Genomic DNA, 144,179 nt, shown 5'->3' with positions numbered 1-144,179 from the left:
TAACCAGACAAATAGAAAAATACTCCAATGCATTGTAAATGGCACCTATTTGGACACCCAACTCGATGAGCTGGGACGGTAGTTGGGCGGCCAATGAGCTGCTGAGGTGCCAAATTTCTTTTCTAGCGTGTCGCGCGCGTCGATCTTGATTTGTCTGGTTATTCTATGATCATATGGAGTTGGGCGGCTCGACGGCTCACCGGCCGGCCTTGTGTGATTATTTTGTTTTTGGCATGACTTCCATATCATAATATTGTCATGTGATAAAGCCCGCAATTTTTTTTGTAAACATTGGCCTAAGGGGAGTAGTTTACTTTTTTTAGCGTTGTTAATTTTTGAAACAAAACAAAAATGTCTAGTCTTACGCGTTTACGGTGGCGATAAATGTTATTATTTAAATTGCGACAACCTTAGGCGGAAATGCAGTTTGGAAATGTTTAAGTTTCCCTTTAAAAGACCAAATATTTGTCACGATTGGGTTTTTAACTGTGGTAAGTTCATCAAAAATTTATTTTTTATCATTAGGAATTATTATTATTTTTAAGAACTTCCATAAGGTCGGATACCACCCCAATGCCAGGGGGTAAAAGAAAAAACGGCATAATTTTCATTAAAAAGTGGTACTCTTCAATAACTAATTTGACGTGTCTTAACGATTTTTTAAAAAACCTTCAGCTTCTGAAATATTCGTATTTTTGGTCACCGTGTAAAAAGAAATGTAAAGGTAAAAGATGTAGGGGGTGACATATTTCTTTTATAGTCTTTGTTACACATAATTTTAGATATATACAAAATATTCTAAAAAGTTAAAAAAAAAAGAAAAAAAATATTTAAATTGGACAGCCTTGTATTTTATTCTTATTATAGGTTAGGTACAAATTTTATCTTACAATTTGTTTTATACAAGGTGGTCCAAAAAAGTTAAATCAGATAAGTAAATATAAAAAAGTAAATCTGTACCATATAACTAATGGTTAATTAAACTGCTCCTTAAACAAGCATTTTTTATAACTTTTAATCTTTTTAAAACATAGTTTTTGGTCGATTGGTAACTTTATTTTAGGGTTGCCTTCCTTTTAATAATTAAAGTGGTTTATTACAAATAATTTTAAATAAAAGTTTAGTTAGAGACAAAACTAATATAAATTGATTATTTAAACATCAAACTCTTTCTTTCAAAAAAAAAATTAAATAAATTTGAAGCAACATTCTGACGTACTTGGTAGATGTCAAAAAAAGATACACCAACAATTTTCTTTTTTGATGAGCTTTTACAGGAGGTGTTACGTGTTACAAATGGCAGTAGGTGTCGAAAATAGCCTGTAAAAATATTATGGTAATTAACCTAAATTTTAAACTTTTTTTTTTTGGGTTGACTCTTACGAATTTTAGAAATGAAGTAACCTGGTATTCTTCTAAATACAACGATATGTAGGGACATACTTTATTTTATCAATTGTGCTAACAGGTAAAAAATATCTGAAGTGATGTAGAGAACCTTTTTATTTGCAGTTTTATTTGAAAGATCATACTTCTTGCTTTGTTTAGATCTATTTTTTTTTAGGGAATTCACAACTAGTCGGTCTAAATATCTTAAAAACCTTAATACCTAAACTATATGATTTCCACTATAAACGTAAATAAAAAATAAAAGTAATCAAATAATCTACAAAAAAATACGCGCTAATACAAATAAAAATATCTTACTGGGCGAATTTCTGATCATTCATCTGTAGCAGTACTTTAATTTTGTTAAATTTAGCAAAATCCGGCAACACGCTTCATCGCTCCGTCGAAACAATTTTAAACATTTCCAATTTAATAAGGCCGGCCGACGACAGCGCCAAGTGCGGCGTGCGCCACGTCCCTTGGTAAGATTACGCGTCTATTCTCTCATTAGCCTATAACTCGATGTTTGTTTTTCAAAAAAGAGCCATTAAATATATGTGTCATAAATCTGCACAGGACATGTAGACTCCTATTTAAAGATATTTTCCTTGCGTTGCTTGTTTATTGTTGAGTCTGCTTTCTGCTTGCCTAATACACAAAAAATACAAATCGTTTTTTCAAAATAATGGCTCCTTAAAACATTATAATATCAGAAAAAAATACAATATTCCAATGCCCATCCCGAAAAGTGACCTAACAATTCTCTTATTTACTTGAGCATAAACATTTTTAATCATTTTCCAAATGTAATAAGAGTCTCTAGAAGTTCTCCTCGCTTTAAAAAGTCCATAACGAAACTTCTTAAAAGCAAGTATTTTTATAGTTAGAATTTTTTGAAGATAGTTGGGAATAGGCCAATGGTATATAATTAGTTTTTATTAAAGATGTAAAGATTAGAATTTATGATGTTACTCTAAAAAAACTATAAGTCGTCTTGCTTTAAAATTTAAATTAAATTGTGTGTTATTGTTGTTTATACTACTATGATGAACCCACTATTGTGTATTGTTTTTAAATTATGTGTTAGTAATATGTCGATTAATGTGCCTATTTTATATTATAAGAAATACCATGTCAACAAGTAGACGCTTGGCGTCTACTTTAATCTGTGGACCAGCAGAAATTTTCTTAATTTTTGTTAGTATTACAAAAAAAATATCCACAAAAATCCAAGAGGTGCCCTAAACACGCAGTGGGGAAGAGACCTGCCGTATCCTCATAAGGCTCTGAGTTCAAACCTTAGCCTCGGCATGTTGCTCTACCCAACTTTTTCTTTTTTTAGTACTTCGAAAAAAGTAACATCTATAGTATATACAGAGAGAAAAGCGACGGTCTTATTATATGTTATAATCAGCAATAAATTTCATTTAAATATTACTTACTTATTTTTGGTTATCATGCTTCAGAGAACCATGATGTGTTACAATTCGCTCCGCTCTCAAGTAACTCGTATAAATTTAATATAACCAATATTCTATGATACCTTTTTATTTTATTGTAATACGCTAGTGGCATCTAGGGTAAATACACTGAAACAGACTCATCAATCAATACACCGTTGATTGAAGAGGCGAGAAGATCTGCACCTTTACGGGCAAAAACGTGACCCAAAAAGCGCGAGGCAGGTAGATGGCGCCGCGCTCAAACTCACGCGGAAATCTTTTTGCCGTTTGTCAGGTTTGTCTTTCATTATTGTTTAGCGGAGCTCGCCAGAATCGTCTAAGGGAGTTTTTGCATGTTTGGCGTATTATTTTGTATTATTGTTTTGAATTATGTCAAATTCAAGCAAAATTAACGAGTGTGCTTATCGGGGATGTACTAATACTAGGAAGAGAAAAAACAATTCTCTTAGTTTTTTTAATTTCCGATCTTAAAGCCAGTGACACTTAATGAGTGGATACAAAACACCGGGAACGCTAAAATATTTATTATGGACGAAAGCTTGTTAAAAAACAGAGTTGTTTGTGAGAAACATTTTGATGAAAAATACATTGTGTGTAACGCCGGCAAAAGGAAAACTTCATTAAAAAATGCAGTTCCCGCTTCATGGAAAGGTAAGATAAACATTTATAACCTTAGGTATTAATTTTATTTTATTTAGGATTGCATTGCTAAAAATCTAGTAAATTTAAGTCATTCACATATTATGAAAACCTAAAAGTGCGATTATGTCGAAAATGGTTGCTCCTAGCCACTTTAATAAGGTATACATTTTTTTTGTAAAAAATGTATACATGATGTAACATGAAATAAAAACCAATTAATTCGATAAACAATTTCGACCTTAAAGTAAATAAACTGCAAACGATTTGTCATTGAGTGTCTGACACGCTCAAAAATACCTAGAGTATCACTTATGATATTGCAATTGACAATTATCCGAGTCCTCAAGTCATTCACATCTAGAACAGGAGTTTTATAAACAAGAGCCTTCAGATGGCCCCATAAATAGTAATCCAGGGGATTCATATCAGGATTGCGAGCCGGCCAATTTTGAGGTCCTGCACGTCCAATCCAGCAATTAGGGTAGATGACGTCGAGATGCTGACGAGCAAGAACACTGAAATGAGCTGGAGCCCCGTCGTGCATAAACCACATGTTGACTCTTACTTGTAGGGGTACTTCTTCTAATAAAGTGGGTAAATGGTGTTGCAAGAAATCCGTGTAGGATTCACCTGTTAATCTTACCGGTAAAAAAAATGGGCCAATTAGGTAGTCACCAATAATTCCTATCCAAACGTTTAGCGAAAATTGTTGCTGAAAATGAGTTTCTCTAATAACATGGGGATTTTCGTCGGCCCAAAAATGATCATTGTGGAAGTTCATAATAGCATCTCTTGAAAAATTTGCCTCGTCCGTAAATAAAATATTTGGTAGGAAATTATTATTGTGTGCCATCGTATGAATCAACCACCTGCAAAACATTAATCTTGGATGAAAATCCCGAGGCAGTAGAGCTTGTACACGCTGTATGTGATATGTATGCAGGAGGTTTCTTTTTAGAACTTTCCAAACGGTTTTTGAACTGACTTCAAGCTGCAGTGCAATCTTCCTGATACTATTGGAAGGATCTTCTTCTATCGCATCAAGTATAGCTTCTTCCAGTTCAGGCGTTGTTATAGTTTCTGGTCTTCCACCACCCATATTTTTATTAAAACTCCCCGTTTCACATAATCTTGCATGTAGTTTTCTAAATGTTTTTGCACATGGAATTACTCTATTAGGATATCTGTCCTGGTAAATTCTTCGTGCTTCTTTCGCATTTCCATTTGCTAATCCATAAATAAAGTGCATGTGGGTCATTTCATGGTTAGTAAAATTATTCATGATGGAGTAATCACTGGTAATTGACAGTTCAATTTTACTTATAGCAATTCTATCACTGTCAGCTGGTCTCCAACGCAGGTAGGTACAAAGGTACTTGAATGGACTTGCCAATTATTTGTCATAAGAAGCAATGTATTTGTTATTTTGTTGTATTTCAAAAATCTGATAATAAAAATCGTAGAAGTTGAATGTTTATTATCATAGTAAACAAGTCACAAGACACCAAAAAGTCGTGCATTGGAGGGTGGACATTTTGCTCATGTACTTTAAGGTCGAAATTGTTTATCGAATTAATTGGTTTTTATTTCATGTTGTCGCCCATGGATAATTTTTAGAATAAGTTAAAGATACTTTAATTTTTTTTCTCAAAAACAAAGCCAGATATGAGGATAATAAGATAAGATGATAAGACGAAAAAGTTGCATTTTTAGTTGCTTAAATACAAAAATTAATAAAAAGCTGCAAAACAATTAATTATTGGCCTTGTTTTTTTTCTCAACAATAAGCATGTGGTGCCCACTAACACACGATAATAATTTCAATCTAGTTACAGCTAAATAAGCGTCTTATAACTTCAAATAACTGCACCAAATTTCAACCAAATCGGTTTAAGGATACTTCTAGTATTTTTAAAATACCGTTATTTTTTTGAACCTTCATCGCCCTGTATCTCAGAAACAAAGCAACTCCCGACATACGTTCATAGGAACTTTTTTTCATAAAACGACCTAACGATTCACTCTGTATAGTTTCGTACCGTCGTTAGGAAACACCCTGTATATTTCGTGTGTTATGTTTTATTAGATTTAAGGAACAGGGAATGTTCAATTTTACATTGTTTTAAAAAAAAAATAAAAATTTTCACCATTTTTTTTTGATTTTCAATATTTTAAATAGCATCCCGCCTAGATACTCCAATAAACAATCCCTACACAAAATTTGAGCTTTCTAACTTTTTTTGTCTTGGTACAGGAGCTAACCCCGTTTTACGCAGGTAGACCGCTCTCTTAAATAGGTCTTAAGTTTATAATTAATTTATTTTTTTTATTGTTGCCATTACACATAGTCTATATTTGTCACCTGTCAAAAAACCTATTATTAACCACCAGTCAAACTATTGTAAATGTAGCAGGTGAAAGAAAAGTGACAATCATTGTTTCACTGGTGAAGCTTTTTTGCAGGTTTTTTGACAGATGAACAAAATAGATTATGTCAAACTATACAATTATGTCAACCTGAACCAGTATGTGTTATAAATGAATTTCATCATTTTATTATGTCAGTCAACGATGATATGCGGATTTAAAAACGGTGATAGCAGATTTAAACAGAAACAAATCGCAATAGATTTTAAAAAAGAAGTATATTTTTTACATTTTTTTTATCGTCTCAGTTAATAAAAAAATTAGCTTTGAAACACAAAAACAACTTTTTTTTTAGAAAAAGGTTGTGCAAGTATTCAAGTATTGAGATAGCAAATGCGGGTCTTGTCGACTTTAAGTATCTCCGACTTTGCAATATTTTAAAATTTGAGCATAAATAGTAGTTTGAATAGATTAAGAGAAAAAAATTTGCAGATTATTCACATCGGACGCTAAAAAATAATATTAAATTATGTCAAAAAAGAGGTCTACTCTACTCTATTTGATGATCGAAACTCGTTGCTATTGATAATTACATTGTCAAACTTTTGACATATGATCTCGCAGTTGCCAAATTGTGTATATATGTAATAAGAAACAAGCACATCTAAAAAGCATATCTTATATAAGAGAAAACATAAAAGACATCTAAATCTATCTGCCAAAATGATAGCTGATTGATTTACATTATAATAGTGAATGAGTTTCACTTTTACACACCTTTGTACACAAGCAAAAAATTCATTCCCGTATGCAAAGGTTCGTAGCCTCCATATTTTCTAACATTTTGAGATTCTATTCATATGAAAAAATATAGAGAGGACTCGTAAATGTTAAGCACATGGGGGGCGTAAGCCCTACACATCCAACCCAACCCAACCCTTTTTTTTTTTTGTTCTTTATAGAGGTGGGAAAATCTGTGTGCAGACCCCCCTGGCATTGATTTTCTGGCGCTAGGGGGAGTGTGGGGATGGGAAAGCCAATCAAGGCATGTTCCCGACCCACTAAAAACCCTTTCCTCTTCTCGCATCCTCTGAAGCAGCTGCCTGGCACCGTCCGTAAGGACATAACATCGGGCGGCTACTATGCGTTGACATTTTTCTTTTTTCGTGATCTGTCATTTACATCATTGTCCAAGTGTTCTTTCCTCCCTCTCCTTGCACTGGACCATGGTAGTCATTAGTTTTGCCATAACGTTTTGCCAGCTTTCGCTGTTCCTGAGCATGATCTCTGTTATGTTTCATATGCTAATCTCTTCGCCAATTGAAAGCTCGGCCTCGATTCTGAGATGGGTAAAGCGACAGCATTCGAACAGCATATGTTCGGCTGAGTCGCTATCGCTGTCTCCGTATATACAGGATGGACTATTTAGTTTCCTGCATTTATGGAGGTATTGCGCAAAACAACCATGTCCAGTCATAAACTGTGTGATTTCATATGTCATATCACCATATTTCCTTTCTATCCATGGTCTAAGTTGTGGGATCAGCTGTCTTGTCCAGTTTGCCACTCCGTCTGGTCTTCTAGCCATCCACTGCTCCTGCCAAAGGTCGATTGTTATCTGTCTTTCGTTTTTCCTAATCACGTCCTTTTCTGGGGTAGTGAGGTTTCTGTTGGATACTCTTTCGAATACTCTTGCTCGTTCCTCTATGAGCAGCGTCACCGGCACCATTCCAGATACCACCGCGGCTGCCTCTCCAGAAACCGTGTGGTAGGCCATGCAGCACCTTAAGGTTACCTTTCTTTGACATGACAGCACCAACCGGGGGCGGCGTATAGTAGCGTTGACTGTACCCCCATTGCCATTACTCGGCGCCTTGACATTGAAGGTCCTCCCACGTTTGGGAGCAGAGCGCTTAAGGCTTTGATAGTCTTGTTTGTTTTTTTAATAATATTTTCCACATGGTTTGAAAAGCTGAACATATAGTCTAGTGTAACCCCTAAGTATTTGAGACTTTTTTGTGGAACCACTGTGGTGTCGCCTAACTGGAATTTTATCTTTCTTCTGGTGGTGTAGCTCCAGCCGAATGTGATGGCTTCTGTTTTTTCTGGGGCCAACGTCAGTCCGCGCAGCTCCATCCATATGTTTGCTGTTCTTAAAGCTCTATTTCCCAGTTCCATTACTTCCTCCTCCGTCCGGGCAATTACTACACTCTTAAAAATAGGTGAATAAAAATTCAACAATTGTATAGATTTTACATACAATTTGATTCTGGAAATGGTACAGAATCAATTTGTGTAGAATTTCTCTATGCAATTGTGTTTCAACAACTGTGGTTCTATAATCAACAAATTGTGTATCAATTTGATTTATTTTATTGTATATATAGTACACTATTTGTGTACTTAAATTCGACAATATTTTATATTTATTTAATATAATTGTTCAGTAAAAAAGCAAACTCTTAGTGTTTTTTTAACATGGTATGTACAGGAAAAAAACACAATTTGTGCATTTTAAATACACACGTTAGTGTAGGTTGTTTTAACAATATATTTTATTTTCTTCCATTTCAACTATTAAATTTTATTACAAATTGTGTATAATAATACTATATATTGTTTTATAAATTTAAATATAGTGTAGGTTACTTATTTTAGGTTTGTATATCAAATTAACATAAGAACTGGAGTTTTTTATTACAATGTTTTGTATTTATATTCATAAAAATTTAAAATACATTTTAGAGAATTTCGTCATAAATCTGTGTAATAATAAATTCTAGTGAGTCTGGAAAAAACAGGATAAAAAAAGCTGTTTTTTTTATTTTAACAATTTATTTAATTGTATGAAATATTTTCGAAAATTCCACCATTAATACATTAAAGCAATGTATTAAATATTTTCTTCAATCGTTTCAAACCTAAGTTTTTTCCATAGATATTTTACACTGTCTCCTTTATAGCACCTGTAGCACCTTTTAGCTCCATGTAAGTTTAGGGGATCTTGGTGGACACGATATATCTACAGGAGCCTTCCTTCCTATCCAATAAAAAAAAAACTTAATTATTTGTTTTAATAGTAATAGCCTAGGTAATTTTTAAGAAATTTTTAAAATTTAATTTTAAAAGGTTTTTAGTTTGTTGATAATAGTTTAATTACCATAGTAACATATCCAAACTATGATTAAGTAGATACCATTTTGTAATACAAATTGAAATACAAATGCAATAAAGGTTACAAATTTAACCGACCTCTACATTAAAATTGGATAGGTACAAAGATAAAAAAAAATGTAAAAAAAGTAAGTATACCTACTTATCTATTCTACTGTAAAGTTATCAGTTATCACTGAAAAACTAAATAGGTACCAGCTACCTGTCTAAACATCAAAATATCCAGTAAATTCCAAAGTATACAATAAATGCAAAAAAAATATGGTGCTTACCTAATTACCTACCTACAAACTGCTCCTGGAGTTGGTCCAGTAAACCCCACTCCTTAAGTTTATCTTCAACGAATATATCCATTTTTTTCTTATGCAATTTTAACACTTAACGAAACGAAAAAACCTTAAAACAAATTAATGCCGGCCGATTGATTGAAGGACTGAAGAATGAACAGTTGAACACCTGTCGCACTGGGAATTATAGCAATGCTGCCATCAAATGTATCTTAAAGATTACACCGCCAATTAAAAAAGTTACGTTTCCTTTTTCCTTACGCGTGTTATTATCACGATATTATTTAAATAAATAAAATAAGAACTTATGCTGATTGGGCTTATTTTTAAATATCCTATTAAATAATTTTCAATTAACAACTTTAAATCGACTGCAAATTTTGATGCATACCTTTACAACTGTTTAATATTGAATCTGGCAACATTGACGCTAACAACGAAGTTCTAGCGGCAAAGGCAAGGGCGTCGGGCGCGTCCTCCTTTATACACAATTGTGTATTATAACTACACAATACATAGTTTAAAATTCTATAATTGTGAAGGGCTATTAGCAAGAATCGTTTTTATTCTACACAATTGTAAATAAAATCAACACAAGCCAGAACAAAAAAATAATTAAAAATTGTAGTAAAAATATACTTGGTTATTAGATTTTTTACCAAACTGCATTGGATTAAAAAAAAAAATGTGGAATATTTATACACATTATCTTAATAATTAATATCCACTTATGGTGTATTAATTTAATATGCAATAATTGTATAAAATATACACATTAAAACATATACAAAATGCCTGAGAATTTTTATACAGGACTGTGAGATATTATCTAACAATTGTGTATTAAAATTAAACATTTTTTTTTACACAACAAAATGTGAAAAAATCCATCGGGATTTTTCTGTGTGTAGGAGCGCCAGGTCGGAAGCGAAACAGATTGCTTCCACGTCGCTCGCCAAAGAGATTGTCGTAATTATGTCATCGTACATGTCGTCCCACAAAGTCGGTCCAAGCACCGCCCCCTGCGGTTCCAAAAACTTCACGTTTTTCGTTTTTGTCCAACAGCACGTACCTAGCCCTCAGGTAGGATGAAATGATATTTAGAAGCCCGCTTTCTATTTTTCTTTCCCGGAGTTTTGATAGGATGACGTCCCAGCGAGCGGTGTTGAATGCGTTTCTCATGTCCACGCATATAACTACAGCCTTCCAATCCAGAGGTTTTCCTTTTACGCCATCGATTATCCTTTTGATTGCATCTGTTGTCGATCGGCCCTTTCGGAAACCGTACTGATTTGGGCTTAGTCAATAACATCTCTACAAAAGGACAAAGCGCTCCAAAAAATTTTGCTCGTGACGTCACACGTTTGGGCCATGCACTTCAGGTTGATTTTCGCGTGAATTCAGCTGTTGACGCTGCCGTTGTTCACGGCTGCCTGCAACGCTGCCAGACTTTGCAGATTGCCGTGAACGTTAGGATGATGTATTACTATCTTAAAATAATTAAATCTATATCTTTAACTGCTCTTACTTTATAATTTAGTTAAAAAAAGAGTGCATCCTTATTTCAATTTTGTGCATACTTTTTATAATTTAAACCTTTAATACTTTAGTTCGTGTTTAATTTAATGTTTTTCTCCTAGTTCGCCTTGTAGTTAATACCAGAGTGTAAATATGCCTCAAAAGTGTTGTGTTCCGGGTTGTATCGGAAACTATAAAAACGGACCTAAAGTGCATGTCTTCGGTTTTCCTAAGTCTAAGGGGAAAATAGGTAAAAGCCATACACAGAGATGACTTTGAGCCCACAAACAACACCAAAGTATGTGAAGCTCATTTTCCTGAAGGTAGTATAATAAAGAGTACTTTATTATACGTTTTATTATACATATTAAGTTCAAGATTCCAACACAGGTAAAATTTTTACAATAGATTTACTAAAACCACGGTTGAAACTTTTGAAACTTTTTTATATAGCGAGCCAGTTTGTGTCTTAACATCAAAATTTAAAACTCCATATACTTCCCATAGTTTAGATGATTTATATGCAATACTTGAAGCAATAGACCTTACTATTATTACCCTGCCTTTGAAGAAAAATGTTACCAATAATGACAACCCCGACTGTGACTTAAATCCAAATACTGCTACCGAGACTGCTACCAATACCCTTGGCAATACTATTCTCCCTAATTTTACCACATGCTCAAACTATAATGGGTATTTGTAACAAACACATGGCCGATCCCCACATAGATGAAAAAAAAAATGTTTTTAACTTATGCCCAAAATGTGTTTAGTTTACTAAAGGATCATGAGAGATTTGTGACACTACTTTTTGATGAAATTCATATTGACCCTTACATGGACTATAAAGGTGGTAAAATCACTGGAACATCAGTCAATAATAAGTCTCTAGCTTCCTCGGCATTTACTTTTATAATTAAAAGTGTGTGTTCCAGCTTTAAGGAAGTAGTTCATATAGCTCCCATCTCCAAAATTACATCAGACATACTTCATAATTTTATTAAGACAACTATTGAAAATTTAGAGGAGATTGGGTACATAGTTTTTTAATAGTGTGATAATAATGCCATTAACGGGAAAGCCATTAGTCATTTTTCAACTGCAGACCAACTTAGCATTGTTTATCCTCATCCCATAGATAATCAGAGACCATTATTTTACCTATTTGACACAGTTCACTTACTTAAATGTGTATTTAATAATTGGCTTAACTCTAAACCAGACCAAAAATTTTATTTTCCTGATTTTGACACCTCAAAGAAAAAATGTGCTTCTTTTTCTGCAATTAAAAAATTACATGAACTGGAGTATACCTAGTCAATATATGTATTTATGTGTATATAATAACATTTTTTACTACTTGATGGTATAAAAAAATAAAAAATACCTAAATACATATGTTGAATTTTGGCGCAGATGTAGGGGAGTTGGGAGTCTGCATTTAATATTACACCATAATATTTAACCTGACATTCAACCAGAACTAAAACATACCTTTGAATCTTTCCTGAACTCTATTCTATTCCTAGCATTTTTTAAAATAAGCCAAATATTGAGATATTAGCATATGAAATCCCTTAGTTTTTAAAAATCGGTGGCCCACATCGATGACGTCACGCGCCAAGCACTAAGGCCTTGTCTTTGAGTGGGTGTTGGCTTAGTCCGCCGGTGCGTTCGATTTCTAGCTTTAGTCTTTCGTTGATGATTGTTTCCAGCAGCTTGCTCATCACATCGAGTAGGCAGATTGGACGATATTTTTTGTTTTCCTCGCCTTCTTTGGCCGGCTTTTCTAGCAATACGAGCTTGGCAATTTTCCATTTTGTAGGGAAATGGCTTGTTATCAAGCACTGGTTGAAAAGTTTTCGAAAGAATTCAATGTTGTCTGAGACCATCCTCTTTACGTGTGCTGGTAGAATTTCGTCTGGGCCCGGCGATTTTCCGATTTTTATTCTGTCTATTGCATATTTCATTTCATCTGTGGATAATTCTCTGGATAATTCACTGGAGTAGCGTAGGGTGCAGCTAATTGTTCTAGATGGGTGCGTTCACGTGTCCGCCTTTCGGTTGTTTCAAACAACTCGCAGAATATGTCTTCTTTTTCCTCTTTTTTTAGTTGGATTCTGTGGGAATTGCATTTTAGTTGGGCTCTTCCAACCCAACCCAACCCAACCCAACCCAACCCAACCCAACCCAACCCAACCCAACCCAACCCAACCCAACCCATCCCATCCCATCCCATCCCAACCCAACACACAGGCTTACGCCCCCCGTGTGCTAACTCAACCCAAAATCAATCAATGCAATTCAACCGAGTCCAAAACACTAAAAACATTCATATAGAAGAAATAAAAAATTCTTTAATCAAAGAACATGCATGGCGACGCTGTCACCTCGCCGCGTTATGTCAAACGTCAATAAAAAAGAATAATGAAGGAAGGTGGAAGGGAATTTTGTTTTTGTTATTTATATGAAAAATAAATATTCTTTAGACTTAATTTTAAATAAAATATGCATATATTTTATATTATTTTTAATTAGGATCGAAATCTAAAAAGTACCAAAACAAAAAATAATACATTATTGGTGTCTTCGGTATGTTTTTTTACACGAAAATAAAGGGACTTATTACAAGAAAAAGTAAAATCATTTTTTTTATGTTATATAAACAATTTTATCTTTTTGGTCATGTTTTATGTATAATTTCATTTGAATTAAATAATTTTTCCAAAACTACAAAATTCTTAGTCGCAAAGAAATAAAAAAAAGTAAAACTGGCATAGTTGAAATCTGAACCCAGGCCGATCGGCTCATAGTTCATTCTCATTACCATTAAGCCATGAAGCGCTTGCGGCAAATATTCGAAAACGAGCTTATATCGTACGTAGGTACACATTGTCATGATTTTTTCTGTTTTTATTATTTTATTAAAAAAAATGTTATTCATCCTCCAATTTTTTTTTGCTAAAAATAGTCCAAAGAAGATTAGCTTACTATTTCATATTCAAAAATGTTAAAATTCGGAGATACCTAAAGTCGACTAGAACCGCAAATGCAACTAATAATTAGTTATAATTATTTTGTGAAATACAATTTTCGTTTTTTAAAGTAGTGACAATATTTCTCAGGATACGTTGTCATTTTTGCATCTAAAAGTCACCTTATTTAGGTAATTGCATTTTAAACTGGTATAGTTAAAAAACAGCTAAATAAAATTTTGAAATATTACACATTTTTGAAATCAGATTAAAGAAAAAACATTTTATTTAGGCTCAAAATCTAGAGGGCATTCTATAATTTAAAAGCATAGATTTGTTTCGCAACTTTTCAATGTGAAACCCACACATGAAACGAAAGATAATAAAGTCGTTTTTAAATGAAAATATTTTTTGAAACATTTCTTAACCATTGTAGGTAGGGATGCTAATATAAAGAACACTCTTGTACCTACAAAGGAAATAACAAATTTGCTTAATTACCCAATTTGAACCATTTTTAAAAATGAGCATCTTGAATATTGAAAAAATAGAGTAAAGGGTGGTCCACATAACATAACCCTATACGTTTCCTGGAATCTACAGGGTGTTTGGAAAAAATCTGGATAATATTTTTTACTATGATTCGATCCAACAGTCTCATTGGTTGAACTTTCGATCGGATCAACTGCATTCGATCGAGATTTTCACGATAGAAACGAAGTATGTATATATTTGGCGCAAAGCCCGAAATATATGGGAAAAACACAAAATTAAACCTAAAATTAACTTAGGGTTGGGGTTGAGTTGGCCCTTTTTTGTGTTTAGTTTTGTATTTTTCCCATATATTTTACTTTGAGCTTTGCGCCCAACATAATAATATACATATACATATAACGGGTACCGGGTGCTCAGTTTGATATATCAATCGTCAAATTCGCTTTTTTAAATGGAATGCTTTGTACATTACAACCATTTTCTATTTTGCATCAACATTAGAGTATTTTTTAATAATATATAACATGTATTGAAATGTTGCCTTCTTCATGAGATATTTTAAGATTTACATTTATATTCTCGCAGTATCTCCCATCCCTTTAACTTATCGTATCTTATGCAAAATCGAAAAATTTTATAATATTCAGAGCATTTCATTTAAAAAAGTGAATTTGAAGCTTCCCTATCTGAGCACCCTGTATATAAACAAGTATGTATAATAAAATAACAATATCTTATGACCAAAAACATAAATCCTGGTATTTTCTCTTTACAAGACCCTGTAGAATCCGAGAAAATGTGTAGGGTCAATTTATGATGGCCATCAGGTACATTGTGTTTTTGAAGGTGGTAGACAATGGTACAGTGAAAACATCTTGTCGGACTTGCATTGTCTTATTTATTTATTGTAACACGACGTTTCGGTTGGTAAGTATCTCCAACCGTTATCAAGTGTAAACTGACTGAAACGAAACGTCGTGTTACAATAAATAAATAAGACAATGCAAGTCCGACAAGATGTAAGTATTTATTTATTGTAACACGACGTTTCGGTTGGTAAGTATCTTCAACCGTTATCAAGTGTAAACTGACTGAAACGAAACGTCGTGTTACAATAAATAAATAAGACAATGCAAGTCCGACAAGATGTTTTCATCAGGTACATTATTAGATTGCAGTACTTTACTAATAATAATTTTTGTTTGGTGATGCTAACTTTACTATAAAGTTGCACTATAACATACTGACTATCTTAATTTTTCAATTTTCTTGTTTTTTTTTAATGTTATTTTTGGTCAAGTTTGTTTTTACTGTTTTTAATCCTTATGAGCCCTAAAATAAAATTTCAATTATTTTAATAAAATTTTGAAAATATTTAAATATTAATATCTTCACTACATAAGAATTTATTTCTCATCTGTAGCTATTTCAATTCATGTCTGCTAATTTTAGCTCCAAGTTTCATAACATTGTTTTTAATTTTTTGTAGGTAGTTCCACAAACACCAGCCAATTTGAAATTGAAGAGTCAAAAGTGCCTCCTTCAAATTTGGCAGAAGGTAAGCAACGTTTATTTTTATTTACGTTAATTTTTGCTAACATTACACACTGAGTTAATCGAAGGTACCACGGACAAAAGCCAACTTAAATTATTTACAGTAATTTCTGGTTTGCCACTAAAAAATGTCCCTGCCCCGTAACAAATCTTAAGTTATATACCTAATCAAATTTGCTAACTAAACATAAAAACAAGAATAATCTGACGAGTTCCATATACAGTCTAACTAAAATAAGGCTGGAAATCAAAAACATATTGCTATGCCATTATATTTAGCCATTTTTATTTCCCTAACTAGTTTCAAATATTATTTTATATTATATTAGCACCACTTACTAAATGAATGAAGCTACTCAAGAAAAAGAAGCCATATAGAAGCAGATGATTTTGGAATTGAAAACGACGATGTAAGTTTTATTAATTACAGTACCAACAGTTAGTGCATGAACTTCGGTCCCGAAAAAACTATGAAACTTAAATTAGTAAACGAAATGTGTGACATAACGACTCCATCGTCAACAAAATCTAACATAAGGAAAAGGTTATGTAATTTAAAATTTAAAATTGATATTTTAAGAAAAAGAGTAAGAGCAAAAAATATGCAAAATTCGCGATTGAAGAAAAAAGCCAAAAATAAAAGTATTCTTTCTAATATTTTTTAAAATTAAAAGCCCTAGCGTTAAAACGTTTATTAATAGGCAATTACCAACAAGAAAGAAGAATTATTGGAAAATAGATGAAAAAAATTTTACTCTTTCAATTTACTATAAATCTCCAAGCTGTTATAAATTTTTAAGGAATATTATTATAGTTATTATTCTCTCTACCTTCAGTACGCACTATTCAGTCGTGGTTGAAAGTAATTAACCTAAAGACTGGACTTGAAAACACGTTAACAAAAAAACTGTTTACGAAAGTAAAAACTATGGAAAACTCAGAACGAGTGTGTGCAGTTCTTTTTGATGAGATTGCATTCAAACCTAAATTAGACTACAATAAGGCACATGATTATATTAAGGGTTTTGAAGATATGGAATTTCTTGGTCGTCATGATTCTATTGCAAATACAGCTCTAGTTTTTTACGCAAGAGGTATTTTTGGAAACTGGAAGATTCCCTTGTGTTATTTAACCTCTCAAGGTCCGGTTAAGGGCGATATATTAACAGAAATAATAAAATATGTTCTAAAAATAAAAAATTTAAAAAAACTAGGGCTTATTCCAGTGACATTAACATGTGACCAGGGAACAAATAATCGAAAAGCTTTTAAAAATTTAGGTGCTTCAGAAGAAAGATCCTTAATAGAGATTGAAAACCTACAAATATTTACCATTTTTGATGTTCCCCATTTACTAAAATTTTTAAGAAATAATTTTATGTATACGAAATTAAAATTTATAGTTGATGGGCATTCGGTTTGATATCTTTAAAACATATGAAATGGACAAAAAAAGCAAAACTACAAGAACATTACCAAAGTTAACCGACACTCACTTAAAACCAAATACTTTTCAAAAAATGAGGGTGAAATATGCTGCCAAAGCCTTTTCAAACTCAGTTGCCGCTGCTGTTAAGTCAGCTGGTTAATTACAGGCGTTTAAAAGCACAACTGCTCATAATACATCCGATTTCTTAAGAAACGTAATTTTTGATTCAAATAAAAAACCTTTATCTATAACTAATTTAGTGTCATTGAAAATCCTTCAATTTGGTCTTGAATATTTCAAGACAATTCAAGTAACTATTTGGACTCTTAACATTTTGTTAAATGAAATAGATATACAGTCCATTAATTTATGCCCGCAACATATTGAAGTTTTCATAAAACAATTAAAATGGGAAACTAAAAAATACCAGCAAACGAGAGAAAAACAAACTTCTAAGAAGCCGCATAGAAAAATACGTATTCTATCTAATCAATGACTGAAAATTAAATCTTGCCAGTCAATGTTTTAAGAAATAAAATAAAAAATATTGATAAAGATTGTTTAAATAATCTTTTTATGTAAATACTTTTACTACCATTTATTTATAATTATTTCGTTCCGTAAAATTTTCTGCTAAAAATATATACGAGCCCCGTCTCATTTCAGTTGGCCCACTTAGTAAAAAACGAATTTATTATTCTTTTATCGAATCTTTATTCCACAATATTACAATACCAAAAAGTATCTCATATAAACATTATGTGTTATCTCTAAAATTAGATTTTTATTGATTGATACATTTTTGAATCATATTTAAAATAGTAGAAATAAATTTCTTGTTTCTATTTTTTATTTAATTTTTCATCTTATTTTTTATTTTATTTTAACTCTTTAGACATATACAAGGGTTCTATTCATTAGTTCTGAAATCCACTAGCAAGAAATTTGGGATAGTTTTAATCAGGGGTAGTACCAGAACTTAATAAAGACCATGCTTCAAATAATTAAAAAAAATAAATATATGTTCAATATAAATGTGTTTACTTTCCCATTTTGTTGTGTTTATAGAATAAGTAAAGCGTATTATTTGTTTAAAACTATATAACACTATAAAATTTGTCTATTTTTTGTGGTTTAAACATAAATTATTAAGAATTTTCAATTGGGCCAATTGAAGTGGGACGGGGCTCGTAAGTTATGAACAATGTAATTATATGGCGATTATTTATAATGCCCAATGCCCGGGCAATTTAAGAAATATGATGCTATTTATCAAACCAGAATATTGACCCAAAAATAATCCAACCCTAGCATTTTCTTTGGTTGGATATATAGGGTTGGATTGTTTTTGGGTTATGTATTTTTGAATTCAATTATTTTCTTGGGTATTGGTAATTGTTAAAACATAAAATTTATCTTGAATAAACATTTAATTTTAATAACGTTTCGGTCTTTTTCATATTCTTGACCTTTATCAAATCTACAATAGACATTTTTAGATTTAAAAAAAATACATTTAAAAGTTTTCAGCTAAAGACTTACCCTATGAAACATAAAAGTCAATCTAAAGGTGTATATGTTTGTAAATATGTTGTCAAGGTATTTTTTTTAATTTATAAGCTGTAGGCCCAAAAGCTTAAAACACTTTACCATATGAATATTTTTGTACCTTGTATAAAAAATAATAGCCTCTGGTTCTGCCGAAATGTAGGCAAACTCTATAATATACTGTACTTTTAAAAATAAGCAAAATTATATTACTTATATTACTTATTAGATTTTATACTTAAAAACAAAATATGAAACTAAACCTTTAAATATTTTCTCCCAAATTTATACTATGGAATATGCAAATATGTCCTCAAACAGAAATAGCGCAATGCGAAAACTCCCATTTCTCTGCGATATTATGTCTCGTCATTTTTAATACTGAGCCTGCCAAGCGAGTTTCATCATTCCTACGTATAGGGGCGCCACCTTTTAGCTTCTAAATTGCTAGATAAAGCAAAGAACGGCTGGCTGCCGCGGTCATGATATTTTATACAGTATTTGCGCATCTTTTCCCTTTTTAATCAACGGTGTAAGTTAACACCCTTATCAAAGGGCCACTTGTGGGACCTGTAAATAAGAAAGTATAAACTAAACAATAACACAATTTTTGAGTCAACCTGTAAATATTCAACCTCGGCCAATATGCCAATATTTTCCCACTAATGAATAACTCTTTAAGAAACCAAAAAGTGTATAGCCCAATATCAACAAGAACATGAAAATTTTACCTAAGAATTAGAATCTGAAAATTGCTTCAAATCTCCTGAATACGGTGAGGAAATAGAATATATATTCTATTTCTTCTATCTAGTTTGAACTTTTATAATCTTGAATATCCAATATTACAAAAGTTCAAACCAACAAGTTACTAGAAAATTTTCCCTACAGCCCTCCAGACAAAAAACCGTCCTAAATCTAAACAGTTTCCAAGTAAATTCTTTCCCCTAAATTCTACTACAAAACCCCCCAGCTAAACTTTTTATCGATATAGGTAGCCACACATCCCTAATCAGGCCATCCATAGCAGATGAATATTTTCTGCATTTAATCTTTCTTTGTAAACAGACCCCTGTAATTAGCACTGGTAATCCCAACACCCAAAATAAAGCAAAAATTCTCATTTTAAATGAATTTAACATAAAAAAGATAATTTTGAATTGCAAAAAATAGAAATACTACCCTTATCCATAATAATAAAAAAACATAAATACCAATATACCTGACGAAACCGAATTGTACATTCCATAATTACGCACTGTACAAAAGAAATTGAAATTCTAAGCTTTCTTTTAAAAGTGCAAAGAAATAATACCAATAAAAATATTGAATTGAAATTTTACCTTGTGAGAAGAAGCACAACTTTTCGACTCCCAAAATTTCGAGATATTTAATATCGAACAAGTAGCATCCAAATTTCACACATATGATAATATGTGTGATCCAAGACCTCTCTTTAATCCTCACTGAACATCTTAATAAGTAACAGCTGCCTTAAAAAAAGTAATTCTTCAATTTCCAGAAACTTTACATAGACTCAACGAACAATTATCATTTACAGATACTGTCAAACATGAAATTAAGAACATAGACAACGTCCCAGTCTATACAAAATCATATAGATATCCATTTGTAAACAAAAAAGAAGTACAAATCTCAGAAATAGCATTTGTTTGTTTAACAAAAATGGAGGATCGTTATAGATTATCATAAAATAAACGAAAAAACTATAGCCGATCGCTACGTAAATCCCAACATTTTGGATAAACTTGGCCGTAGCCAATACCTTACAACCTTGGACTTAGCCTCTGGCTTTCATCAAATAGCCATGCATCCGAATTCAACTGAAAAAAAACTGCTTTTAGTGTCAAAAACGGACACTACGAGTTCCTCCGAATGCCCTTTGGTCTTAAGAATGCTCCTGCTACTTTTCAAAGGCTTATGGACAATATACACAAATATATCCAAGGTAAAATCTGCCTAGTTTTTATGGACAACATAATAATATTTTCTACCTCTTTGCAAGAGCACATTTCAAATTTAGAAGCTGTTTTCCAAAAACTCAAGGAAAACAACCTTAAAATACAGCTTGATAAATGCTTTCTGCAAATCTGTCGAATTTTTAGGGCATGTCATCACGCCCGAAGGTAAACCCAATCCAAAAAAAATAGTAGTTATCTAAATTTCCACTGCCAAAAACATCTCGCGATATTAAGTAATTTTTAGGGTTACATTAGGGCACATCTTTTAAGCACGAAATTATCTAAAACCTTTGTTTCTTGTATAAAATTGAAATTTATTATTGCACTCCTCAAAACCTCAACCTTAATAGTCCAATAGAACGCCTCCATTTCACTTTAAATGAAATCATTATTACCCTTAAACACCAAAAGCAAAAAAAATATAGCAGTTTTAATGAATTATGCTATCCTTTCCTATAACAACACTACCCATAGTGCATCTAAATACGCCCCTTCTCAAATTATCAGAGGGAAATTAGACTATAAAATTCCTCTAAAACTCTCAAACAAAGAAAATCTCTCCCAGTGTATGCAAGAACATGCGGAAAACATAAAAATAATTAGTCAAGAATAAAATTAGAATTAAAATATTAAAAATCCAATACTACCAATAGCTCTAGGAAAAACTTGCATAGCTACCAAACATACAGCCCATTTTTACATAAACTTAGACCGAAATAGAAAACCCTCCATATAATATACTAAACATCTTAATTCAGGTAAACAAAACGATGTTTAGTACCCAACAAACAGAAAGCTTTTCAATACTAAAATTTTTTACACATCTAGTCGAGCAAAAAGAGGACTACTTAAGATAGTAGGCAATGTTGATCTTAGAACATTGAAAGGCTAGAAGTAGCATGCCGTGGAACTATGGGCAGGTTTGTTTGCTTGCAACATCTCTGATGCAATGATGCCAAATGCTTATAGAGAAATGGCAAAAATCACTTTATAATAGCATAAAAATTTTCAGTTGTTTCCGAAGGCACAAAACAATACTACTGCTCCCCTTTAATAAAATATCAAGCATTTTTTAAACATTAATTTGATAAGATATCGAATATATTGAAGTCAATATACGTTAAATAAATGAAAATAAAGTACGAAGAAACGAGAAAACGGTAATGGCATCGCAACGCCGCTCGATCGCATTGTTGATGTCACCGATACAAGCACTCTTTACCAGTGACGTCGTCAACAAATATTTACCTGATAAATTTTTATTAATTATTAAAGAGTTTGACTATAAGTAATATTGCCATTTATGAGCTATTTATGTGTTTTTTTTAACGGACTTCATTAGAGGAAGGTCCTAATAAAAGGCAGCATTTTTCTCAAAGCATTTTTATTGAAATTAAATATTTTATTAATATAATATTATAGATTTCTTAATAAATCATGTTTTAAGACACAAATTTTTAACATTTTGCAAAATTTTATTGTTATTGTTATATGGGACAAAACTCAGTTTTACATTATTTACTTATATCACATAATATATATTTTTATGGTGCAGACTTTCAAAGAGACAGTATTGCTTCAGAAGGAAAAAGTTAAAACTTCAAGGATATTCAAATTGTGAAGGAGTTGCAGGTTTTTTGTAGGTTATAAGATTTTTATTATGATTATTTAGCCTGTATAATGGTTTTGAGAGATTTAATAGTGACCTATATAATACCTAATACCAATTATTATATCATATTAATTTATACTAAAAAACAAAGCTTACCTAAGAATAAAGACTATGTACAATAGATTAGATAGTTTATTAGTAGTAATATACAAACAAGTACTTTTACAAGTCAAATAAAATATGTAGTATGTTGGGCTTTTTCGAAAATCATGTTATTATTTCTTAAGTATTTTAATAATGACTTGAGATCTAATTCAATTTCTTTGTCGCAAATTTGTTTGTTGCAATCTTCGAATTTTAATTTTCTTTATTTTTTTTTTCTATAATTTGGTGACAAGTGATTTAGCTTTTAAAACGGTGGAATCATCAGTGCTTAGGTCCTCAGGATATCATTTTGATTTTACCCTAGAATAATATACATAAAAATATAGTATTACCAAAATTAAAAAAATGTATTATGATAATCCAATTGATCAATAAAATGTATGTTATTATAAAGAATCTTTGTGATATCATACATTTAATTAATGTTAAATATTTTAATATTAAACAAATATAACACAATAAAATACTATATCACTTTTAAATAAGATATATAGAATAGGATAATACATGGCAAAAAAAAAACTAGTAGTCTATTTTGAGTGTATTTTTACCTTTTCCTTGGCAGAGTCAGGGAATGTACCAGTTAAACAAAAACGGCTTGGATGAGAAATAGTAATTGTTGACCTAGACCCCACGATTACTGTAGAACTATTAATCTCAGATGCAGTTAATGTTGATGATCAGATCTGTAATTATACAAAATTTGGTGTATCAAAAATATTAATCTATTTTAATTATCCATACTTATCTATATTAGCTTCACTGTTTGTACTATATACCATTTTGGAAGCTAAAGAAGTTTTTGCACTCTTCAGGAAAGCTGCCCCTGCAGCTTTGAAGGATAAGTCACTTGGTAAATTAACCGAATTATCCGCTGCTGTGTTTTTAACCAGTGCATCAGAAATCCTAGTAAAAAAATAGTTTTACACACTTACCTAATTTAATTAGTATTAGTTATAAATAAAGTTATATGAGTAACACTAATCCTTTTTGTGATGATTTATTTATACTAGAAAAATATATTTAAAAAAAAATATCTTTGAGGTAGAGCTGATTTGTTTTATAGTCTGGCTACTGATAATATTATCTTCCTTATATAAGAAATCACTTCTAAGGATGTGATCTGAACAAACAAATATGTTCTGTTTAATTGTGTTGATTTCCATTAATGAAATCCATTGTTCCCTTTGGGCATATGCTAGGCAGTCTATAATAAGTATTTGATATTTAATCAAAAAGCAAAAAAAATTACAGTAATGAATTAATATGTGGTGCCAATTACTATATATATTATTGTAAGTTGCAATATGGTAAAACAAAAAAAAATATCGACCAAATTTTAGGGAAAGACAAAATTAACTTTATACATAGATATCAATATCTAAATAAATTTCAAAATTCTTTAAAGGCAATAAAAAATTAGTAATTTCATCTATCTACCTAATGTCTATATTAAAAAAACATAACTATACATAGATTGGTACATGGGTATTAGGTATGCCTTCTTTCTGCCAAAACAACAAAAAAAAACATAAAATCCTGCAATAAAACCAGGGACAAAATTCTAGTTTTATATTTTTTATAGCCTATTGATAGATGAATATGTTAAAAAAAATATTTAGATTTAAAAATATAAATATTTTGGTATTTTACGCACACTTTCACATTCAAGTTTTTATTAGGTTTATATCTATAAGATCCCCTATTCTACGTTTATGATGATGGTTACCCCATGATGTGATGTTATGAAAGTATCGGTACTTACTTGTGAAAAGATCGGCTTGAATCACCTTTTTATCATGATGCGGCACAAACGACACAAGTTTTTCCCATCCTAGCAATTAAAAAAAACAGTAAAATGTTGCCTTTTTCCTTTTGAAACCGAAAATTAAAGAAAATACACGAATCCCGAAAATAAACAAAAATTAAAGAAAATACACGAATCCCGAAAATAAACAAAAAGCCGTTTGACAGATGACACTACGCGTATGGCTCAGGCGCTTAAGCTCCGGTGTTGTCGCTTCAAATTTTTTAGAAGCAGTTTTAGGGATAAGAATGTTAATAATTTTGTTTTTTTTTTGCTTAAGGATATTATATTTATTCTTAAAATAGGTTAATTGTAGTATTTATACTTTTTATTATAAATGTTCTTATAAAATACAACACAAATAAATTAAATTAACGTTATAATGGTTGTTAAAATATAGCTAAAAATTTCCTCCGTTGGAAATTTACGTCGACTTGACAACAGAGAATCGGCAAATATGTTTGTAAACAAAACACCCCTCTTGCCCCTGTGCACATGTTGGACTCAAACAAAGTTGTTGTTTACTAATTCTAGCCTTTCAATGTTCTAAGATGTTGATAAATGGCTCTTTGGCACTTTAGATTCAGACGATGAAATTCGATATAATAATTACTTCAAAATACTAAAAGAAATCTTAAATACAAATTTTAATAAAGAACAGTCAATCCCATCTATTGTTATACAAGAACTTCTAAAAGCTAAAAATTTAGAGGAAATAAATTCCAACAAATCATATTGGAAAAAATAAATTTATTTGAAAAAGACCAACTAGATTTGTGGAGTGCCCTGTATATGTCATTAATTCTAGACAATATAATGTTACAATTAAATACCGTAAATTCCATAATTACCAATATTTAAAATGCAATATCCTTTGCTCATGGAAATAAAATTCATAACTCGATTCTTAACCCTAATCAACTTTTCTTAATCCTTAATAGAAAACGTAAAAACAATATATGGTTCAAATCGAATACCTGAAGTTCTGTCTAAGTAATTATTAAAAATAACTTAATTTTATTTTCTATACACACCCCAATTGTTTTTCCGAATTGTTATATCCTTTACAAACTCTACCCCTTTACCAAAGTTTACAGAATATAATACAGTATTCTATTCTGTAAACTTTGCCCATACCTATTGCAAATAAAACCATTATTATATCCAATCCCTATATCTTGCTCACGCAAGAAGACTACTGGACCACGGAAAAAGAATGTCCGCAACTAGAAATTCAGTATCGGTTTAGCAGTCGTACAGAGTAGACGTCTATACTCGTAGGAGGCGCCGGTGCTCAGTTTTGTTTTGATTCGTTTTGATTTAATTTAAATTGTTTTGATCTAGTGTTGCGTGTTTACATTAACGTGCTATATTTTCGCGGTACAAGTGTTTCCTAAAAAACTAATTAAGTTCCTGCATCAGTAAATGTTTTTGTTTTATAAACAGTTCCTGTTTTGACTAAATTTAAAATTATCTGGCTACCATTGACCTTAACTTGAAATAATTGAACATTAACCGTAGGACGTGCAATTGTGTGTTTTGTTGTACGTTTGTTTCCTGCGTTGGGTTTAAGTTCAAATTACTGTTTACTTGCAGTTCCTGTTTTTACCATTAATATTTATTTCAATTTAATAATATTTCCTTATCATCTAAAATGAACCGTAGTTTCAAAATTTTCCAAATTATTGCTGCATCTCTTATATTTCAATATTCCACCCAAGTTGTCTGGAAAGAAATTCTGATGCTATAAAACAGGCTACAGGATTTTATGCTCACAAAGATGTCAAGATGATTTTAATGAAAGAGATCAGGAAGGAAAAATTAATGAGCAAAAGATTTATGATTTGTTGACAGAATTGAAAGAGAAGGATAGACATATAGAGAGAATGAAAAGAAACAGCATGGTTTTTGAAGATGAAGTGTCGGAGGCCGAAAAGAAGTTCTCCTCATCCCTGGAAAATCTGCATAAACGGAATGAAGAACTTAAAGTTGAATTGGAAAACTTAAAAATTAAAGAAGGTGAATTGTTGGCATTACTGAAAGTGAGTGAAAGGGCAAGTTTAATTCACAAATTAGCGAGCTAAATATCCTAAATAAAAATTTAATTGTAACGATAAAAACATTAGAAAATGAGTCTTCAACCTATAAGACTGAAATAAACTTGCTACAAAAAGACGTAAACGACTTAACTAATTTAAATAAGAAGATGTTAGACTCCGTAAAGGTGTTGGAAGTTGAAAAAGATACCTGTTATTCCGACGTTTGTGCATTGAAGGAACAGTTACAGATATCTAAATCTGTTGTTATTAATTCTCCAACACAGCTACCAACTAGGCCAAATACACCTGACGATAGTCGACCTCGGCTTCTCTTTGTTGGTGGAAATTGTAGCAGAGTGTTCCTAAAACATTTACATTTAATGTTTGAAGCTTACTACAAGGTCCAGTGTTTCCTGAAGCCGGGCAGTTCAAGCAGTGAAGTGATTAGGACAGCATCAAATTTAGTTAAGGACTTTACGAAAGAAGATTTTTTAATAGTAATGTTAAATGGAATTTGTTCTTCATCTGATGTTTTAAAAAATTTAATTCAAAATCATGTTGATACAAACACTTTAGTGATGACAAGCCCTTATACTTATTTAAACCATAATGTTATCTATAATAGTAATAATACTTTTCATGCTAATAATATTAGTCTGTATGGGATTTTAGAGTCTAATCACGCCAGTAACTTTGGTCCAGACTTGGCATCATTATTACATGCACATGTTTTCAAATATTTTAAAATTAATATTTCATCGAATAAATTGTCTTTGAATCATTAAATTAATGAGTCTGAACTGATTACTGATCGTGATTTGAATTCTTCTTTTTTATAGACATGTCCGCGAAGGTTGAATCTCATTCATGTTCATATTCGACTAGTAAGATTGAAATTAGCTCTTCGAAAAGCTTAAGTATCTTTATTCTTAATATACAATCCCTAAGAAACAAGATGGATGAGCTTCATCTTTTGCTGGATACATGTAATTTTCCTGATATTGTACTTCTGACTGAGCACTGGTTGAGGCCTTGGGAATGTTTTTTAATATCTGATTATGTTCCTATATCAAATTTTTGTCGTCAACAATCTATACATGGAGGAACCATGATCTTGGCTAGGCAAACAATTTAAACGATTTTTTGTAATATTGATAAGTATGATAATCTTCTAGCCACCTACAGGAGATATTGCTATGTTTCTGAACAAACTTGATTCTCTTTTATCCCAGTTGTCCGTACACTCTAAGGTTATATTGGCTGGTGACTTTAATACCAACTACACTGATGAAACCTTGCCACGTACTTCTCTTTTAAGTATTTTAAATTCTTACGACTTGAAAATGCACGTTCTTTCTCTGACACGAATAACTTCTTCATCTGCAACTACAATTGACTATTTCTGTACAAATTTTGATGACGTTTTATGCACAGTACTCCCATCTGGTATTTCCGACCAAGAAGCTATTCTTGCTAAAATGCCATATAATACTGTATTATCTTCATCTCATTATCAATTTTAATGCTTTTTCTGCTGCTACAGTTTCGGTAAATTGGAATGCACTTGAAACGGCTTCTGACCCACTTACTTTATTTTTTCAAGTTCTGTGTGATAAGATCAATCAGGGCTTTCCTAAAATGAGGCTTAAAACTAAGAAACGAAAACTATGGGTTACAAGAGGCCTTAGAATTTCAGCTAAAAACCTCCGTTTTTTGACTAAATTGTGCAAATATACCACAAATGAAAATATCCTTGTATATCATCAGAAATACCGTAGTCTGTACAGAAAGACAAATAAAGCAGCAAAATCTAATTATTATAGGGATCGCTTAAATATGTCATCAAATAGGCAAAGAGAGTGTTGGTCGATTATTAATGATTTTAGACATTGCCATAGAAAAGTATCTGAACCGGAGTTAAGACCTGACATGACAACGACTATTATTTTGATATACCTAATATCTTGCTTAAGGGTATTCGTAGTAACATTGATCCCTTACACTATCTTCAACAAGTGTCGGTTGAGCATTCATTTTTCTTTCATCCTGTCGATCTTACCGAAGTAAAAAATGAAATCAAACACCTAAAAAACCATAAATCATCTGGAGCTGATGGGATATCTTCGAGGTTGTTATTCTTTTTGCCTGATTCAGCCTTAAATACTTTAGTTTCTGCCATAAACAATTCTTATGGCAGAAGCTCGATAAATATGGTTTTAGGGGCGTAGCGTTGCGATGGCTTGAGTCCTATCTATCAAATCGTACTCAGAAGGTTACAGTGTCAGGACGTTTGTCTGCTTCTGGATCCCTGAAATACGGCGTTTCCCAGGGTTCAGTGTTGGGAACACTGTTATTTTTACTGTATGTGGATGACTTGAGTTCATTGAAATGCAGGGCAAGGTGGTTCAGTTTGCTGATGATACCACCATACTATGGAGCCATAAAAATTCTGATTATATTAAGACTTGTATCCTTGAAGACCTTCGACTGAAGACCTTGAAGGTTTAAGTGCGATGTTCAGGGTCTGATGTTTGACGAAAATTCCCTCTTGCAGAATAAAGAGTGCTGCAAGTTCCTAGGAATTACCATTGATGGTCGCCTTCGGTTTGAAGATCATATTTTACATTTAGCTGGGAAATTATATTCTGGATGTTTTGCAGTAAGAATGGCAAAACAAGAGCTGGGAGGGGTGGTTGCACGTTCAGTGTACTTTTCACTTATTGAATCTCATATTCGGTATGGCTTGCCTTTTTGGGGCTTACCCAAAAAGGGGCTACTTAACATTGTCTTTGTTATTAAAAAAAAGCAGTTAGATACCTGTGTTCTCTTTTTTCACTCCTTATCTTAGAAACAGCTGCTTTTATTCACAAAATTCCCAAACTACCCTCTGACACTGGCCATTTGACTCGTCGTGTGAATGATGTTGCCCTACCTATTCCTACGTCTTCCCTTACCAAAAACTCATTAATTTACAAAAGTAAAAAAATTTACAATCATGTTCCTCTATGTGTTAGACATATATCGGATGTTAAGAAATTTAAAAGAGAATTAAAGACGCTTTTATTGGCTAAGGCATATTATAACCTGGATGACTTTTTTAATGATAGGTTTTAACCTTGGACAAGTCAACAAGTTTACCTTTATTTACTGATTTATTGTTTTATTTAGTTATCTTTAGTTCAAGTATGTTCAAAAAGTTTTGTCTTCTTGTGTTTAATTTTGTTCATTGTTTTGTCAATTTTTGAAATTGTATTTTTGTTTTGTTTTTTTAGCTTGTAGAATGCTTGTACACAAGATTATTTTTAATATAGCACATTTTCTTCCTTTCTTTCTTTCTTTCTAGAAAACCTTTTTATCTACAAATAAAGCGCCCTAACGGAAGATGAACGTTGTCTTTTCGAGCTGCTAACAACCTTACAACACAGATGCACGTTAACCAGCATTAACTTCCAAAAAAGTACCATTCAACGCCTAAATGGAAATCAACTTTGATAATTCCTGTGAACGAGTCGCTCAGGACAAATGTCAACAAATATCAAGTTCTTCAACCCAGCATCGTTATCCTATCTATATGCCATGTAGAGATAGGTAACCAAACTTACGAAGGTAAAAGCCTATCAGAGTTCCAATATCTGCTAGAACTACCCCTTGATATATTCGTATATACCAAGCAGCAACAATATCTCAAAACTGACCCTGGAAGGAGTAAATTTAGACGTATTGAAGACAACCCAAAGAATCTTGTCAACAATTCGGTTACATCCTATCGAAACACCCGAAAAATTGGACCACCTTTGGATCGCTCCACTGTCATCAATTGCCGCACTTGTAATTGAACGTGGGTAAAAATTATCTACTTATCTATCTTTACAGATTGGCGGAATGGATCACTATACATAAGTTGTTGCAATGTTGTGCATTGCATATTCAAAATTAAAGCGTTGTTCTTATTAAAATAAAATAGAAATTCTAATAAAAATAGAATGTAAACATTATAAAAAAAAACTGAAAATAAAACTCTAAATAATAAACCTAACAAATAATTCTTTAAATAAAAGGCTCAAAAAGACCTCCTTCTTTAGCTAAACAAAAGGTTAGCCTATCGTAAAAGCTGTTGTTTACTTACTTTGAGGTGAAATGGAATTGGCAGATTCAACAAATTTGTTTGTCTTTTAAATCCTCGCCAACGCTTTTAAGTCCGTTGGCCTACTATTATGATATTTATACTCTCCTTAAAATAACTCCACAAATAAGTCATTTGGCGACAAATCGAGAGACCTTGGTTTTGTAGCAGGGTAGTTTTCGGCGTTCAAAGTACCATAAATGAAAAATGGCCCAATAATATGGTGGCTCACAATACCATCCCAAACATTTAACTTTTGTAGGTCGGAGTACATAACTGAAAACTTCTGTGCTCATTGTCCTGAGAACAGTAACGAACAATGGAAGGATTGTATTTACCATACAATGGAAAAGAGGACTTCTGAAGAAATATTTTCTAAAAAAAAATTATTTTCATTTGCCTTCTCTATCATGGTTTCACAAAATGCCAATCTTCGCCACTGGTCTTCAGGAAACACCTCCTGAGTTTTATAATATTTAAAACATTTGTATTAATGTTTTTTCCAAATACTCGTCACAGTTTTATGGTGCATTTTTTCTCCAACACATTTGCTCGATCGTGTTGAAACCAAAACTACTGAGGTTCTTGAGCTTTGATGTGACAATTTCTATATTCTTGGAGACAAAAAGATGTCTCAAAATTTGACACGACATTTAAAATAGTTTTAGTACAAGGAGTCGGTCTATTGTCAAAATAAATGCCTGCATAACTGAGAATAAATCCCTGCATTGTACTGCCGAATTTCCTTCATAAAACTATTTAATCAAATGAACTTTTTCGGAAGGCGTATAAACAGCCATAATGATAAATATTTAAAAAAAAAATGAAAAAACTCAACAGTTGCAGTATACAATCACACCGAATGAATCCTTATTCCTATTCCTAAAATTTATTACTAAATTTACTTTATTTTTATTTAATTTACTAAATTTATTACTAAATTTACCTTACCTTATTCCTAAAACCGCTACTGAACAATCTGGAATGGCAACACCGCAAGCAAAAGCTGATGTCATCTTGCAAAATGGCATCTCGTCAAACGGGTTTGTGTATACATTCGGCATTGATGAAGTTCTGCGTTTTTTTTTAGTTTTTGGTTGTAAAAGGACGCATTTGAATGTTTTTGTGAACTGTTACGATGGTGAAAAACTTTTGCCGTTTGCCCCTTACCATGGAAAAACGGCGATTTAAGCTGATCTTTTTAAAAGTAAATACTGATACTGCAAAACATCATATCAAGGGAGAAACCTGATCATTAACGTAGAATAATAAAAACTTATTAAGAAATCTATAATAATTATAAGATACTTAATTTCCATACAAATGGTTTTTTATTAGATAGGTATCTTTACTCTAATAAAGTCCTTAAAAAATGCATAAAATTCATAAGCGGGGTAATATTGTTTATAATTTAAAGCATAATCAATTATTAATAAATACTTATCATGTAAATAATTTTTGACGACGTCGCTGGTAAAGATTTCCTATGTCAGTGAAATTAACAATGCGATCGAGCCGCGTTGCGATGTTGTGGCTTTTTTCTCAAATATACGTAATCTGCATTTATTTTACTTTGAATATTGACATCTTTATAGAGTATCTTATCATATGTTATTAACGAAAATGCTTCGTATTTTATTAAAGGGGAACAGTAGTATTGTTTTGTGCCTGCAATGGTAAGTGGTTATTCCCCCTTTTCATAATGACAATACTTTGACATAATATTTAGATAATTTGGCTGGTGCGCTTTCATATTTTAGTTGTTTTTAAATAAATAAAGTCACTTATTAGAAAGTAATGAAATTGGTATGGTGGGTTATCAAGTACAAGTAAAAAACGTATGGACTCTCTGACACTGATACCAAGTTATTTAAACGTTATTATACATTCTAAATCATACAGTGAAGAATGATAAAAAATTTAATTAAATAAAATTATTAAAAATGAGGTCTAGTTCGACGATAAATGTATAATTGCGTAGTAATACGAAAACTAACAAGCCGTACCACTCGGTTTACGTATGATAATATTCCATGTTATTCATAAATTAAGAATAGATCAGTGTGATGCAATGAAAAGATAATTATGTGCAGATTTGTAAATGATTTAAACTAATCGGACCAATTTATTTAAAATGCGAATAGCAAACGAGACAACTTTCCATAGTGGAAAGTGTATCTAAGTTCAATACGTTGTATACGTATACCTTTAATATATCTACAATTGTTGAAGTATATCCCTTTCTTTTCTGTGAGCATTAATAAATATTTAATGTTTGTGGAGAATAAAACTTCTGTTATTATTATAATGCTTTATTCAATACCCTACGTAGTTTCTACATATTTTTGCTGTTACGCTAAAAACTTCAAATGGTTTGACAGGTGGTTCAAATTATTCCGATACAGTAATCATAACAGTAAAAAATGAGTACGCGCCTTTTACTACCTAAAAAATAAGTAATTTATGAGTGTACATCTGCCAAATAGAATAAATTCGATAATAAGTGATTGTAATATTTAAGCTTAAACACTTTGTTTGATATTTTAAGTTGCGAACCCTTCACACAAGAGATAAAAGTCAAGATACTTAAGACATTGTTATTGATAAGACGAGAAACTAGTTAATAACCAAATACCGGTAGTCTACTGGCACCTAAACTATCAGGTTTCTGACTAAGTTTTAACGTTTGAAGGTGAACTACACTACAAAAAATATAAATAAATTTACAATTTTTTATAGTTGTTATTGTTATAGGTATTATATTTTATATTAGTTTCTATTTGTCTGTATCATTTTGTTTATTGTGTGCTTGTGTTATAAATTGACTGTTTTTGTGCATCGACTATTTTAATTCACACCTAAACAAACAGTTAATAAGTCTATATTGTGGCTGTTAGGAGTAAGATGTAAATTGGACGTCAGTCAATTGAACATCGGTGAAAAATAAATAATAGTAGAAAAATTCCGCCAACCTGGAAGCTATTTTCTGGAAAATGCAGTTGCAAAACTGGCAGAAAACTCCGCCACACTTACCAATTTAAAAAGTAAGCTCGGAAATATATAGGAGAAAGATTGAGAGGACAGGATTCAAGAAGTTCAAATCAGAACCGCAACTCTTACGATGTGTTGCCCTGTAGACCAGCTTCAGACCAAGTTCAGCAGTAAGAAGTTTGTGACAGTATTTTAATGCGAAAATTTGGTCGAGCATTTTTAAAGGCGATTTCAAATGGAACAGAGATTAAATTAAAGGAACGCGATCAGCTAAACATAAATGCGCGCGGTTCATCACTCAGTGAGTGGCAGTAGATAAATAAATTAATTTAAAAAAACTTAAGGTCGCCGCTGGTTTTCCAAGCTAAAGAAATTAAGAAATAGCAGATAAAAACAAGAAAATCCTCGTTTTAAAAAAATTCCTTTCAATTAACCTTGTATAATTTTTGTTAGAAATCCCTGTAAAAATTATGCACAAATTAATATTAAATTATGCACTCTTAGGTTTGGTTGAGGGTAATGAGTCTAAGAGAAGTGAATGAGTCAAACAAAAAGTACACATATTCACAAGAGTTACAAATGTTACTCAGAACCTTATAAAAAAATAATTATTAAATCAATTGAAAAGATAAATTGAGTTTTACTTAAATATGGAGAAAAAAAATCTTAGGAGTTATACTATATATGTTAGGCATATCTTTATCTTTGATAGCGACATATGAGAATAATTTAGTATTATCTGCATCCTCCTGGGAATTTGAAGATGTTGACGGGTTTAAAAGTCCAGTTATTGTTTAAACTCGAATTGTTAACTGAAGAGTCTTGGCACATGGATTTAAATTCAAACCCCCAGGATTATAACTTAAAGAAAATTTTCTAAAAAATCTTGACTTAAGCGCTCCAAATAAATGTGTTATTGTTGTTTTTTTTTAAATTGTGACAAAAAACCTTAATAAATTTATGTATTTAGCAAGTGAGATACCTTTATATTCTTATTACTCAGACCACAACGATAAGGATTTTTATCAATTTCCCTATTTAACGCATCAAAGAAGTAGTTTATATCTAATATGAAGCCAGCGATGTCAGATCATTTTCTAAGGACAATTAATTTATTCCCTACGTATACTTTAATTGCAGCTGCTATGGTGTTAGAACATATATGAAAAGCTCACTTACACGACATCTTTTTGAAGGTTTGGGCTCAAGGTGTTTCTCTGATATTTTTGTAAGAGCCTGACTAACTTGTTGTTAACGTTTTTTTTAATAATGTCAAAATCAAAAATTTTATCTTTGAATAGAAAAAGAGCATTTAAGAAATTATTGCGTACGCTCTTGAAGACGCGTGAAACGTCAAAATAGCATACAATTTATGATTTTTGATATAAAAATATGGTTTCTCTTTACTAACTCCTAGAATATATAACGCACCTCGATTATTACTGCCTTGGTCACATACGGCAACTCTAGGATTAAAGCCAATTTCAATTAAATACTCTAAAGTATCGTTTATTACATTTATAAGCCTGGGATTTATAATTGACCCACGTGAAAAAACTTAAATATTGGTAATTTCCAGAGCATGTGTTTTTCACAACATTTGATGTTCTACCTCATGGTCCTAGGTCTTCAAACCCTTCAATGAGATCCAGTTTTTTTGTTATATTCCACTAGTTCTTTGATGCTAATTTCGTCAAAAGGTATAGTCCTTTTATTCTTAGGTAAGTTCCTTTATTCTTGAAGGAGCCAAATATAAAGCGACCAAAAAAAATATATTGAACTCTGCCGCCGTGAGAGGCGAGCCGTGCCATTTTTATAAAGCGGTTAGATACTATAATAAAAAAAATTGATATTTTCAATTTAGTTTTTTTTATAATAGTTTTACATTTAACTTTATTATTAAACAAAATTAACTTTAAATGCTTTGATCTGATAAAATTTTTATCAGTCTAGATTTGTTTTTGGTTTAACAGATTTAGAATTGATACTATTAAAATGTGTTCGTTTAAAGCTTACACGGGTTATGGTTTTACCGCTATACAATATTTTAGCTTAGGAATCCAAATATTTTTAAGATAAAGATCATTTTCCAGATATGAAGTTTAATTCAAAATACAACGTGGTTTAAAAATTTACATATTATATTATTATAAAAGACTTACATATATATTTACTTACTAATACTTAATATTCTAAAAGAATCTCTTCAAAATTAGAATGGTCATTGAATTATTATTTTAAGTTGTGCGTGATAAAACCGTATGTCTATTTCTGTTTTAATTACGTATTCTACCCAATTTTTCCATACATCACTTTCGAACTATGCAATAGCTTGGCGTATATTGTCAATAGCTACAGCACTCAATGTTGCTAAAGTGTTTCACTTTAGAAGCTGTTTTTTTTTTACTAATTCAATCGGATTAAAGACACAATAATATCGAGGCAATCTTAAAACAGTATGTCCATTAATTTTGGCAATATTGTCAATAACATATTCATTTTTTATTTTATAACTCTTAACTATTTTTAATAATAACCAAACATTCAAGTGAGAATAAAATGACTATAAGAAGTATTTCCTATCATTTTCTTTCATTGCTGAACATTTGAGTTAATTTTTTTTTATTTTGTAATTAAAACTAGTTTTATATAAAAGATGATATATATGTTGTATAGAATATACTTAAGGCAATATAAAGCCTTTTTTTCGTAAAAATAAATATGCTGCTTCTGATTTGTAATACAAAAATAAACAAAGATTATTTTCTTGTTTATTTTAAACATTTCAGTTTATATATGCACCTTCATTTTACTTTTTCTTGGCGTCATAGGCTCGGAGGAAGTTCAATATTGTCGTTAATAAATTGTGATTGTTTTCCAGTTCTTCAAACCACAACTTTTTACTAACAACATCATTTAGTGTGTCAGTAAAGTGTGCTATGCAAAGAAAGACGGTTTTGGTAGGAGCTCCCAATTTAAGTCAATTGTCAGTTTCATCAATTTCAAAATATTTTTCTGAAACCTCATTTAAAGTATTTAAATAAAATTTTTTTATCGTCTTATCGTCGTCATTTGTAAAATGTTTTTCGCATAAGCACTTTTTCTTCAGTTCTTCTGGATCAAGACCTAGTAACTGGGCATTTCCTAACAAAACTACATTTTGCAAAATTGTGCATGTAGCCTTATACCGTGTTGTATCACTAAATATAGAAAATAATCGTTCTGGAATATAGAGTATATTTATTTAGCGCAGGAATACCAAAGTATAGCAAAAAATGATAAACCGACCACTAATAACCGATAACATTGTCGGAATTCGACTCCCTGGTTCCCTTTTCAATACGAGACCATACCCTTCTTCATAGTTATAAAACGTGACTATGCATCAATTATTTTTTCCTAGTCGAAAAGTCTATTACCCTTTACCCTTAGATGTTCTGCGTCTTCTGGTATACACTTAGAACATTGAAAGGCTAGAATTAGTAAACAACAACTTTGTTTGAGTCCAACATGTGCACAGGGGCAAGAGGGGTGTTTTATTTACAAACATATGAGCCGATTCTCTGTTGTCAAGTCGACACAAATTTCCAACGGAGGAAATTTTTAGCTATATTTTAACAAACATTATAACGTTAATTTAACTTATTTCTGTTATATTTTATAGGAAAATTTAAAATAAAAAGTATAAATACTACAATTAACCTATTTTAAGAATAAATATAATATCCTTAAGCAAAAAAAAAACAAAATTATTAACATTCTTATCCCTAAAACTGCTTCTAAAAAATTTGAAGCGACAACACCGGAGCTTAAGCGCCTAAACCATACGCGTTGTGTCATCTGTCAAACGGCTTTTTGTTTATATTCGGGATTCGTGTATTTTCTTTAATTTTTGGTTTAAAAAGGAAAAAGGCCACGTTTTAGTGTTTTTTTAAATTGCTAGGATGGCAAAAACTTGTGTCGTTTGTGCCGCATCATGATAAAAACGTGATTCAAGCCGATCTTTTCACAAGTAAGTACCGATACTTTCATAACATCACATCATGGGGTAACCATCATCATAAACGTAGAATAGGGGATCTTATAGATATAAACCTAATATATGTGAAAGTGTGCGTAAAATACCAACTTTATTTTTTTCAACAAATATTTTTTTAAACATATTCATCTATTAATAGGCTATAAAAGATATAAAACTAGAATTTTGTCCCTGGTTTTATTACAGGATTTTATGTTTTTTTTTGTTGTTTTGGCAGAAAAAATGCATAATACCTATGTATTTATCTATATATAGTTTGATATCTATGTATAAAGTTAATTTTGTCTTTCTTTAAAATTTGTTCCATAATTTTTTTTTTTTTACCTTATTGCAACTTACAATAATATATATAGTAATTGGCACCACATATTAATTTATTACTGTAATTTTTTTCTGCTTCTTGATTAAATATCAAATACTTATTATAGATTGCCGAATGATTATGCCCAAAGGGAACAATGGGTTTCATTAATGGAAATCAACACATTTAAAAAGAACATATTTGTTTGTTCAGATCACATCCTTAGAAGTGATATAAGGGAGATAATATTATCAGTAGCCAGACTTTATTAAAAAAATCAGCTCTACCTCAAAGGTAATTTTTTTAAATATATTTTTCTAGTATATTTATAGGTATGAGTATATTTTACCTTAGAATTATTGATAAAGGTTTGCATGCTTTTATTTACTACATTATGTAAGCTAAAAAAACAACCTTTTAAAACTTGTGCTTGGGCTATGTTGTAAAACATACAGCTTCTTCACAAAAAGTATTAGTGTTACTCATATAAGATTTATTTATACCTAATACTTATTAAATTAGGTATGTGTGTAAAACTATTTTTTTACTGGGATTTCTGATGCACTGGTTAAAAACACAGCAGCCAATAATTCAGTTAATTTACCAAGTGATTTACCCTTCAAAGCTACAGGGGTAGCTTTCCTGAAGAGTGCAAAAACTTCTTTAGCTTTCAAAATGGTATATAGTACAAACAGTGAAGCTAATATACTTACTTAGACACATATGGATAATTAAAATAGATTAATATTCTTGATACACCAAATTTTGTATAATTACAGATCTGATCATTCATCATCAACAATACCTGCTTCTGAGAATTATAGTTCTACAGTAACCGTGGAGTCTAGGTCAACAATTACTATTTCTCATCCAAGCCGTTTTTGTTTAACTGCTACACATTCCCTGACTCTGCCAAGGTAAAGGTTTAAATACACTCAAAATAGACTACTAGTTTTATGCCATGTATCATCCTATTCTATATATCTTATTTAAAAGTGATATGGTATTTTATTGTATTATATTTGTTTAATTAAATGCAATTAATCAAATGTATGACATTACAAAGATTCTCTATAATAACATACATTTTATTGATCAATTGGATTATCATAATACATTTTTTTAATTTTTTCTTTTTAATTTTGGTAATACTATATTTTTATGTATATTATTCTAGGGTAAAATCAAAATGATATCCTGAGGACCTAAGCACTGATGATTCCACCGTTTCAAGAGCTTAATCACTTGTCACCAGATTATGGAAAAAAAATAAAGAACAAAAAATTAAAATTCGAAGATTGCATCAAGCAAATTTGCGCCAAAGAAATTGAATTAGATGTCTCAAGTCATTATTAAAATACTTACATGAAATAATAACATGATTTTATGGAAAAGCCCAACATACTACATATTTTATTTGACTTGTAAAAGCACTTGTTTGTATATTACTACTAATAAACTCTCTAATCTAATCTATTGTACATAGTCTTTATTCTTAGCTTTGTTTTTTAGTATAAATTAATATGATATAATATTTGGTATTAGGTATTATATAGGTCACTATTAAATGTCTCAAAACCATTATACAGGCTAAATACTCATAATAAAAATCTTATAACCTACAAAAAACCTGCAACTCCTTCACAATTTGAACATCCTTGTAGTTTAAACTTTTTCCGCTGAAGCAATACTGTCCCTTTGAAAAAGTCAGCAGCATAGAAGTATATATTATGTGATGTAAGTAAGTGATGTAAAACTGAGTTTTGTCCAATATAACAATAACAATAAAATTTTGCAAAATGTTAAAAATTTGTGTCTTAAAACATGATTTATTAAGAAATCTATAATATTATATTAATAAAATATTTAATTTCCATAAAAATGCTTTGACAAAAATGCTGCCTTTCATTAGGACCTTCCTCTAATGAAGTCCATTAAAAAAAACACATAAATAGCTCATAAATGGTAATATTACTTATACTCAAACTCTTTAATTATTAATTAATAAAAATTTATCAGGTAAATATTTGTTGACGACGTCACTGGTAAAGAGTGCTTGTATCTGTGACATAAACAATGCGATCGAGCGGCGTTGCGATGCCATTACCGTTTTCTCGTTTCTTCGTACTTTATTTTCATTTACTTAACTTATATTGACTTCGATATAGAGTATCTTATCAAATTTATTTTTAAAAAATGCTTGATATTTTATTAAAGGGGAGCAGTAGTATTGTTTTGTGCCTTCGGAAACAACTGAAAATTTTTATGATATTATAAAGTGATTTTTGCCATTTTTCTATAAGCACTTGGCATCATTGCATCAGAGATGTTGCAAGCAAACAAACCTGCCCATAGTTCCACGACATGCTACTTCTAGCCTTTCAATGTTCTAAGGGTATACAGCTGGGGAATGCTTATAATAATGATATAATTATATCAATGTAACAAAGACCTCATGACAAAGAAAGATATACAGTATTCAAATCGGCTTTGAGAAAAAAAGCCCAATTACCGCAAAATCTAGACCAGTTCTAGGCTCGTGTTGCCAACGGTAGCTCTGCGAGGATAAGTTCTAGAATAAAAAAATGTCTAAAAGGGCATAATTTCTAGGCAGGCATAGAAATGCATGTTGGACTTCAATGGATAAACTTTATGTGATGAAACAATATGAATATAACTGTAACCCTCTTTTATCGTGATTGAATTATATATTGGATTATAGGTAATTGGGGTTTCAGATAGATTCTAATTCAGATAATATTACTATTTATTTTGTACAAAGCTTTTCCAAAAGCGATAGGGGTAATTGTGCAAACTATGTTTGTATTTAAGTATGTATGTAGCTAATTAATTGCCTAAATAATATATTTATTGTAAACATGATTTAAATAATTAGTTAATAAAAGTACATTTATTGTATAATAAATTTCTATACCTAGTTACGCCATGTTATCAGCAGGCTTGGTTTATGATTTTCATTGTCGAGTTGGCATTGGGTGTGATTAGTGTGCTTGGGTACTGTTTTGATTAATTTTTTTCACGCTTAAGTTATCTTTTTTTAATATTTTGCTTACTTAAAAGAGTAACATTAAAGTTAGAGGCCAAAATTTAATAACAATACTCTTTCTTATTTGCGACCATATTCTATAAAACCTTAAGAGCGCAAGTTGTCGTATGTATGGTAAAGTATATCAAAAATATTGTTTAAATTGCATACGATAAAGTTGCGAGTTGTCCCCTTTGGCATTATTATTTTTATGAGTGATTTTAATATAGATTTACTAAGAAAGACAGTACCTACACAGGCTTTTAAGAATATTTTAAACATTTTTGATCTCGTGAATTAATAAATGATTCAACTAGAATCAACTAATGTTGATTCAAAGTCAAACAGTTAATCTCTTATAGATGTTATTATAATTAGTAGTAGTTTGCTACGTGAAAGCTTTGAATCAACATGCATATCTGAGACCATCACAATTTGCATGATACCTTTAACCTGCCAAACTTCAAGTTAGTCAATAAAGTTGTTTCGTATAAGGACAAACAGTATTTACATGACTTTATTTTAAGAAAATGCTAATCAGTTACCATGTCATATTATTTATTAGACTTCAGACATTAATCGAAAAGTTTTACTGCTTAATAAAAATGTTTGTTATCTAATAAATAAATATGCTCCTTTTAAATCTAACGTCTACAAAGATCTAAAAGTCTTTTACTCCTTAGATGATAAACGATATCATTTTTTTTCTGAAACTAAGAGATAAACCACATAAAAAATACGTTAAACAAAAAACTACAGCAAACTTACATACTACAACCAAGTGTATGATAATAAAATAAGATAATATTCGCATTTTTATTATTTTTGGAAAAACACACATATAACATCATAAACTGTGAATAATAAACAAAAATAAAATAAATATCCTACTATTTTACTACACTCAATCATTTCAGACCTTTCTACATTAAATTAAAATAGAATACGGAAAACACAGGAAGAAAATAAGAATATTAAAATACAAAAGATAAAAACAATATTAGCTGACGAATGCAATAATCCAATGTATTGTATCAAAATGTAATTTGTAAAATACGCTGTATGCTTTTTTTCATCGATTCGCTGTATTTTTAAAAAGCACAATACGTAAATCTTACATTAGAAGAACAGGATATCCCTTAATTAAATAGATATACTGATCATAAACGCATTAATTAACACATATTGCATTAATGTATATATCTTTTTTAAACTTTACTTTGCTGTAACTATGCAACTCTCGATACAAAAATTAATTAATATTATTATTTATAAAATACGAATTGAGCATGCCTCCACTGCTAACCAGATAATATCTAGCGGTCCGATAGCCCATGGCAAAATTTTGAATCAGGTCATATACGGCTTAGTTTGATATAAAAATGTCGGTTGTACATTCTACAAAAATAAATACAAAATATACACACATTTAACATTTTCTTATATTATAGATTTAAAGGCGATATGCTATACAGTAAATAGTTCAAAATGTATACAAATGTCAAACTGAATTATGTGCAAGTTGCGAATCAAGTGACAGCCGATTTCCGAAATGATAAAAAGTGCTCGTATTTTCTAAAAAGTTTGCTTACATGTATTTGCAATTATTTAATTTTAATATAATAATAGGTATAGAATAATAATAAGTATCTAAAGGAGGACTACACAAAGTCTCGGTCTGAAAAAAGAATTATTTAAAAAGTTAGTTACACGAGTTTCGCTCCTAAGAGCATCAATCAGACCTAAGAATTAAAAACAAAAAAATGTATTACAATCATAAACCTTCATGTTATTAAAAGATGGCACTTTAAAAATCCTAAACGATACAACATGGTTTCATTAAACACAAACACTGAATAAAATAAATTCTTAGAAATGTGGTGCATCCTAAATTTGTAGAAAACCATAACAAACAAACTAAAATTAATAGAATATTTTTTTTTTTAAATATTGTCAATATGTAAAAAATATAAGCAGAGTTCGCTGCTAATCCCGAAACATACTTCAGATCAGCGGTGTAGACTGCTGTGCTATCCGGTCACTGAGAACTTATTAGTAGGGTTAGAAAATGTTAAAAATCAACCCGGATTCAAAATCCGAGCAAAGCCCGAGCTCAGCAAATTTGTAGCTTAAGGTCGACTTGGATATCTGTGTTCCTAAAATTTTATTTACTAATCTTAGATATTCTTGTATTCTACTAGAAATGTTCCTGCCTGCCTGACCTACATAAATAGCGGGACAGTCGGCACAATGCAAGCTATACACCCTAGATTTAGAAGGAGGGTCTTGTTTATCTATCGGTCTTAACAAATTTCTTTTAAATGAATTTAAAATTTTTAAAGCCAACAGATATGTAAAAGGGCCTAAAAAGCCAGTTGATGCAAAATACCCCCAAAGTACGTTGAATATCCGTAGTTTTATAAATAAATAAATAAATAGTTATATATTTTCAATAGCTAAGTCACCTAATTACAGGCAATACAAAAAATCTTAATAAAGTTCATTAACAAATAACAATGGGTACAATTAGTATTAAATAAATAACAGATATAATTTATTGGCGCGAAGAACATCTTGTGTTTGTCCGTTGAATTATGTACCTAATTTGATTTAGTAACTCGGTATAATCAATTTTGTTATTTAAGAGTTTGTATAAAAAGGTAATTCCTAATCTATGCCTTCTGGTTTGCAAGGATACCATTCCAAACCTATCTAATAAAAAATCATTGTTTTGTCCTCTAGCAGGATGAACACCATCTTCTTTGGAAGCTAAATATTTCAAAAATTTGCATTGCATAGATTCAAGCTTTATAATATCGACCCGGTAAATTGGATGCCAAATGAGACAACCATACTCCTATTTGGATTTAATAAAACTAAAGTACAGAAATTTTAATGTGTTAGGACTTTCTTTGTTAGGAAAATTTTTGCTATTGCGAATAATAAATCCCAAAGATTTAGAGGCACCTGAAAAACATTAATTAGATGCGTCTTGAAGTCAAAGGTACAATCAAAAGTAATCAGTCCCTTACTATATCTTGATAAAATATTATTATCAATTGCGTAACCAAATATCATCGGATTCTGTTTTTAAAAATAGCTTAAAATGCTGCATTTATATTTATTTAAGTACAAGTTGTTTGTTTTACATCATATATTAGTTTGATTTATTTGATCTTGCAAATCAATATAATGGTAGATAGTAATAATATTTAGAAAGAGTTTAAGGTTGTCCGCAAATTTAAATCTCGGGCATTTAATAAGTTTAGCAAGGGCATCAATAAATACCAGAAAACAGGGGACCTAAATTAGATCCCTGTGGGACACCTGAGGAAACCTCGTAACTATGGGAACGAAAATCCTCAATTTTGAGGAATTGATGACGGCTAGTTAAATATAGTTGTATCAAAAAAATCACAAACTTATCCAAAAATCTCAAGGTATTAATCTTATAAAGAAAAGTTTTGTGGCCTAATTGATGAAATGCCCTTTGAAAGTCCTGGTCAAACTGATCCGGCGTAGTAGAGATACTTTGCGAAAAACAAGTCAAGTTTGTATCACAAGACTTTCTTTGCATATATCCATGCTGATCTGAGAATATAAAGCGTTTAGTTTGTGAGTAGATTTGATGGAAAATGCATGATTCAAAAAGCTTAGAAAAGTTGCACAAAATCGAAATAGGCCTGTAATTACACAGCTCCATTGGATCGCCTTTTTTAAAAACAGGTATGACTCTGGCGGTTTTCCAACAACTTGGAAAAATACCAGTTTCAATAGATTTGTTCAATATAAAAAGAAGTGGCTTAGAAAAAACATGTATGCAATCCTTTACAACAAAGCTTGGAATGGAGTCAATACCTGCAGTTAATTCGTTTTTCAATTTTTTTGCAGCTAAAAAAATATCACTCCACTAACACATTCAATTTAGTAAAGCATTTTTCAAGAGAAACAGGATCAATATCGACGGAGTTACTAGGTTCTGCATAATTAATGCCTCAACAATAGCTTTAGACGATGAAAACTCTCTATCTCATCTTTTAAAGTACCAGATATTCGGGATTTTTCCTTTTTCATCTGTATAAATGACCAAAACGGTGAGCTGTCATTTCTATTTTTTTTGATAAATCCTTGATACGCAGAGTTTATTTTATTCTTAAGTATTATTCTATAGACTTTAAAATTATTATAATTAAAATTTGCACCATACTTTTTATATCTTTAAAAAGCTGTCAATGATAAATAGAACTGTGCTCAGAAAAATACTATTTAAAATATCGTAAAGGATCATTTGGCTTGGGGTTGGGTCTGGTGTGCTCTGGCGGAGTTTGGGTGCGGTGGTGCGGGACACCTTGTATATCTGTATATATTGTAGACTTTTAAGAATAGTTGTATAACAAACTAGTTTTTTTTCCCAACTTTTTTGAGGACAGTACTGCATACAAGTTATATACAGGGTGTCTCACGACGAATAGACGCGATCGATATCGCGGAAACTAATTTTTCAAAAATTTTGAAAACTTGGCAACATGGCACAGCCGATGGGGGCTACACAACTAAAATATTTTGACAGTTGTGAGGTTTCCGGTTATACCGGAAGTAGGTGTCAACTTCGTTATTTTAAATGGAACACCCTGTATATTTTTATATTTTTGGTTTTTACGTGAAATTCTAAGTATATTTTGTGTATAATGTCCTATACCTAAGTGTAACCGTTTTTGACATATTTTAAATTTCATGTGAAAAACTATGTTTATAAGCCCTAACATAATTACCGATTACACCCTTTTAGTAGCCTTTATTTATTGGTTTTATTTTAGAGGAAGGACCACTTTAAAAGACTATTTTAATATTTGGCTAAAAAAAAGATACAGGCTGGTCAAAAACTAGCATTAAAAATTAAAATGAAAAAATCATTAAAAGTCAATCTTTTTAAATGGAAACCTCCTATTTTTATAATTTTTTCATAAAGATAATTAAAAATAAGGTTAACTTTGTAAAAGGTTATCTAGTCCAAAAATTTATAGTTTCCGAAATATTGGCAGTTTAAATTTGGCCTAATATTAAAAGCCGTATAATAGTAACACGGCTCAAGGATTGTTGATTAGTTGGGCATGACGGTTGTCATAGTAACCGCTAGAAGCGGCAGTAAGACAATGGATTATATGCATTAAATTTATAAGTTACTTGCTATTTAAGTTTTCTTCGTAAAAGTGTAATTTAATTAAAAAGTGTACATTTCTGTTATAATCCATTATCTTACTGCCGCTTCTAGCGGTTACTATGACAACCGTCATGCCCAACTAATCAACAATCCTTGAGCCGTGTTACTATACGGCTTTTAATATTAGGCAAAATTTAAACTGCCAATATTTCGGAAACTATCAATTTTTGGACTAGATAACCTTTTACAAAGTTAACCTTATTTTTAATTATCTTTATGAAAAAATTATAAAAATAGGGGGTTTCCATTTAAAAAAATTGACTTAATGATTTTTTCATTTTAATTTTTAATGCTAGTTTTTGACCCCCCTGTATCTTTTTTTTAGCCAAATATTAAAATAGTCTTTTAAAGTGGTCCTTCCTCTAAAATAAAACCAAAACTAACCAATAAATAAAGGCTACTAAAAGGGAGTAATCGGTAATTATAATAGGGCTTATAAACATAGTTTTTCACATGAAATTTAAAATATGTCAAAAACGGTTACACTTAGGTATAGGACATTATACACAAAATATACTTAGAATTTCACGTAAAAACCAAAAATGTAAAAATATTGGTTTCCATTTAAAATAACGAAGTTGACACCTACTTCCGGTATAACCGGAAACGTCACAACTGTCAAAATATTTTAGTTGTGTAGCCCCATCGACTGTGCCATGTTGCCAAGTTTTCAAAATTTTTGAAAAATTAGTTTCCGAGATATCGATCGCGTCTATTCGTCGTGAGACACCGTATATATATATATATACGGTATATATATATATATATATATATATATATATATATATATATATATATATATATATATATACAGGGTGTCCCAAAATTAGTGGACGAAACGCGAACCCTGTATTCTTTGGTCAAAAATAACCTCACTTTTTCCTATAAACATATATCGGCAAACGCCGCCCAAGGGAGCTACGCCCCTTTTAAAGGGGGCACCTGAAGATGGTTTTTTCTACTTATTTTCGAAACGGGTAAATATAAAAATTTTAAATTTTGGTATTCTCCCAATTTTGATATGCTGAATTTAGTTGTCATTTCATAATTTTTATTATTTAGTCAGGTGCGTATCATTTAGGGGGTGAGCCTAAAAAAATACTTAAAAAAAACTTGTTTGCAAAGTTTTTTTTTTCTTTAAATTTTAAAAATGTAAAGCTTTTTACGTAAAAAAGTACCTCTTGGTCAATAACGCTCAGGGGCGTTTCTAAGCACTTGTGATTGGGGGGGGGCAGTTAAGTTAAAAAACCCAACTAAATTAAAAAAACATTTTTTTTAATGCGGATACTTTATTTCTATTGGGAAATTTTTAATACTCAAATAAAAAGTATACATATGTGATGTATAATAAATAATTATTTAATGATAATCGAGGTATTATAACTAAAAGTTAATTAAAAAGTAGGTACCCTACATGTAAATAAAACTAAAATTATCTATTTCTGATTTAATTTATTTTAATTTTTCTGTTTTTTAATTTGCTCCATTGCACAGCAAGATCTTTAATATTAATTAGGTCACAAATGTCTTTCTCACTAGACAAACTCATTAAGTAGTCAAGACGCTCGTTACCCATAGTTGAACGACCAACACTTTTAATGTGTTTTAAGAGACTAAATTTTCGTTCATTAGTAGCCACTGAATATCCAGCTGTTAAAATTAGTTGACATAAACGGTATGCAACTTTCAAAGCAGGTTTATATTTTTCAGCTATTTCCATTACTTTTTGCATAGTATCTACCTCGTTTTTAATGCATAGGTCAAACAACACTTCCAACTCGGATAACAAGGCAAATTCATCGGGCCTGTGTTGTGGAGGAAATAGATTAAGAACTAGCAATACATTACACATTTTAATATTTTTTGTTGAAAGTGGAAAAGAAAACAATTTAGAAAACCCTTCAATATTTTTCAGAACGGTTGCCAAATTATTTTGAAGGAAGTTGATTAAGGTATCCAAGACTAAATTAAATTCTTTTCTAAAAAAACTGTTTAAAGTGAAAACACATTCGGTGTCCCTATTATCATCAATTTTTTTTGGTTTCAATCGTCGTCGATGGTGACGATTGAAATCTTCTAACGGCGATACACCTAATTTTTCAGAAAACACTTTTGAACTTTCAATAAGGTTGTCGATTTCCATATCATCATTTCGCATTTTTCTAAGCACAGCTGTAATTGAGGAAACTGTTTCCACTACATCCAAAATATTTAAGTCATCTTTTTCTAAAGTTACCGTTACAATTTTCATTTTGTAAAATATTATTTTTAAGAAATGTAAAATGAGAATAAAATCAAAAGAGAGTAATCGCTTATATAAGCCTATTGCAGTTGCCCTACTTTTAGCATTCAAAGTTATATCAATACTAATAATTTGCAGCACGTTAATAATCGATTCAAATGAGATAATTACAGCTTTGATGCTTTCCGCTCTAGCTGTCCAACGGGTTTTTGACAAATTTTTTAGTAGAAGTGAGTTTTCAATTTGATCTAGCCCTTCTTTAAGACGCTGGAATCGCTTGGTACTAGAAGAGAAAAAAACATACAATTCTTGTAAAACGTTAAAAGTTTCAGCGATAATGGAACTAGCTTCAACACAGTGTTCAAGGGCGGTATTGGTACGATGGGAAATGAATTGACAAGGAATATACGGTATATTGTAGCCAATTAAATCAGATAGTTTCTGCTGAGTGCCTTTAAATTTACCTGACATCGAAGACGCAAAATCATAGGATTGAAAAGATTATTTTGATACATCTATACTACAATTTGTCAAGCACTTGAAAATATCGTTTGCCGTACCTTCACCACTTTTATCTTTTGCTTCTAGAATCGACAGCAAACGCTCTTGAGGGCTACCATTATTATCAACGTACCTTATGACTACTGATAATATATCTTTATTAGATGAGTCTGGAGTGTGATCTGCCATAACAGTAAAAAAATGGGGCATTATTAACTTCCTGTACAATTTGTTTTTGAATTTGCTTTCCTAACAGCCCTATAAATTCATTTTGCGATGTTGCACTTAAGTAGCTTGTATGATATGGCCGCAATTTTGACTCATCTAACCACTTTTTAAGTACTGGATTATGGCGAGATATAAATTTAATGATTTGTACAAAGTTTCCACTTTCATTATCATGTCCGCGGAAAGCTATCCCTTGCTTTGCCATAGTCCTGCAAGTATCCAGCATAATTTCGATGACATTTGAATTCTGGTTGAGTATGCGTTGTTCCTCGATAATGAGATTCCTTTTTTTACGATCAAGCAAAATATTAACATGCTGATATGTTTTTAAAAAAGTACAATAATTCAATAAAGCCGACTTGTGAGCTATCGAATTAAAGTGCTGCTGAAGTTTGCCGGCTTTATTTGCTCCAGCGCTTTTCATTTTTCTCCAGTTTCGAACGCCACCTTTTACCCATGAAGATTCTGACTTATCCCGTCCAGGACCATTGGGGAAAAGGGAACAAATAAAGCAATAAGCCGAATCGTTTGCAATACTATACTCAAGATATTCAAAATCACTATACCAATGTGGATTAAATCTGTTGTGGCCATCACCGCAGATTTTACTGATTGCCGTAGTCCAGGATCATGCTCTAAACATACATTTTCTTTTATTTTATCGTCAATTTTTAGGCTAGAATTGGATTCTTTAAAATTTTGGAAATATGTTTGGCAGTGATTTCTTAAGTTTTTGGTGCCCTCCAGTATTTGATCAGCCGCTTCACTCATTTCTATGACGGAAAAGTATTCTTCAACAATTTCCTTATTTTTGGTTTTATCTAAAATTTTTGCTGCTTCGTTAAGATTTTCTACCAAGAAGGCTAGCTTCCCCACGCATTCTAGCCACAATGATGAAAGTTTGACAGTTGAAATATCATCTTCTTCAAGTGTGACTTTGGTTTCTGGCATATCGGCTTGAACCTCTACAAAAAATTATATATGTAAATTTATAGGATGTTCTATCGCCATGCGGGACATAGGAAAACCCATGTAATATTACTAATATTTAAGGGGGTCAAATATTGGCTCCCCTAATTATTTTAGGTAAAAAATGTATTAAGGTTTATTAAAGAACACTAAAATCTGCAACTAATCAAATACCTATTACTATATAGTTTTAATTAACCCGTTTAAGAATTATTGCCAATAATCTTTTAAAAAAATTAACTTTTTTTTAAATTAGAAAATCAATACTATTTATCTAGGGTTTTTTGATTAAAAATCAGTGGTTTTAAGATGTCGTTCTAGATCGAAATTTTTTTTTTTGGTAAACACGTAAAAAATTGACATACCGTATCGTTGTATTAAGATGCTAATGTTTATTTCTTAGGAAATAAATTTTGTGTAAGAAAAATATTTACCTGCGTGTTGCATTTCATAAGAAGTACTTGCCTCTTGTAGATCAATATTACAAACGTCAGCGTCTTCATCAATAACCATATTTTCTTAAAAAACTCTAATTAATATACAGTCGTGTGACCCATTTGTTTACGAAATACCCTTATAAAAAGTTATTTTTTGTCCAATTTGGATCGGATTTTTTTTTAATTTTAAAGGTAGAAAAAATGCACCTTCTCACTAAAATTAAATTTAGTTCATTAAATGCCAAGGATGCCATGATAGTCTTTTATGAACAATATTTTGATGAAATCATAATACTTAGGGATTTTCCTAAAAAGAATTTGTACATTGGCTTTTAAAAGACAAGTCAATTTCAGTGAGAAGGTGCATTTTTTCTAGCTTTAAAATTAAAAAAAAAATCGGATCCAAATTGGACAAAAAATAACTTTTTATAAGGGTATTTCGTAAACAAATGGGTCACACGACTGTATATTAATTAGAGTTTTTTTAGAAAATATGGTTATTGATGAAGACGCTGACGTTTGTAATATCCATCCAAATCAGATAAAAAATAACTTTTTATAAGGGTGGTTCGCGTTTCGTAAACAAACGGATCACACTGTAGGTAAGGGCGAAACATAAATAAATTTTCCTAAATTGGAGTTAAAGTTCTCTATGAACTTGGCATTTGATTTGCTGCATTCGTCAATAGTTGTCGAATTAGGATCTTTAACTGAACAACCTAAAAATTATTAAATAAGCCAACATTTTTAATTTTAAAATTCCTTTAGTCAAGAAGATAATTAAATATAAAAACAATACATCAATACAATACTTTTTTACCTTCTTTGAGCGATTCCAAACCAACATCTTTCTCCGAGTCTTTCTCTCTTAAGCAAGTTTTTGTTTTTTTTGCTGCAATCAGAAAAGGATTGTTCAGCGCTCCGACATTTTTAATTTGCACTGTATCCCCATTATGAATTTTTTGTTCATGGGTCCTTTTATAGTCCCTGTTAAAAGTTGCTCCACATCTCAAACATTTCACCTGTACCCGACCGGGGCGTATTTTTTTGTCCATTGTTCAATTAATATTTAAAGCTAATTTCAATAAAAACCAACTATAGGTATAACAAAAAGGCGAAATACAAATACAGAAATTAAACAAATACAAATAGCCAAAAATTGTCTTTAAAACACTGTAAGAAAATAAGCTGTTTTCCTGCTTTGTTTCATTAATTTGTAATTCAAGGTTTGGAACGGGGGATTCCCCGAGTAATCATCATAACAATGTCAGTTGCTTTTACAGGTCGTTAATGAAACTGCTACCCTGTATTGCTGGTTGCCTAGCATATTTATTTAAATGTATCTAATGGTAAGGTAATATGAAAATTCGTAATAGTACCTACTATGAAATTAATCCTTAAATAAGTATCTATATATATATATATATATATACTTATACTTATACTTATTACTTATACTATATACTTATTTATATATATATATATATATATATATATATATATATATATATATATATATATAGATACTTATTTAAGGATTAATTTCATAGTAGGTACTATTACGAATTTTCATATTACCTTACCATTAGATACATTTAAATAAATATGCTAGGCAACCAGCAATACAGGGTAGCAGTTTCATTAACGACCTGTAAAAGCAACTGACATTGTTATGATGATTACTCGGGGAATCCCCCGTTCCAAACCTTGAATTACAAATTAATGAAACAAAGCAGGAAAACAGCTTATTTTCTTACAGTGTTTTAAAGACAATTTTTGGCTATTTGTATTTGTTTAATTTCTGTATTTGTATTTCGCCTTTTTGTTATACCTATAGTTGGTTTTTATTGAAATTAGCTTTAAATATTAATTGAACAATGGACAAAAAAATACGCCCCGGTCGGGTACAGGTGAAATGTTTGAGATGTGGAGCAACTTTTAACAGGGACTATAAAAGGACCCATGAACAAAAAATTCATAATGGGGATACAGTGCAAATTAAAAATGTCGGAGCGCTGAACAATCCTTTTCTGATTGCAGCAAAAATATATATATATATATATATATATATATATATATATATATTGTAACGAAATTCGGGAACACACTTTTATTGTCAACGTCAAAAACACTAACCTAACTCGCTTTGACTGTCGTTTAATTGTTTCCAAGGTAAAAACTGACTAAACAATTAAAACTGAATGATTTGTCACGAAGCGCGTCCTTTTTAAAACCCGATGGAACAGTTTCGAAATATTTAGAATTATCTTCATTGTTTTTGCCCAAAGAGACCAATAATTTTAGGAGAATACTGACAGTCAAAGCAAGCAAGTATACAAATTCTAGAAAATTAGAACTACAGGGATTTACAATAATATAACCTAAATAACCTAAATTGGGGCCAAAATGGGGCTCTCAAACAAGATGAACTACCTAAAAACTAAACACTATAGATGAAAATAATAAACCAAACGTAAGTAGAACCCTAAAGAAACCCTACGAATCAACTTTAACTATACAATACTAATAAAATTGTACAAAAACTAGCAGAATAATTAACGTATTTACATTTTCATAATACTGCTCCCCTCTCAAGTTTGATCGTCCCGATCAAACATGGGACCACCTGAGTCATGATAGGGCGCTAGCCGGACGATGTTTACAATTTTCATCTTCGCTGTCGGATGTCGCTGGATACGGTACACCACGTCGTTGATTCTGGTGACCACATTGAATGGACCTTCCCAATCCTTCTGGAGCTTTGGTGACTTGCCCTTCGTCCTCCGTGGATTGTATAACCAGACTTTATCCCCAGGATTAAAACCGGTAGAATTTGCCTTTATGTCATAACGTGATTTCATTCTGTTACTTTCTAGATGAAGTTTATCCCGTACTTGTTCGTGAACAATTTGTAAACGCTCTTGTAAATGGTCGACGTACTCCTCCAGGGTTTCAGACTTATGGGGTCTTCCAGTAATAATGTCCAAAGGTAAACGAAGTTCATCACCGTAGACAACTTTTGCCGGGCTTTTTCCAGTTGACTTGTGGATAGAAGAACGATATGCCAATAGGAATGGTTGTATACAGGTATCCCAGTCGGTTTGCTTAGAGTTTACTACCATCCTTAAATAGGTTTCAAATGTGCGGTTAAATCTTTCAACCATTCCATCAGACTGAGGGTGTAGTGGGGTTGTACGGGTCTTATTGATTCCCAGCAACTGGCATACTTGTTGGAATATTTGTGACTCAAAGTTCCTTCCTTGGTCTGAATGTATCTCTCTGGGTACACCAAATCGACAAATCCAGTTCTGGAACAGCACTTCAGCTACTGTCGTTGCTTCTTGGTTTGGAATCGGATAAACCTCGGGCCACTTACTAAAGTAATCCATAGCAACAAGAGCATATCGGTTTCCGGAGCTACTAGTAGGAAAGGGTCCTGCTACGTCTATGGCAATTCGTTCAAAAGGTGCACCAACAAGATACTGCATCATCTTTCCTCTTGTCCGGGTTTTTGGGCCCTTGCTTGACGAACACTGCTCACACTGTCGGCACCAGCGTTCAACATCTTGATGACTGTTCAGCCAGTAAAACCGTTCTCTCACTTTTGCCAAGGTCTTACTAACTCCAAAATGTCCTCCGCCGACACCGCCATGAACAGCTTCAAGGACTTCCGGAATACGTTTTCGAGGAAGGACTGTCAGATATGTCTTTTCTTTTCCATCTACGCTCTCCCAGACTCTTTTTAATAATCCATCTTTTATAACCAATGAATTCCATTGAGACCAATAAGCTTTAAGTTCTGGAGATTTGTCAGAAATGTCTTTCCATTCTGGTTTTGAAATTTCTCGAGATTTCAGTTCGTAAATAAGACCAAATACTGGGTCATCACACTGATCTTGGATTAAACTAGCTACATCCCACTCTTTAGAACTGTGAAGGCCAATACGATTACAAGTAAATATCTCTGGATGCTGTTTTGATTCCTTTTTAAAACAATGTTGACATGTTTCAATACAGGGTCTTCTCGATAAAGCATCGGCATTTTGGTGATATGCGCCTTTCCTATGTTCTATTGTAAAGTCATACTCTTGTAATCGTTGAAGCCACCTTGCTATTTGTCCTTCGGGGTTTTTAAACTGAAACAGCCATTTCAACGAAGCATGGTCGGTTCTAAGGATAAATCGTTGACCATACAAATATTTATGGAAATGTTCAATAGCTTTTACTGCTGACAATAGCTCTCGTCTAGTGACACAATAGTTTCTTTCTGGTTTTGATAATGTTTTACTGAAATAAGCTATTACTTGCTCGCCATCTTCATATTTTTGTGATAGAACGGCCCCAATTCCAACATTACTCGCATCGGTATCCAAAATAAAAGTTTGTCCAGGAATCGGATATGTTAAAATTGGAGATGTGCATAGTGCTCTCTTTAACTGTTGAAATGCTTCTTCACAGTCTGTTGACCAACTAAATACCACTTTGTCCTCCGTGAGCTTATGTAGAGGCTTTGCAAGATTAGCGAAATTTCTTACAAATCTTCTGTAATAGGTACAAAGGCCCAGAAAGCTTCTTAACTGGTGTTTGTCAGTGGGTCGTGGCCATTTTTCGATCGCCTCTACTTTATCTGGATCAGTCTTGACACCTTTTTCTGATATTACATGGCCAAGGTATCGAACTTCTTTTTGAAATAAGCAACATTTTTTAGGACTTAGCTTCAGGTTGGCCTCTCGCAGTTTAACAAATACCTTTTGAATATTCTTCAAATGATCTTCAAATGTTTTCCCCAGTATGATAACGTCATCCAGATAAACTAAACATGATTCCCAAGTCATTCCACGTAAAACTGTGTCCATAAGTCTCTCAAAGGTAGCTGGAGCATTGCAGAGTCCAAAGGGCATTACTGTAAACTGCCAAAGTCCTGTTCCAGTCGAGAATGCGGTCTTTTCCTTATCTTCTGGGTGCATCTTTACCTGCCAGTATCCACTCTTTAGATCGAGTGTTGAGAACCATTGTGAACCTGATAGCGTGTCCAGGGTGTCGTCAATTCTTGGTAGGGGATAACTGTCTTTCTTGGTAATATCATTCAGTCGCCGATAGTCTACACAAAATCTAGTGGATCCATCCTTTTTCTTCACTAGCACAACTGGAGATGTCCAAGGACTCTGAGAAGGCTCTATCACTCCTTGTGTCCTCATTTCTTGAAGCATTGAGGAAACTTCTCCTTGTTTAGCTATCGGAATTCTTCGAGGTGCTTGTTTAATCGGAGTATTGTCTCCAGTGTTAATTCGATGCTGCACCAAATCAGTTCTTCCCAGGTCTTTATCGTGCAAGGAAAACACATCTTGATTTTCTTCAAGAAGACGTCGCAATTTACTACACTGGTCCATGGTTAAATTGGCAGAAGATTCTTCAAATAAGTTTTGTAAACATACAGGAAAAGGTCTGTTTAAATAACGACTTCTATCAGCATTTTTAATGACTGCCACTACTTCAGAGCATACGCCAATGTTCTCTCCTTGTTTCAGGTGTTGATCATATCCTTTTAAATTTACCATTCGAACCAAAATAGTAGATTTCTTCTGCGTAGTTAACGTCTTGGCTGGAAAAATTCCTTGACCATATAGTTTGCATTTTTCCATGGGCTCAATCAAAACAGTTTCTCCCTCTTTTCCTCCAGTTGTAGCATAAACCACCACCTCTGAATTTCCTGGTATAGTAACATCCTTGAATAACTTAACGACTCTGGTATTTACTTTATCTTCATATAGGTGGTGCATAAAAATCTCTTCATTTCTCGTCGTCAATATCCGGTTATATACATCCATTTTAAACTGCTGAGCATTCATAACATCTAATCCTAATATGACATCATCCATGATTTCTGCCACTAGTACTGGCTGTTGGAATGTTGTTAAGCCAATGGTGACTGTAGCTTCGTGCAATCCAAGAATCGGGATCCTTTTTCCATTTGCAGACTCCAGAATTAAATTGGGTGGTGCTGAGAGCCTACAGTGTGCTACGATGTTCGGCTTCACGATAGTATGACTTGATCCTGTATCCACTACCATCTCACATTCACGGCCGCATATTTTTCCCGGTACTACCAAGCTCTCTCCAGGATGTGGCAGCCGGTTTAGTCTTATACGTGGGGCTTGGTAGCACCCAGCCAGCTTGCGCCCCATAAAGCTGACTAGTTGAAGTTTTCCTGGTTCCTTGGATCTCTTAAAGGCTTGGGGCATTGACGTTTAAGGTGCCCCTCCTCATTGCAATTCCAGCATTGCAATGGTCTTTTAGGTTTCCTCGCTAATAATGATTCAAGCTTCTTTAGGCGGTCTTCGAGATCACTTTCCGAAGTTCTGATTTGTCTTATTCGTGTCTGCCTTCTAGTTGCTTGAAAAGCTGCCTCATACTCTAGTCCATGGGCCAAAGCTTCTGATATACTTTTATGATGAGCCATCCTTAGAGCGTGGTTAGTATCTGGATCTCGAACTCCGTCAATAAAACAATTTATAGAAATTTGTTCTCGGAACTCTGTTGGGGCTGAAGGGTAAGCCAGATTTACTAATCGAGCAACATCGGCCTCAAACTGTTGGAGTCCTTCCTCGGGTTGTTGTCTTCTAGATTTCAATTGAGCCTGGTACACTTGTTGTAGATGGGCTTCACCGTATCTCATCTCTAAGGTACGCACCAGTACGTCGAAATTGAGCTGATCCTCAGATGGCACCATTCTTAATATTTCTGTAGCTTCTCCTCTAAGGCTTAGCTTAAGATTGATTGCCTTTTCTTCGTTATCCCAGCGATTTCCCCTAGCAGCGGCCTCAAATTGATTCAAATAGGTACTCCAAGCTTCTTTGCCGTCGAATTTTGGTGGCTTTACTTTCATCATTGTTTGCATTCCAGGATCGGGATGAAGAGGAGTCCGTTTTACTTTCATCTCTAGTTCTTGGATCTTTTTTTGTACTTGCCCCAATTCTTCTTCTACTGTTGCTTCAAAGTTAGTCATTAATTGTTTCTGATTCTTCTCCAGATCTTCTTTAAGTTGTAAAACTCGTTCCTCTTGTTTTCTGTCTCGTTCCTCCTGCTCCTTTTTAAGATTATTTTTTAAATTAAGTAAGTCATCTTTCATGGTTCGAATCAGGTCTTCATTTTCTTTCTTTAGGTCATCTTTCATGGTCCTTATCAGGTCTTCATTTTCCTTCTTCAGGTCAGATTTAATTGTCTTTAGTAAATCTTCTTGTTTCTTGTCTCGCTCTTCTTGTTTGCGGTCTCGTTCTTCTTGTTCTTCCTTCAGTTTACGGTCTCGTTCTTCTTGTTCTACCTTCTGTTTACGGTCTCGTTCTTCTTGTTTGCGGTCTCGTTCTTCTTGTTCTTCCTTCTGTTTACGGTCTCGTTGTTCTTGTTCTTCTTTCTGTTTACGGTCTCGTTGTTCTTGTTCTTCCTTCTGTTTACGGTCTCGTTCTTCTTGTTCTACTTTTTGCTCGTCAAACTTCCTTAATAGCAGTTCCATCAATTTCTCGGTCTCCATCTTGGCCTGACTTCTTGTTAAAGGCATCCACTAAAATGAGCTTCCAAATATCCTTTACTTCTGACACCAATTGTAACGAAATTCGGGAACACACTTTTATTGTCAACGTCAAAAACACTAACCTAACTCGCTTTGACTGTCGTTTAATTGTTTCCAAGGTAAAAACTGACTAAACAATTAAAACTGAATGATTTGTCACGAAGCGCGTCCTTTTTAAAACCCGATGGAACAGTTTCGAAATATTTAGAATTATCTTCATTGTTTTTGCCCAAAGAGACCAATAATTTTAGGAGAATACTGACAGTCAAAGCAAGCAAGTATACAAATTCTAGAAAATTAGAACTACAGGGATTTACAATAATATAACCTAAATAACCTAAATTGGGGCCAAAATGGGGCTCTCAAACAAGATGAACTACCTAAAAACTAAACACTATAGATGAAAATAATAAACCAAACGTAAGTAGAACCCTAAAGAAACCCTACGAATCAACTTTAACTATACAATACTAATAAAATTGTACAAAAACTAGCAGAATAATTAACGTATTTACATTTTCATAATAATATATATATATATGCAATTATACATTATGTTGTGTTTACTTAATCCGTTGGAAATTAAAAAATATTCGAATATGTTATTTAAAAAATATACGTTTTTTACCAGAGGTAAACCAACTCGGCCAATTATTGGGGGGGGCGCCGCCCCCCCTCGCCCCCCTCTAAAGGCGCCCCTAATAACGCTAGGAATTACCATTTTCGAGAAAAACGCATTTAAAAATAACGCTGCATAGTATTATTAACAATTTTTATTAAAACTCAATAGCACGCTTCAAAAATAAATTGACAAATAAAATTGCAAACAGATAAAAATACTAATTTATTTGAGGCAAATGTTCAAACAAGTTTCTGTTTTCCTGAATGCATAACCTGGATCTTTTTTGAATGTTTTGGGTCGATCTAAGAATTTCAAATCGGTTTTCTCTTATTTGGCCTGCAGCTGCGAGAATTCGCCTCTGAAGCTCTTCTGGAGTATCAATTTCGGTGGCATAAATAATATTGCACATATCACCCCAAAGATAATAATCCAGAGGATTAAGGTCGGGCGATCGTGCAGGCCAGTTTATTGGACCACCTCGGCCTATCCATCTGCCTGTAAAATTATTGTCCAGCCAGTTTCTCACCTGTCGGCTGTAGTAAGCTGTTGCCCCATCGTGCTGAAAAATCATTTCCAGCCAGTTTCTATGGGAACATCATCCAGTAAATCTCTGAGATTGTTTTGAAGAAAATTTAAATAATGACGACCAGTTAACCTATGTGGCAAAATAATTGGGCCTATCAATTTATCTCCTATCAAACCCGTCCATACGTTAAAGGAAAATCTATGCTGAAAGTTAGTTCGTCGAATTACTCTCTGATTCTCGATGCTCCAAAAATGAGTATTACGGCTGTTAAAGCCGTTACTCCTAGAAAAAGTTACCTCATCTGACCACAAAATTTTTTGACGAAGATTTGGGTGATTTAAAATCCAATGACAAAAGTCTACTCGAGCTGGAAAATCTTCTTCTTCTAACTCCTGAACCCTTTTATAATGGAAAGGATGGTATCCTAACATCTTAGTCATTCTTCCAATCTGAAATTATTTTTAAATATTTTAAATTGCATAGGAAATAAGCCTAAACCTTAGTAAGCCACTAAACATTCCAGTTAGTCGTCAAAAGGATTTGTTTTGGGGTGTTTGATGTTTGTGGTAAGACTTATCCAAGTAAATAAAGTAAATAATAATAATAATAATAGTAATTAGAGTATTTTGAAATGAATTTAATGCGATCCGACGATAATAATTAATAACAACACTATTTATACCAATCTCAATTTTCAGTTATAAGTACTTTAAATTTAATTTTTTAAATAACAAATTAGGTACCTAATTATTTATTTATCATATTTAATTTTACTTACATTTGACTTTGGGATATTGGTAATCTCTTCTAAGATTCTCAATGATATTTGAGGGTTTTCTTCAATTTAATTCAGTACTTAACCATCATTTGCAATTGGTCTTCCTTGCCCTTGAGCACGTTCGAAGGATCAATATTCAAGTAAATTTCATAAAAAAAACTTATCTGTTTAGGGATCTTATCAAAAGAAATGGATATGTTCTTTAGAGCGTTATTACTTTTTAAGTTTCTTGTATTCCTAATTATGTTATAAGCATCAAATTCTTTTCAAAAAGTAACCCCAAGTGGTCTGGGAGTTCACTTTTTGAGGAATAAACACCTAATCTATGGGACAAAATAATATCTGTAGATATATCACTAGAAATAAAGTTTAATATATTACTAACTGCAGCCTAACTCTCTACTAATTCTTTGATCCCTATCCAAAATCTGCGGATTGTTTATTTATATTAAACAGAACAATGTTTTCTTCACGAAATTAATTTCACGAATACTACGTTCATTTAACTCAGAAATAATTTCATGAAAATGTAACGGTGACAAATTACCATTATCGCCGCTACCACCCATACTATCACGAATAACCTGAATCTGGCTCTCAGTAGTTTTTGTTACGTTCCTTTTTTCTTTAAAACCATAAGTAAGAAAGTTTGTACTTATTATAAATCTTAAAATACATTTTATTCAGGCTTGAAACTGGGAATTTATTATTTATAGCAATAGCTTTAATTACCTCAAATTCCTCCTTAAATGCTGAGTTAGAAGAGGTAATTTAAATAATCTGTATAACTTAAAAAGAATGAAATACAAATTATTCATATAGTGATGCCACGAAACTTGTTTTTTTTTTTAAATTTATTCAAATAGAAAACGACTAATCTAGTTTAATTCAGAACTAACTTTTTAAAACAATTAATATAAAAAGGTTAAATCGGGTAAAATGCTGAAACGTTAAATATAAAATAATGATGTGGTAATATAATATGATTACTATTTAGATTTATAAGGAATATGATATATAACTCCTCCCCTCTTAGAATGAAGCATCCTCTGGAAGGTTTACTCTCGGACATCTTGGTTGGACAGGAACATCCTGAAAGGAGGGATCTTCGTCCTTGGTTTTGGACTAGTTTCTGTACACCTTTTTTATGAGGAGAAGCAATACTGCCACTAGTAGGCATATATACAGGGTGATTTTTCATAGGCTTGGGATGTAATATTTGCTTGAATATGAGGTTTCTTCCACTGGGATTATTGGATTAAGCATTGGCGTATCCAGATGCAAGTTTTCTAGTTGAATGTGAAACTTCGAGAGATTTTCTGGTTTGAACTCTAAGTTTGGGCCGTTGAGGACTAGAGGCCTACCGTAGCTTTTTTCTTAAAAAATTAGCATTTATTTTCTGTAGAAAATTTTGCAAAATCCCTCCTTGATTAGGAAGACTTCTTTAAGATTCACAGTCGTTTGAGTCTTGTATTGCACTTCGAGGTTTTCAGTTTCGATGAAAACTGCCAAAAATTGGTTTAATTCTGGAATCATTTCTATATGATTCTCTGGGATCTGAAGTTTATGAAAACGACATGATTGTGTTGTTTGTTTAACTAAAATATTGATTTCGCAAGGTACATTAGACATGGATTGCAACGTTTTTGGACAGTGGTACGGTCTACCTCCGACGCATTTATCATTCAGAGGTCTAATCTGTTCATCATTTTCGGATTTTAGAAGATATTTAATTTTTGGACTTATTATAAGAAAATCTGCATTATGTTGAGTTGGAATAGGAAGTAAATAATAGAGTTTAAAATCATTTGTGTGTTTAATTGGAAGTGATAAAAAATATATTGTATTGTTAAGATTAATTTGACAAGAAACTTTTATGGTATTTTTAAAGTTTAAAGTATATTTTCGGGTTTCACGTCGAAAAGGAGTTGATTTTGATAATGTTTCTCAATTTTTTGTAATTCTAAAAATAGCTCTTTCGGTTTAATTATGCTGGGATGCATTATGCCAAGTTTGCAAAAGGTTACTGAGTTTTCGATATCTTGTAAGGTATTTAATATGGAGTTATATAAGATTATAAGTTGATTGAATATATCTTTGGCAAATAAAATATCTCTAAAATAACTATTTTCTTTAATTATTTGATTAAAGTTAGCAATATTCTTGATTTTAAAAGATTTTCATTGTGCAGTATGCTTTAAACTGTATTATTAAAGGTTTCTATTATATGCTTATTGATTGAGTATTGCATTTTAATCTGATTTTCAAAATGTTGCTCATTTTTCTGAAGATGATCTAGAATTTTAAAAATTTTGTTACCATCTTCAGCATCCAAATTTCCCGTTATGCCTTTAAAAATATAGCCTAAACTATTAATCAAACCGCGCTTTGTGCGATTGTGTTGGTGAAACTGTATATTTTTAATTTTTTCAGAAATGCAGCGTTGGGTAAAATTCACAATTTTATAATAATTTGTTACGTCAAAATTGTATGTTAAATCATTTAAGTAAAATTTTAGTCTATCGAACTGTTCATTTAGGTGACTAAATTCGGTGTAAAGGCGTTCTAGATTAAAGTAATGTACAAAGGTATGATCTGTACGCTGTAGTTTTGCAGGACCCAGGTTTAAAGGCAGGAGGCCTAGGTTGCTGGTAATGTTTATTATTTCTATTCCTTGTCCAAGTGTGAGGATCCTGAAAGATTTTGGAATTTGTATGGTTTTTTTCTGGGCCTTTTTACGTTTAAAAGATGTATTTTTTTCCGCTGTGTTGCCATGTGTTGTATTGAGTCTTGCAGTTTCTAAATTTGGGTCAAGAGACTTATATTCGTTTTTATATTTATTTAAGGTTTTGCTTTGTTTTTCTTTATTTTTTACATAGACAGCCTGAGGTATTATTGAAAGGTCCTCACAGTTTTCATTAGCCTTATTTATATGGGCCTGTTTTTTCTTTTAAATGTCGTTACTAATTTTTTCATACAGAATTTTAATTTTTTCGCGATGCGTTAAATTATAATTATTAATCAGTTGACTATCAATGTTTATATCTAAAGGAGAATTTGAGCCTAAGTGGCCAGTTATGATTTCGTAAGGTTTTAAGTTGGTTACAGAATGGATAGTATTGTTGAATGCAAGAATGGCATAGTTAATTTTAATATCCTAGGTTCATTTTTGTATTCTTTTTGATTATTTAATAGCCTTATATGTTCGATTAAGGTGGAATGGAACCGTTCAATGAGTCCATTTGACTCGGGGTGTTGAGAACTGACAAAATGGATTTTTACTATATGGGTTGTAAGAAGTTCGGCAATAATCGAGTTTTTAAATTCTGACCCATTATCTGAAATGATTTTGTCTGGTATGCAGTGGTGAGTGAAATATTTTATTAAATTATTTGCTATTTCTATTCCTTGAGAAGAATTTTACTTTGTAGGCTTGGGCATATTTAGAAAAAGAATCTATAATTGTTAGGAATTTACATTTTTCTAATGTAATGCTGTCTATGTGCACATAGTATTTCGAATGGTTTTGTAGCTGTTGGGGTGACATTAAAATGTAATTTAAGAGGTTGTCTATCGTATTTTGTAATTTGACATATTTCGTATTCGTTAATATACGATTGTATTGATTTTTGCTGATTAGGCCAATAGTATACAGTTTTAATCCGTTTTTCTGTTTCTTCTATGCCCCGGTGGTTGGTTTTGCCTTCATGATGGTTTTGAATAATGTTTTGGATTTCATTGGCTTGTTATATCTATTAATTTTTTGGTGCATTTTATCATGGATATTTGAATATTTTCATTAAAATATTTTTGAAGAACATTGCTAAATTTCTCATATAGTGGATCTTCAAAATACAAGTAGTATTTAATTTTTGGTGCAATATTTTCTTTAATAAATGTTACCATTTCGTGTTCATAGTTATTTTTTAAAAATTACACATGAATTCTCTTTTTGTTTTTAAATAAGAGGCTGTCCTGTTTGTTTTTGCTGGTGAAAAATTAACTTTTGAAATAATGATTTGATTTTTTCATAGTCAACAATTGGTATTCTTATAACGGGATTTTCATTATTTGAATGTATTGTGGCAGCGGCATCTTCTTCGTCTTCAGCGGCATTCACCACAATATCGAGGTCTCCTGGTTGGACTACTACAGATTAGTTTTCTATAATAGTTTCTTATTCAAGTTCCTGGTTGAACTGATCCATATACCCATTAAGGGAAAAACTTGGCTGTTGTTCCGATGTTTCATTAGCATTAAATTCTACGCGGAAAAGAGCGTCAGCATTTTTGTTTAAAATCCCCTTTTTTTACACTATTTCATAATCAAATTCTTTTAGCTTTAGACACCATCTTATTAATTTTGAATTTGGTTCTTTTAGTGAAAAAAGCCATTAGAGGTTTATGATCAGTTACAATTTTAAATTTGCGCCCAAATAAGTATGGTCTAAGGTATTTTGTGGACCAGATTATCGCTAACAGTTCCTTTTCAATAGTGGAATAATGAATTTCTGATTCACTAAGGGTACGGCTAGCGTACGCGATCGGTAAGTCTGATCCGACTTTTCCTTGCGAAAGAACTGCTCCTAAAGCGAAATTTGATGCGTCGCAAGTTAGAATAAAAGGTTCGGCAAAATTTGGGCAAGAAATGCTTTGATTTCTTTTTGATTTTTTGGTATTGGATAATTTTAATGGCCATTATTTTCCTAGGATTGAGCTTAACGCCATCACGTGTAGCAATGTGACCTAGGTAGGAGACTTCCTTTAAAAATGCCGATTTATCCACCTGAATTTTGAAATTGGCCTCTCTGAGTCTATCAAAGACCTTTTTTAATCTTGAAATGTATTCTTGGAGGCTAGTACTGAAAATAATATCATCCAAATAAACGACGGATAATTCATTTTGATAACCTCTTAGTATGTTGTCCATAATCCATTGGAATGTCGCTGGGCATTCTTCAATCCAAGTGGCATCCTAAGGAGTTCATAGTGCCCATTTTCTGTAGTAAATGCGGTTTTATGGACATCTTCTTTTGCAATTTCGATTTGGTGAAATCCTGATGCCAAATCTAGGGTGGTAAAATAGTGACAGAGGCCTAATTTATCCAAGAGATCTGTAATATTGGGCAATGGGTATGAATCACCAATACTTTTTGCATTAACATTCCGAAAATCGAAAACTCTCCATGTTCGGCGACCAGATGCGTCAGCTTTCTTTGGAACAATCTTAATTGGTGAGGACCGAGCTGAGTGAGATGGCCTAATTATATTTTGGTCCAGCATTTCTTTAACTTGCCGTTGTACCTCTTTTTTGTGTACTTCTGGGTATCGATATGTTCGTGTATGCACAGGTATGTCATCTGTAGTCATAATATGGTATTTAATTTTACTTGTAAAAGTTAGTTTGCTGCCATCTACATGAAATATATCCGTATAATCCTCTATAAGCTTTAAAATTGCATCTCGTTCCTTAGTGTTCATATGGTCTCGTCGTATTTTCGAAAAATCCAATTGATATTTTTCGACATTTAGATTATTCAGTGTGGTATTCGTATTACATGGTATTTTATAGTTAATAAAGCCAATGACTTCCACTGGTTCGGAGAAGTCAATTCTTTTTTGCAGTTCTGAGGAATTTAAAACGGAGTAGACACCTTGATAGTTTTTAACATTGACAAGGCGCTCGAGAATTTCTATATTATCAAATTTCATGTAAGGTACTATTGCGGTCCCGTTTTCTATATTTTTAATATTGAGTTTAATAACCTGTTCCGACCTTGGTTGCAGCATAATGACATTTGTGTCTTGCGCCGTGACATTGTAATATGATAAAGCAATTTTCGATTCGGGTGTACAAAGCATATAGTTGCCTGTAATATTTTTAGATTATCTATTCTTAGTAAACAATCGAAATAACTATGAAAATTAAAAATGTAAAATTTTAATGGAGGGCTTTTTCCCTTTTTAAATATTCCTGGACATGGATTCAACTGATACCATGAAATGTATCATAGCCGTTGAAATTTGAAATGGATCTTGTTTAATAAATTTTTCAAAATAATTTTTAGCGATTCCAGATTTTACAAAAAATCTTCTACTACCGGTATCGATAAGAACTTTTAAATTAAATTCTGGAAAAATTATAAATGGCAATTTACTTTCATTATACGAAAAATTCATTAGTTGAAAATTTTGTAAGTTGGTTCCGAGGCCTAGTGACGAAAAGAATCATCATTTTCATTAGGCTGTTCAACACAGTATTCGGGATAATTGTAGAGGTCGTCGTCTCCGAGTTCGTCGAAGTCACCGTCAGCGGGTGGTTCGTCAATGTTATGTAATTCTTCAACAATTATATTAGGGTTATTGCCCTGATTTCTAAAATAATAGTTTTCTGGTGTGTCTGTGAAAATTGCGATTTGGAAAGTTGGTATTTTGACCAAAATTTGTTTGATTGGCTAAGTTTTGATCATAAAAATTTGGACGGTTATGATTATAATTTGTTAGCGGCATTGGCATATTTGAAAGTTTTATCTTTATTATTGATGGGCCTATTTATTATTTTTTGAGATTTCTGTTCTGCTGACTGTATTTGAAAATCATTGACTGAAACATGCTCAAGGCAGTATTTAGATCTGGAGGATTTTTAGTTCGCATAAGTGCACCTATGGGTTCTTTTAAACCTTGTAATAAAACTCTTAAAGCTAAATTACGGCAATACTGAGACAACACCAGAGATTCGTTTGCTATAGAGGGTGTCTCACGACGAATAGAGGCGATCAATATTTCGGAAACTAATTATTTAAAAAATTTGAAAATTTGGCAACAATGCACAGTCGATGGCGGCCACACAGCTAAAACATTTTGACAGTTGTGATGTTTCCGGTTATACCGGAAGTAGGTGTCAACTTCGTTATTTTAAACGGAATACCCTGTATATTTTTACATTTTTGGCTTCCACATGAAATTCTAGGTATGTTTTATGTATAATGTCCTATACCTAAATGTAACCGCTTTTGACATATTTTTAATTTCATGTGAAAAACTATGTTTATAAGTCCTAACATAATTACCGATTACTCCCTTTTAGTAGCCTTTATTTATTGGTTAGTTTTGGTTTTATTTGAGAGGAAGGACCACTTTAAAAAACTATTTTAATATTTAACTAAAAAAAACAATACAGAGGGATCAAAAAACTACCATTAAAAATTAAAATTAAAAAATCATTAAAAGTCAATTTTTTTAAATAGAAACCCCCTATTTTTATCATTTTTTCATTAAAATAATTAAAAATAAGGTTAACTTTATATAAGGTTATCTAGTCCAAAAATTGATAGTTTTTGAAGTATTGGCAGTTTAAATTTGGCCTAATATTAAAAGCCGTATTGTAACACGGCTCAAGGATTGTTGATTAGTTAATCATGACGGTTGTTATAGTAAGCGCTGGAAGCGGCATAGCATTATAAACATAGTTTTTCACATGAAATTAAAAATATCTCAAAAACGGTTACACTTAGGTATAGGACATTATACACAAAATATACCTAGAATTTCACGTGGAAGCCAAAAATGTAAAAATATACAGGGTGTTCCATTAAAAATAACGAAGTTGACACCTACTTCCGGTATAACCGGAAACGTCACAACTGTCAAAATATTTTAGTTGTCTGGCCCCCATCAACTGTGCCATGTTGCCAAATTTTCAAAATATTTGAAAAATTAGTTTCTGAGATATCGATCGCGTCTATTCGTCGTGAGACACCCTGTATAGTATGTCGAAATATAAGAGATTTGTAAATTTAATAAATGTTGGATTCTATTATAAAACTCAAATGGTGTTTCATTATTATCCTGTCTCATTTCAGTCATTTCTATATTTAAAGTATAGGCATCACGCTTATCAGCATAAGCATTAAGTAAAGCGTTTTTAAGTTCCTGCCAATTCGTTATTGAACAAAAGGAGATATTAATTGCGCCTAGATATATTATACTAGATATATAGATATATTATACTATTATACTAGACATCAGATATTCATTTTGAAAATCATTTATATTTATTGCATTGTAAAACTTATTCACGAGTTTCTCTGAAATACTTAAAAATCTAGGAAGAAGTTCGGTTTCGCCGTGAAACTCGGGAACCATATTTAGATATTCCTGTTTTAAAATAGGAACATTGTGAGCTGAAGCTCCTTGGTTAATACGTTCGTTATGCATGTTTAAATCAGTTTCTTTAAAGGAGATCTTGAGCGAAACAAGTTTTTAAATCTTAAAGAAATTTGTGAGCCTGAATTAAAATCCTCTGCATCCGAAGATGATGAACTTTCATATGAGCTATCAAGATTAGATTCTCTAAATGACATATGTACTTACAGCAGAACCAGTATTTTGTCCATGTGCTGTGTTCTCCAATATCCCTTTAAAGTCTTCGTCTCTGGAAACCCTGAACTGGTTGCTGTCACGACGCTGATGTGCTTTAGCGGCGTTGTACTGTTCCTGGATCTTCTCGTTGAGTTACTCAATTCACTCAACTGGTTAGAAGCAAGAAACGACGTAAAGTCTTTAAATCCGCACTCCCGAAATTAAGGTTCACCTCTCAATAAACCGTTAAAACGAACCGTATTTTATTCCTAAATACGTTAAGGAGTCCTAAAAACCGACTGCGCTAATTATATAGTGATGCCACAAAACTTGTTTTTTAAAAAAACTTTATTCAAATAGAAAACGACTAATCTATTACAGAGTTAATTCAGAACTAACTTTTTAAAACAATTAATATAAAAAAGTTAAATCGGGTGAAATGCTGAAACGTTTAATATAAAATAATGAGTAGTAATATAATATGATTACTATTTATAAGGAATATGATGTATAACTTACAGCAAATGTAAATGTATGTTGTCCCGGAGATAAAGAGTCAAACTGAATGATGTTTTTCGCCACGGATGGTTTTCTCTAGACTTCAAAGGAAAACCTGAAGACGAGTTTTTCCTTCGCAAAATAGGTCCAAAAATGGCAGAGAATGGTTGACCTTCCTTTTTAGCGTAAAAGTTATGTGTTTGTACAGGGAGCTGATAAACATGAAAAAATCGAACAATTCATTATCGTTACCTCCTCAAATGAGATAAAGTTGACCAATGTACTCTTATGGAAAATGATAAATTGAGAAAATTTACCACCCATTATTCCCTTTTCTAATTTGCTCATAAAAACTTCGCTCAGAAAGGGGGAAAGAAAAGAGCCCATGGCGAAACCTATAGTAGTTTATTCATGTTATGATAATACATATTTTTTGCACATGCCAATAATACAAAACTTTAAAATGTTAGGGCCTTAAATAAAACAAGAAATACATACATGGCACAGAAGAACTCAATTAACAAATATTAGGTTAGTGGACAAATAGGTTACACATTTAAAAAAACACTAGTTTAAAGACAGCCGCCTGGTTCTACTATGTTTGCTGCCCTACTGTGAAAAATATTTATTTTTCAAGTTACTAATAAATCGTTAAAGTTATAGTTTAGGATTTCCTTAATTGAATAAAAAACGTTAGATTAAAAAAAAACGAAAAATAAAGATTGATGATGATTATGGCCAGTTTTAGGTAACTCTCTTTACAGTCTTTCCCGTAGCCCTTTCCATCGACTATCCTCACACATCGCCTTTACAATGCAAATATTCTATCATTGTTGCGACCCCAAGCCAAAATTGCATGTGAAATTTTACCTTTGACATAAGCATGAAATACGTTTAAAAGAACTTTTTTTAATCGTTTTTGATAAATTATAAGCGAGTAAGCTCCAAAACACAATTCTTTAGCTAGTTGCTTAGTGTGTTTATCCCATGATAGCTTGAGATCAAGATTGACTCCTAAATATCTGACAGTCTCAAGAATGGGTACATCTATAGGCTTCAGACAAAAATACCTTGTTTGTGTTTTTTGTTCGTTAAGACTAAGATGGTTCTTTCGAAGCCATTTTTTGTTCTCGACTGCATCTCATCAGGGTTCCTCACTAGATCAAGTAATATTTTGGCAACATCAACCCCATTTGTGTCGTCAGCAAAATTTAGGTAATTCTGAGTCTCTGTGCTGATTAAATCATTAATAATCCAGGCCCCACCAACACAGAGCTCTGACGCACCCCTAAATTCATGTCAATTAGATCTGACTTATTTTTTTTCTACATTTACATACTGTTTCCTCTCGCCAAGATAAGAGTCTATCCAGTGCCTATTTGCATAATTTCAAAAAACTACTTGAATTTTTGGTTAATGAGATTCTGTCACTCACGGAAGTCCATTTAATCGGTTTTATGTAGTTTATTAATTTATTTTGTAGACCTGTTTTTATTGACTTCTGGTTTATCTACTTTCATGGGTATTTGAAAAGACATTGAGATATAGCTCTGATCTGATAGACCTCTAACATGAGTAATTTTGTGTATCCCATTAGTTAATTTGAGTATGTGTGGAATTAGATTAAAGACAATTATAAATCTGTCAGTTTTATTGTCTGTGGGTTATTTGATTAAAATAGACGTTATAATCTCTTATCAGGTTCATATTTGTTTGCTTCTTACATATTATGTTTTTTGAGAAGGTCACTGAGACTATTGAGGAAGATGTAAAAATTACCATTTACTGAAGATCGATGTAGTGTAGTGTTAACCAGCAGTTAAGTGACTTAACTCCACTGCAGCATCCTCAAAGTGAAGTTCTACAAAGAGTTGAGTTATGTCTGAACGTTGCTCAAATTTATGGCTTGTATGTTATAATGCAGTATAAATAGTGATTAAAAGTTTTATGAATTTGTGGTTTTAATTTAAAGTTTATAATTAATTTTTTAAAGTGGTGAACATTTTCTCTGTAAGTTTTTTGCTTTTGAAAATCATAACGTTTGAGGCTAACGCTTTTTGGCCAAAAAGATGAGTCATACAATTCCTCCTTTTTTATAGGGAGTACACACTCTGAAACATTTATTTTTATTTTGGATGGTTTTACTCTTGACTGTTCTTTGCACCCAATAAAGCTAAAGTCACAGTTTTTTAGGTACTCCTGCAAACCTCCATTTTCATCTTCAGCAGTGCCCATATTTCTTTTTGTGTAGGTTTAATTTTTTTCGTTTTGTTTACCCTCTTTGCGATTATGCCTCTTAGGCACTTCATGTTTTCACCATTTCTTTTTTCATTTTGTAACAAATTCTGGGCGTCCAGGATTCCATCCCGGACATCATGTCCTGTCCGTCCTATAATATGTTCAAGGACTCGGTTTTGTTTACTGTTTGAGGTTATGATACTGTTTTCATCTAATTTTGGTTGGCATCACTGACTGCAAACGAACTATCAGACTATTACCTGAAGTTAGCACCCTAGTTTTTGCTGTCAGCTTTCCGGCCTTGCCCGGTTGACGTAGGCGGTGGCAGTATGTTTACATTTAGGTTACGGAATATCGACGAGGGAGCGGAGAGAGGAGATTAATTTCTGCCGCGATATCGTGGTTATCGCAGGTGGTTGTGTTTTTAGAGCATTGTTTAGATTTTCCAAATCAGCTAACTAGTATTTTAGTATTAGTATTTTTAGTATTTAGACCTATAGGTCTTTGGATTCTATAGCTTCAGTTACAGCTGTATTCAATTCATGATTGCGGCCATTTCTAGCACAGGTCAGACGCTGATTTTACGATTTACTATCACTAATCACTATCATTGTACTGAATCTCAGTGACCAAAACTGGTGAAACATAGATTCACAATATTATAACATTTACAGATTCACCATATTTTTAAGTTTTATCTACGTCAGATTGGCAATATTTGCACTTTTTATCAGCAGCATCCGACGTTTCATCTTCACCAGGTGCCATGTTGAACTAATATCTATTACCTATAAAATTTTTAGTTAAATTAAAAAAAGTTCTGATCTAACGATAGAAGATAAATAAACTTGTTAATAATCAGTTTAGGGAAAATAGTTAAGTAAGTCTTCTACTAGGTCTTTGCATTCTAACGATATACTTGAAAACAATTTTTAACGTCAAGAGAGAGTAAAATGGCGTTACTAGGAATACTGACATTCTTTAAATAGTCTGCAAAGTCTATTGAATTCTTAATTGAAAACTCATTATTAAATCCGGTTACATCTCTTAGGGTGCCGTTCAGCTAAGAAGATAATTTATAGCACAGCGAAATGATGAATGACACCACAGGTGTGTCATTCGTATTTCATATTTCTGTACTTTTGGTAAGCCATATAGTGTAGGGATTCTAAGGTTCATAGGTAGGAAGTTCACAACTTGGATTTACTAGAATCAAAGTATTCCAAAATTAAGAGGCACCAATCAAAACAAATCTTGACCTTTATAAAGAAGTTAAATGCCAGATATTTGCTCACTGAAACAAACTCATCACTAGCCAGAAATTCCGAGACTTTATCAACGTTATTAGCCTTATGCATGACTATCAAGCAAGAGCCCTTATCGGTCTTAGTGATTAAAATATTGTGAGTATTAATTTAAATAAGGATTAAAGGGGTGTTTTATCTGGACCCTCTGAATTAAGAAAATTAATAATTTTAGCCATGGCAATATTCCTATTAGAGATATCTTTACACTGAATAATATTTTACGCTTCCACCGATAGGACTTCTTTAACTTTTTGTCTAGTAGTAGTAGTACCAGACGAAGAGAAGGAGTAAGGGTGAGGGAGCTAGAGCTCGGCAAGTAGGCATAAAAAGTCCCTTTTCGCCAACCTCAGAATCACCCACCCGTACGCCTCCAGTCGGTCATTCACTGAGTCGGCCCGTCCTTTTAATAAACGCTTGCACATTGTCCCAGTCCATTTCTTTAAGATCTTCGCATTGGAGTATCGTTGCTCCGAAAGTTTTCTTTCTCAGGCGACTCCACCTATCACAGATACCTAGTATGTGGTATGAAGTCTCCTCCCCTATACCGCAATTCGGACAGAGCAGTCTTTCTTTTATACCAAGAAGGAGTCTATTTAGACAGTTATGCCCAGTCAGGATAACTTTTTGTCTATATAATAATAATAATAATAATAATAATAATAATAATAATAAATCATTTTATTGTTCTATAACATTTACATAGTTTATAATATTTACATACATATAACACTGGAACAAAAGGCTTTTTATTCAGCATCCCTCCCAATGAAGGGGCTGTTAAAGCCATTGCTATACACTTTTCATTATAGCACTCAAATAACCTTCACAATAATTCCTCAATTTCTGCCAGTAACCCAATTATATATAAAGTAGGCAAAAAGACTTACATTAAACCAAACTAACAATGTGGACGAATAATAATATTATTATCTACATCTACCCTAGATCTGCTAAACTCAATGATAAAAATCTAAATTTGCTAAAGGAGTTGCTGCCTGATTTTATTTTTTAAATACACAACAGAAAAATTAAATGTATTAATTTTGAATTTATTAAGGGTTGAGGCTATGTTATATGAAAATCCCTTTTTGAAAGACTCTTTATTGTGTCTTGGGATTGTAAAAATATGTTTTCTTCGTATATTAAGATTATGGATATCCGTACGGTATACTACTTTCTTATTAAGATAAATAGGACATTTATATTTAACAATATTATAAAAAAAGCAAGCCGAGTGCAATATTCTTCTATTGTACATAGAAAGCCAATTAAGTTCCCTGAGCTTATGTGATACACGCTGCCTTCGTCTAATGCCGCATATAAATCGTATACAAGAGTTTTGTACTTTCTGCACTCTTTTAGCCTGAGTTGTGTCCAAATAGGGCCCATAAACGCTATCAGCAAAATTAAAATGTGACAACACAAGTGCTTCACACAATTCTATTTTTGTTTTCCTTTCTAAAGAATGTCGGTGGGGAAAAAGGGATTTCAGGGCTAAGTAAGATTTTTTAATACATGAAGTTATATGTTCATCAAATTTAAGCTTATTATCAATTATTAAACCTAGGTTCCTTGAAGAGTTTTTAAAAGAGATATTACACTGCCCAATAGTGAGTCTTAATTTATTATAAATTATTTCTCGAAGTCTTTCACTGCAGAAAAGTAAAGCCACTGACTTTTGTGGATTTAATTTTAATAAATGATCTTCCGATAGTGCGTTAAGAGTTTTAAGATCTATGTTTGGTCTAAAATTTGCCTCTACAGCATCCTCCGGCTTAAACGAGTATATTGATTGTATGTCATCGGCGTAAAAATGATATTTGCAAAACTTTAAGGATGCTATAAAATTAGACGTATAAATGGTAAAAAGAAGAGAGCCCAAGACACTTCCCTGAGGAACACTAGCAAAAATAGACATAAGTTTGGAAAATGTACTATCAAGCGTTACTCTTTGCGTCCTTTTACTTAAAAACGACTTAACCAAAGCTTGGGCATTAACACCAAAACCACAATAAGATAATATGGCTAGTAAAATATCATAATTTAGCATATCAAAGGCACGAGAATAATCCAGGAGCACCAATACGCTTGCCTTACTCTCGTCTTGTGCACCAGTAAGTTGATCCGTAACATCCGCAAGTGCTGTCGTACAGCTGTGACCACGGCGAAATCCTGATTGTTTTTCTGGCAAAAGGTTGTTGGACCACACGAAGCCTGAAATTTGGGACGCCATAACCTTTTCCAGAATTTTAGACATAGATGGTAAAATAGAAATGGATCTAAGTTGACTATAGGTCTCAGGATTACTCACTTTAGGAAGCGGAACCACTATAGCAGATTTCCAATCACTTGGAAAAACTGAATCTCGTAAACAACAATTTATTAAGTGGGTCAGGTAAGGTATAACAAAGGGGCAGCATAATATTAAAAAAGTGCTATTAATATTGTCACTTCCAGATGCAGTTGACTTCATGTTAAGTATAATATTAGAAATAGTTTCCTCAGTAACCTGAGTAAAATTAAATTCCTTATTTGTTTTTTTGTTTTTTTTATAAAAATCCAAGAGTTCAGGTTTTGGAGAAATAGTAGAGTTAGCTGCATTGACAAATTGCGTGTTGATTTCATTAAGATTTCTTAGCTGATCTGGTATTGTATTTATTTTTTTATTTATGATGCCAACTTTTTTTAATTCCGCCCATTTTTCTTTTGCATTACAGTTTGAAAGCTTAATATTTAGATATGTTTTTTTTTCAGCTCGAAATGCTGATGTAAATGTATTCCGAAGCTGTTTATAGTATTCCCAATGTTCTGGCAAACGTGAATGACAAAAGCGATTAAGTGCATCAGTCCTTAACTTTTTTAATAATTTCAAATTATCCGTGAACCACGGGCAGTATGGTTTTTTATTGTTTGTTTTTCTAGTTTTAAGAGGAGCATGTGCATTAAGTAGGGTTGTTAATTTTGACGTAATAAAGTTAACTTTTTTATCAACTGTATCTAAGTTATAAATTTCATTCCAAGCGATCATTTCTAAATCCATTTGAAATTCAGCCAAATTATTTTTTTTTAAATTTCTATAAACCACTGTCGAGCTCGGTGGAGCCTCATTTTGAAAAGGAATTTTACATCTTGTGAGAAGATGATCCGAAATATTAAGATCTTCTACCTCAGTATTAATTTTGAAATCACTATCAAAACAGATTAAATCTATAATACTTTGGGTTTTTTTAGTCAATCTAGTTGGCTCAGAAACATATTGACTTAGATTAAAAGTGTGTAAAATATTATTTAATGTACTGGTGTTTGCAGAACTGTCATCCAAGAAATCAATATTAAAATCACCCAAGCACAATATTTTATTGGTAGTCGTAAAAAACTGTAAAAGAGTATCCTCAAAGCAAGCAAAGAACTCATTACAATTGGTATTGAGTGGCCTGTATATTACCCCTATCAAAAGACTCGAGCCATCAACAAGAACCTTAATCCAGATATGCCCCAGAAAATTTAATGTTTGATTTATACATAATTTATATTTTAGGAAACTTTTCATATAAACAGCCACTCCTCCCCCTCGCGAAGGTCTGTCTTGCCGCTTATACTATAGCCGCTCTGTAGTTAATCTACCTACAATAGAATTATCCTAAAAAAACATTTAGTAGAACAAAATATACATATGTTTAAATATTCATTAACAAAATAATATTGGAGATAACCAGCTTATTACTCTCTTTACTGGGATTTTGTAAACTTACTTATTAAGTATCAACAATAAAAAAAGTTTTTGCAGTTTCAGTTTAATTACCCTAAAAATTATACTTAAATTAGCCCCATCACACACCCACAAAAGCTACGGTAAATTTTAACTTTTACGGTAAACCTAAACTTTTTAGATACAATAGAAGCAACTTTTTCGGCCAAATCTGACAAGAATTTTTCATTTAAAACACTACTTATTATTGTTTTTATTTCTCGGATGTCTATTGATGATAGACCCATTTTGGCGGCAAACACATAAAAGATGCAATCTCAATTTATGGGGTTTATGCAACGTTAATCCTGGTGAAAATACAAAAAACAGCAGACCAGAGCACCAAAGAATCACTTAAACTGCTATATAATCACTTAGTAGGTAACTTTTTAAACCTTAGTTATAATCAAAACTTTACAAAGCAACCGCGAGCCTGTGTTACTCAAGCTCAACTTTTGGGAGAAAATAAATTTTAAGTTTAGATTTAAAATATTTTCCTCTTCTGAGATGAATGACACATTAGAAAGGTTAAGAAAACGATGCTGGATCGAAAACTATTGCTTACCTAGCTTCCCTTTTACTTCTTTGGTTGGCTCTTTTTCTCTGTATATTTATGGATTTTTAAGAATATGTCAGCATTTTTTTTATTTTTAGTCTTTTCTTAGTCTACAGTACGGTGTTTTTACCGAACAATTCTACTTCATCTTTAAACTCATAATCTAATGAAGAGCTTACCATTATTACAAAGGTGAGTTTTAGGCTTAAAGTAAAATATAGGAATTTAAGGTTCATTATGTTAAGGTTCCTATATTGTTGTTTAATCTCTTCTTTAAGCCAGATTATTCTTGCTACATTCAGTGCTTTCTCCGATGATTCTGTTTGGGTGGTGGATTTAATGTTAACAAACCTAGGGGTGACTTTCCTTGAAATTCAAGTTTGGAAGAACCATATCTTTAGGCAAAGGCTAATGATGACTCTCTAAACTCTCTTGGTATGATGATGAGAATTATAATTATTCCACATGCAAAAAAAATGAATCGAATTATGACTGTTGTGGTACAAGAAATAAGCCCAAGTTTATCTTTCTGCAATCTCATTCTCCCAATCCGACTAATGCGTCGAGTCAAATTTGCCAAGATCGAACGATGTGAAATCCGTTTGCGTTCGTTAAACGATTTATATCTTCTATAACGCCACGTATACGAGCTGCCAATGGCTTATTGTTGTACAATGTACAATATAGATTTTTATATCAAATTCGACGAAATATGTTCTTGATTCAATAATTTGTGATCGGTTCCCGGACCATAGGAATAATTATTGACTAAAATTTACGAACAGACATCTAAGAAGAGTTAATTAGCTCTACAAACACGTTGCACGCTATTTTTCACATGTACAAGGGAATATTCAGATGAACTTTGTTAAATTACATTATTTTATTTATATATGTACAGTAATTATTGATATCATTCTGGAAAGATACAGTACTTCACGAGGAAGAAAATGTCTTCTTTCTAAAATTCAGAAGGAAAGCCGGATTTTGGCCTTAGATATAAAAAAAACTTGCTAAAAATATTCTAAGCTGAAGCTTAAACAGTAATCTTATGCGAAACTTTAAATTATATTTTCTTACCATTAAAAATGTAACCAAAGAAATAACTCCAAACGTTTCAGACTTTAGAGCAAGTGGTCGTTGAGATCTTAAAATAATTAGCTGTAGGCTTTTTTGCAATCTGATTGGCGCTTTATACCAAGCACTTGAATAAGCTGCGTTGGCGGTGAAAGCACTCTAAAATAATAAAGTAAATGTATTTACAAAATTAAACTATGCGGCGTAATTCTTTTTTTCATAGTTTTATGCAGCAACGATACACCGCGAATATATAAACTGTTCTACGTCATTCCAGAATAATCCCGGTAACGCAAGCGGGCACACGACATTTCTGGAGGTACGTGGAAAGTAAGTGAACCTTCTGAAACCATGGTCTCTAGCTAGTATATAAGAAGCCCTCGCCACTAGGAGGCCAGTTCAATACTGGCGCAACTTTTAAATCGAAATAAATAGTAGTAAATGAATACAGTATACAGTAAAGACTATTAGAAAGAAATATTTGTAGTAGTCTTTAGTCATTTTGTTTAGTGCGGATGTGTGGAATAAATCAGTTGACTATTTTTGTGCATGGAATGTTTTAATTCACACCGTAAAAAATTGTTAAAAACTGTACAATAGTATCATAAGTAAGATCGGATTTGAACATTAGTAAAGGACATTGGTGAAAAATAAATAATAATGAACTGGGAAATTGAGTAAAGTTTGTGATGCTGCCATGTGCAAAAAATATCTTCCCAAAAAGCAATATGTTATGAGTTATGACTGGAACATGTCTACCACACGCAGTTGAAAAATCCTTGGCAAAAGTTAGGACAGTCCTTGAAAGAATTTGAAGCTGATATATAAGTTTTGTTTGACTAAAATATACAGATGTCCACGAAAGAATCATAAAACATGGAACATTTGGCAGTTCAAGCATTCCTGGACTATAGAAAAGGATATAAACTTTGATACCCGAACGAAATAAGAAAGTTTTAAATGGCTGCGTTATTAGCAAGACGACAAATGGTTAAATAGTCATGTTCAAACCTGGAACACATGACGAGGCTGTTGGTAAAGAAATAGCAGTTGGAAAGACCCGTGTTGGGAGAAATATTCTTGTGAGAGTAATGAATGTCAATCATTATCCTGTGTTATTAAAGAAGGACACCGAATTAGAATAATGACCTGCAGTTTCAGCAATACTTCGACAAGTTGCGCCTGTGGAAACCAACCGGAAAGCCATTTCAAAAGAATTGGAAGAACTTGTATCGGCATCAGGCACCGGTCTAAGGACAGACCACAGGAGGAGGCTGAGGCATTTGGTCCATAGATATCGAGATGGTTTTGATACTGGGAAGAAAGAAAGGATCAACATAGTCCAGCACAAAATCAATACGGGAAATGCTCGTTCCATCAGGCAGACAGGTTGAAGACTACCAGTGGCCAAGAAAGATAAGGATAATAATAAGAGAGTAAGCCAAGGAAGGCATCATAGAACCATCAACAGTATTCTTCTTTACCAGTACCTGTAGTACTGTTGATTAAAAAGGGCAGATTCTATTTTTAAGATTGATGACACTTTGAACACTCTGGCCGATTAAAGATCTTTTCCACGGTAGATCTTAAAAGTGAATACTTGCAAATTGCCGAAAAGGACTGGTGTTGTGTTCTTAGTGAGCTGCGATGCAAGATCGGATAAAGGACACATATGATTTCAATGCAAAGACCAGAGGTATAAAAATGCTGACTTGGTTTGACTTTATGACATTTAAAGACCAAAGGATCTGTCACCAAAACTTTAATCATTCTGGAATAGAGGCTATACAAAGTGCTGGAAGTCATCAACGATGTTGTGTTTAGAATACAACGAGTTGTGGCAAACCCAGAGTCGGATTTAATATTTTATGAACTCATCGCCCATTATTGTAATGCACGAAAGAGTCGGTAGGGCCTGATCTGTGAACTGCAGCAAGGCCGGTGTTCTGCTTGATCTGAGTATGCTTTGGCATATGATGTGACTAAGGATTTACAAATGCCAGATAAAATAAAAAAGTAGAGGATAGGATATTCGAATTAAGAATTTGAATTGGCCCCACAATACTGCCACTTGGTATTAATTAATTTCAGTTACTCTCATAGAAAATAGTTGTGTCATTCAAATATATTTTTTCTTTTTTGATGTGAAATTAAGAATTAAAACGGACTTTAGTAAAAATGTAAATTATACTTACTTTATCAGTAATACATTGTCCATAAAAGCAAGTAATAAATAGCAGTACCAGCCATCCAGTTAGATGAGCCATATATCTTAATTTATCTGCATAACTTTCTAATTTTAATATAAAAAAAAGTATTAGTCCAAATATCATCGATGTTATTGAAATGTGAACTAGGATTAGTAATTTAAAAACATCAAATACTCTTTCGGCGTAGCTACAAAACAAAAAAAAACAAAATAGGAAATAGTAATGCCAATTATGATCTCTATGATAAAAATTATCATTTGTCATATATATTTATTTTTCATAATTTGCATCATATATAAACTATCGTCACGAGCCTGGTAGGAATATCCATTATCTTTGAACAACAAACATGTCGACAACATGTCCAACATTAAAGGCTTGGGATGAACCGTAGCCGATCGATAGTTCTAGCCTGGACACTTATCCCCGCTTCCATCGATACCTCACAACAGAAGCCGAAATCATGCGAGGCGACGACCGCATCGCGATGGCAAAAATTCCGCGCTGGGGCACATATTTTGCGATGATTCGAAATAATATTTTACTGCAGTTATTATTGTAGTTTATAGTAAGATTACGCATTTAAAATTTTAAAGTACCAAACTATTTTGATACTCGCTTTGAGTTTTAAAAAGAATAAAAATTCGGTATTTAAATTAGGTGGGTAAATTGACAATTTTATTTTTAACTTACATTTTAGAATCTTAATTTTATTTAGAATAATGCCTACCTCTTACTGCATTCCTGTTTAAGCTCAGAAAAAATTAAAATGGATTTTAATTTTTTTTTTGGTTTTTTTCATCTTCGGAATCATTAAAATTTTCGATTTTTTAAATAAGCAACAAAAATTTGGCGTAGGTACCTACCTAATTTTGTTTTCGGCATTAACATTTTTACGAAAAAGTAATACAGCAATGCAAAAACTTTCCCATAGCAACCAAGATAACCCACAAAAGTGTCAAGAATAAGTTTTTGAAAATTTGTTTTTTTTTCGATAATCTTCAAAACCACATAAAATATAATATATATATTTTTTTATATGGCATATTCTTTTACAAGTAAATAATGTGCAACTTTGGGGTAAATTATTCATTTTCGTATTTTGAGGGTAGACGAATTTGAAACACTGTTTATCCAATAAAATAAATAATAAAAAATATTTAAAACATTTATCATATACCTAAAAATACGTAATAATAAAAAAAAAATTATCTTGTAAAATGTAAAATATTAGGTCCCGCGGTATCTCCACTTAGTCGTTCCACTGTACGGCGTGCGCCACCAAATCTCGGCTTCAATTTTGACGCCACGAAACCAGTGTCACGGCTAGAACTCTCGATCGGCTACGGATGAACCTCTGGTGTTGTAATGTGCGGATCTTAACTGTTGGAACAGGTGGTCTGAAAACCACACTTTCCAAAATATCTTCATTATATTTGTTAGTTTTTTTCCTAATTTTAACAAGTCATTTTCTTCTAATGTTACATTTTTGTCAAAATTTAGCCCTGATGGTAAAGTTTAGCTATTTCCATTTAGAAAGTCACTAGAAGAAAGTATTAAATATAATTTTTATAATTTTTAGGACCGTTGTCAATATACGTAAGTGGACGAGAAATGAGAACAGCCTCTATGAGTATCTTTTGTTGTTCATTGAAGTTCATCGTAGTTTACAACGGATTTTTCCAATATTACCTTAAACGCGTGTTTAACCGTCTTGACCATCCTTTCCCAGAATCCGTCCGACCAAGCAGCCCTTTCAACTATACATTTTTACGCAATTTGAAAACTGGAACACATATTCTTATAGAAAATATGACTGCTTAGAAAAGTGCAAATCTTTCGAGGTTTCTTGGCAGCACATTTAAATGTTTTTGCATTGTCTGAGTATTATTATTATCATTAATATTCAACATTATTTACTTGTAGAAAATTTTACATAGATGAAACCTGTAGACGATTACCAAAAAGAGTTAATGAACATAAATCTTACATAAAAAACAATGATTTTCAAAAACCCAAAATTACACAACATGCATTCGACAACAACCATCGAATAAACTGGAATGCTCCCTCAATTTTAGCAAAGGAACCAATTTCAAAATTACGTAAACTAAAGGAAAGTGCATTTATAAAAATACTTAGCTACTTGTTCGGTTGATTTTAATAATACATGGATTCCTTTGCTAAAAAGTGACGTAGAACTGGAATTTCTTAAAATTAATTAACAATTTAAAATATTTCATATTCATATATTTTCTATCATTAAGCTTTATTAAGATCACATTTCTTTAAATTTAAGGAAGTACCTTTGAATTTTTTGTTATTTTTTGAAAACAGTTTGTCAAACTATTAATAAACCGTGAAATTATATAAAAAATTATTTAAAGTATTGACGATTTAGGAAGGAGTTTTGAAGGAAGTATTAAATAGCAGGAAATTTTATAAGATAACTATATTTTCTTTGTATTTTTAATTTAATTTAATTTTACTTGAATTACTTTGAATAAGGGTAGTAGATATAACTACCGAAACGTTGGTTCAAATTAGGTATTTTTTAAAAAGTAGGTCTTCTCGTTGTTTTTATCATTTTTTTGATTATGTCCAAAATTATTGCTTCTAGCGACATTAATAAGGTATACATTTTTTCTGTAAAATTAAAAAAGAAATTTATTTTGATACTTTTAAAACGCTATACGGGGCTGAAAAAAAGTCAGGACCTATGAGAAAAAACGATAAATCAAATAATACTTTGACACTCTGTTACTATTAATGTTAGGATAGGGCAAGTTGGCTTCAATCACATTATTTTGACGTTAGGAATCTACTGTTGTTCATTGTTTCATTACTTTCGGGACACCCTGTATATTTGCTTAGGTTATTTTATTGAATCGCACGATAAAACCAAATCATCCACGTAAAATGATGCCTTAAAATGTCGCAAATACTTTGTGATTCTTCAGGGTGATTTAATAGATATTTTATTTCTAGCTATTAAAAACGCTATTAAAAGCTATTAAAAACGGATTGCAAATCACGTCAAAGTAACTCTTTTCATCCGACGTTTAACAATATTCAGTAATATATTAGTATCCATTTTTAGAGGTTTGGAAAATCACAAAAATCTATGAGAATCTCGTTCCTTTTCTGTAAAGATTATTTGTAAACAAGATTTTCCCACACCTAAAATTAAACAACACTCGACGCAACTTCGGTTCTCCCCAAACTCTAACATATCGTTTAATGAGAGAAATCCATGCGTATGCGTACTAGCATTAAACACAACCCAGGGTCTAAGCAGTATCAGCGTATTTTTTTTATTTTTTCTTAGGAGGTTTTCACATAATTGTAAATTAATTATAATCATACTGTCCTAGCTTAATGTATTAGTTTTTAAGTTTATTTTTAAAATAAAACTTTTTTAAAAAGCATTCTGCTGGTTTGAGTTTATAATTTGCGATATACCGCTCGATGTGACATTTAGTGAGCTCGTTTCATAAAATGTTCATTAGCCCTTTCTGCACAATCGTTCATAACATATAGTCCGGCATCACGACGTCATATTGTAGCAGTTTCGAATTCTTAGTTAGTTTATTAACCAGCGAGTAGATATGAGGCCATTATTTGCAAAACTTGCTGTTTGCTCGTAAGCCTTTTTTTGGGAAATCGAAAATAACGATTAAAGGCCCTATAGTATTTGTCTCGCAATTGAAAGGTTTTTATAATTGTTGTTTATGACTTTTAGAAATGTAATTTAGGAGATTTCAGCCTAACATAATTGCAAAGTTTTTAAAAAACAGGGTTTTTTATTGCAAATAACCAGTTTTGAAAATACATAGGTACCTTAAATTAAAAAAAAAATAGTAATAAAGTAAGTTATTTTGTCATACAAATAAAACATTGACATTCGCATTTCTAATGATACTTATTTAAAAAAAAACATATAAAGAAAAAAACAGAAAAAAAAATCCTAACCATCAACGGTTTCTTCTGGTGAGGCAGAATCTTTTATTAAGTGTTTTTTATAAAACGTTAGTTCCGGAAGGCTTCTCCAATTTTTTCCGTAGTGTTTGGAAAGGAGACCATTAATAGTTCCTTTATCCCCCTTAAGTTCTTTTCCCAGTGGTAATTTCAGAGGAGCCATTGAAGAAAGGCTAGAATTTTTTTTACATTTTTACAAACATTTTTAGCTTTTCCAATAGCATTTTTGTAATAGGGCTCACCTCGGATCAGAACATGCCATGAACTACGCAGCTTAATAACACGTTTTGCTTGTGTTCTCCAATCAAAGACATCCCAATCGATACCGATTTTCCGTATAGTGGAATGCTTTTTAATTAAATCATCGTAGTCACTAATTTTGACGATAACAGGTATTTTTTTAATATCTTTTTCTCTAAGGCCGAAGATGCAATCGGGCGGAATAAAGGAATGACTGACGATCGGAAAAATCAGTTCAATTTGTCTAATATGTTTCGGCGCTTCTTCTAGAAACCAATAAGCCAACATTGCCATCATATTCGTGTTTTTGTTTTGTCCGCCGCAACCATCAGCGAACAAACGAACTGATCCTATACTGGGATCAAAATCAAAATTATTTAGAGCATGTTGCAAGGCTGATGCAATTGTATTAGAATCTTTGCGGGAATCAATTTCTGTCCACAAGTAAGAAAACACATTGCTTGGCCTTAATTTATCTTTAGAAGTTCCAGCGACAATGGTAAAATTATTATAGTTGATTTGCTGGCTAAAATATGCTGCTTGATCAGGTAGTCTTGGCAGTGCTGGAAGTTTTTCTGGCAGTCAAATGAAAAGTAAGTTGTGTTGGGTTCAGGATTTTTAAGCAGTTTGACAAAAGCCTTTGCCTTTGCGATATGAACATGATGCTGAGTGACTAAGTTTTATCGAACATCTAAAGAAGTTGCTACTTTTAGCTGCTTCTTTGTTCTTAAGCAAGTAGAACAACAGTCAGTTAGCGGAGTTCCAAAAGCGATATTGTACTTAGCATTCACATACTTTCAAAAATAAGAAATCTTTACATGCATAGGCTGTGGAACTTTCTGACGATAATGGTTGAAAAGTTTCTTAAAATTTAAGTCACATGACAAGTAAATCCTCACACTCGTCTTGTTTCTACAGTAATGAGACTCGGTACATGTAATGGATTCTATAAATTGTTTAATGCAGTTTCGTTTTTCGTCATTTTTTGGACCCACTCTATCACCACCCCTACGTTCCCTTGGTATCTCTCCTGTTACAACAAAATTTCTTACAATTCTTTGTATGCGGTCCTTGCTTAAATTTGTAATTCCTAGAAATGACTTGGCACAAACTCTAATCATCTCTCCTTTACTCAGACGAACGTGGTATTTTATTGACACTGCAGTTATTTTTATTCCTCCTTTTTGGTTTTTCTCCCTGACAACAGGCTAATATCAAAAGATCTTGGCTAATTTCGTTTTTTGACTGGTAAAGATAGGCATGAAAATCTTTAATTTGCTTCATTGTGACTGTGGAACAATAATATGGTAATCCGGGTCGTCCATTATGTCCACAAATTGGAAAAGTCGGAAGAGCTTTTGGTGTATTTCTGTAACAATATAAATTGACAAAAATTACACAATAGCTGCATACATAAAACATAATATCGATACAACTCATGACTCACGGCTAGTAAACTTTTTGTTAGCCTTACTCGACAACTGACACTGCAATAAAACTCAAACGATTACCGCTCAAGTTCAAAATCATAAGTTTAAGAGGAAGTACTTACCTAGCAAGTTTCCTTTTATGCGTTTCTGGCTGAAGAAGTTTTTTGCGTCCTTTTTTTCCCTGTGGACTAGGTTTAACAGATATAACATTTTCACCAAATAACTCCATATTAATAAAAACAACTTTTTCTTATTCGCCAAGGAAACACCTGTGTAGTTGCTTGAATAAAAAATACTTAAATGCCGTTCCGAAAAAAGTTTTTGTAAACAACCCCACAACAGCTGCTACTGCGTGTTAATCACGTGATTTAACAAGTTAATTTCATTGGTGAAAACATCTTGTCGAACTTGCATTGTCTTATTTATTTAATGTAACACGACGTTTCGGTTGGTAAGACCAACAATCAAGTTCACGATGGAGACAGGAAAGGACTCAGCTCTACCTTTCCTAGATGTCCTCGTTAAAAAGGTCGGCGGAAATCTACGAACTTCAGTTTATAGAAAACCAACACACACGGGCCAGTATCTGCACTATGAGTCCAACCATCCTGCAACCACCAAAGTAGGCATCATAAGATCCCTCTACAATAGAGCTCGAACCATCTGTAGAAACGCGAGAATCTCAAGACTGAAGTGGATGTCATCTACAAAGACCTACAACAGAATGGATATCCAAAGAAGCGAATAAGTAGGACCATCCAAAGGACGCGTCCAAATCAAATCAGAGACGAGGCCACCACGACAACCAGACTTTTACCCATACCTTATATTAGGGGTACATCGGAACAAATCTGACGCATTGCCAGCAAGTACAATATTAGAACTGCCTTTAGATCTAGCACCAGTATCAGAAGCGTGGTATCAAAGACCAAACCAGATGGCATGTTGGATACCAAAAATTGCGTCTACCGGATCCCATGTGAGTGCGGTGAACGAAGCGCCCCCTAGAAATCAGAGCGAAGAAACATCGCAGCTGGACCCAAAGAGGAGAGGTTTCCAAATCCGGAATAGCAGAGCACGCGTGGCATAATGGACACAATATCCATTGGTCAGAAGCCAAGATTCTGCACAAGGAACAGCACTGGCGGAAGAGAAAGTTCGTAGAGGCAGCTTTCATTTCACAGAATCAGAGGATTTTCAGCCTGCCAAGCGTCGATATACCCAACATCCGGAAGCCTCTACTCTCAGGACAGTGTAGGATCTAGAGAGAGGCGTGTCCCCCCCCCCCCCAACTCTTTTCACGGATGACTTTCCCCCTCCCTACCCTTCCACATCGCAGCACACATCTAGTATATAAGCCTATAGAATAGTAGTTTGCTGTCAGTTTACACTTGATAACGGTTGGAGATACTTACCAACCGAAACGTCGTGTTACATTAAATAAATAAGACAATGCAAGTTCGACAAGATGTTTTCACTGTACCATTGTCTACCACCTTCAAAAACAGATTAATTTCATTGGTGTCAGAACAAGGAGCGAGTTTTGCAAGCAAAACGTCAAAGCAAATAGCTAGTTCTGCATATAACTGTAATTTTCTTCTCAGTATTTACATACTAACAAGAGACTTTTGAAAAATTCTGATTTTATCATTTGATTCCCCTTCAAAGTTTAAATAAACTTAGCAAAAAAAAGAAATTCCATAATTTTGTCGATTAGCAAGTTTTGCAAATAATGGCCTCATATACAGGGTGTCTCACGACGAATAGACGCGATCAATATTTCGGAAACTGATTAGTCAAATATTTTGAAAATTTGGCAACATGGCACAGTCGATGGGGGCCACACAACTAAAATATTTTGACAGTTGTGACGTTTCCGGTTATACCGGCAGTAGGTGTCAACTTCGTTATTTTAAATGGAACACCCTGTATATTTTTACATTTTTGGCTTCCACGCGAAATTCTAGGTATATTTTATGTATAATGTCCTATACTTAAGTGTAACCGTTTTTGACATATTTTTAATTTCATGTGAAAAACTATGTTTATAAGCCCTAACATAATTACCGATTACTCCATTTTAGTAGCCTTTATTTATTGGTTAGTTTTGGTTTTATTTGAGAGGAAGGACCGCTTTAAAAGACTATTTTAATATTTAACTAAAAAAACGATACAGGGGGGTCGAAAACTAGCAATAAAAATTAATATGAAAAAATCATTAAAAGTTAATTTTTAAAAATAGAAACCCCCTATTTTTATCATTTTTTCATAAAGATAATTAAAAATAAGGTTAACTTTATATAAGATTATCTAGTCCAAAAATTAATAGTTTCCGAAGTATTGGCAGTTTAAATTTGGCCTAATATTAAAAGCCGTATAGTAACACGGCTCAAGTTGATTAGTTGATCATGACGGTTGTCATAGTAACCGCTAGAAGCGGCAGTAAGACAAATTTAAATTCAAATATATTACATAAAGTTATATACAAAAGTGTTATTGTTACATGGGAAAAATAGGTACAAATAGAAATAGATAACAACCCTATTTCATGCGAGAAGAAAAATAATAACGCTAAATACCTATATACCTAATGTAAAAATCCAAGAAGAGGAATCGGCCTAAGGCCATCTAATGACGTACCTTGTGTGCAGATTTCCTCTTCCAAAATGGCACAGATATTAAGAGGTTCAGAACGGCAACAGCCCGGCCGCTATGCAGGCGAAAAACAGGCGAGAGAACAAAAAGGTAATAAAAATTACGACTAATATGCACTAAAAAAACCCAATATCCACACACTCAGAACAACGTTTCAAAAAATGTTTGGCTTTGAAAATTCTTGCATAATTATAATATTTTTTCAATTCAGCAGGCAGTGTGTTAAAAAGAACAAATAGGTTACAAATCTTTGGGTCATATTTGTACGTTTAAATGGAATAAACATATTTATCTCTTTTGTTGCTCTTGTGAGATAGTTGATAGAATCCCTATTAATTGGTGATAATGTAGTATGAACATAGTTTAAAGTGGAATGGATATAAATATTTCTGACACTTAGTAAATTTAGATTATTATATAGTTCACCAGTCCAAAATCTATATGGTCTTTTAAATATTATTTTTAGTGCAGAATTCTGAGTGATTAAGAACTTCTTTATAGTATTGTTATACGCGCAACCCCATATAATAATACAGTACCTTAAATTAGATTCTATTAGTGCGTTATATAAAGTTTTTAACATTTTTACATTTAGGATTTCACGTACCTGATACAATTTATAGAAAATATTCCTAATTTTTTTATTAACGAATGCAATATGTTCCTCCCATTTAAGATACTGATCCAGTATAACCCCCAGATATTTGATTTTTTCAACTTTTTTTATTTTGATACAATTACATGCATCATTATGCGATAAGCAGTCATTATTATGAATAACAATCTCTGTGGGCGGTGGTTGATCTACTGACGTTGCGGAAAAACTCATATAATAAGTTTTATTAAAGTTTAAACTTAAAAGACTATTGTTGAGCCACTCATACATTTTACTAAGGCCAATTTCGGCTTTTTTAAAGACTCTCTTCCAAGAATTATCAGAAAACAATAATGCAGTATCATCTGCGTACGAAATAACTTCGCAGTCGTCCAATAAGCTTCCTATACTATTAATATACACAAGGAAGAGTACTGGTCCCAGCACTGTCCCTTGTGGAACTCCGGTTTTAATGTATTTAGGAGAGCTAATTGTGTTATTAATCTTAACAAATTGTTTTCTATCTGATAAATAATTTTTTAATAAGTTAAGAGGCCCGTTTCGAATACCAATTTTTTCTAAACGGTTAAAGAGAATTTCATGTGAAACGGTATCGAAGGCTTTCGAAAGATCCATAAAAACTGCTAAACTTTTTTTTCTGTTTTGTAGATTAATGTTAATATTATTAACTAAATCAAATACGGCTTTCTCCATATTTTTTTTTATCTCGAAAACCATATTGCTTTTGATATAAAAGATTATTCTTTTCCAGGAAATTCATTATTCTAGACTTTAAATATTTTTTAAATATCTTAGCAAAGTTATTTATGAGAGAAATGGGTCTATAATTAGTAGTTTCATCACGATTATCTGATTTATATATAGGAGATACCAGAGAGGCTTTCCAATCAAAGGGTAAGTTAAACGTTGAAAATGACAAATTTATTAAGTAAACTAAAGGTTTTAAAATATGAACATGTATTTTTGTAATTAAATTTGTTGAAATTTTATCTTCCCCTGGTGCTGAGTTATTTTTTAATGTTTTAATGTGCATTATAAGTTCATTTGTATTAACTGGAAAAAGAAACATGGAGTTAAGATTAATTTTAATTTTTTCTTTAAAACTCGATGAATTCTTATTGATATTTTTTTGAATTTTTGAACCTACATTTGTAAAAAACTAATTAAAGGTATTACTAATTGTCACCTCATCTGTTAATATGTCATTATTTACTTTTATTTTAAAATTATTTTGAGTCGCTTTTTTTAATGGTTGGTAATCTCATTAATAAATTTCCATGTTTTTTTTGTAGTCATTTTTGGATTCATCTGTTTTTAGCTTATAATAATTATTTTTTGCCAATTTCATTACCTTAGTTAAATTATTCCTAATTTTTTATATTTTATTTCATCGGCAAAATTATGGTTTATGTTTAAAGATTTTTTCATGCTACCTCTCTGTTTTATAGAATTAATAATACCCTGGGTTACCCAAGGCTTACGTTTTCTTGTTTTGCTATTTAGTGTTATAATATACGTGTGTTTCCTTAGAGAATATAAAATTTTATTTTTAAAACAGGTATATGACTCTATATTGTTGTTTGTAAACACTTCTTCCCATATTTCTTTAGCCAAATCATTTTCTAAATTTTTGTAATTTATATTTGCTTTCCGTTGCATGCTATTAAACTTGGCAATGTTTTTTGTTACATTTTTAATAGATAGCCCAATAGGATAATGGTCAGTTAGATTAGTTTTAAAAATTAATGGTAAGATAGAGTTTTTTCTTAAATCAAACTGATCTATTTTTAAAAATATATGATCGAGTGCTGTTTTAGAGTTGTGGGTTTCTCTTGTTGCTTGATTTATGCACGACATATATCCATTTTGCGACATAACACTTAAATACTTAGTTACATTCATATCAGTCTCCTCCAAAATATTAATGTTAATATCCCCAATAAATATATTGCACATATTTTGCTTTCCTATAAATCCTTGTGTTTCCAGATCGTTAAAAATAAGTTTAAATTTGTAGAAGGTGGTCTGTATACACCGGTAATACCCAAAGAAATATCGTTTATTTTCATACTACAATGCAAGAGATTAGTTTCAGTTAGTTCTATTATTTGAGATATTGCATGCAAATTATTTTTTTATATACATTACAACACCGTCATTTTTATTAAAGAAAGAGTTATTATAAAAAACATCAAAACCAGCAAGCCTAAATGTGTCAACATTGCTAATTGTAAATGTTTCTGACAACACTACAATTTCGATTTTTGTGATATCCAATTCATTCAAATAAATTATCAATTCATCAAAATTCTTTTGTAAGCTTCTGATATTAAAATGTATAATATTAAGCCCACCACTATCACCAAAAACTTTGCCAGCCCGCCCCATGTCATCCGCCAACACTACATCCAACCTGCTACCCTCCTCAACCTCATCACTAAATTCCAAAAAATTTGTTATCTTTAAGAAAAAAAATTAAATCTTAAATATCAAAACAAAAATATACCTAATATACAGGGTGGTCCTGTTTCGATGGCGGAAAATTAAATGGCCGATGAAGAACGAAAAAATAATAAGTTTGCTATTATAAAATAATATTCGAAAAATGATTCGTTAAAAAATTACAGGGTGTCAAAATTCTAATTAAAAAAATCATTTTTTTTTATTTTTCTCAAACCACTTTAGATATTTTAATGAAATTTGCCACGTTTAGACAGTTAATCAAGACGCATCTTTTTGTGCAGAAATTATTAATTTTATTTACCAGTGGCGTGTGTGCGGGCCGATCTTCTTACAATTTTAATTAAAAAAATAATGCGCCACTGGTATTTTTTTAATTTCTTTTTTTTTATGAAATCCTTGTTTAATTTAAAATAAAAAACATCTCTTTACTTTTTGTCGTACGACACACCGTTTGCGAGTAAAAATGCTGATTTATAAAAACACATAAGAAGATAACACATTTAATTCGTTTAAAAACAATAAAAAAAAAACAATTATTAATTAAAGAAGTTGTTCAAAATGCAGCCCACCGACCTCAATACATTTTCTACACCGAGCTATGAAGAAGTTTATTGCAGCTAGTACCACAAAATTTTGATTTTGCATGTCATTACATGTTTCCTAAATTCTTAAGATTAATTCCTCTCTGTTAAATACGGGATTAGCGTAAACTTTATCCTTAATGTTTCCCCAAACGTAAAAATCTAGTGGATTAAGATCCGGTGACCTGGGTGGCCAGGGTATTGGTCCAATACCATTTTGATCATTAATATCATTCCTCCCTAGCCGGCCAATCCACCTTCGAGGGTAATTATTATTAAGCCAGTTTCTTACACCTATTCCAAAATGTGGGGGGGCTCCATCCAGTTGTATCCAACTTTCATGTCTCAAATTAATGGGTAAATCCTCAATGTAGTCCGGCAGACTATTATTTAAAAACTCCAGAAATAGTTGTGAGTTTAGCCTTGGAGGTAGGAAATGCGGACCACAAACATTATCGCGAATAACGCCCAACCAAACATTAACGGAAAATTCTTTTTGAAACGATCTTGGCCGAATTGCATGAGGATTCGTTGTGCCCAAACATGAATGTTATGAAAATTTATCACTCCGCGTCTTGTAAAACAAGACTCATTCGTCCAAAGTATCTTGTGTAAAAAGTCGGGATTTTCCTCTGTTAAGTTTTAGAAGCCAGTGACAAAATCTTACTCTCTTTTCAGCATCACCAGGGTGTAAACCCTGAACAGGCTGTAGGTGATATGCATGCCTGTGGTCAGCGTGTGGGGTTCGCAATATTTGAGATTTAGGAATTTGTAGTTGTTGAGCTGCCTTGCGAGAGCTCACCCTTGGATTATTATCAAAAGTGCGCAGTACACTATTTTTGATTATTATTTCTCTGGTTTCGGTATCGTTCATTATTACCACGTAGACCAAAGTTTCTAAAATTTTGATGTGTTCTAATGAACACGCGAGCATCTGGAATTCTGCTATTTGGATACCGTCTTCGATATTCACGAACTGCCGCTTCCGCATTTCCATCACAAAATCCATAACAAAAATGAATATCAGCGTATTCATTACTTGAAAAACGCATTTTTCACAATACTTTTAACAATACTGTTAACAATAGCAAAATTAATAAGTTAACCAACGCAATAATTTGACTTACTTAAATAATTAACTGTCATAATAAAATACAAACAAACCGTCTTTTGTTTTATGCATTCATTGCATTCTTGCCGGCATTATTATATTCATTATTTATTTGAATTTCGGAATCCAGATTCTTGTGTTTTTTTTAGAACCCAACAGAATAATTTAGTCTCAAAAATTAAAAATCTCAAAAAAAAAATCAGCATTTATTAAAATTTATTTTTTTACTCGCAAACAGTGTGTCGTCCGACAAAAAATAGAGAGATGTTTTTTATTTTAAATTAAACTTGATTTCATAAAAAAAAAGGAAATTAAAAAAAAAAAACAGTGGCACATCATTTTTTTAATTAAAATTGTATGAAGATCGGCCCGCACACACGGCACTGGTAAATAAAATTAATAATTTTTACACAAGAAGATGCGTCTTGATTAACTGTCTAAACGTGCCAAATTTCATTAAAATATCTAAAGTGGTTTAAGAAAAATAAAAAAAAATTGATTTTTTTAATTAGAATTTTGACACCCTATAATTTTTTAACGAATCATTTTTCGAATATTATTTATAATAGCAAACTTATTATTTTTTCGTTCTCCGTCGGCCATTTAATTTTCCGCCATCGAAACCGGACCACCATGTATAAGTTACAGAAAAAAGAAAGCAACAAAACACGTATTTTTTTAAGCAGCCAAATATTATAAACCTCTATTATTTATTTAACTGCCCCAAAGAATTGAAATAAACATTAATTAATCGTTAATTGTTTTTATATAAAGGCTAGTTTAAACTAAAGAATCACTATATGAAAATTATGAATAAATATCTATATAAGGTGATAAAGTCTCTAGGAGAAACCAATCATTACGAGTTAATTACTGGATTCTTGAAGCAAAAGTACAAAGAAACTCGTGAATAAATAGCTATGTACAGACAATAAAAACTCAATAAAAAGAAAAACAAATTTGAACAAAAGAATATCCTACTCATTGTAAAAAAAAGGAAAAAAAAACCATACTTCAATAATTAAAGGTCCAAAAATAAACATATTCATATTGTTAGTTAAAAATTTGGAATTATACCTACATTATACATATTACCCTAGAAAAGTACCTATATTAAAGAGATATAAATATAATCTATAAACTGTTAATTTAAAGTTAATAGTGAAATTATTAGCAGGTAATATAAGATGTTCGTCTTTATTATTATATGTGTAAATGTCCAAAATAAAATATGTACATTTTCATAAACAAAACAGAGCTCATCCCATTCCCATAGGGGAATGTTTGGCATCTGAAATGTGTGCTTTTAAATACCATATAAATATAACAAAGAATTATACATACTTCTAAGCCTTAAGAGTATTAATATCCTCTAAATTCTGAATTCGATGCACAATATTATTTATTTTCACATACACAGCACCTTTAAAACACCACACCATTTTACTCGAGAATTTTTTGATAGCCGCGGTTAGAAGGCCAACGCGATACTGCGTTAGGTCCTCTTTGATTTGTATGTTTGTTGATTTTAAGTGTTTTCGGTTTTTTAAAACTGCACTCCGCACGGCATCGTCTGAGAATTTGAGAAGTACAGCCGGTGGGTTACTAGGATTTTTGGAGGCAACACGACGACATGCTATAATTTGATTGTCATGATGTACATTTACAATCATTGATGTACATTTATTTGAGGACATCCACAATTTTGCCACGAAGATTTTCATTTTCGGTTTGTGGAATACCAAAAACTCTAACATTAAGAGACCTTGATACCTGCTCCTGATTGTCCAAGGCTTCAAAGAATTTAGAATTTTTACTCTTTAAGTCGGCTACTTCCCTTTTTAAATCACGGATGGCTTCCTCTTGTCTTTTAAGTCTTTCCTCGAATTTCGCCATGATTTTCTGGGAGACTTTGTCTGCAATTTCTTGTAGGAAGTTCTCTGTAAATATTCCTTTGATGTTTTCAAGATCAGCTCTAGACAGTACCATTCTAACCTCAAATTTTCTTCAATCGGTATTAGTCGAATTACTGTGAAATTATTACAGTATTTCAAGGTTCCTCACAACAGGCACGTCTTGATATTAAAACTGTACTTTTTAGTAATGTTTCGGTATATAAAAAATGTTATTTGCAGTTAAAACACTTACATTTTTCGTTGCAGCTACTTAAAACGCGTTCGTTTACTTGTAAAGCGCCATCTATATGATGGCGCAATGGATTATATGCATTAAATTTATAAGTGACTTGCTATTTAAGTTTTCTTCGTAAAAGTGTAATTTAATATATAATTTAATTAAAGTGTACATTTCTGTTATAATCCATTATCTTCCTGTTGCTTGTAGCAGTTACTATGACAACCGTCATGGTCAACTAATCAACAATCCTTGAGCCGTGTACAACTATGCGGCTTTTTTTAATATTAAGCCAAATTTAAACTGTCAATATTTCGGAAAGTATCAGTTTTTCGATTAGATAACCTTATACAAAGTTAGCCTTATTTTTAATTATCTTTATGAAAAAATTATAAAAATAAGGGGTTTCCATTTAAAAAGATTGGCTTTTAATGATTTTTTCATTTTAATTTTTAATGCTAGTTTTTGACCCCCCTAAATCTTTTTTTTAGCCAAATATTAAAATAGTCTTTTAAAGTGGTCCTTCTTTTAAAATAAAACCGAAACTAACCAATAAATAAAGGCTACTAAAAGGGAGTAATCGGTAATTATGTTAGGGCTTATAAACATAGTGTTTCGCATAAAATTAAAAATGTGTCAAAAACGGTTACACTTAGTTAGACATTATACACAAAATATACTTAGAATTTCACGTGGCCAAAAATGTAAAAATATACAGGGTGTTCCGTTAAAAATAACAAAGTTGACACCTACTTCCGGTATAACCGGAAACGTCACAACTGTCAAAATATTTTACTTGTGTGGCCCCCGTCGACTGTGCCATGTTGCCAAATTTTCAAAATTTTTGAAAAATTAGTTTCTGAGGTATCGATCGCGTCTATTCGCGCGAATATGGTATATGTATTAACATACTCGTATTCGCACAATTTCATAATTTGTGTCTAATTTATTATTTTCATTAATCTACGGATATTTACTTCGTAGCGATTACCGTTGAACTTTATTTTGTCCGCGACAAAAAACGAAGTGGATTTAAGCATACCTTAAAAGACGAATATCCCCAGCCAATGAGAATTGAAGATGGGATCAAAAAACCGATTGATCCCTTCGTTTACATCCTTAAAATTCGCGCGCGATTGGCATTGGCATATCAATTTTGTTATAATTTAGATTGCAGATCTTATTTTATTTGCCTTGCTTCCTGAATGATTTAATTATCGCCGATAATTATTATTTATATCGATTTTGCCACTATTTAAGTGCTCACAGCAATCATAGTGTTTAATATTGACTCTAATATAGTTTATAATATTCGGTTCCACGTAATTTTGAGTTCAAAAACAAACATTTTAGTGTTTGACTTTCAATTTCTAGTAAGCTGTCCAGTGATTTTTTTATTGTATAATTTCTTTTTTAGCTGCTGTGTACGATAATTATGGCAACACTAAGGTAAGATATAATAATATATATAATTTTTGAGGTCTAGTCTGCATTATTATGTATTTTTCAGTCAATAAAATGCAATCTGCGAAGTCTGTGAAAAGGAATTTTCAAGCACATCCATGACATCTTAAGAAAACAGTGTCAAAACATCTTGAGAAGTTTCACCCAGAATTTGTGGGCCAGGAATACAAGAAACTCATTAATGTCCAATGTGGACCAACGATACCTAGACATTTTCTTATTTTAATAGTTTAAACAAACATTTTTCTTTAATATTCACAGTATAAAGATTAAACAATAATTTTTAAATTTTAGGAATTTCGAAGAATATACCTCTTGGAGAGAACAAAGTATTGGGAAGTCGATTATGCTTGCAGGCCCAAAATAAACTTAAGAATGAAACTTAAAATTACATATATTTAATAACTCATGTAAAATGAGAAACATTAAGTCTGGGGAAGCATACGCATCAAGGAACATGCCCCTCAAGGAATTTAGTTAAGGTTTTAAAGAATGGAAATAATGTTGAATCAATTTTTTAATTCCTAGACTAACTCATAGTTTTAATCCTTTGTAGTATCAGTTGATGTAAAATTTTTTGAAACACATCTAGGACATGTAGACGAGTTAAGAACAAAAAGGTTATTTATGGCTGAAGAAAACATTGTTTTTGAAAATTATGAATGGAATAGCCAATAGAAAAATTATACATTTTTTTTTCAAAAGAATTGGCATGTGTAGATGTATAAAAATTAAAATTAATACTTATAACAAATTAGAGAGTTTTGGGTGTTTTAATAATGATTTAAATATATGTAAATAATGAAAGTGCTCATGTACATATATGTGTGTTCCATCAATGAAAGACATATCGGATTTTTTGATTCATTTCATAATTTTATTTTAGTTTTTCAGAATTTAAACATAAAAAATAATTGCTGTGTCATAAAAATTAAAGCGTTATTCTAATAAAAATAAAATATAAACTCTGAAAAAAGTAAAAAAATTTAAACACAAATATATAATATATACAAAAATATAAATAAAACTCTTAAAATAAACTTAACAAAAATTCGTTCTTTAAATAAAAGGCTTAAACAGACCTTTTTTTGTTAAGCAATAAGTTAACCTATCATAAAACTTATGTCGTAGTTCCAAAACTTTTCTCTCGCAACTTCTCTAAATTTGTTGGCATACTAAGTTCGTGTTTATAAATGGCCACCTTAAGATAACCCAAAAAATAAAAGGCATTTGGGGATAAATCTGAAGATCTAGAAGGCCATTTATATTGTAACGAAATTCGGGAACACACTTTTATTGTCAACGTCAAAAACACTAACCTAACTCGCCTTGACTGTCGTTTAATTGTTATTGGTAAAAACTGACTAAACAATTAAAACTGAATGAATTGTCACGAAGCGCGTCCTTTTTAAAACCTGATGGAACAGTTCCGAAATATTTAGAATTATTTTCATTGTTTTTGCTCAAAGAGTTAATTAATTAATACTAATTTTAGGAGAATACTGACAGTCAAAGCAAGCAAGTATACAAATTCTCGAAAATTAGAACTACAGGGATTTACAATAATATAACCTAAAAACCCTAAATTGGGGCCAAAATGGGGCTCTCGAACAAGATGAACTACTTAAAAACTAAACACTATAGATAAAAATAATAAACCAAACGTAAGTAGAACCCTAAAGAAACCCTACGAATCAACTTTAACTACAGAATACTAAAAAAATTGTACAAAAACTAGGAGAATAATTAACGTATTTACATTTTCATAATACTGCTGCCCTCTCAAGTTTGATCGTCCCGATCATACATGGAACCACCTGAGTCATGATAGGGCGCTAGCCGGACGATGTTTACAATTTTCATCTTCGTTGTCGGATGTCGCTGGATACGGTACACCACGTCGTTGATTCTGGTGACCACATTGAATGGACCTTCCCAATCCTTCTGGAGCTTTGGTGACTTGCCCTTCGTCCTCCGTGGATTGTATAACCAGACTTTATTCCCAGGATTAAAACCGGTAGAATTTGCCTTTATATCATAACGTGATTTCATTCTGTTACTTTCTAGATGAAGTTTATGCCGTGCTTGTTCGTGAACAATTTGTAAACGCTCTTGTAAATAGTCGACGTACTCCTCAAGGATTTCAGACTTATGGGGTCTTCTAGTAATAATGTCTAATATAATTTTGTTACTATAAAACTGCGATATGAGATGGATATCTAGAATATCTGAAATAGAGTCCTATTTCTTTCCCTCTAACACATTTTCACATTTACCGTAATTTTACTTCTTTCAAACCTGTTATCTAAAGACAAAGCCCCAGTTCAATTTAAATATTAATTAAAACATTTTTATTAACGTTAATTTTTTTTGTATCACTCGCAATCGTAATTAAAAGCTGATATGAAATGCTATGTAGTATTCGTATATCTAATAAGTAAATATTAGACAGTTTTTGAAACCAATAAAACGTATCACCGAAAACCAGTAATTGACATGTAAAGTGTGAAATGACATTTAAAGTGTCATTTATCGTATATCCCTATTTTTTTTTTCAATTTTGCATAACAATGACCACGACCAACCTAAATCTAAAAAGATGACAAAATTTAAGAGAAGTAGAGATGCACTGAAGAAACAAGTTTCTTTTAGTTATAATAATAGTTACTAGTAGCATTTTAATTGCCCGTTAAAGGTAAACGAAGTTCATCACCGTAGACAACTTTTGTCGGGCTTTTTCCAGTTAACTTGTGGATAGAAGAATGATATGCCAATAGGAATGGTTGTATACAGGTATCCCAGTCTCCTCTCGTCCGGGTTCTTGGGCCCTTGCTTAACGAACACTGCTCACACTATCGGCACCAGCGTTCAACATCTTGATGACTGTTCAGCCAGTAAAACCGTTCTCTCACTTTTGCCAAGGTCTTACTAACTCCAAAATGTCCTCCGCCGACACCGTCATGAACAGCTTCAAGAACTTCCGGAATCCGTTTTCGAGGAAGGACTGTCAGATATGTATTTTCTTTTCCATCTACGCTTTCCCAGATTCTTTTTAACAATCCATCTTTTATAACCAATGAATTCCATTGAGACCAATAAGCTTTTAGTCCCGGAGATTTGTCAGAAATGTCTTTCCATTCTGGTTTTGAAGAGAGATTTTAGTTCGTAAATGAAACCAAATACTGGGTCATCACACTGATCTTGGATTAAACTAGCTACATCCCACTCTTTAGAACCGTGAAGGCCAATACGATTACAAGTAAATATCTCTGGATGCTGTTTTGATTCCTTTTTAAAACAATGTTGACATGTTTCAATATAGGGTCTTCTCGATAAAGCATCGGCATTTTGGTGATATTCGCCTTTCCTATGTTCTGTAGCGGGGGGTACTTACGTACTTGCCGTATGTCCACCCTCTAACCTTTGACGTCGCAGGGTATTCGTCATCCCCCCTCACTATTTCTTTACAGTTATAGGAGAAAAAGTTGACAAAATGCCTCGGGCGCCACTCTAAGTAATTAAAGGAGCTTAGAGTCCCCTCTAGCCTCTCGGGTAAGCCTTTAGACAGTGGAGAAACCAGGTAAAGATTGAAAGTAGACTGTCCGGTTATAATGAGATCTTATTGCTCTTAATCTTTATTATTACAAATACTAATAAGTAACAGATTTGGTTGCTTAAAACTAAATGAACAAGTGTCCTTAAAATCTAACAATCCCCATTACCAATTTCTATGATTAAGCACAGGCAGTTATTTGGGAAAATGTACCGGAAAATTCAGCACTCTATTAATGACGCAAAATAGTATGATTTAAGGGGGGTTATGATGTTTTGTACAAGCGGTTACGGATGACATTCATTAAGCAAAGCCGAAAACTCAACACCAATCAAGCGAAGCAATCTCAATCAATCGGTCAACATTTATCTCTGCTCTGTTGCTATACGAATAGTAATTATGACATCACGGCCTCGGTTATTACTCGTCTCTCACCATCTTGAGAAGCCAAGTAATAATTAATAAACGCGGCTACTGCCTGCCCTACAAAACACGAAGAAAGATAGTGTACAAGCAGTAGTTTTCATCAATCAAACAATTAAACGGAACGGTACGGCCGCGGACAGAGCAGAAAATAAAAAGTCAACAATAAAAATTATCAATTAAATACTCTGGTTGCAAACAAGAATGTAACTTTTCGCGAACCGAATTAATGAAACGTTGGTTCAATCACCCGTTTACTACCTGCCCTACAAAACACGAAGAAAGATAGTGTCCAAACCACAGTCTTAAAATTAAATAAAACGGAACGGGACGGAACGATATCAATAGCAACGGATTCGATAAAGATCTTAATACGCGAGCTTGGAAGCGGCCGGTCAACTGTCAACAGGTGGCTCTTACCTAACCCAATTCACACTGTCAACGTCTAGACAAATTTAAACGTAAATATTGAAAATTTAACGGTATTGAAATATGGAAAAATTACTGGTACTTCGCTCGAAAGGTATGGTACGACCTTACTGCGACGAATGTGAATCCTTGGTGGACCTGGAACCTTTTTATACCCATCGCAGGAATTTGGATGCCGACGACTCACGAACATCCTCGGAACCAATCGTTGAATAAAAATACAATTGGGAAAACTTAATGAAAATAGAGTTTTTCCTCGTGAAAACGGTACGGATTTATAGGCTATGACCCTATATGGTAAACAAACTTAGTTTCAGCTCTCAAAACCGGGTATTTCTAGGTGAAAACAGCGGGACAAAAGCTGGCCACATGTGTGCCAGAAAACCGGCTTTTCAGGAAAACCGCGGGAAACTGAATCATGATTTATATTATATTTTGCCACACCGGGCATGCCCCTTCATTTAACAGGGCTTTCCAAGGTAGGTAAACCTTGAAACTTGCAAAATAGAACATGTAAACAATGCAACAGCATGAAAGGAAAATTTCATGTAAATAACCGGAAAACTGGAAGCATAGTGATGAAAACCCTCTCAGTTTTAGGCATTTGTGGTTCTTTATTATCCTAAGAATAACCAGGGCTGAAAACAATAAGGCCAGAGACTACAACATAGTCAACGGAGAACTAGGCATAACCTATAAGAAATCAAACCTTTCCAGGATACTATCAGGCTAGAAACCTCTTTAAGTTGGTTTCTTTATATATGTTTACAATTATAAACCCCATATGACTCACAGGTAAAGCTTAAAATGTATCTTTTTGTTATGTAAATTATAAATTTAGAGGTTAAAATGTTAACGGAGCAAAATTATCTAAGTTGTCTTATAAAAGACTGCCTGGGCTTACCCTTATTACTATAAAATAAAGACAAAATCTTGTAACTTCGTTACAGTTCTATTGTAAAGTCATACTCTTGTAATCGTTGAAGCCACCTTGCTATTTGTCCTTCGGGGTTTTTAAACTGAAACAGCCATTTCAATGAAGCATGGTCAGTTCTAAGGATAAATCGTTGACCATACAAATATTTATGGAAATGTTAAATAGCTTTTACTGCTGCCAGTAGCTCTCGTCTGGTGACACAATAGTTTCTTTCTGGTTTTGATAACGTTTTACTGAAATAAGCTATCACTTGCTCGCCATCTTCATATTTTTGTGATAGAACGGCCCCTATTCCAACATTACTTGCATCGGTATCCAAAATAAAAGTTTGTCCAGGAATCGGATATGTTAAAATTGGAGATGTGCATAGTGCTCTTTTTAACCGTTGAAATGCTTCTTCACAGTCTGTTGACCAACTAAATACCATTTTGTTCTCCGTGAGTTTATGTAGAGGCTTTGCAAGATTAGCGAAATTTCTTACAAATCTTCTGTAATAGGTACAAAGCCCCAGAAAGCTTCTTAACTGGTGTTTGTCAGTGGGTCGTGGCCATTTTTCGATTGCCTCCACTTTATCTGGATCAGTCTTGACACCTTTTTCTGATATTAGATGGCCAAGGTCATCGAACTTCTTTTTGAAATAAGCAACATTTTTTAGGACTTAGCTTCAGGTTGGCCTCTCGCAGTTTTAACAAATACCTTTTGAATATTCTTCAAATAATCTTTAAATATTATCCCCAGTATGATGACATCATCCAGATAAACTAAACATGATTCCCAAGTCATTCCACGTAAAACTGTTTCCATAAGTCTCTCAAAGGTAGCTGGAGCATTGCAGAGTCCAAAGGGCATTACTGTAAACTGCCAAAGTCCTGTTCCAGTCGAGAATGCGGTCTTTTCCTTATCTTCTGGGTGCATCTTTACCTGCCAGTATCCACCCTTTAGATCGAGTGTTGAGCACCATTGTGAACCTGATGCGTGTCCAGGGTGTCGTCAATTCTTGGTAGGGGATAACTGTCTTTCTTGGTAATGTCATTTAGTCACCGATAGTCTACACAAAATCTAGTGGATCCATCCTTTTTCTTCACTAGCACAACTGGAGATGTCCAAGGACTCTGAGAAGGTTCTATCACTCATTGTGTCCTCATTTCCTGAAGCATTGAGGAAACTTTTCTTTGTTTAGCTATCGGAATTCTTCGAGGTGCTTGTTTATTCGGAGCATTGTCTCCAGTGTTAATTCTATGCTGCACCAAATCAGTTCTTCCCAGGTCATTATCGTGCAAGGAAAACACATCTTGATTTTCTTCAAGTCGTCGCAATTTACTATACTGGTCCATGGTTAAATTGGCAGAAGGTTCTTCAAATAGGTTTTGTAAACATACAGGAAAAGGTCTGTTTGAATAACGACTTCTATCAGCATTTTTCATGACTGACCAGTACTTCAGAGCATACGCCAATGTTCTCTGCTTGTTTTAGGTGTTGCTCATATCCTTTTAAATTTACCATTCGAACCAAAACAGTAGATTTCTTCTGCGTAGATAACATCTTGGCTGGAAATATTCCTTGACCATATAGTTTGCAGTTTTCCATGGGCTCAATCAAAACAGTTTCTCCCTCTTTTCCTCCAGTTGTAGTATTAACCACCACCTCTGAATTTGCTGGTATGGTAATATCCTTAAATAACTTAACGACTCTGGTATTTACTTTATCTTCATATAGGTGGTGCAAAAAAATCTCTTCATTTCTCGTCGTCAAAATCCGGTTATATACATCCATTTTAAACTGCTGAGCATTCATAACATCTAATCCTAATATGACATCATCCATGATTTCTGCCACTAGTACTGGCTGTTGGAATGTTGTTAAGCCAATGGTGACTGTTATATCATGCAATCCAAGAATCGGGATCCTTTTTCCATTTGCAGACTCCAAAATTAAATTGGGTGGTGCTGAAAGCCTACAGTGTGCTACGATGTTCGGCTTCACGATAGTATGACTTGATCCTGTATCCACTACCATCTCACATTCACGGCCGCATATTTTTCCCGGTACTACCAAGCACTCTCCAGGATGTGGCAGCCGGTTTAGTCTTATACGTGGGGCTTGGTAGCACCCAGCCAGCTTGCGCCCCATAAAGCTGACTAGTTGAAGTTTCCTGGTTCCTTGAATCTCTTAAAGGCTTGGGGCATTGACGTTAAAGATGCCCCTCCTCATTGCAATTCCAGTATTGCAAAGGTCTTTTAGGTTTCCTCGCTAATAATGATTCAATCTTCTTTAGGCCGTCTTCGAGATCACTTTCCGAAGTTCTGATTTGTCTGTCTTCTAGTTGCTTGAAAAGCTGCCTCATACTCTAGTCCATGGGCCAAAGCTTCTGAAATACTTTTATGATGAGCCATCCTTAGAGCGTGTTTAGTATCTGGATCTCGAACTCCGTCAATAAAACAATTTATAGAAATTTTTTCTCGGAACTCTGTTGGGGTAAGCCAGATTTACTAATCGAGCAACATCGGCCTCAAACTGTTGGAGTCCTTCCTCGGGTTGTTGTCTTCTATATTTCAATTAAGCCTGGTACACTTGTTGTAGATGGGCTTCACCTTATCTCATCTCTAGGGTACGCACGAGTACGTCAAAATTGAGCTGGTCCTCAGATGGCACCATTCTTAATATTTCTGCGGCTTCTCCTCTAAGGCTTAGCTTAAGATTAATTGCCTTTTCTTCGTTATCCCAGCGATTTCCCCTAGCAGCGGCCTCAAATTGATTCAAATAGGTACTCCATGCTTCTTTGCCGTCGAATTTTGGTGGCTTTACTTTCATCATTGTTTGCATTCCAGGATCGGGATGAAGAGGAGTCCGTTTTACTTTCATCTCTAGTTCTTGGATCTTTTTTTGTAGTTGCCCCAATTCTTCTTCTACCGTTGCTTCAAAGTTAGTCATTAATTGTTTCTGATTCTTCTCCAGATCTTCTTTAAGTTGTAAAACTCGTTCCTCTTGTTTTCTGTCTCGTTCCTCCTGCTCCTTTTTAAGATTATCTTTTAAATTAAGTAAGCCATTTTTCATGGTTCGAATCGAGTCTTTATTTTATTTCTTTAGGCCATCTTTCATGGTTCTTATCAGGTCTTCATTTTCCTTCTTCAGGTCAGGTTTAATTGTCTTTAGTAAATATTCCTGTTTCTTGTCTCGCTCTTCTTGTTCTTCCCTCTGTTTACGGTCTCGTTCTTCTTGTTCTACTTTTTGCTCGTCAAACTTCCTTAATAGCAGCTCCATCAATTTCTCGGTCTCCATCTTGGCCTGACTTCTTGTTAAAGGCATTCACTAAAATGAGCTTCTAAATATCCTTTACTTCTGACACCAATTGTAACGAAATTCGGGAACACATTTTTATTGTCAACGTCAAAAACACTAACCTAACTCGCCTTGACTGTCGTTTAATTGTTTCCAAGGTAAAAACTGACTAAACAATTAAAACTGAATGAATTGTCACGAAGCTCGTCCTTTTTAAAACCCGATAGAACAGTTCCGAAATATTTAGAATTATCTTCATTGTTTTTGCCCAAAGAGACCAATAATTTTAGGAGAATACTGACAGTCAAAGCAAGCAAGTATACAAATTCTAGAAAATTAGAACTACAGGGATTTACAATAATATAACCTAAATTGGGGCCAAAATGGGGCTATCGAACAAGATGAACTACTTAAAAACTAAACACTATAGATAAAAATAATAAACCAAACGTAAGTAGAACCCTAAAGAAACCCTACGAATCAACTTTAACTATAGAATACTAAAAAAATTTTACAAAAACTAGGAGAATAATTAACGTATTTACATTTTCATAACAATATTTATATATCGCCAGTCTCCCTAATAAGGCGGTTAGGAAAACTATTTGTTTAAAATCTTTTTACCATAACCGCGTTATAAGTAAGGCAGCCATCTTGTTGAAAATAGAGTCTAAATCAGGTTCAACCAAGTCTGAATCAGAAAAAATTTTAATGACATGAAGAACTTGACATGAAGGTTTTGCAGCAATTCAAGGTATTTTTGGGCGTTTAATCAATAAAAAATGGCTCTATAATATAGTCGCTCATATTAGTATCTAATTGAAAATTTCTGTACTTCTTTGCCCGAGACCAATATCGAAAAACGAAAGGACTGTGTTTTCCATGGTAATTTAACAAGATTCTCATTTAATGTAACAAGATTCATCTGAAAATTAACGTAGCCAATTTGTTGCCCTAAGGATATTTTTAACCATACATAGGCACGGCAGCTATTTGTCAGGTGAGCAGGGTAGTGTGTGGATGATCCCTCGCGTCCTTACACCTACTAATTTCCGCCTTGGACGCCACTTAATTTATTACAAGTTTATTTTACACATTTTTTTGTTTTTTTTTTGTCTTCTTATTAACTTAATTATTTCATAAACAAATTTTCTTACAGTGTTGGTGTTGTCACCAAGTAAAACAAGTTGGGTTTTCCCAAACATTGTTATATATTTACTACAATGAAACTATAAGAAATAGTAAGTTCTGTTACATTACTACAGAGTTTTAATAAAAGTAAACCATAAAATATTCTAAACTTTTCCTATTGTAATAATAGTCCTATGGGCCCAATGTATTAACGATTAATAATAATTTCTATTTTAGAGCCTGGGAAAATTCATGAACTTTCTGCGCAGGGGATAAGTACGAAATATTCACGTACGAAGGATTATTATAATAAGCTAAACCGTAGACAACAGGACTATTTACATAACTGAGAATATATATTAATCGGTTTAACTTGAATATATCTACATTTGAATTAAACAATAATACTTTTATCAAATTAAAAGGTTTTCTCTCAAACTCTTTAGAAAACTTGTAAATTAATATACTATACTAGTAGACAATAAGTGAAATTCACTGGACTGGAGTAGATGTTTAGAGGGCATCTAGAGATTTTGAAGAGATCATAAAGAGATATTAAAGAGGACCCTCAATGGGAAACAAAGTGGTAAGGATTGGAAGACAACAGGAAACAACGGTATATGAATTTACACCCCTTAAAAAGTAGTTTTTTGACTAAAGTGTAATTTTCTGGCAAAATATCAGCATGGGCAATGCAGAACATAACAGGGTAGCAATAAATGAATGGATAATCTTTAAAAAAAGAGAAATTGAGCTTTAAATTAGATTCTATAAAAATGAACCATGTGCTACTTACATATCGTCAAAATTCCAGAGGAACACATCATGAATTCACGTCCCTGTAAAACAATTTCAGCAAATAGAATAGACTTAACTGCAAGCAATTTATTCATTCAGTTTAATCATTCACAGATCCCGAAAGGAAAACTTTGTTACTTCGTTTACCCGTCTTTTACTTTTACTTTCCCTTTTTTAAGGGATAGGTCGCAAGGAACGAATACCAGATCGTCAAGTCGAGGTGCAAAAAGAAAGATCTTTGGAAAAATTACGGCGAGAGAACTTGGTAACTAATTTTGTCAATGCAAATATTGAATATAACAGAAATTCGCAAGAAGAGTCCAATCAAATAGTAGTCCGGAAAACACAAAGGAAGTACTTTGATGAAAAACACAGAATCAAATACCAGTTCCATAATAGGGGCTCTTAGTGGAACTCTAACCGAATTATGTTTTAATAATCAGTGGGTAATATTAATATTTGATTAACATTTCAAAACAATATCAAGGTACTAATTAATTATTTTCAGCAGTACCCCGGTACGTAAACCTAGATCAAGGTCGACCTGTCTAGCGCAAAATTTGCGAGAGTTTACCGTCTATTAAGTGGCTATTACCAAAACTATACCGGTTTTAATCGAGTTTATTTTTATAAATTAGATTAAGAAAACTAAATACAATAGTAATATGATAATTGTAAACAAAAGATAGTTCAATAGAGATAGTAGACAGATTAAATCAATTAATTTATTATATTTAAATTATTAAAATTTATTGAATTTCTGCAACCCACTACACATAGTTTGACAATGAGTATTTTAAGGTAATATGGTGCAGATGCCCTGTTGCCACTAGTTAAAAATAAAGTTTAACACTTATACAATAATAAATAGGTAAATTACATAAAATTAAACAAACCAAAACTTGTAGTATTTGTCGATTTGTATGATTCAATACCAACGTTGGTATCGATGTTTTTCCAAATATTGGTAGCAGTTTCATGATCCATACTTAGTTCCTCTTCAACACTCTTACTTGATTGTGTTAATCTACTTCTAGGGCACTACAAACTATTTTTTACTCTTGTTCTTGCTTCTGGACCTTTTCGATAAAAGGGTCCTTTGCATACACTTTAGTGTGTCATTTATACCAATATTAAAGACAAAGATATTTATAATAATATTATAATATTTAAAAAAAAATATGCAAGGAATCGGTTTATTTTCAAATGTAATTAAAAACAAATCTATATACTGCCAAATAGCATCCATAAAACTATTTAATAATTTGAACTCTGACTCTAATATCCCTAAAAAATTTGCATGTATTAATAACTTTGTTATTACCTGATTATAGCTCGGTGGTAGCCTATGCATGTCATTAAATTTTCTTCCATTTTATCCTCATTTTTCTCATCAAAAGCAATAACTAATTTTTTATTAAGATTATGGCTTTGTGCTATTATATGTATAAATAATCCTAAAAATTAGATATTGATGACATTATACATCAAGTATAAAATTAGAAATAAAAAATTTTATGATATTGATTGCTGAAAGTACAATCTTTTTCACTATTTTTTTTGACTATTTATCTATAATTTATTAGAAAATTAAAGGCTTAGGTAGGGTAGTGTTTGCCCCATTTTTAAGTATTTATAAATTAGAATATACAATAATTACGAATTAGAATATTAAAATTAGAATTTTAGAATAATTTCCTCATAACTTATACGAGATATGTTGATTATGTTTTTAGAATCTCTCGTTAACTTTTAACTCGTAATAAGGATAAAATCAAATTTGAAGTTTATAGACAAAACTCAATTGCATACAACATTATCTTTATTATATTAAATCTTATATCTTAATTATATTTTTATATTGTATTATATTTAATCCATGCACCTTACACAATCAAGAGCTTTAGTAGCCTTTCATTTTGTGGGGCGTTATCTCACAAGTAGTGTACGTTTTTGAAGGATTTAAATGGCTTAATTGCTTTAAGAATGATAAGAAACCTCTAAAAAAAGTATAAATTCAATTGTAGCAAATGCCCAGCGATTTACGTAAGCCAATTTGGAAGGATGGCTTTCGTATAGCTTATAGTTTCAAACCAAATTAGCATTCCCTCAAGTTCAATTTTTTTTCATCTTTCAACTCTCTTCTCACTACCGGCCACTCTTTTTGCATTGAGATTACTATTAGAAGGGCTTTAAGCTTGATGACCTCTTAGAAAAAATGAAACACATTAGAGCCAAGAAAAGGCTAATTTTCGTTTGTTTGAACAATATATTGAATTTCGAACCAGGTTTGATTTTCAACAATATTAACTATAATAGTAATTTTTATTCCTTATGTTCACCTAAGAAGGTAAACATAAGGAATATGGAAAAATAAAGATCGTTTATTTTTCATTGATTACCCGAGTGGTATTAACGCTTTGTTTGAGCATGTAATTATTGGGTTCTGGCCTTTAGTAAATCAACATATTATTCTATATATTTTTTTTTAACTTAGAACATTGAATACACTAGAATAAACATTGGCTGCTTTGGATTGAGCGCAACATCTACAGAGGGGCAGAGGGGATATTTTGTTGATAAGCATGCTTAGTATTCCATGTTGCCAGTGATTACTCAATTTTAGCAGAAGAAAATAAAGTGATATAATAAATTATTATAATTAGCAGAAACTGCATTCTTTATTATAAAGCAAAAGAATGAGTGAAACTCGTTTAATAACCAAAACTATTTTGTTCTATATTTACACTAAAAACTAATAATAATTAATATTTTTAATTTGGATTCTTTAAATCACCAAATGTCCACACAGCGGCAACGCTGTATATTTTGCCCAGAAACATTCTTATTTATTGCTTATTCGAACCCGAAATGCCACAAAACTTCTGGTATAATATATTATATATATTATTAGTATATATATTATTAGTTAGCAAATAAACTAAACTTTTAAAGAGTACACTTTTTACCTGTTTTAAAATACAACACATTAGAAAAATAGATATTGGATTAAGAAAATTATATATTGATGAATAAAAATTGGAAAGTCAATTTGACATCATTGTCTGAGAGATGGTGAAGTCAAACATCTTCGCCTATGGTTTGCAGCTAGGTTTATTCTAGGTATACAATGTTCTAAGTTTTTTAATGTTGCATCGATTAACTTTATTTACATTTCTTCTAAATTAATTCTTAAAAGTTTATGATAGTTCTGTTTTTTTATGTAATAATGTGCACGTCTTGAATTTCTGTCCGGGTTGTGTTAGCTATTGGTGACTGCTTTAGCTATTTTAGATAGGAAATTTTTTATTTAAGTCTAAAGATGCCGTCTAAGGTGGTGAACCGTATGTCAGAACAACGCGCAAGAGTAACTTGTGACAACAACTTTTTTTTTGAAGTCAAAGATGAATTTCGCATTGTGAACTACAACCCAAGTAGCAAGGTATAATTGAATCAATATTGAAGAAAGGTCGATTGGCAACGTTCACGTTGCCGTACCAAGAATCAACGTTAAATAAACATTATAAAAGCAACATATGATCAACGTAATTTCTCAGAGGTTTACACAACATTAAAGTAATGTTGCATATAGACTTTTAAAGTTAGTTAGTCTGTGATAAGGTCGTTATTATTATTTTTGCTATTGGAATATTGTTGAGTTCTCAGAGGCCTGTGATGGTGGTGGGTTAGCCATTGTGAATTCAAAGTGGTTTACACCACGAAAGCAAGAGCTTTATTGACCTGCAGTAAAGAATAATTCGTCGTTCGAAAAGGTTATTCGTAAAATCGAACAGCCAATAGATGGTACTTAGAAACTCTATCCAGTCCAAAGATTTTTCTACATAACTGGTAAGGATTATTACAATATACGAGTACATGAAGTTATCCAGACATTTTTTAAGATTTTTATAGGTAGGTACATTTTATTTTTAATGACTAAATATAATTTTATAATTATTTACTTAATATTTACTTAATTGTTAGGTATTTCAGTATGTTTGATTATTTTGTTTATCGTATAAATCCATGATTGAATGAATAAATAATTAAATTACATTTAGTTGAATAACAAAAAAATATTTAAAATATTTATGCAAATAGAGAAAATTTTTTTACTTATTTATTCGCTTCTATTTATTGTGTTTTATTTATGATGAATTTTGACATTTTTAGATGATTATGAGAAAGCTGAGGAAAAGAGAAATAAAGCTAAAGTATCATCTGATTTAAAAACAGACAGTGAAATAGACGAACCAAGTGATAAGAATAAAAGGTCCAAAAGACCACATAAACCTCGTACTAATTTTAGTGAATCCAGTGATAGCGATAGTGAAATCATTCCACTGGGTAGTTCATCAATCAAGAAGAAAAGAAAATTTCCAAGACCTTCAACTTTTCATGATTTAGGTGGGTGTAAAAAAATAAAGGTACACAAGGAATCAATCAATCTTTAATTGCCTTTCACAAACAATTAAAATGGCAACTACATAAAAAGAATTTAATTGTCCTTTGCATAAGTTTCTGGTTGAAAATGTATTGTCCAAATTTTATAGTGATAGCTGCTTATTAAAAGAAAAAAGAAAAAAAGCCAATATTAATTTAACTTATACATACATATATCTATAGTTACTGTGTATGGTCAGCACTGTGTATGTTTTACATATGTATGGTCAGAATATTAAAGTATATTTTGAATTTGAATTAGTTAACACTTGGTATATATCCAGTAATTATAAACTTACAATAATACAAATGTTTAGAAAAAAATCTCTAGGTAAAATAATAAGTTGCAAGTAATTTCAATTATAATAACTGTTTTATCTTCTAGACCTGTTACAAAATAGTCTTGAAAATAGGACAAATGGTATAACTAACTCATCAGAGGGTAACTCTGAGAATCATTTTAAAAATTTAATTTAATTTTTAAAGTAGTAAGGTTGTAGTGTTTTTTTTTCATTTTTGCATTGAAGTATTCAATTATTTCTATGTCGTAATAAACTTGTTGATACTTCTCATCACTTGGAGTCAAAAGATTAAAATGATATTTTATAAATTTATAATATAAATTATAAAAACTAATGAAAACATTTTTTATATTTTTAGAAAACATAATATCACAAGAAGTGATTAACCCACAATAAAGATATTTTACTCAGACATCGAGTCCAGGAACATCTTTTTGTGTATCCCCAAGACCCTCTGAAAATTATTTTAAATCTGCAATTTCCCTAGATAAAATCCATAATAGTGGATTAGAAGATCCCATCTGTAAGTAGTTGGTAATTCTTTAGATTCTTTTTTATTTACTAATAATCATGTCTTATTTTAGTGAAACTAGTACTTAAAAATATACTTGTTATAAAAGAACAAAACCGACAAATATTAGATATACTTAAAAAAAAGATATTCCAAATGCACTAATTTGCCAGTTAATTTGGACATTAGGCTTCCAGCTGAATCAGTAGAGGAACTTAAAAAATTTGAATTATTTTTGCAGGCCGAGCAGGGCTTCAAATCATTTGTCAAGACATAGAGAATGCCATAAAAAGTTGGTCAAAGCATACGCCTTAATAACAGTTTGAGTACCCATTTAATTCCAAAATTATTGATATTTTTATAGTAAGTAAATTGGAACCTAACCAAATGTTTCCTCTAGATAGACATATGGAAGTTTTGCTTCTACAGTTTTAATTTATATTTTTTTTCAATATTTCTAATGCATATTATACATTACAAAAAACCAAACATATTATAAACTTTGAACTAATATAGGTACTCGCTCATTAGTTAATTTAATCGATAATATTAATAATGCATATATATTTATAGTCGGTTAATACTATTGCTTAGATGGGTTCCTCCAGGTTTGAGTTACTGTTGGAATATAAGTTTTATTTATTTTTTTTTAATTTTTAAGGTTTTACCTTAGAACATTCAAAGGCTATAAGTAGCATGCCGTGGAACTATGGGCAGGTTTGTTTGCTTGCAACATCTCTGATGCAATGATGCCAAATGCTTATACAAAAATGGCAAAAATCACTTTATAATATCATAAAAGTTTTCAGCTGTTTCCGAAGGCACAAAACAATACTACTGCTCTCCTTTAATAAAATATCAAGCATTTTTTTACATAAAATATAATAAGATACTCTATATCGAAGTCAATATACAACGTTAAATAAATGTAAATAAAGTATATTAGAGAAAACGGTAATGGCATCGCAACCCCGATCGATAGCATTCTTAATGCCACCGATACAAGCACTCTCTACTAGTGACGTCGTCAACAAATATTTACATGATAAATATTTATTAATTATTAAAGAGTTTGAGTATAAGTAATATTACCATTTATGAGTTATTTATGTATGTGTTTGTTTAACAGACTTCATTAGAGGAAGGTCCTAATAAAAGGCAGCATTTTTATGGAAATTAAATATTTTATTAATATCGTGTTTTTAGACACAAATTTTTAACATTTTGCAAAATTTTGTTGTTATTGTTATATTGGACAAAATTCAGTTTTACATCGCTTACTTTATATCACATAATATATACTTCTATGGTGCTGAATTTTTCAAAGGGACAGTATTGCTTCAGCAAAAAGAGTTACAACTACAAGGATGTTCAAATTGTGAAGGAGTTGCAGGTTTTTTATAGGTTATAAGATATTATGAGTATTTAGCCTATACAATGGTTTTGAGAGATTTAACACTGACCTATATAATACCTAATACCAATTATATCATATTAATTTATTCTAAAAAAAAGCTTACCTAAGAATAAAGACTATGTACAATAGATTGGATTAGATAGTTATTAGTAGTAATATACAAACAAGTACTTTTACAAGTCAAATTAAATATGCAGTATGTTGGGCTTTTTCGAAAATCATGTTATTATTTCATCTTATTCGATTTCTTTGGCGCAAATTTGTTTGTTGCAATCTTCGCATTTTAATTTTTTGTTCTTTTTTTCCATAATTTGGCGACTAACTTTAGCTTTTGAAACGGTGGAATCATCAGTGCTTAGGTCCCCAGGATATAATTTTGATTTTACTTAGAATAATGTACATAAAAATAGAGTATTACCAAAATTAAAAAGAAAAAAGTGTAAAAAAAGTGTATTATGATATTTCAATTGATCAATAAAATGTATGTTCTTATAATAAAGAATCTTTGTAATATCATACATTTGATTAATTGCACTTAATTAAACAAATATAAGACAATAAAATACTATATCTCTTTTAAATAAGATATATAGAATGATACCTGGCATAAGACTCTTATTTGTACTTAGAGAAAGAATTGAACCATAATTTTTAAATGTGCTATATTGATGTCTATTTTGAGTGTATTTTTACCTTTTCCTTGGCAGAGTCAGGGAATGTGTAGCAGTTAAACGAAAACGGCTTGGATGAGAAATAGTAATTATTGACCTAGACCCCACGATTACTGTAGAACTATTAATCTCAGATGCAGTTATTGTTGATGATGAAATGATGAATGATCAGATCTGTAATTATACAAAATTTGGTGTATCAAGAATATTAATCTATTTTAATTATCCATACTTGCCTATATTAGCTTCACTGTTTGTACTATACCGTTTTGGAAGCTAAAGAAGTTTTTGCACTCTTCAGGAAAGCTACCCCTGCAGCTTTGAAGGGTAAATCACTTGGTAAATTAACTGAATTATCAGCTGCTGTGTTTTTGACCAGTGCATCAGAAATCCTAGTAAAAAAATACTTCTACACATATACCTAATTTAATAAGTATTAGGTATAAATAAAGCTTATATGAGTAACACTAATACTTTTTGTGACGAAGTTGTATGTTTTACAACATAGCCCAAGCACAAGTTTTAAAAGGTTGTTTTTTTAGCTTACATAATGTAGTAAATCAATAATTCTAAGGTAAAATATAGTCATACTCTATAAATATACTAGAAAAATATATTTAAAAAAAATTACCTTTGAGGTAGAGCTGATTTTTTTAATAAAGTCTGGCTACTAATAATATTATCTCCCTTATATAAGAAATCACTTCTAAGGATGTGATCTGAACAAACTAACATGTTCTTTTTAATTGAGTTGATTTCCATTAATGAAACCCATTGTTCCCTTTGGGCATAATCATTAGGCAATCTATAATAAGTATTTGATATTTAATCAAAAAGCAGAAAAAAATTACAGTAATAAATTAATATGTGGTGCCAATTACTATATATATTATTGTAAGTTGCAATAAGGTAAAACAAAAAAAAATATGGAACAAATTTTAAAGAAAGACAAAATTAACTTTGTACATAGATATCAATATCTAAATAAATTTCAAAATTCTTTAAAGGCAATAAAAAATTAGTAATTTCATCTATGTACCGAATGTCTATATTAAAAAAACATAACTATATATAGATATGTAGGTATTATGGCTTCTTTCTGCCAAAACAACAAAAAAAACATAAAATCCTGTAATAAAACCAGGAACAAAATTCTAGTTTTATATCTTTTATAGCCATAGATGAATGTGTTCAAAAAAATATTTAGATTTAAAAATATAAATATTTTGGTATTTTACGCACACTTTCACATTCAAGTTTTTATTAGGTTTATATCTAGATATATAAGATCCCCTATTCTACGTTTATGATGATGGTAACCTTATGATGTGATGTTATGAAAGTATCGGTACTTACTTGTGAAAAGATCGGCATGAATCGCATTTTTATTATGATGCAGCACAAACGACACACGTTTTTGCCTTGATAGCAATTTAGAAAACATTAAAATATGGCCTTTTTCCTTTTTAAATCAAAAATGAAAGAAAATACACAAATCCCTATTATAAACAAAAAGCCGTTTGACAGATGACACTACGCGTATGGCTCAAGCGCTTAGACACCGGTGTTGTCGCTTCAAATTTTTTAGAAGCAGTTTTGGGGATAAGAATTTTTATAATTTTGTTTTTTTTTTTGCTTAAGGATATTATTGTAGCTGCCAGTGGATATGGAGGCCTAATGGACTGTATAAATAAAAAACTGCCTTCAACTAAACTATTTAATTACTTTGAAAATATGACAAATTCCGGGTAAATACAAAATTGGCGCGAAGACTGCCTTAAACGCCGTCTCGACAACTTCGCCCTCGCTTACATTATTCATACTAAAAATTAAAAATAGATTTCGAGCGCGGTCGCTCGCGCTGGTGCCATACACGGGCGCTGGTCACACATCAACCGCGTTGCCGGATTGAAAATTAATTCAAAATATTTGAAGGAACCGTACATACCGGCCACCTTGAAATCATAAATTTCAACACAGAAAGTCACTTCACTTCACAGTGTCCTCGACAGTGTTCCTTTCGAGGGGTAACAAACAGAGTTTGGATATAGCACGTTTGGCAATAGAACCATCACTGAACCTCACGTTTACCACACGTGTTACATTGTCCTTTCCTGGAAAGCACTCGATCACCCTGGCTGTTCTCCACTTCAGTGGGGGAAGGTTATCCTCCTTAACCAAAACTAGGTCACCTGCTGCCAGATTGTCTGATCCGCCCTGGAACCATCTCTGTCTGGATTGAAGTTCTGAGATATACTCCTTGCTCCATCTGCACCAGAAGTGTTGTACAATTTGCTGGAGCCTTTTGAAGTGTGTAAGCCGATTTTCTGGCATTTCAGTCAATATAGGTTCAGGGAAGGCTAGGATAGGCCTGCCTATGAGGAAATGCCCAGGACTCAAGGGAGAAAAGTCATCAACATTTGAGGACATGGGAGAAATTGGACGAGAGTTTAATACTCCTTCAATTTGAGTTAAAACAGTCATGAAGTGTTCATAGTGTAGGTGAGTATCTCCAATAGTCCTCTTTAAGTGGAACTTACAACTTTTAACACAACTTTCCCATAAGCCCCCGAAATTAGGAGCTCTCGGTGGAATAAAGTGAAAATTAACTCCTTCATTATTTACATGATAACCGATCTCTGAAGCATTGGACTTTAAAAATTTGCGAAGCTCAGAGTCAGCTCCCACAAATGCGGTACCATTGTCACAGTAAAAGTCAGTCGGCTTACCCCTCCTAGCAATAAATCGCTTAAAGGTAGCGAGAAAAGCAGCGCTCGTCAGCTCGGTCACCAATTCGAGGTGAACCGCCTTGATGGTCATGCAAACAAAAACAACCACATAGGCCTTAATCATTTTTGGATTGCGCGTTTGACGGTCCTTAAGTAAAAATGGTCCTGCGTAGTCACAACCAGTATGTATGAATGGTAAAAACTTATTGATTCTGTAATATGGTAAATTACCCATCAAATAGTCAAGGGTTTTTGGCTTAGCCTTGAAACAAACTATACAGTGGTGCAAAATTGACCTAGCCAGACTACGCCCAGATGGTACCCAATATTTTTGCCTAACAGTGTACAATAGTTGTTGCGGACCACAATGCAACAATGATTTATGGAAAAACTCAAAAATCATTTTCGTCAAAATATGTCTTTTACCCAATATTATTGGAAATTTCTTACTGTAATTTAAATTGGCATTATAAAGCCGGCCACCAACCCTAATTAATTTACTCTCTTTATCAAGAAATGGACATAAAGGTAAAATGGAAATTTCCTTATCCTCCTTAATAGGTTTATCATTTAATAAGTTATAATAAACTTGCTTAAAAGACTGAATCTGTGAAATTCGAATTAAATTTTCCATTGACAAATTTAATTCAGTAGCTGTCAAATAGGGTTTTAAAATTTTATTAGTTCCAAGTTTCCTAGCTCTACAATTACTAATAAACCTATAACAAAAACCTAACACGCCAGTCAATTTTGTAAGTGAAGAAAACTTAGAAAATAAATCAAATTTCAGAACTTGTTCAAAAATTGCAACATTAGCAACAATTCTTTGCTCAGGTAGAGTTTCTGGAATGTCCTCCACACTAGTCAAAGGTAAAGTGTCCTCCCTCAACCAGTGAGGTCCATGAAACCAAAATTCATTGGTAATAAGACTTAATGCAGTACACCCGCGTGAAACTAGATCCGCTGGATTTTCTTCGGAGCGTACATGATACCAACTGTCAGGGTTTGTTAGAGATTGAATCTCGTTGGCTCTATTTTTGACAAACGTCTTAAACCTATCTGAATTTCCCTTAATCCAGCCTAGGGTAATGGTAGAGTCACTCCAATAATATACTGCATGAAAGTCTATCTGAATCATGTCAATGACCTTCTTTGTCAACCTAGCAGCTATCAGTGCCGCTGATAATTCTAGTCGAGGCAGAGTCGGGGTTTTCACTGGAGCAACCTTTGCTTTAGAGCATAACAGAAACGATAAATAACTACCATCAAAATTAATCGACCTAACATATAGTGCAACACCATACGCCTTTTCTGACGCGTCAGCAAATGTGTGCAACTCTACAAACTGCATATTTCTGGAAAGCATACACCTAGGGATCTTCAACTGATTTAAATTTCTCAAATCTTGACAAAACTTATCCCAAATATCAAATAAAGTACTTGAGACTTCAGCATCCCAGTCTGAATGCTCTTTCCACAAACTCTGTACTAACAACTTAGCCACTAAAATAACTGGTTGAACCAGTCCCAACGGGTCGAATATCTGACTAGCTATTGATAAGATCTTACGTTTTGTAACACTTGTTTGCCCTGAAAACTCCCTAATTTTATATTGAATACAGTCACTATATGCATTCCAGTATACACCTAATGTCTTATTCTGCTTATTCTCACCCAACTCTAGCATACTAGCCTCTAAATTGTCATTCACTTGGAAACTGTCACAAAAATCTCTCTTATTTGAGAGCCACTTTCTTAGCTGAAAACCTGCACTCTCTAGGATCATCGAAATTTCTTTCTGTAATACTAACAAGCCATTTTCGCTGTCAGTACCTGTCAGCAGGTCATCCATGTACATGTCCTGTCTAACTATACGAGCAGCCTCTGGAAACTCAGATTCATATTCATTCGCCACTTGGTGAAGGCAACGTACGGCTAAAAATGGACTACTTGCCATACCATATACTACCGTATTCAACTCATAACACACTATGTTGCCATCATCTTTACGCCATAATATTCGCTGATATGGTCTATGCTCTGGATTAACTAAGATTTGTCGGAACATCTTTGAGATGTCAGCATTTAACACATATTTGTGTTTGCGAAATCTAAGTAGAATGGAGACTAAGTCGTTACCAATCGAAGGCCCTGTATATTGGACACAATTCAAACTTAGCCCACTGGATGTCATACTAGAGGCATTGAATACAACCCGCAACTTGCAAGTCAAACTGTCCTTTTTGATAACTGCATGATGCGGTAACAAGAAACTCTCATTATCCTTACTGTGTCTCCAATCACTCCTTAACTCGCTCATGTGCCCAAGATCCTCAAACTCTGCTATAAACTGGGAGTATTCTTTCTTTAACTCAAGATTTTTCGCAAACCTTCTGTCTAACGATCTCAAACTTGCTAAAGCCGCTACCTTGGAGTCACCTAAATCTGACAAATTTTCCTTAAATGGAATCTTTACTACAAATCTGCCTGAAGAGTCTCTCTGAAAAGTCTCTAGGAAATATTTCTCACAATAATCATCCTTAATATGAGGCACCACAGGTTCCTCGAGCTGCCAAAATTTCATAAGAGTCTGATTTAGTGAATCATCTATAGCTAAATTACAAACGGACTTATCACCCCTTCCACTAGATAAAAAATCTAACTCTCCACCAACTAACCAACCTAATTGTGTCCTTTGCAGCACAGGTTGACCTCTGCCTAGCCTAATTTGTTCCATAATTAATATATCATAAAAAATATCTACGCCCAATAACATGTCAATATCTTGGGAGACATTAAATAATGGATCTGCCAATTCAATATTCTTAGGTAATTGTACGAGAGTACTCTTAAAAGAAAACAACGGAATAGGAGAAGTCACTTGTCTAATGACTAAACATTTTAACTCCTTAGTATACTCCCCAATGCGAGATTGTATTCTAACCATAGTCTGGTATTTAATGTGAACATTTCCAGCACTACCTACACCAGAAATCTGGAAATTAACTAATGTCAAAGAACCGCCTATTCTGTTAACAAACTGCTCTGATATGTAATTACTTTGAGAGCCTTGATCTACTAAACACCTTGCCTGATAAATCTTATTATCTGGGCCTACTATATTTACCACTGCTGTGGATAGTAATGGGAAGCTGGTCTGCTTATTAAACCCTGAAATTAAGCCTAAACTGCCTGGATTAGTCTCAGATTTTCTAATATTGCTTAAATTCGAACCCTGAAACCCTGTACTACACAATGTAGTGCGTACATCTAAATTTTGACCAAGACTAGCCGAATTGTTCTCAACTGCCTCATTTCCTGGAAAGGACTGTGATGTAGTCACATACGAGTCCCTATTTTTTAAAATACCAGGATCCTTGGATTGTCTACATAACAATGAATTATGCAATGAATCGCAAAACCTACAGCGAGCCTTGCTGCAACCTGATGCTTCATGGTAGGGGTTAAAACAATTCAAGCACAACTTCAACTTCCTAATTTCTGTGATTCTATCTTCCACATTCAAATTCTTAAACTTATCGCAACTAAATATGGAGTGGTCAAATTTGCAATAATAACATGAGAATTTACCTCTTGGGTTTGAAGTAGCCACATATGTACCTCTTTGCCTAAATACCCTTTTATCCCCTGCATCTCGCCCAGAATAATCTACCCTTGGTTTTTTATCGACCTGATTACCCAACTTAGATGCCAAATTTTGAGGTTTTGTCAATTCTAATTTTTCGAGTAAAGCACATTTATTTTGCAAAAAATTATGAACCTCCGCCCAAGTAGGAAACATGCCCTTTAATTTAAATGCTTCCCACTCTCTCCTAGTCTGGCTGTCAAATTTATTAATTAAAATTGCGATTAGTAAAGTGTCCCACTTGTCAGTAGGTTGTTTCATCGCTTCTAATGCCCTAATATTTTTATTAAAAGTATCAAAAAGTCTCCTCAATTCTACATATGATTCTTTAAGCACAACTGGTGCGTCTAAAATGCCTTGAACGTATGTGTCAACAACTAGTCTGTTGTTTTCATAGCGCTCTTCCAAAAGTGACCAAGCTACGTCCCAATTAGCCACAGTTATTTTTAATGACCCAATTAAATCTGATGGTCCACCACTCAAACTAGCCCTTAAGTACTGCAATTTTTACACCGGTGAAGCACCCTCAGTCATAGCCAAAAATATGTCCAAAAATAAATTCTAACCAGTTTCCAATTTTCCCAGAAAAACAAGGTAAATTTAAAATTGGTAAATTATTTTTTAAAGGGTAACCCGAGGGGTAGACCGCCTGACCCTGACCTGCCAAACCCTGTGAATGCTGACTATTATTACTACTATTTTCAACCTTATCTGTCTCATGCTTATCAATAGCTGTTTTAGCCTTAGCCAACAATTCAAAATAGTCTTCATAATAATTTTTCTCATCAAGCTCTTGTTGTTTTTGTTGCTCGCTAAATTCAGCCATTGATTCTAATAAAGTTGAAATATCCAATTGCATCTGAGAAAATTCATCATATCCCGGTTCAAATTTAGATAATCTGCCCTTCAATTCATTAAATTTTAAAGCCGTTAAATCGTCACAATCTATACTGTCCAAAAAATTCTTAAACAAAGTCAAATTACGTCTAATATGACTTCTTTTTAATTTTAAGTGATTTAAGTCTCCTACTTTTTCTGCCATTTTAACTTAAATTAAATAATTAAACTTGTCAGTTTTTAATTGCCTAGACCTGTCAAAACTTGTCAGTTCTTGTCTTAAACTTATCTGTCCTTGTCAGGAAATAAATAAATAAGGAATAGATTAAAGGAAATTGACTTACTGCCCTTTTATTGCCAATTGCCTCAACCAAATTGCCACGAAAATATTCAATAAAGTTCGCCAGAACGTATAAATAATTGAATATTTAACACTCACGTCGGAGTCTTATTATTTGCAAGTCTGCAAATTAATTTGCGATTTTGCAAGTCTGCAAATGCCACAATGTCTTTTTAAACGTACGAAAACGTTTACGATTAGCACTCACGTCTCACGTCGGAGGATTATTTTGCAAGTCTGCAAACTGCCGAATACCGGAATTTTTCACTTAACTGCCAAAACCAATGCTGCCTACAGCCAATCCACAATCCGCGAGAGGACCAAAAAATGTAGCTGCCAGTGGATATGGAGGCCTAATGGACTGTATAAATAAAAAACTGCCTTCAACTAAACTATTTAATTACTTTGAAAATATGACAAATTCCGGGTAAATACAAAATTGGCGCGAAGACTGCCTTAAACGCCGTCTCGACAACTTCGCCCTCGCTTACATTATTCATACTAAAAATTAAAAATAGATTTCGAGCGCGGTCGCTCGCGCTGGTGCCATACACGGGCGCTGGTCACACATCAACCGCGTTGCCGGATTGAAAATTAATTCAAAATATTTGAAGGAACCGTACAATTATATTTATTCTTAAAATAGGTTAATTGTAGTATTTATACTTTTTATTTTAAATTTTCCTATAAAAAAGGTTAAATAAGTTAAATTAACGTTATAATGTTTGTTAAAATATAGCTAAAAATTTCCTCCGTTGGAAATTTGTGTCGACTTGACAACAGAGAATCGGCACATATGTTTGTAAATAAAACACGCCTTTTGCCCCTGTGCACATGTTGGACTCAAACAAAGTTGTGGTTTACTAATTCTAGCCTTTCAATGTTCTAAGGGTTTTACACTTGTCTTTTTCCATTAAATTGGCATGGAGATTTAATTAAGTTAGGATGCATTCAATATAGTTTTATGAATATCAGTGTGTGATTTAATTTTGTTTTCACTATTGGTATTAGTATTTTAAGTAATTAAATATAGTAACGTCAATTGCAAAAAATATGTTAACAGTTAGAAATTATGTCATGTTCATTTGATAATAAATACCCAAAAACCAGTAAAAATATCAAAACTTAGGATACAATATAGAGACAGAAAGAGTTTCACGTCTAACTATACAGGGTGTTCATTTGAAAACTTCCCACCACGGATTTATCGAAAACCACTGTTTAAAAAAAAACCGAAATACGTCAAAAGGTTTGTCAAGGAGGACAACTTTCTAACCTAAAATTACTTCACCCCGTTTACCCATTGCATTGTGGGATATCGTGGCAGCTTTCGATGATGCGTTGACGAAGTTCATCCAAACTTTCAGGTTGAGGAGTAAACACAATAGATTTCAAATGACCCCATAGAAAAAAGTCTAACGGCGTTATATCAGGAGATATGGCAGGTCATTCTATAGGCCCCCTTCGCCCTATCCATTTATCTGGAAACTTGTCGTCTAGCCATTGCCGAACGGGAAGAACATAGTGAGGAGGAGCGCCGTCTTGCTGGAAATATATTTCAGCCTCATCAAGTATAGGGTTTCCATCATCATCGGTTTAGTTTTTAATGGATTCAATGATAAGCGGATTGATGGTATTTTCCAACATATCCAAATAAATGTCTCCATTTAAGTTTCCGTTAATAAATAATGGCCCAATCACTTTATTTCCTAAAATGCCTGCCCATACATTAATTTTTTGACGGTACTGGCTATGCCCTTCTACAAATGCATGAGGATTTTCATTGCTCCAATATCTACAGTTATGCTTATTAACAAATCCATTTAGATAAAATGTGCATTTATCGCTGAAGCAGATATTCTTTTCATGAATAGTATTATCATTAATCGCTTCAGTCATTTTTTCACAAACTCAACACTCTATCGAAATCGTCTTCGGTTAACTCTTGCAATATTTTCATTTTGAATGGATGAAATTTATGAAGTTTGGTAACTGTGTGAACAGAGCCTAATGAAATACCAGTGGCAGCAACAATTTTGCGTAATGAAGTATTAGGATTTATTCCAAAATGACCCATAACTTGAGCGGGCTTCATCCAAAATTCGCCGATGATCACGTTTTTTATTTGCAACAGATCCAGTTTTAGTAAACTTAGTAACAAAGCCCAAAACATACCTATGCGAAGTTATCTTCTCCGGATGTCTGGCGTTAAACGTGACGGCAGTTTGCCGAGCACATTGATTTTGGGCACCATAAATTAGAATAGTTTCCACTCTTTCGGCTAGTGTGTAAACCATTTTGGAAGTAAAATCTTCAATTAAACAAATAAATTTTCACTATTTCAAGACTGTCACAAATGTAACTGATGGCAAAATAAATTCTTTATTTTCCTTAGTATATTTTCAACAAATTAAGATAAACAAAGATTTTTCTAATTTTCTCGAAAACGAAGCGACCGATTTAAAAAAATCAAACGTCAAAATAAAAGACTTCGAAAAAGCTTTTAAACAAGCTATTACTCGATACCCCTTGCTTTAAAATGTTTAAGGGATGACCCTGGGGGGCAGAGGGTGAAAGGGGGTGAAGTAATTTTAGGTTAGAAAGTTGTCCCCCTTGACAAACCTTTTGACGTATTTCGGCGTTTTTTTTTAAACAGTGGTTCTCGATAAATCCGTGGTGGAAAGTTTTCAAATGAACACCCTGTATATATTTCCATTGGAATCTTGGTTAATACATTGAAACATTTTGTATACCTACGTAGATCAACTGACATCAATAACACATCTATCTAACGATTAAAGTTTGAGATCAACGTAAAATACGACGTTGATTCAACAAACAGAAAATACGTTGTCTCAATTATGGCACTGTGTCGTCTTATCAACGAAGATTTAACTGTTGTTACAACGTAAATCAACGTCGGAAAGTTTCGGACATTTAACGTTGATTTAACAATACTTTGCTACTTGGGAATTACCTCCCATGTTGCGCGTCATTCCTTGTTTTGTTATCTTATTTACTATTAGTGACTTACCTATTAGCACCATTGTGACACCAAGAAATCCGAAACAAATAAAGCAAGAAGTTATTATCATAGCTAAGTTAAGCGAAAATGTTCTCACAGCCCCTCTGGTATCAAACGGATATAGGCTTCTTACTATACTTCCACAAGGATCATATTTCTGATAAAGTTCTAGTGCTCGATTGGAGTGACAATTTTGTATGTTTATTACAGGCAATAAACCATTAAGAGTTATGCCAAAGCAGAAGTAAATGGTTAAGACTAAAAAATATAACAAAATACTTCTTTTGTATAGGATATTCCTAAATATCATCAATACTGAAGAAGGAAAGGACAATTAAAGTTATATACTTAGATTCATATTTGCCATTCATGAGGCATTTTTACTTGAACAAATTCATGTAAACTATATATGCCTGAAGCAAAGCACATATATGTACACATAATGCTGTGTCGCCTTCTGATAAGACTACCTAAGTCTTATTAATGACGGTTCGTAGAAAATAAAAGGCCAAAAGTAATTCAACCTTATATTCGCTTTATGGTAACAGTTTGTAGGTGCTTCGCACTGAAAGCTTGATAAAAAACAACAGTTGAGCTGATAACTAATTAACGAAAACACGTGAGCAGGCAAAATATTAAAAATAAACCGCGTCATCAAAGAAACACCGCCGTTTCGTACAACCAAACTCTGTCGCGCTACATGTCAACTAAAAATGATCTGTCCGTTAAATCACTGAAAAAGCAGGGTTGCCAAATTGCCGATAAATAATTTAAGAAAATTAAAAATACTGAATGGCAACATCCTTCTATCAGAGTCACGTTAATACCAAAAAGTGACTCACAAAATTAAATATTCAAAGCCTTTACAAAACTGGTTATAAGCTTGAATGTCAACACAAAATACTTGAAAAAAAAAACAAAGAAAATATCTTAAAAGCTAACTAAACTCAAACATACAATCCAAAAAAACTAAATTTTTCACTTATAAGTACCTAGTAGGCACTTTAGTTTTATGCCCACTACGCGTCACATACAGTACACAATACGGGTACTTTGCTTTTCGCTCCCGAACCCTCGTTTTCATTGTCTTTTAACACAAGGTAATGTCCTTCCACACCGATATCCTATTTTCTTAGTGAAGGAGTCACACAAAAGTTATCACCTTCCATCGGATCGGTCTTAACAAAGGACCTCTGGCCATAATAACTCTCACCAAGCGAATTTGACCATCCTTGCCGGGAATCGCTTCAGAAACACGTCCTAGCGATCATTGAAGATGCTTATTAACATCGTTTCCTATAAGCACGATCTCTCCTACAAAAACTTGCCTGCCAGATTCTGTTCTGAATCTCTGTCTCAAATTATGTCAAAGTTTCTGCATGTGTTGAATTCGTTTACATGATGATAAAGTTGATGGTACTTTATCGCAATCCGGAACACCAGCACCAATTTGCTCTTTTAAAAACATCATAGGCGTCCAAGGAGCAACTTCTTGAGAATCGTTTATGTAGATAATACAGTGCACAACTCAAAATATACCGCTAGACTAACGGCACAAGTAAAGAAGCAACCCATGCTTTCCCCCATCTTTTAGAAAAAGCGGCCCTGCGAAATCGACCCCCATTATTTCGAATGCAGCAGCATCCTGAAGTCGATCTAATGATAGATGAGTTAAACTTGATATTAATGCCTTACCGTTCTGTCGCTTGCAAACTACGCAATTTGAAATGGCTGATTTAATAACACGACGCTCCCCGAGAATCCAATAAAACGCACGCAAGAGACACATCAAACGTTAAGTACCCACATGCAAAGCTTTAGCATGCTGCTAAAATATCAGCCTAGACACCAGAGTATATTTTGCCGGCAAAACTACCGGAAAGCGAAAATTTTCACTATATTTTCGATTACTATTTCTAGAGCGTAAACGAATTAGTCCCCGTCCGTCTTTAAAAGAATTCAAATATCTTAAGCGAGGATCGTTTTAATCAGTAAAATATTCCTGTTGAATTAACTTTAAAATATTGCATTAAAATATGCCATAGAAAAACATCTGAACCGGAGTTAAGACCTGACATTTTAAACGACTGTTATTGTGATATACCTAATATTTTGCTCAAGGCATTCGTAGTAACATTGATCCCTTACACTATCTTCAACAAGTATCGGTTGAGCATTCATTTTTCTTTCATCCTGTCGATCTTACCGAAGTAAAAAATGAAATCAAACACCTAAAAAACCATAAATCATCTGGAGCTGATGGGATATCTTCGAGGTTGTTACTCTTTTTGCCTGATTCAGCCTTAAATGCTTTAGTTTCTGGATTTAGATCAGCCTTGTAATTTCCGTCCCATGTCTATTTTGTCTACCCTCTCTAAGATAGTTGAAACACTTGCAAAAAGCAGAATTTTGTCCTTTTTACATCATAATGGCATTTTGTCTGCAAATCAGTTTGGATTTCAAGCCGGTAAAGGGACTCATGATGCTGTTTTTAGCTTTTTGGAGAGCGTCTATGTGTCCTTGAATTCTGGAGAGTCATCGGCGGCAGTGTTTTGTGATCTATCCAAAGATTTGACTGTGTGGATCATGCAATACTGTTATCTAAGCTCGATAAATATGGTTTTAGGGGCGTAGCGTTGCGGTGGCTTGAGTCCTATCTAGCAAATCGTATTCAGAAGGTTACAGTATCAGGGCGTTTGTCTGCTTCTAGATCCCTAAAATGCGGCGTTCCCCAGGGTTCAGTGTTGGGACCACTGTTATTTTTACTGTATGGGGATGACTTGAGTTCATTGAAACTGCAGGGCAAGGTGGTTCAGTTTGCTGATGATACCACCATACTATGGAGCCATAAAAATTCTGATTATATTAAGACTTGTATCCTTGAAGACCTTCAGATTTTATCAGGGTTGTGTGCTTCCAACTGGCTCGTGTTTAATGTAAGAAAGAAGTCTATTATGGGGTTTAAGTGCGATGTTCAGGGTCTGATGTTTGACGAAAATTTCGTTCTGCAGAATAAAGAGTGCTGCAAGTTCCTAGGAATTACTATTGGTGGTCGCCTTCTGTTTGAAGATCATATTTTACATTTAGCTGGGAAATTATCTTCTGGATGTTTTGCAGTAAGAATGGCAAAACAAGAGCTGGGAGGGGTGGTTGCACGTTCAGTGTACTTTTCACTTATTGAATCTCATATTCGGCATGGCTTGCCTTTTTGGGGTTTAACCAATAAGGGGCTACTTAACATTGTCTTTGTTATTCAAAAAAACGCACTTAGATACCTGTGTTCTGCTAAGTTAAGAGATTCTTGCAAACCCCTCTTCATTTCTGAAAAAATTCTAACTCTTTTTTCACTCTTTATCTTAGAAACAGCTGCTCTTATTCACAAAATTCCCAAACTACCCTCTGACACTGGCCATTTGACTCGTCGTGTAAATGATGTTCCCCTACCTATTCCTACGTCTTCCCTTACCAAAAACTCATTAATTTACATGAGTAAAAAAATTTACAACTATGTGTTAGATATATATCGGATGTTAAGAAATTTAAAAGAGAATTAAAGACGCTTTTATTGGCTAAGGCATATTATAACCTGGATGACTTTTTTAATGATAGGTTTTAACCTTGGACATGTTGGAAAGTTTTTTTTTCCTTTTTTCTTCTCTAGTTTTGTCAACAAGTTTACCTTTATTTAGTAATTGATTGTTTTATTTAGTTATCTTTAATTCAAGTATGTTCAAAAAGTGTTGTCTTCTTGTGTTTAATTTTGTTCATTGTTTTGTCAATTTTTGAAATTGTATTTTTGTTTTGTTTTTTTGTAGCTTGTAGGATGCTTGTACACAAGATTATTCTTACGTAATATAGCACATTTTCTTTCTTTCTTTCTTTCTTTCTATTAGTCTCAGCAGTTTCTATTTCTTCCACAAAGAGCTCTCTTTGTAATCTTGATGTCGGGTGCCTTATATTATGCAAGAATCTAAAAATCCACCCAACCATTCTCAAAGTCTTAAAACAATATGAAATATACCAATCCATAGGCAAACCTGAGTTAACTAGAGTGCCAACAGATTTTTTCTTCTCGTTTTGAATCTCAGCCTCGTCATAAATAACATTATCTTGTGGCCACAACTAAAGCTTCCCATAAAGCCAAGTTGGACTCTCCAACCATTTAGACCGACACAACTGTTTTAGTGAACAACCACGGGAAGGAACTTCGGCAGGGTTTAATCATTTTAATAGGGTTTAAAACTCCTGGGACGAAATGCCAATAATTTGTAGAAGTATGGTCTACTATTTCCTGGAGTCGATTACTTATAAATGTTTCCCAATTGTCCTTACGCTGTATCCAACTTAATACGGTGGACGAAGCGCTTCAAACATAAACTGGAATTCCTGATTCAGCAACATCAAAATCTGCCCAAAGAGGCAAACAACCAAGCTCCAATAAAAGCTGCTAAAAGTTCCAAACGGGAAATTAAAATCTTTTTAAGAGGAGATATCCTAAACTTAACTGCTAATACTCTAATAAGAAATGTACCCTCTACAACACCCCTAAAGAACATGACTGCAGCATAAACATCTTTACTCGCATCGCAAAAACGTGAAAACTTCCTTGGCCAAAATTAGAGCTGTCTCTGTGAATCCATCTTGATATTTTAATCTGTGGTAAAATATGCAATTTGCTTAAGCAATGACGAAATTCAATCTCGATATCAGCATCTACTAAAGCATCCCAAGTTAATTTTTTCTCCCATGTGTTCTGTAACAACAACTTAGGCAACAGCGTGGAAGGGGCTGTAAAGCCTATAGGATCGAATATTCTCTGTGCTAAAGAAAGCATTATTCTTTTACTAATGTATTTATTCACAAATTCATTTACTCCCTTCGTTTACCCTTAAACTGCTACTACTCACCTCGAACACCACACGCCTATGTCTAAAAATTTATAATGTGAGGTCCCTTGTCCAAGCATTGATTAAGGGAAGGATTTTCCTTGATCCTGGCTGACGCAGCGAAGACAAGTGTGATTCTAATAATACTACCCTCCTTAACTACTGGCTGATGTGGCAAATAATGACAGTTTTCACATTAACCGTTAAAGGTTCATCCTCTAACACTTTCTCAATTATATTATCAGTCAACCAGTCCTGAACAACCTTATCATATTCTTCCATTAAACCATCTCTTTCTAACTTATGGACAGTATTTTGCAGCCTAGATTCAGCAAGACCAAAAGAATTGGGTAAGAGTGGATGACCCTCTAACCAAGACAATCGAATCACATACCTTCCCTCATTATTGATGTCGACAGTCTCTAAGAACACTAGTTGCCAACACAACAACTCTCTACTAGTTGCCTTGCCCGACTTCCTGGAACAGTAGCTTGAAGTAAGTATTGTATCTTGTCTTCAGAAACAATGTCCGCGTCGTCATAAACTTTTTTGAACTGCGACCAAAATGCAACCAGTCTCTTATGTTTCCATCAAAAACTTTAATCTAGATAGTAGGTAATTTGAATTTTCGGTTCTTACCTGGCAGGCTAACTGATGAGTTATTACCTGGTGATGAACCCTGGGACTGACGATCTCCATTCTCAGATTTTGTGGCATTCTGCACCAGGTCTTCATAGCACTGTAAAAGACCCATATATCATTTTCCATCTTCGCTTCCTTCCATGTCTAATTGTCCAAGCAAATTGTTCTCAGAGGCATCTTCTTCCAACAGTGCATCGTACACGTCACCAGCAGCAATTTTAAGCCAACTATAATGTCCTTGAAGAACCCAAATAATTTTTATTTCCCGAATATTCTTCTCGTCCTCCGTAAATAATTTTTCAAGATCGTTAGTCCTCTTTGAAAAGATAGAGCGTAAAACTTTTCTATTTTTCCTCTTGCGATCCATTTTTCTAAGATTATAGTAAAAGCATACGTGACTCACATTCGTTTGCCGAAAAGAACACTGTAGCCCGATGCATTAAATTTGTAACCCAAAGCCCGATAGACTGCACTCGTTTGCATAAAAACTCACGGCAACCCGGTCATCTTATCAGCATCTTAGTTCAACGAAAGCACAACAAACTTATCATCCTGTCACGGTCGCCAATAATGTTGTGTCGCCTTCTAATAAGACTACCCCTCCTAACGTACTAAACATGGTTCGAAGAAAATAAAAGGCCAAAAGTAATTCAGATGGTAATGGTAACAGTTTGTAGATGATACGCCATATTGCCGATAAGTTAATATATTCAATAATAATCTAACAATATAGTTAATATATTATGGTATTTGGTGACAAAAACCAAAGTCAAGCTAAAGAATTGTAACAAGAACTGGCAAAAAATTATACTCCAATTTACCAAAGTTTGTTACATCAATGGCAGTTCTCATATCTAAAGATAAAAAGGAATTTTTCAGTACTTAGAATATCTATTAAATTTTAATAAAGCAGTAAATATGAGTTCAACAATGTTCTATTGTTGATAAAAATATATTATCAAACAGAAGATACTTATAGTCTTTTTTCTAGTCTAGTCTAGTATTTTTCTTTTCTAATTTTTTAGGTCTCGAAACTTCAAAACAAAGCCTAAAGCTTTATGCCTTTTGTGCAAGGGTTGCAAAATTAAATAGTTCCAATGAATAAATCTTAAAGTAAAGCTGGTTGAAGGAAAACAATTATGAAATGAGTCACTTTCCTAAATTTAAGTTGTCGATTTTTTAAAGGCCCTGAAAACTTCAAAGTTGTTGACAAATAGTTTTTTTCTCGTTTTAATTTTCTTTGGCAATATGATGTGATGTAACTAGAATATATCTACGCAAATATATGCGTAGATATATGCGTCCTAACTCAACTAATTTCCTTAAACTCTAGCTAAATTCCTTGATATGTCCACTTACGTTTAGAATAAAAGTGTACCTTATCTTCAGCTTCCTTGATTACTGCCACTTCACAGAATTTCAAAAATGTATTAATATCTTTAAAAATCTTTTTGACATCAGCCTTTTTGCCAGTAAACCAAATTACGCTAATGTACACAAAACTAATGTAATCAAAAAAAGATATTACGCACTCCACTGTAGCGTAAACGTCTTCTATGCCTACGGCAAACTAAAAAGAAAGGATTAAATTTTATAAAGTGCTGCTGAAGTTTTTGATAAAACATTTCTGGATACATCCTATTAGAACTAACTTTATATAGATACTGCTGCTAATATCTAAATTATCAGATGATCTAAAACTAATTAAGAATAAGATCCTTCAGGTATATATTGTATTCCATGTAGCTATTAACAAAAATACATAAAAAATACACCTTAAGTACCTATTATATTTTCTGTAAATCAGCTGATCTATTTAACTTAAGATCTAGTATAGTTTTAGAACAAGTTTGATATAAAAGTTACTTTGTATTACAGAAAAAAAATTAATGAATGAGATTGTTTTTACTTTGACCGTATTGTGAAGGTTATTTCAAGTAAATTTTCATATTAAATGTCCTTTTTTATTAAAATTTAAATATCACTTTTCCCTCCTGACACGCATTGAGTATTAACAAATAGCATTATTAGTCCTTCGAGCCCGATATATTTCAAAAAATTATTTTTTCGATACCTTGATAAAAGTATCTGGTACAAAATTTTTTTCTGAATATTTAAAAAAATACGTTTGCAAAATCACAATACGAATAACATTAATACACAGTCTTTAGAAAAAACCCCAGTTCTTCCAAGTATTAAAATAAGTTCATATGTACTAAGAATATTTTCTCGTCGGTGAGAAGTTTATTAGATTCTTTGACTTTACAATTTTTGTCATTGATATTAATATAAATGTTTTTTCCATCTTCGTACATTAAGGTATTTGGATAGTCGATTTTCACACATATCGAATGTGATTTCTTATCTATTTTTGGGGTCAATGAAAATATATCTTGCGTTTGAATAAACGCTTTAAATATCATTATTTAGTACTAGGTTATTTAATTCTACGTATTCACTAAGCAGGTCATCTAGTTTATAAGGTCTGATGATGCTTTATTAGAGAAACATGTAACCTTCTGGACATATACCGGGTGGCGCATCGAAAACGAAACAGAGCCAATTACGGGCAGTCCATTAACTTTAAAGAAAAATGCTGGGACCCGTCGATTTTATTTTCGAGGGGGACACTTAATAATTACAAAATCACTTTCCCACCTATAACCCCCTAAGCGGGGGTGGCACTACCCCTAAAATCTTAAATAGGAAGGGGGGTCGAGTGATACCTCATTGGAAAGGTCTTTTAATTCTCTTTACAAGGGTACTTGGTTTGACGCAATTTGAGTAAGTACTTTTTAAAATTTTCGCATTTAAACCTTAAAAGGTAATTTTCAATATTTTTACTTTATCATAGACTACTAAAGGTAACAATGCCAGGCAGTAGGACAAAACCATCAAGTATTATCAAATTATCAGACAAAAAATGAGATAGCTCTATCATATTACAGAATATTTTGACCTTAAGTCTAGACATTTAAAAAATTATCGCAAAAATACATTTAAAAAGAATTTGCTTTAGTTCACTCACTATCTCAATCACAGACCACGTTGATATTAATATTAATTTATTTACGATAGCTAATAAATATCATTAGAATAATACGGATGAAATAGAGAACGGGTCAGCCAAAAAATTTTACAAATATTTGTAAAATTTGTTGACCAAAACTAAAAATTGAATTATTCTCAATTTATTCTAAATGTAGTACGCTGTTAAAAAAATGATTTATGGTGCGGGACTTTGTTTTTTTAGGTAATACCTATTTTTAAAAATAAAAATGGTGCATACAAAGGCAGAAAGAGTTGAAATAATTGAATTATTTTTTGGAAATAATCAATGTGCTAATAGAACGGCGGAATTATTTAAGAGCGACATGAAAACAGCAAGGTGCAGTGAAAGTATGTATTGGAGCTTGTTTCCAAATTTCGAGAAACTGAATCAGTGGCGAATCGCAAACGCAATATTGAAAATCCTATAAGGAATGAAGGTACGGAAGTGGCTGTACTATGGCATATTAATCTAGATCCTACATTAAGTACTCGTCAATTGGAAACTGTCACAGGTATTAGTCGACGTAGTATCCAAAGAACTCTAAAAGCTCATAAGTTTCATCCGTACAAAATACATCTTGTGCAAGAGCTGAATGAAGATGATTTCGATCGGCGATCACAATTTAGTGAAATTATGAGTAAACGAATTATTAATGACCGAAATTTTTTGTTTAATACGTGTTTCTCTGATGAAAGCTCTTTTTTCCTGAATGGCTTGGTCAATCGTCATAACTGCCGATATTATTCCGACAATAATCCTAGAGTGTATCGTGAGGTACACACCCAATACTCACAAAAGTTAAATGTCTGGACTGGTATCTTTGGTGATAACTTAGTTGGTCCATTTTTTTTACCTGGAAATCTGACAGGTGAAATGTACTTAGAGCTATTACAACAGGCCATTGATTCAGCATTGACAGCTATAATTGAAACTCAAAGTGACAGAGACGATGAGGATAGATTGATGTTTCAGCAGGATGGTGCCCCACCACATTATACGTTATTCGTGCGAGAATATTTGGATCGGACGTTTCCAGGACGATGGATTGGAAGAAGAGGTGCTAGTGATTGGCCTCCACGATCGCCGGATTTATCACCTCTAGACTTTTTTCTTTGGGGTCACTTAAAAAGCAAAGTTTATGAGACTGAACCCACTTCGTTAGAAGATTTACAAGGCAGAATTGTAAATGAGTGTCTTCAAATCACGCCTGAAGTATTGCAGAACGTGCGACAACGATTTGAAGAAAATCTTTTTTATTGTATGGAGAATGGAGGTGGCCATTTTGAACATTTATTATAAGCTAACACTTAAGCAAATTCTTTTTAAATCTATTTTTGCCATAATTTTTTGAATGACTAGACTTAAAGTCAAAATATTCTGTAATATGATAGAGCTATCTCATTTTTTGTCTCATAATTTAATAATACTTGATGGTTTTGTCCTACTGCCTGGCATTGTTTTTCTTAAAAGTACCTTTAGTAGTCTATGATAAAGTAAAAATATTGAAAATTACCTTTTAAGGTTTAAATGCGAAAATTTTAAAAAGTACTTACTTAAATCGCGTCAAACCAAGTACCCTTGTAAAAAGAATTAAAAGACCTTTCCAATGAGGTATCACTCGACCCCCCTTCCCATTTAAGATTTTAAGGGTAGTGCCACCCCCGCTTAGGGGGTTATAGGTGGGAAAGTGATTTTGTGATTATTAAGTGTCCCCCTCGAAAATAAAATCGACGGGTCCGAGCGTTTTTTTTTAAAGTTAATGGACTGCCCGTAATTGGCTCTGTTTGGTTTTCGATGCGCCACCCGGTATAAAGGTTGTTTTGAGACTGAGACTTGGGGTTTTTGGACTTAAAAAGATAGAGGCTGTTGAAATCTTAAGGTAACTTAGCTGAAACCAATAAAATAAAATATTTTAAATAGAAGCAGATTTTTTTTTAATGGTGATTGAAGAGAGCTTAATCAGGACAAAACCTAAAAACATTAAAAATGGGGGTTTAATCAGATTTACAGATCAAGTATTAAAGAGAGAATCGGATCCAGAGTCTACAAACCTGGATATAAAATATTAACATTACTAGGGAATACTCCTATGGCACACAGACCGCCTTGTATCAGCCGTAACCATTCTGTGGTATCACTACGATGACACCTAATGGAGTCAGAATGTGGGGAAAGGTAGTGTCATATGTCACTTTCCTTAATTCATAAAAAAAATAACACTGCATAGGCTGGTAAAATAAATCTCAAACAGCAGAGGACCTACATTGCCAATATCAATTGGTTTCGCCAAAGATTGAGCCAGGTGTAAATATGCTTGTGTTTATTGAACCAGAGAACCAAAGACAAAAATTAAACAAATATAATGAATTTTAATAGTCAGTGTTCAAGATAAACAAATATTAATAAACCTAATATGTTTTTTAAAATTTTTATTCTTACCAAACTTTACATTTTAATAATAGAAATGAAGGTATTCCAAAATTTCAATGTAATGAAAAAAAAACTAAAACTTTCTTCTGTTTCAGTGCAAGAAATATCATTTACGTTTCCAATTAAAAAAAGACAATTGACCTGAAAACAACCTTGAATATACAGGCAATATCAAAAACAAACTTCACTATTTGCGTAAAACAAAGTTATTGTCTTTTATTTGAAATCTTTTCGCGTACTCTTTTCTAAATATTAGGCTGTGTTAAAATTACTACGCTGTATAACCCACTCTGTAAAAAGACCAACAAGATTATGGGCAAAACCTCAGCAATTGGTTGCGGAGTGGTTACCGCAAACAGGATGAATCTAAAAATGTATAACATATACAGAATTTATGTAAAATCTTTTTTTTTTTTGGAAATATGAAAAAAAAAATCTGCGTGCATTTTAATAAAGAGAATATTTTACTACACAAAACACTGACCTGATAAACCATCATAGCTATAGCAGTGGCTGCAAACATCGAAACATATACGTTACTCAAAAGAATTAAATATAAATTAGCTTTCTTTGAAAGACCGTCAATTGGTATTAAGCAGCAAAATTTTAATATTGTTTGAGAAATTGTTAATATATTAATAGCTTCTTTGTTTGTATAAGGCATTTTAATTATTTTAATGACAACACAACAAGCACAACACGCTATTGTTAAAGCTTCTAAATACCTGGACATTTTACTTAAATTTTAAGCCTGGAGAATGATTGATGGCACAAATAACCGTTTTCCAAATACCATTAAATTTGCATAAGCTAAGTTTCCTTGTTTGTTGATTTTTTGTGACATCAATCAAGAGAATAACAAAGAATTGTTTTAAAAGGGGGTGTAACTATATGTCTTTTACCAGCCAATATTTATTGACAAGAATAAACGTTCATTTTACTGGAGTTTTTATGTTGACCAATATAAATTAGCCAATTTGAGTGAACTTACCTTAGTAGAAAATTGTTAAGCGTCAGGCAGCGCTGAGATAAAAAAATTAAAATCATCTAGTATCAGTGGCGGCTAGTCAGGGAAGGCAAGGGAGGCTTAGCCTCCCCATCAAATTGTAATGAAATAATAAAAATATTTAACAAAAATAAAAAAAGGAATTTTTTTTCCAAATAATAAGTACCGACTCTATAACTTCTAATACACCAATAACCAGCCATACTGTTACTTCGCCGCGACTCGCATCCTTTTTTAAACGGTTGTAAGAAAAGAGAGAAAGCTTACCGGCTTCATCCACATCGATACAGAACGTGTGCGAGAACGCAATACATTACGAAATAAGAAAAGCCATACGTAGCAAGGGAGGCAAGCCTCCTCCAGCGGTCAAAATCCAACGGGCCGTGTACTCGATTTGGCGCCGACAAACGCCGTTTTCATCGCGCGGAATAAGGCGCCAAGGGAGGCTAGCCTCCGATAATCTGATTATCCTGATTTTTGTTTTGTTTTGAATTTTCAGCAGTTTTCAGTCGTTTTGATTTCGGTGATTGTCGTGTCTTTTGCCCGCGAATTTTGACAAGGTAAGTGGTTTTGGCTAACGGTTTTATTGATTAGTTTTGATTTTGTCGATTCATCGATTTAATTGTGCGGCCGGATTGTTTCCCTCTACGTTAGTGTTTGGTACTTAATTTAAGGTATTTATCGTGTTTAATAATTTATTATTATGTGTATTTGAGTGATGCAAGGTAAGATATTTTTATTTAATGGCTTCTTTTATTAATCATCATATCATTTCTAATGTTTGTTTGCTGAAAGATGGACAAATTAAATGAAATCAAACAAGATGAGGATTTAATAGACTGGCTGCTATTAAACAATTTTAGTTCATTAAGCTTTGATACCAAATATTATGTTATTAAGACTTTGGGCATGCCTCAGCTCCATTTAATTTCATTGCGATCTACAGGCAATCGACAAAATCGCGGGTTTAATTTGACTTGGTACAGCAAATATGATTGGTTGACCGGATCGGTTAAAAGATAAAAGCTTTTTTGCTCGGCTTGTCTGTTATTTTCTGTCCAAACTGAATATTCTACGTGGTCGAGAACTGGATATTCTAATTTAAAAAATTTGCCTCGGTCCATTGAAATACATTTAAAATCAAAGGAGCACATTTCTTCGTCTTGTAAATTAAGGCTTTTTGGAAAACAAAATATAGCTTCTGCTTTAGATAATGCTCAAAAAGAAGCCATTATTTCTTTTAACAATCAAGTACGTGAACACCGGTCAAATTTAAAGCGGCTTGTTGATATTACTCTTTATTTAGCTTCACAAGAACTAGCTTTTCGCGGACATGATGAGACCGAAGAGTCGATTAATCGTGGCAACTATAAAGAACTTTTGACGTTGTGGGGTAAATACGATTCAAAATTTGACGAATTTTTAAAAGGTAATGTTTTTTCGGGCACATCACAAACGATTCAACATGAAATCATTGAAAGTTTGTCACATGTCGTCGATGAGCATATTTTCCAAGAAAATCAAGCAGTCCCTTTTTTTGCATAGGAAATAGACGAGACTACGGATATTACTTGTAATTCCCAACTTTCGATTGTTTTTAGGTATGTCAAAGACGGCAAGGTAGTAGAACAATTTATGGGGTTTCATGATGTTTCATCTGGGCGGACTGCAGACGATTTATTTAATCTCCTGGTTAATAAATGCGACAAATTTGATTTCAGGCGTAAGCTTATTGCGCAAACATATGATGGGGCGGCAGTCATGGCGGGACATTTAAATGGCTTGCAAGCTAAAATTAAATCGATAGCGCCCTATGCACTTTTTACGCATTGCCATGCCCATGCACTAAACTTAGTTTTAAGCAAGGCATGCAATAATATTAAAGACTGTCGTATTTTTTTCTCCAACTTGTCAGGATTTTCTGTCTTTTTCTCCAAGTCCACCAAGAGAAGTCACATCCTAAATGAAATTTGCGGTAGCCGAATGCCTACTTTTGCTGCTACACGGTGGAATTCTACATCAAGCTCTGTGTTTTCAGTGCATACACATAAGGAAAAATTAATAGATGTTTTTGATTTTATTCTAAACTTCAAGTATATTTTAACAGACCATAAATATTTGTTTTTTGCTTTAAACATTTAAACTAGTTTTTGAGCAAACCAGTATCCGTTTTTTGATCCCATTTAATTAAAAAATGAATTAATTGTAACCTACAGTGACCCTCAGATGTTTCAGAGTTGTAAGTCTCCATCTGAATGATTAAGTTTTATGTTTGAAAATAATTTAAATTAGTGCATGCCAGCTGTATAAATTTATTAACATTGCTGTGACTATATCCATAACATCGGCATCTGTAGAAAGAAATTTTTCAGCACTCAAAAGAATTAAAAGTTATAGCCGTAATTCCATGACCCAAATGCGACTAAGTAATATATCTCTTCTTTCAATCGAAAAAGAGTATATAAAACAAATGACAAAAAATGACAAATTTTATGACGAAGTTATAGACTTCTTTGCTAATATGAAAAACCGAAGAATTCCCTTAATTTTCAAACCAGAGTAGAGTCCACAGAAAAAAATTTAAAAAAAAACAACAAAAAAATAACTGATGTATAATGACTATAATGTATACATATATGTATGTACATTGTACATAGTAAAGTATTATCTTATTCGCTTGGACATAAACATGTATATTATATTTTTATTTTAGAGTTTTAAAACCTATTCCTACTAAGTATTTGTTTGTGATATAAAGCAATAATAACCAAAGTTTTTTCCAAAGAAAATATGTTTTTCTTTTGTTCTATTCAGCATATAAAACCATAACATGGTTTTGGCTAGAACAGAGTTTTTTATTTATAAAATATTTTTTGTACATAAATATGTATGTATGTATGTATATAATATATTATTTTAAAGCTTATTTGTACTATTTACATTATAAGCTACTTAACCAAAGTTTTTAACAAGGAAAATATTTTTACGTTTTTGTTATATTTTGTATATAAAACCATTACATGGTTTTGCTAGAGTCGAGTTTTTTTTTATTTATAGAATAATTTTGTAAATATGTAAATATTATTTTTTATAAACTTTTAATCTCCCAATAACAATTATATTTACAAATACTTCAAACAATAACTTTTGAATAAATATTAATTCTTAATTTATACAAGTCTTATCGCTTCGAGCGAAGCGAATATATCTATTCTCTTTTTGTTATCTCGCCCTACGAAATATATTAAAGAGTGTGCCGATTGCCTGAGTCATTCTAAAAACATCCGATCAGGTAAGTCATGCTGTTGAATACTTGAAGTTTCACTGATGGGTTAGAAAGGGTAGTACGTCAATAAGTAGTCGTAAATAAACTTCGTGTAAATAAATATATCTCGTGGTCTTTAGTGATCGTGTTTAGCGAGTACGTCTAAAATAAATCAGTTGAGCAATAAAATTAAAATCCGTATCTAGGTACTCTAGGTATCCCACTTAGTTAATAAAATTCGTTTCTATGCCTCGTATATTAAAATGTAAAATTTTAAGACTTTACCAAGGATCATTAAAAAAATAATACACATTAAGATAGTAACAGCAAATATTCTCATATTGCCTAAAAGCATCTAATAACCCGTCAGGCTTTTCGATATTCTTTATAATAATATTCTGCTACCTGTTTTCCTACGCTATGATATTTTTTAGTTTATAATCCTCTCTTACGGGTATAATTCTGCCCTCCTTATCAGTAATCGCTCGTAGCTTGTGAGAGAAGCAGTGTACAAATTTACCAAGCGTAAAAGAAAATTCTTTAGCGGAAAGTACAACAATTTTAAAAATGACGACAAGAAGGAGATAAGATCGATAAGAACGAAAAACCGCTGCTTTACTAGAAAAACGATCAATGACTCTTTCAATTTTATTGAGAAATACTGTTTCACTGATACATCTCAAACGAACTTGATCGTTCTTCTTTCACCGAATTACGTAAAAAAGTGTTTATCCTTTTAACATAGAGAAGCATTTTTCAACTTTACAAAACAAAACAAAACTTTCAGCAGCTTAATAATTTCGTAAAAAGTAATCTTCTTTTCTTCCTGTGAAACTAAGGATAAATTAGAAATGGCTTCAGAAATTATTTGAAGCTCTTCTCTTTCATAAAGTATACTTACAGTTCTGTTTTTAGACCTGTTTTCTCTAAGAATAGATAAACTTTAATTGTCTCAGAGAGCAATTTGTCTGAAAAGCTTTTTTAATATTCAATAAAATATTCTTTCATAAATAAAGTGATAGCTATTAGATGTCCTGTTAAAGTAAATCGAACCCTACTCTGTTGCAAAATGAATCACAAACTTTCAAGGCCTTTCGTTTTTAATTCATTGAAACAGATATCTCGGAACGAAGATAAGGCCTTTTTAGAGAAATAGATTCAGCGATTCATTCAATCGCAGTAAAAAAGCCGCATAGAGGCAGTAACTGAAGCCGCGTGCGTTGCTCATTATAAGGTTCATTTGATATGCATAGCAATGTACGATTTTTTATGCCGCCCGACGCACACCTGCATCGGGCGGTTTCTAGGCCTGGTTTCGCACGCGCGATGCATGCATGTGTTCGACGCATGCAGCAGCTGCATGCGTTCATCGTAGGGACTAGTAATATGGAACCATGTGCTTGTGGTTTTACTAGTGCGTCGATATCTAGCGTCTGCGTCTAAATGCAACATCAAAACGCAACGACTGCTTCGAAGACCAGTCAGACGGCGAGAACGCAGGCGATTGTGCATTTACGAACCGTCAACATGAGTGGTGAAAAATGTAGCTGGGGTGACGAGATGTTATTAATTGAATTGGTATCCTTTCATAAATGCATTTATGCCTCGAGTGAAAAATATAAGGATCTTATTGTGAAAAATAATGCCTGAAAACCGCCGATAGCGAAAAAAATTAAGGAAAAAATAAAGAATTAGGAATATTGACAGGTTAAAAAAAATACTATAAAATCCTATTTATTTTTCAAAAGACATCAAAACAATAGTACATATTATGCTTAGATTCTTAAAACCATTCGTACTTGCCAATCCAACTTGCCTTCAGCCATAAAAAAATCTTTAAATATCTATCGAATGATAAGTCCTTCAGCATTGGCGAATTCACCAGTTTTGGGTAGTAAAATCATGTTCTTCCTTTCAGGATTTCTAGCAATAATATTTTTATTTCCATGCCTGGGCCCATCAAAGTCATTTCGAATCAAATTATGTACTATAACCTCCGCTTTCACCATCAAATCGGCAGTACCTGGAATAACTGCTAAAAAATAGGAGTAATAGCTAAAAATTTGGCATAAAATTCCAAAAGCGTTTTCCAAAACCCTGCGTGCTCTACATAATCTATAATTAAACACTGCTTTTGCAAAATCTTCTTTAGCTTGATTTCTGTTATATGGTTTTAATATATTTTTGTGAAAACGAGATGCTTTGTCCCCAATTATCACGTACGGCCCACGCTTCTAAAAACCTGGCAGTTCAGTGTCTGGAGGAAAACAATATCTTACACCATAAATTTGCTTTCCCTTTACAGATTTACTAAATATACCACTGTCTCCCTCTTTGCCATAAGATCCAATATCCATAACTACAAACTTGTATTTGGCATCAATAATTGCCAACATTGAAATATAGTTTTTATAGTTAAAGTAGAGGGATCTATGTTTTTATGTATTACTATATTATATGTTATTACTCTGTAGCAAGATATCTGAAACAAAAAAGTGTAAAAATTAGTATAAATTTATTTATTTATTGATAAAAATTGTAAAAGCAGGTGGTGATCAATGAGAGACACTTATAAAAAATTAAAAAGAGAAGAAAAATTAGAAACGGGTTTAGCTGCTATAGAGAAAGTGAAGTGTTCAGAAAGAAAATGTTTCAGAAGAGAGGAGGTAATAAAACTTGACAAAATCATGTTCTATTAAAAAAAAAATTAACAGTTTGATTTGTTTTTTAGAACCATAAATAATGTTTTTGAAGATTCAGAGGAAATCACTGCACCGGAGAACAAGGATGGAGATAGTTAGAATGATGAAAGTCAGAAGATCAATAATATTTTAGAAGCTGAAAATAAAGATTTGGTTCTATCGTCTGCCAGTATCGCAAGTACTCCTTTTACCTCAAAAGTTGGAACTAAAAGAAAAGTTACATCGACCAATGAAATTGCTGTGCTACTGGAAAAAAAATAGAAAATCGGGAGAAAAACTTATTAACAATTTTTTGGAAAAAAATTCACCCGATAGTGACAATGACGTTAACACATTTTACAAAAGTATACCGATGTCAATAAAAAAAAACTCTACCTCACCTTATCCGTCAAGCCAAAATCAAATATCTACAAGTTCTAAATGAACTGCAAATAAAAGCCACACAACAAAAAATATAATAATAGTAAATGGGCTGCTAGCTTGACTGCACTCATGGCGACGAATATATTAGTAGAAAATGAGTTTCTTCTATAAAATATACAAGCAACATATAATAGCAGCGAAATTTTTCCCAGTGTTGATGCTTCCTAGCCTCCGTCTGTTCTAGAGTATGGTACAATAATTCTGTTTACCCTATTATGTATAATAATCAAGAAAGAGTAAAAATGTAACATAAAACCAGAACATATGCAAGACAAGAGAACATGTTATTATAGAAAGATGCTTTAGCCAGTTAAAAAACAAATATTTCCTTTGTTAAATTATACAATCCGACTTAAAACAGATAGAACATGTCGATTTATTATGTGTGCATTTATTTTACATAATTATTCAAAATTTTTGAACGACCAGATGAATATTTTAATGAAATTAACATAGAAGAAGAAGCAGGCAGTTATGCTTGAATTATACACTGAACAAAATAACGCTAAAGTATCTAGTTTGGAAATGAAATTACAACACTAATGTACAGACAACGTTGAAAAAGTAACTAAATATTTGGGTTGTTTGGATTTTATA

At 32.6% G+C, this 144,179-nt stretch overlaps 1 protein-coding gene and 2 long non-coding RNA genes across 5 annotated transcripts; 1 reads left to right on the top strand and 2 right to left on the bottom strand.

Annotated features, from left to right (window-relative positions):
* Positions 1-22,645: 22,645 nt before the first annotated feature.
* Positions 22,646-23,490, bottom strand: LOC126744296 (uncharacterized). Its single transcript, XR_007663105.1, has 3 exons — positions 23,348-23,490; positions 23,155-23,289; positions 22,646-22,903 (listed from the first exon to the last, which is right to left on the bottom strand). It is a non-coding gene; the product is annotated as an uncharacterized LOC126744296 (long non-coding RNA).
* Positions 23,491-32,963: 9,473 nt separating this feature from the next.
* On the bottom strand, positions 32,964-136,850 carry LOC126744200 (odorant receptor 4-like). Its single transcript, XM_050451557.1, has 7 exons — positions 136,671-136,850; positions 132,064-132,274; positions 125,186-125,434; positions 108,580-108,712; positions 80,020-80,221; positions 77,828-77,983; positions 32,964-33,017 (listed from the first exon to the last, which is right to left on the bottom strand). The coding sequence occupies exons 1-7, from the start codon at positions 136,848-136,850 to the stop codon at positions 32,964-32,966; spliced, it is 1,185 nt and encodes a 394-aa protein (XP_050307514.1).
* LOC126744295 (uncharacterized) lies at positions 100,869-107,988 on the top strand. Of its 3 annotated transcripts, none has more exons than XR_007663103.1 (5): positions 100,869-101,377; positions 101,451-101,589; positions 101,705-101,905; positions 107,435-107,701; positions 107,767-107,988. It is a non-coding gene; the product is annotated as an uncharacterized LOC126744295 (long non-coding RNA). The 3 variants fall into 3 exon arrangements; XR_007663102.1 differs by having other exon boundaries at positions 106,695-107,701; XR_007663104.1 differs by having other exon boundaries at positions 106,695-107,701; positions 107,764-107,988.
* Positions 136,851-144,179: the final 7,329 nt, after the last annotated feature.

Source organism: Anthonomus grandis, chromosome 13 (assembly GCF_022605725.1).
Source record: "Anthonomus grandis grandis chromosome 13, icAntGran1.3, whole genome shotgun sequence".
Classification (NCBI taxonomy): domain Eukaryota; kingdom Metazoa; phylum Arthropoda; class Insecta; order Coleoptera; family Curculionidae; genus Anthonomus; species Anthonomus grandis.
Note: the sequence above shows the minus strand (reverse complement) of the source record. Positions and strands in the feature narration are given on the sequence as shown.

What these genes read in the sequence shown, in the direction of transcription:
- LOC126744200 (XM_050451557.1), bottom strand. Translation starts at nt 136,850, where the DNA reads ATGCCTTATACAAACAAAGAAGCTATTAATATATTAACAATTTCTCAA. An exon ending in GACAATGTATTACTGATAAA is followed by an intron (nt 77,984 to 80,019) that starts GTAAGTATAATT and finishes TTATTATTTTAG; the next exon opens with AGTGCTTTCACCGCCAACGC. An exon ending in CTTTGGTTACATTTTTAATG is followed by an intron (nt 33,018 to 77,827) that starts GTAAGAAAATAT and finishes CTTATTTTTTAG; the next exon opens with GTAGTAAAAGGCGCGTACTC.